At 37.7% G+C, this 144,179-nt stretch overlaps 5 protein-coding genes across 6 annotated transcripts in view; 1 reads left to right on the top strand and 4 right to left on the bottom strand.

Moving 5' to 3' along the window:
• Positions 1-2,985, bottom strand: part of mxd1 (MAX dimerization protein 1) — a 34,719-nt gene extending 31,734 nt beyond the window's left edge. For both annotated transcript variants that reach the window (XM_052101459.1, XM_052101465.1), the window contains exons 1-2: positions 1,751-2,985; positions 964-1,063 (exon numbers count right to left, since the gene is read on the bottom strand). In XM_052101459.1, the coding sequence (XP_051957419.1) occupies positions 964-1,063; positions 1,751-1,817 (167 nt within the window). In that variant the 5' untranslated portion in view covers positions 1,818-2,985. The remainder of the gene's footprint in view (positions 1-963; positions 1,064-1,750) is intronic.
• A 473-nt stretch (positions 2,986-3,458) lies between these two features.
• snrnp27 (small nuclear ribonucleoprotein 27 (U4/U6.U5)) lies at positions 3,459-12,026 on the bottom strand. Its single transcript, XM_052101475.1, has 6 exons — positions 11,854-12,026; positions 10,110-10,236; positions 9,804-9,913; positions 4,653-4,732; positions 4,209-4,273; positions 3,459-3,905 (listed from the first exon to the last, which is right to left on the bottom strand). Exons 1-6 carry the CDS (start codon positions 11,888-11,890, stop codon positions 3,851-3,853), a joined length of 474 nt encoding a protein of 157 aa, XP_051957435.1. The 5' UTR covers positions 11,891-12,026; the 3' UTR covers positions 3,459-3,850.
• A 2,760-nt stretch (positions 12,027-14,786) lies between these two features.
• On the bottom strand, positions 14,787-48,637 carry LOC127625984 (beta-adducin-like). Its single transcript, XM_052101488.1, has 16 exons — positions 48,264-48,637; positions 42,931-43,166; positions 39,664-39,805; positions 38,449-38,600; positions 38,239-38,319; positions 31,179-31,328; positions 28,979-29,122; positions 28,435-28,533; positions 26,422-26,598; positions 26,033-26,272; positions 23,467-23,583; positions 22,268-22,354; positions 21,491-21,615; positions 19,303-19,313; positions 17,820-17,882; positions 14,787-15,935 (listed from the first exon to the last, which is right to left on the bottom strand). The coding sequence occupies exons 2-16, from the start codon at positions 43,078-43,080 to the stop codon at positions 15,670-15,672; spliced, it is 2,004 nt and encodes a 667-aa protein (XP_051957448.1). The 5' UTR covers positions 43,081-43,166; positions 48,264-48,637; the 3' UTR covers positions 14,787-15,669.
• Positions 48,638-49,990: 1,353 nt separating this feature from the next.
• figla (folliculogenesis specific bHLH transcription factor) lies at positions 49,991-57,931 on the bottom strand. The gene is made up of 4 exons (XM_052100046.1): positions 57,713-57,931; positions 55,703-55,852; positions 53,104-53,193; positions 49,991-50,179 (listed from the first exon to the last, which is right to left on the bottom strand). The coding sequence occupies exons 1-4, from the start codon at positions 57,896-57,898 to the stop codon at positions 49,991-49,993; spliced, it is 615 nt and encodes a 204-aa protein (XP_051956006.1). The 5' UTR covers positions 57,899-57,931.
• An 11,094-nt stretch (positions 57,932-69,025) lies between these two features.
• LOC127625911 (hexokinase-2-like) lies at positions 69,026-143,743 on the top strand. The gene is made up of 18 exons (XM_052101363.1): positions 69,026-69,233; positions 81,663-81,825; positions 91,068-91,222; positions 104,768-104,887; positions 105,001-105,096; positions 106,623-106,722; positions 112,423-112,606; positions 115,773-115,934; positions 121,366-121,599; positions 124,325-124,629; positions 126,360-126,508; positions 130,300-130,419; positions 131,174-131,269; positions 131,507-131,606; positions 135,513-135,696; positions 139,712-139,867; positions 140,515-140,751; positions 143,593-143,743. The coding sequence occupies exons 1-18, from the start codon at positions 69,171-69,173 to the stop codon at positions 143,732-143,734; spliced, it is 2,766 nt and encodes a 921-aa protein (XP_051957323.1). The 5' UTR covers positions 69,026-69,170; the 3' UTR covers positions 143,735-143,743.
• The last annotated feature ends 436 nt before the right edge of the window (positions 143,744-144,179 follow it).

Below are 144,179 nucleotides of genomic sequence, written 5' to 3'. Positions count from 1 at the left end.
AAATGCAGAATTTGCAACTGCAAGACTTTATGCAGTCATTTTAATCAAGTCCTTTTCTGTGCAATTTCAACAGTAAACTGAGGCTAATTATTTGTTGCTGAAGTATAGATTTAGTATCGATACCGAGGTACCAGGGCTGGATTTGTACGAAGCCAAAATGTTGGTATTGGAGCAACCCAACAATGTAGAGGGATGAATTGTATGTAAAAAGAAGATGCAATGAAAGTGAATGGTGACTGAGAATGTAATTTGGCCTAACATCTAATTTTGTGTTCCTTGGAAAAAAAAAAGAAAGAAGAAAAGTTATGCTGGTATGGAACCAGCCATTATTTTTTTGCATAATGGCTTAAAGACTCACTGACAACAGCTATACATGGACACAAACGGCTTTACATAGAATTTAAAGTAATAACTAATTAACGACAAACCAAATCCTAATCAGCACTACTTCAGGAAGTAATCCCAGGCATTCATGTCCATCTAAAGGAAGGTGATGCACAGTTCGAAAAGAGCTAATTGGATGATGGTGATGAAATCTGAGGTGTTGAGTGAGTAAATGGTGACTGTGGACTGTGGGCGGTGTGAGTGAAACGAGCAGTGTGAGTGTATGTCTCTCTCCCTGATAAATGTGGAACGGCGTGTCCTGACTATATCTACACATGGATGAATCAGTGGGTGTGTTAGTGACATGCACACAGACAGCGCAGATATGTGCAGGTCCACGATTTAGAAATCACTCACAAGACACATGGTCCTATCAAGTGATGCATGAATCAAGGATGTAACCGAATGTTACTGGTAAGAGGGTGTATGGGGATTCGGAAGATGCCTGTTGGTTTTGTCAAGTAGGTAAACACAAGCATCACACGGCCAATCACACAGAGGTGACTGTACGTGTAGTACAGCGGGAGACTAATAGATCTATCATGATTCTCTGGAGGTCATGAGGATCCATTATCATACCTGCTGCTGCAATTTTTCTTGCTTTTCATTTTTCGTTTCAAGCCATCCCTCTCTTTGTTGCTGGTGAATGGTAACATAGAGGCGTAGCCGTGCTCCGCTTCTGCAAAATCAGACACATTGCAAAGCTCATTTGAACACAGAGCACAATTGACTCCAAAAAATCAAAGCAATTGATTACAAACATTGACCATTGAGACTATAAAAAAGCTATAATGCATTCAAATGGACCTTTATTTGTATAATTAATTTTTATTATAACTTTATTTTTATTTTTTTGTGAAAAATGTCTTGCTGTTGGGCAATGATGTCATCTGAACTGGGGTAAACCCACTAGCCAGCTGAACCACAACAGATTTTTTTTGGGGGGGGGACCAGGAAACCCTCCAGTATAAACCAACTGTAGTGCTTGGGAAAATGGAGTATAATCCCACATATGAACACAAACATGTCAAATGAGCGCCATTCAAACACACATATAGCATAAAAACAACATTTAATCCCCAGAGAGCCTTGAAAACATATAAATGTCTCCTATAAAAGCCAAGTATATGGTAGGTGGCCAGCAGCACACAGTCTCAGACAGCTGAAGTGGCCACTTCTCCATGACTTGATCTTCCCAAAATGTCACGAGGAAAGAAAAGCGTCTGTCTATCATTATTCGCATCAAATAATCAGGAAGCCCCAGGACAAATGGCTTTCCCCCCTTAATAGCAGACGAGCGCCGTAGTAACATTCAGGATTCAATAGCATGACAAAATGTATATTGCATAAAAATACGTTACTTTACCTCTTTCTCTTCGATCAAGATATTCAGCTGCTTCGATCAACATCTGCAGTTTTTCGATCGCCGACATTTTTAAGCGATAAAATGACAATCCGGATCAGAAATATGAGGGGATAAACAAGCACTAGCCTCTCGTTCCTTCACACTTCTTCGTCCTTTAGTCAGTAAAACAATCCAGCCAGACGATTATATAAAAAAAATATATATATTTTGTATGTAAGGCAGCAAGGGAAATGTTTCGGTATGGGAGCTTGTCGATGTTTAGAGCCAAAAATATGTAAAAATAAATTGGGCGTAAAAAAATTTAAAACAATTCTAACGCTGGTTTCCAAATGGCTGGAGGATAAAAAAATAAAAATAAAAGGAATAAAAATGTTCCTTAGTTGCCCCCCACACATACACAAACTAAATTACCTAGTCTTGCTCATATTAGACTGTATGTTGGACGTCAAAAGTTAAAAACGTTAGAATTTAAGCAACACGACCGTGGAAAAACAAAACTCCAGGTTTAAAAAATCAGGGCAACTCTTCCTGAAACCATGTAAGTGGCGACACTCAAAAAGATCTAAATACTTTTATAGAGGAGCTGTCAAACAGAAAAGAGCTCACAGTTTTAGTTTTGCACTTGGTCAATATTTAGTCGCTGATAATCTGCGAAAGCCAATGTGCGTCGTTGAACCAGGAAAATAGACAAAAATACCAGATGACAGCTCAGTCAGACAGACCTGATGAGGGTACTGGTTGTGTGTTTGAGCAGCTGGTGAGCAATTTTTTGTTATTTTGTTTGAGCTTTGCTGCTGCTGTGCTGGTTGCGTTAGAAAAACAAACAGCTCCAATTCCTTGTACAATGTTTATCTATATATAAATAATAATAATTTTTTTTTATTATTATTTAATATGCCTTGCCCCAGCGAAGTGGTAGGTAATAGTCTTTTGTATAATAAAAGCAGAAAAATTGAAAAAATGTTGAATGGTCGTTGGGAGAAAAAAAAAAAGCGTTGAAAAAAAGCTGTAAAAACAGTGACTGTACGAATACACGGCCTCTAAAAATAAGTCCAAACAATCGCTGGTTTCGATTTAAGCGTGTCAAACGGCCTTGCTACTTATTAAGCAGCTCAAATTGCACATGCTAATATTTGGCTGTGCGCAACTGAAGGAAATTAATCAAAAATAGGACAAAAACACGCAGCTAGCGAAACCATAACGTCGTTGCGCCAGACAGATGAGATGTTTGCTAGCTGCTGTCATGTTCCTTTACGCCTGTCAGAGACTCGGGAGAACCTGCGATTTTATTGGACGGACGAAACGGGAATCAGGGCTCTCATTGGATGCTTTATCTGTCAATCTAACAGAGGACCAATGGCTGAGGGTCGCTCTAAACCGTGACTATATGACTGCTGTAATGTGATTCCGCGAGATAATGGTGCAACTAAGCAGCATTGTAACGCCATTTTGGAGCGAAGGCACATCATTTGCCGTGGTATTGTGGCATTTGATCCAGAGCCAAAATTATTATGCAAATCGTGCATTGTTGTTATGCCATGATTGGTTGGAGCGTCACACGACCGTCGCTTGTGATAGGTCACTTTTAAGACGTTCCGGAAGTCCCACCGCCACACCTCCCTTGTAAATTGTTAAAATGACTACACATTATTTGTATGCATCATATATATATATATATATAACAATGGAAACATTTGATATTTCTCCACTTTTAATCTTAAAGCAAAATAAGAAAGTCAAATTATTATATTGAAATATGTGATATCTTGGTTTTTAATACCAAATAATGCATAAGTTACAAGAATCAAAGAAAAAGCTTTTCATGCACAAAAACATCCACAAAAAAAATTAAATAAAAAAATAGTACTGCAAGGGTTTCACAAAGAAGATACTACAGGCAAAGAATCCACAATATCAAAATTAGCTATGATGCTCATCTATTGCAAACTAATCTGACACTTAAATGACAGGCATTAACTGAAAAGCAAAAGAGGCGAACATTTTCTGGTACATATTTATATACACCTAGAAAAAAAAAATTCATTACAGAGGATAACAAAACGGTCAAAGATGTTAAAACTTGGCTCGAACTTTCCATGATCAGGCAATAAAATCCAAAGGTCTGTTGAAACCACCTTTCCTGTTCATGTATTGCCTGCAAGAGAAATATGATTACGTCATTGATCTCCTCCTGCACCAAAACATTACATCACAGCCAACCAATGAGAATGTTTGTCATTTTGCTGAGTACTACCTGCAGAGGTGATTGGCCACTAACATAACTGTTGCTGGGATATAAACTTTGTGATTTTTTTTTAAAGCATGCCTTTTGTGCATGTAAAAATCATTATAGGAGAAATAGAGCCAGGGATCCGCTCTAAAAATGATCACAGAACTTAAATCAATGGATGTGATACAGGTTAAATTAACTATGAAGAACATAATTACTCATACAGACCTGTATTTTCTCTTCTGAGACACATTGATCGCAGATGCATTAGCAGAACCATCTTGCTTCTTACCCTGTCAAACAAAAATGACAACCATCACTGTGCAAATGCTATTATAAATTACTGAGCAGTATGAAAATATCAGTGAATACTAAGAGGACAGCACATGATATTTATAATTTATTCAACAAATAAAGTTATCTTCATAGGTCTTTAACAGTTATACATACTAATCGTACACTTTGTCTATCTGTGCCATCTTGTGGCTAGTTTGAGGACCGGCTCTGCCACTCAAGAGCTGCAAGAACATTATGTACTTTTGCACATGACCAATGGTCCCTGAGAGAACCCTCTCTCATACTACAAATCATTATAGTTTAATACCCTAAGTGCTGTTTTTTTTTTTTTCAACTCAACTAAAAAAAAAAAAAACACCCAAGTAAACACCCTACCTTTGTGCTTTCAAAGGATCCAAACCCCATCAGTTTCATCATCTCTATTTCCTCCTCTGTCTTTCCCTGCATGTCTTCAGCTACATGAACAATCAGATGAGAAATAAATTCAAAAGTATCATATATGGGTTAATTCCTGATTTATTCAATTCCCAGTGCCTCAAATAGACACTCAGTTTAATCCTACATTTCTACAATGGCATCTGAAACTGAAAATTATTGATTTTACATGATGCTGCATCCAAGCCGCTAGGTGTCAAAGTTACTGTGTGTACCTTTAAAGGAATATCCAGGTTTCATAACAATAACCAATCAACAGCATCCATGGCATCTCGATTACCACAGAACATCATTTTGACTCATTCCGGAGTTAGTATAAATGAACAAATTTGTGTTTACAGTGATGCACTTGCAATGTAAATAGGACATGGCATTCCAAGGGGTTTAAAATAAATATGACTATAAAGTAATTGCATGGCTATATGCTTTATTTTATGATTTTGCAAGTAATGTATGTGGCTGAAATTGCCAATAATGTTAAATAAAAGGTGTCCAAATATTTTTGAACATGTAGTGGAACTTTGCACAGAGAAGGTTAAAAAGATTTGATCATAATAGTCCCCAAATTCTCATTTACACTCCCTCATGCAATCCCATATGCGTGACTTTTCTTCTGAACACAAAGATTTTTGAAAGAATATTTCAGCTCTGTTGGTCCATACAATGCAAGTGAATGGTGGCCAGAATGTTAAAGGTCCAAAAAGCACATAAAAGGCAGCATAAAAGTAACTCCATAAAACTCCAGTGGTTAAATCAAAATCTTCAGAAGCGATATGATTAGTGAGGGTGAGAAACAGATATATTTAAAGGCCTTTTCTACTTTAAATTCTCCTCCCTTCCCAGTAGGTGGCTATATTCACAAATAATGCAAATCGACAAAAACAAAACAGGAGCATGAAAGAGAAAGTGGAGATTTGGGGTGCAATCTAATCAAAAGTGATCATTCCTATGCCCTACTCAATTCAAAGAACAAAAGCTCTTGATGTGGGAAATCTGAAGAGAGCATGGCACAACATTTTGAATGTACTCTTCACTAAAAGCCCCTGAAGTGAAAAATGTACTTTTTTTCTTTTGTTTGGAATGACCCTTCGAGTGGCGTCCCATTTCAGAAGGGACCTTCAAAGCAAAAAAAAGCTGTTTGGAAAACGAGTTTTTAATTATAAAAAATAAAATCATTTTGGACTCAATAGTTTTCAGTTTCAGATGCCATTGTAGAAATGTAGTATTCATAGTCAGCCATGATTACTTTAATTAATGAGAGAAAGTGTCAAATAACAGGACAGCTACTGAGATTGAGTAGTATTAGGCTGGTCGTGTGATTTTAACATGGGAGCCCCCATGTGTGGACCCTCTCCATGTAGAATAAAACAGCTTTTATAAGGTTACTGATATGACTGGTGTCTTCATTTTAATGTGAGTGGTCATGATTTCCTACATATATTGCAAAATTACAATTAATGTCTAAAACTTTTTTAAAGAGGAATAAATTAATGAGTACCAGTATCAGTTTCTCACCCACACATTGCATTCGCTTATGAAAACAAGGATTTAGTCAATGAGAATAGTCTTTGTCTGTTGGTCGAAAAAAAATCTTGACGAACACCGCAACACTATTACCGCTGGTTGGACTCTAGGTGGTACTATAGGATAATTGTCATTAGGCAGGGTTATGCCTACACAATAAAGCCAGACACCTTGATTTCAAACTTTGTATTTATTTTAACTAAAATTTCAAATAAAACTGGAAATAAATAAGTGCATTTAAAGTGTGTTGTCCTTGGCAAAGAGATCATGCATTCTCTACCGGTCGGGTATTTCGTTATCCAGGAAAATATATGTGTGTGAATAAATTTGTTTTGTTCCCTCCTTCACAAGATATATATATATATATATATATATGCAATATCCAATTTCATCGGAAACCTTCGGGGCTGAGGGATCAATGAATAGATTAGATTAGATTAGATTCAACTTTATTGTCATTACACAAGTACGGGTACAAGGCAACGAAATGCAGTTTGGGTCTAACCAGAAGTGCAATAAATACTATTAGTACAAATTAAATTGGACAAAAACTATCCGAGTAAAAGTGCAGTGGAAAGTAATTGCATATTACAGTTAAAGTACGGTTTTGTATTCTTGCTTTATTGATTTTGCTTTATTGATTTTGTATTGAAAATTTAATAAAAAAAAAAAATGAAAAACTTAAATCAAATACATTTCTAAATTCAAATTGCACTCCAAACAAAACGAAAAAAGCAAATAAAATAATGAAGTGATAAAAAATAAGTGTATAAATTTATAAACACACACAACTTTCCATTATTTACCGTCAGGCAAGTATCTGTCTAAACAAGCAGGCGGAAAATTACGTACACAAGACAAAAACAATTATAAATGTAAAAATAAGAATTAGAATGATAATAAATCACTGAAATATAGGGTGAACGCGTTATTTTATATATAGTTTGTATTATTTTACAAGCTGCAGAGTTTCACAATAAACTGCTCTGTAGTAATAAAGTGAACTGAACTCAAAACACCTCCTGAGCTGAGATGTTTGAGGTCTTCTGCAGCACTCATAGACGATACTGTTCTTGCAAAAAACTAAAATAAATCAGAAGAAAGAAACAAAGTGTGAGATCCTTAGATGCACGTGCGCCACAAGACTGTACGCCTCCGTATCAGCGTGTCATACATGCACATATACAGCTTTTCTGTCATCTGTACTTAATAATAAATATCTCAAGCGCGTGTCTGTGGGCCAATTATTGTAATATTAATTTGATAATAATAAATGGGAAAACGAGCCAAATATCGTCTTGATATTGTCCAAGGCATCAGCTATTGGCGCTCACTCGGACCATCGTTCATCCCTGAGATCATCACCTGTCAGCACAATTCAAATGTGCATTTCTCTCCATAAATTAACAAAATGTTCAAACTGTCTCTTGCTGGTTTTTCCCCGACACATTCAGGGTCATTACCACTTTTGCCATTGTCACTGCGGCTCGCTTCGTGAGCTTTTGTAAAAATTATATTTTCTCATCATTACGGTTTAATATTTCTCTATAATGTAGAATGGTGTTAGCAATGTTAATTATAACATACTTTCTCAAACCTGTAACTCCAAACCATTTTCTGATGCCCCCAACATATGGAAGTAATTAAATTAAGATCATAAACATGCAATGTCGACTAATGGCTAAAATTAACGACTACTAGTCCACTAGGGAAATCTTTGGTCAGGGGCAGCCCTAGGACCTACAGAGCGGAGATATTTTTCTAAAAATCTTTGTGTTTTGCAGAAGAAGTCATACACATCTGGGATGGCATGAGGGTGAGTAAATGAAGAATTTTCATCTTTGGGTGAACTATACCGTTTACTTGTATCGAACCTTAAATTCCTTTTACAGTTGAAGTCAGATGTTTACATACACTTAGGTTGAAGTCATTAAATCTTTTTTGAACCACTCCACAGATTTCATATTAGCAAACTATAGTTTTGGCAAGTCATTTAGGACATCTACTTTGTGCATGACATGAGTAATTTTTCCAGCAATTGTTTGTAGACAGATGTTTTCACTTTTAATTGACTATCACAATTCCAGTGGGTCAGAAGTTTATATACAAGTTAACTGTGCCTTTAAGCCACTTGGAAAATTCCAGAAAATTATGTCAAGCTTTTAGGCAATTAGCTTCTGATAAGTTAATTGGAGTCAATTAGAGGTGTAACTGTGGATGTATTTTAAGGCCTAACTTCAAACATCATGGGAAAATCAAAAGACATCAGCCAAAACCTCAGAAAAAATAATAATAATTGTGGACATCCACAAGTCTGGATCATCCTTGGGAGCAATTTCCAAACACCTGAAGGTACCGCGTTCATCTGTACAAACAATAGTACGCAAGTATAAACACCATGGGACCACACAGCCATCATACGGCTCAGGAAGGAGAAGCATTCCGTCTCCTAGAGATGAACGTAGTTTGGTGTGAAAAGTGCAAATCAATCCTGGAACCACAGCAAAGGACCTTGTGAAGATGCTGGTGGAAACAGGTAGAAAAGTATCTATATCCACATTAAAATGAGTCCTCAGCAAGGAAGAAGCCACTGCTCCATAACTGCCATAAAAAAGCCAGACTATAGTTTGCAACTGCACACGGGGTCAAAGATCTTACTTTTTGGAGAAATGTCCTCTGGTCTGATGAAACAAAACTTTTACTGTTTGGCCACAATGACCATCGTTATGTTTGGAAGAAAAGGGGTGAGGCTGACAAGCCAAAGAACACCATCCCAACCGTGAAGCATGGGGTTGGCAGCATCATGTTGTGGGGGTGCTTTTCTGCAGGAGGGACTGGGGAACCTCACAAAATAGATGGCAACATGAGGAAGGAAAATTATGTGGATAAATTGAAGCAACATCTCGAGACATCAGCCAGGAAGTTAAAGCTCGGTCACAAATGGGTCTTCTAAATTGACAACGAGCAAAAGCATACCACTAAAGTTGTGGCAAAATGGCTTAAGGACAACAAAGTCAAGGTATTGGAGTGGCCATCACAAAGCCATGACCTCAATCTGAAATAGAAAATGTGTGGGCAGAACTGATAAGCATGTGCGAGCAAGGAGGCCTACAAATCTGACTCAATTACACCAGCTCTTTCTGAAGGAATGTGCAAAAATTCCAGCAACTTGTTGTGAGAAGCTTGAGGAAGGCTCACTAAACATTTGACCAAAGTTAAACAGTTTAAAAGGTAATGCTACCAAATACTAACAAAGTGTAGGTAAACTTCGGACCCACTGGGAATGAGATGAAAGAAATAAAAGCTGAAAGAAATAATTCTCTCTACTATTATTCTGACATTTCACATTCTTAAAATAAAGAAGTGATCCTAACTGACCTAAGACAGTGAATGTTTTCTATGATTAAATGTTAGGACTTGTGAAAAACTGAGTTTAGATTTATTTGGCTAAGGTGTATGTAAACTTCTGACTTCAACAGTATATAAATAGAGTGGTCAATGCAAAGACACTATATGGGATTTTATTGTTTTGTAAAAAGTGGCACAAACTTTTGACAAACTATCAACCTGATATTTGATGGATCTTTGCAGGTTTTTCCTTCCCTTCCTTTTCATCTTCCCGTCTGTCCTTCTGCCGCACTGGAGACTGGGAGGAGGAGCGGTGTCGCCGTGGAGATCTGCATAAACAAAACAGGCACAAAGCTGGAGGGGAAGGTTATCCAAAACTAGACCACAAGCCGAGGGCTCCACTTTTTAAATAACAAGACTCATAGCCTTGCTCTTATGTTGTTCACTTATTAGCTGTAGAGTCATAGTGCGTAGATAATGAGATGCACTTATGACAACACCTAGTGACTGATATCACACGCTCACCTGGATCTGCGCCTGTGAGGGGAGCGTGAGCGCGACCTCCGTCTGTCTCTGTCACGCGACCGGGACCTCTCGCGCTCCCTGCGCCTCCGCTCGCGATCTCTTGAGGATGAGCGTGAACGACGTCTCTCTGAAATGACACAGTGCAAAACCTTTACAAATATACTTATCTTTTTGCCTCAGTTGTTGTAAAAATGCCATTTTCTCATAAGATAGCAATATCAAGAAAATTACTACATTTGCCGTTTTAGCAAGATGTTTTCAGCATCTCACAAATTAACTTAGGCTATGGATCTTTTAATGTTCCAACCCACATCAGCAGTAAATTAATCCTACACAATTATTTTTTGTAACATTTTGTAAATCAGCAGGGATTTTTCTTCAGAATCGCATGGTTTCAGAGGAAAATATTCCAAAAATGAAGCTGGACAAGGCTTATGTTTTCTGAACTGTGGTAGTGTAAACTGCAGGCCAATTGTTTGCAAAAAGGGCGAGAATATTATATTTATTTTATAATGAATTTAATATAATTTATCAAATTACAATAATATTTGAATGGACTTTAAACATAACTCTTGAGAGTTGTGCCAATCAATCACACATAATCTATGTTGAGCTATATAACACAAAAAAATGCTCTTGGGTAAAATCATAAAAGTAGCTATTTTAAATGACAATTATAAAATGATATAAACATAAAAACTATAGAGGCATTGTAATGGCAATAATAAAATAAAATAGTTTTTGTTTGAGATTTTATTTGCCACTTAAAGTGTGAAATGAATACACTATGAAGTGCATAGTGTGTCGTTTGGAACACTGTCTATGTGTCATCGTGGACACCTAGAGGCTTGGATGCAGCATCATTTAAAATCAATAGTATCCAGCTTCAGAAGCCATTGTAGAAATAACAGTCAGCCATGATTACACGCTTACTTTAATCAATGAGTGAAACTGTCAATTAACAGGATGGTTAGTACTGAGATTAAGCCAGTAGTATTTGACTGGTCATGCGACTCTAACATGGCAGCCACCATGTGTAGACCCTCTCCATGTAGAATAAATCAGCTTTAATAAGGTCACTGATATGACTGGTTTTAATTTTAATATGAGTGGTCATGATTTCCTACATACATTACAAAATTACATTTCACGTCTATAGGAGTTAAACATTCTTTAATGAGGAAAACATTTCCGAGAGCACGTTCAAATAAGTACGTGGCAGCATTGCGTCACCGTACAAACAGAAGATTGATCAATAAATATTAAAATGCAAAAACAATCAATTTTGACTCGCACGAGTCTAACCTTTTTATGTGGTCACATATTAAACAAACACGATCCACAATAACATTTATTTATAAGTGTTTCTGAAGAAACTGTGAGAGCTTACTGGCCCAAGTAAAAAAATATCATCCAAAAGCCTGTAAAGATATCGTTCGTGTCCCTCGGAGAATGCAAACAGCATAACTGGCCATACATTACGTAAACGCTACCACGAAACACAACAAGCGACATCGTCAAAATATCATCTAGTTTTCCAGCTAATTATATTCTATATTAATGCTTTCAATTGTAAAAGGTTTATCAGAATTTGTATTGGACTGTAACAAGTTGCAAGTCTCGGAAAGAGTTTGACAGGTAAAACAATTAGTCTGATTGGGTTTGTGTGGTAGCTAAATGCTAGCAATCACTAACCAGCCACGTTTCACAATTCATTTATAAAAAAACAGAACTAAATTCAAACCTCGCCGTGGTGGTGTTCGGCTCTTGCTTCTCACCATTATTCGATCAGTATTAAATACAACCTTTTCTTCCAAACAGCGCTGCAATAAACTGTGAGTTATCTAGAAACTTCCAGATTTATCCGTCCGCTGGTCGCCATTAACGGTGCACCAACAAAATGACTCCGATGCAGCATGCTTTCAAATGTTCCGTAAAGAATAGTTCCTACCACACATTCCTACAAAAAATACGGCAAACTAACAATAGTTACTAAAATGATCGTCACTGTAATAAAACGGTACATTTAAGGAACTTGGTTTTAGCAAAGCATTTAACCAAGTTAGTCCACTCAGCGCCATCTTTGGAATGCTCCCGGACAGCTACTTTATTTTTCTATGTAAACAAGCGGCATACAGTTGCAGCTCCTATCTAAATACAAATAAAAACAGCTTGTATTGCTAATCTGCATGTGTGTAATCGAGATGATTGACAGGCGATATATTGGCATGACTGTAAACAATACAGTGTTGCCAAAGCAGAGGTTGTGTAAAAACAGAACAACACGTTAATCTATAATTAACTACATATGCAGTTGAGCAATTTAACGTTTGTGAACAGCTGAAGACCACAGTGTTCAAATAACTTAAGACCACTGACATGTTTACAAGAAAGAGTATGTGCCCACTGTACAACAGGTGAGGTCAAGGTAGAGGTGCACCTTCTCCATTACTGTCCAAAATGTAAAGACACAAGGGGCATTTATACAGGAAAATTTACAAAAAGCTTAAATTCTTTACAAAAATGACAGAACAAGACAAAAAAATTATAATATATAAACTTGGTTAGGGAAAGGGTAAGGTTATGTGCACCCTATATCTTTAATGCTGATTTGGAGCTCACACCCCTTTTTGGAGCAATACCCTTCTCATTCTGTGGGACCTGATATCTGTATCTAATAGGTGATTGGCTGTTTTATCTGTAAGGCGGGACTTCCTTTCTAACTCCGTTTAGCGTTGGGCATTCAAATTTCTCTCCTTTCTTTTAATGGAAGTGACCTGTCTCTGGTATTAGCCATAATGTCATCAAATAAATACATCAATTATTACCATACAAACAAGCAGTGATGGGTGGATTACTTATACTTACTCTCATAGATTACATATTAGTGTTATCTAATCCTTTTACTTTTGGATTACTTTCAACCTAATTCTATTTTATTTTATGTCACATGCATTTGAGTAGGATAATCATATTAACATAAAAGCACAAAAAGGAAGAAAACGTATTCCATTCTTTATTACTAACAAAAAGAGCCGCAACGTATCATATTTGATACACGAGTTTCTAAGACATATATTGAATCAGTGAGAGCAATACTTTCTAAAGAAAACCTGTTGTATCTATTTTGATTCGTGTATTCTGCCATCTTGTGGAATTTCACTGTACTGCAGGCAGTAGAGGGGTGATTTTTTTAGCTTTTCAAATGGCGGCTGCGATTGGATCAAGCCAGACGCTTTCGGCAGGAAAATAAAGGCTAATTTGAAGTTGTTAAGGTAAAAAATAATATTGGATTGCGCCTGATATAATTAATTTAACACTTTCTGAATTGAAATAATGCATAATTACTTTATAAATTAATCGTTAAATTACAAGTAAATCGTGTTGGAAATTGTGTATCAAATTTGATACTGCAGGTATTAATGGTGCTTTATGTCTAAACAGTAATGTCAAATTGTAGTAATGTTATCTACTTTATGACTACCACAAAGTAAAATAAAAGGACTGGAAAAAAGATCTATGTAAAAAAAAAAATATATAGAAAAACTGCCTAAAATGTTCTATGTTTTCAAACTGTTAAAAGCATAATAGATTTTTTTGTATCTAAAATCTACACTGTTGTAAGCAAAACGTTCCCAAAAAGCCTGATGTATCAAATGTGATACAAAAAATATATCATAAACAAAAAAAAAATAATAATTTTTTTGATTTTGATTCAAGGCTTAATAAACATCTAATTTTCAAAAATATATAATTTTCTGCAATTTTTTTTAATGTGTCAGGCTTTAAAGGGTTAAATATTACAGGAATGAAATAAACATTAAATCTAGTTCATTTTAGGGCATAAAACTATAGCAGCATTATGGACATTAATGATCATGAAATCAACGACCATGAAAGCAACAGCAATGACGTTGCCTAGGTCAAAGCTTTCATCTAAAAACACTGAACCACTTTTAACCCTTACTGTTTACTAATAGTCCATCACCTTTTCCGAAGCTGAGGTGCAAGATATTTTCTTTAAAATAGTAAGAATATTCTAAAGGAGCAGAATATTTTAAAACAGCAGATTTCCCTCGAGTCACACAAGGAACAATTGTTTCAAGTTAATGTAAAGTTTCATGCAATGGACTCCACTGTATCAGCAGCAGCGATGCACATGCACAAAATGTTGATCTGTGAGACTATTGCACTTCGGGATTAGAATATGATGATACTGATATGAAAATGATCATTAAATTATTAATTATATACATTATTGTTGCCTTGATAATATGTAATCATGTCATCTATTAAATAGCAACTGTAGTCTGATTATAAGTATTTTAAAATGTGATTAAATACAATTACAAATACTTGATTTTTGTTATCTGATTACAGAATACAGATTACTTGTAATCTATTACTACCCAGCACTGCAAACATGTTTAAAAATCTTAAGATTTTTGAAAGAGATCTGATATTCATTTATGATTTTATAGAAGTAAATATGGTATTTTGGCAGAAAGTATGGATGCCAATGTATATTTTTGTAAGGGAAGTCAAAAGACTTGACTATTATTTTAAATTGTTTAGCTAAAATGGCTATATTAGTGAAAATATATTTATTTTCAGTCTCAAACCTTTTTAAAACCCACACCAAAAATAGCAACAAAAAACAGTTTACATGGATGTGATCTTTAATGAATAGTACATCCGATCCTAGCATTTTACATTCTAATATTAGACATGGAATCAAGTTTATAAACCTGCTAATATACACACAAAAGCATTTAAATAACAGTGACTGATCATAAAAATAATTACAACTGCATACATACAAAGTCTCCAGCATACATACAAAATAAAGATCATAAATAAAAATAAGTGGAATCAATCCGTGCACTTAAAGTTGGGTTTTATTTGCAGCAACAAGCCACGATCTTGCTTATTTTGGCTCTTTTTTTCTCCCCCCCCTTTTTTTTTTTTTTTTGCTCGCAAGCCATCGCAAGACCATAATCTTGATTTTCAGTGACTGGTACATTGTAAAATCATTTTATCCCTGCTATTCATAACAAAGTGAGATGAAAGATGTTTATGTTAAAAATTTAGGTAAAATAACTTAGAATACACAGTTATGCCACATGTTATAATATAAACACATGTGTATGTTGATGATTGAGCAACAATCAGAATCAATAGACATGAACAATCAATGCTTACTCAATGCCACATTCTTTTTTTCTATACATGTTCTAAGTGCAATTTCATTTTAAAGCAAGGAAGGGGGTCAAAACAGATCATTGTGGATATCACCTGTTCAATATGTATCAGTGAAGCATCGTGAAATTTGCATCAGTGTGGTCAGAGAGTGGACTGAAAACGATTCAATTCACAGAGCCATAATCAAAAACTTATATGGTATGTAAAGATCAAGAAATGGATACACAGTGAGTGAATGTGATGTGTTTGTGTATAAGTTGGTCTGTGTGTTTAATGTTCTTGGCAGAGAGTTTAGTGCCATGCCAATGCGGTATGTTTTTAAGCATGTATGTGAAAGTATTGGTGAAGAACACCAAGTTCAAATTTCGACTTTTTCTTTCTGTTTCTTGCTTTTCTTTAGGAAACATGGGGCTTTGAACTTCTTTTTCTTCTTAGATGGAGATTTGGAAGGAGAGCCCTCTGGGGTGTTGCCTGCAGGTTTGTTGGGCAGGACAGTGGGCGGAGTCGACGGTGTGGTTTCTGAAGTGTCAGTAGTTGACAAGGCTTTCATTCCTTTTTCTAGCTCCTCTTGTTGTTTCTTCTCGTCACCTTTATTATTCTGCACGGCGTCTGTGGTTTTTCCATCTGCATATTTAAATGCAATTAAAAGAAAAATGGAAAAGAAATAGTGTGGTAAAATAATAAAAAAACAAATCATTAACTTTCACGATTTTAAACGTTTTATCCATGGCACAGAATCAGCTGCTCTGAAATGACAGTTTTTGGCCAACATGCTCTTTCAAGTTGTGTGCAATGTCTTAGGTTTCTATATACTCACTAGTGAGACATGATCTCAGTACCAAACGATTGTCCTACAAATCATAATAGAGGGACAAAGACAGACAGAGAAGCAAAAGGTGTGAAGACAGATGGAGGCCACAGTACAGAGTGGAAAATGTCACACATAGAAATGAAACATGAAAAAATTAAAATAAGATACACTGACACAAACTTGAATACAGATATCCCATGTTACATCACCCTACCATTTATGAACATTATATTATTTGGTAGTATAATTTATATGATAGTTAATAGTTCATTAGCAGAGCAAAAATAGCCAAAATGGCTGAACATATTTTGTCTTAAACGTGAGTTACTAGATACTTCCTGTTTAACCTCGTGCGACCCAGCGTACACATGTGTGGACATTGTATTTTGGCTTCGCTATATGCAACGCATAATTTAAATTCATTTAAACTGACTGATCTCAGTTCAGGAGTATCTGTGCAGTTATTAAAGGGTTAAACGTTTGAGGCACGTAGTCATGTGACCAAATAATATGGCGCTGACCACAGCAGAGTTTGTCTTTGGGAGAAACGCCAACAAAAATACATCTGGTAAGAAACCTAATTTAGTTTTTACATAGAAACCTGTTTAAGTCAAAAGATTAAAGTCTCTAGTTTCATCCGATATGGCATTTTTAAAATTCAAAACGCCACACTGATAAACACAATGTACATTATTGTGTACTTTTAGTGCATCTTTACCTTAGAAATCCTATATTTACTGTGCCTTATAACATTGAGAATTAATGGGTTCATCCAAAAGTTTTTGCTTTTAGAGGCCGTGTATTGAGTTAGGGTGAAAATAAGGTACATTTCGAACTGTTCTGAGACCAGTGCAGACAAACAGCATGCTGAAGATCAAGTCATTCACTAAATAGGGAGCAAGGGAGCATCCTATAACTTTCATATGCAGCTAAGTGCATTAAATTAAGCTAAAGTGAATTAAAAGTTCAGTTTCAGGCTGCAGATGATGTTTGGACCACTCAACATGTTTGGCAGACATGGGGCAATGATAATCAAGTGCATAGATTCAGAATTTATAATGACACATTTTATTTTAATATGATTGGCAGTGATTGGATGATGCTGGCCATTACTTTGAATCAGAATTAATTATGCTCATTTCTGATGTAATGTCTGTAATGTCTCAAAAATAAGAACAACCAACACTTCATGGAAACATAAACAATTTGATAAAAAAAAAATATATATTATTATATTATATTCTTTAAAATTTCACAACTTAGTCCCGCTGTCCACATTTGTTGACATACATTTTTAGGAAAACTATTTGCTCTAGAATATATATTTTTTTGCATGTTTATTAGTTGTTACTAGTTAAAAATCAAAAAGGGAAATGGAAAGCGCACACAGCAGTCACGCTCGGGTCTCAGGAGGGTAAAGTTTTGTATAAAAGCACCATCAGAATAGCAATCATGTTGTCTAATTCAGCACTCCAAATTAATCAAAGTGAGCCAAAATGTAGAAAACACTTTTTTGAATTAATCTAAAACTATTTCTAACTTATCCTTGGGCATAGGGCTTTTAATTGTTTCCTTAAAATAGTAACAAGGGTTGTCAATAAGCAGTTGATGATGCAGCACAGATCAGCATGTGGAACCATTGCAGGTGTTTCTGCAGTGTCATGTACACATGCACAGGTAGCACCACCTGGTCTCACCTGATGGGAGGGTCTTTATGGGGGAGGTAGTCGGGGGAGTCCCCGTGTCATTCACCACCTCCTCTGCACCTTTTACACAATATCAGGGAAGAGCAGAGAAGGAAATAGAACAGGTGAAGAACAAGGAGAGGGTAACAACTGAAATAGAGGGTACATGTACAGAGGGGATGAGTAATAACTGCAAAGTTGTTCTTGGATTTTAGTGTGTGTACAAAGTTTCATGCTCAAAATGACAGGACATAAAGGAGAAAGATAGTTCAAGTTCTGGTGGGAATGTTGTCTGGACACTGAACTTCAAATTGGTGATGTCTGATTCTTGAACGAATTCTTCTTTTGAGCCGATTCTCAGCAAGTAACCGGTCGAGCTGGTGTTGTGAGAAATCGAGTCTCCCATGGCCGTCACAGCAATTCCAGTGGCTGAGGGTCCTATTAATGGGTACTTTGTTCACTGCCTGAGTAGAAATCCTTATAAATCATTTTATGATGTATGTCGATATAACTTTGTAAATAAGACATTTAATGACTTTTAAACCACAAGTTACACATAATAGTATATAACTAATGTAATAGATTGTGAAATTAAAGATGTCGTTGTTTGTGTTTTTCTGTTAACCCAGACTTCAATGACATGCTATCACGACAACACGATAGGTGTTTGCTCGGGGCATTACAAATAGTTACCCCCATGGAGACTTGATTTACCGGGTGGACTCAATTTATCATGACACCAGCTGGGTCTCAATTGGAAGGCTTCAGCCTCCGGAGGTCGCAGGCTGTCTCATTTCAGAAAAGCATGTAGGACACTTCGAATGCAGCGTTCGAATAAGATCTTTTTTTCACAGGAATTCGGAGGATGTATGAGGTGTATCCTTCCTGGGCACTCGCAACCCACAATTCTTTGCTTCAATGGAAATGTCTAAAAACAAAATGATGCCAATTTGCCCATAAATATGATGTTCAAACGCAAAGAATGTTAATTACCGAGTTGAAGTACCTCAGTAGATGGGTGCAGAGTATATAATATGTATAATTATATTAATATATACATAAAATAAAGTATTAGACTAAAAGTACACCTGTAAAATCTATTTTCTTTTCTCTTTACATCATTATAACTCTCCTAAAATTTACCTCATGCATTCCCTTCCAGAGGGACTTTGTTCCCTTCTCACTAAAAGTACTTGCGCTTGTTAAAGAGTGGTGTGCTGTCATAGCAACCATGTTACATTCCATTTCCATTTGTCCTATGAAGGCCGTCTCGTTTAAACGAGGCTTGTTCAAAGGAGGACACTCGGTATATTGCAGCCTTCAAAGGACGCATCCTAGCACACAGCATTCGAAACGAGACACAGCCACCGGTTTACAACATCGACATAGTTTCGGGTTGAGGCACAGCTGAAGTAAACGCATGGAACCATAAAATAATAGGGTGGTGTTGTTCCAGCATCTACCAGCAGGAGCTAACATGGACCAGCTTACCAGCCAATTCCTGACCTCCTGAGTAATAGCACTTTTCCACTGCACATTACGGTTCGAATCGACTCTGCTCGCTTTACTTTTCTGTGCTTGCTTTTCCACTGCAGTTTTGTGCGGCCTCAACGTGGGTGGGACTATAGGCTGATCAGCATAGTTGTGAGGCCTCTACATTCTCTTAAACGCAACACAAACATTACTGACCATAAACAATATCATGACAGCTAGCTGTTAGCTACTAGCTCATTGTGCTGCATAAAGCAGTGTTGCATGTTGATTTTACACAAGTGTAATAGTTAAATTGGCCTGGTTGTTTTAGAAGCAAGCTTTCCAGTAGCTGGCCAACTAAATAAAGTGAAGCTTTCAAGTAGAATATAGAGTTAACGTAACAAAACATACCATCCACCATTGTGGACTTCAACAATGCTGTGGCCAAGTCCATGGCACTCTCACTTTTACACTAGTGGGTTGATGTCCCGTGTCACAAATCCTTTGACACTGGTAGTGACGATTCTCTCTGACCAGTCAGTGATCTGCAGGGATTTGATGCCACATTTAGTATTGGCTTGGCGCGCTTGGAACCTCGACCGAGGTGGTACTAAAAAAAGTACCAGGTACCAAGTACTATCCACAGTACCTGGTACTACAGTACTTCCAAAAAAGCGAGCGGAGTCGAGCTATACCGTGCAGTGGAAAATCCCCATAAATGTACTGGCTACACAGCATGTCAAAATGTCAGACTCAAGAAGAACCGAATGAGCCGGTCCCACTGACTCTCGAAGTTTGCCGAGGATTACCGAGGACTTGCTATGTGTTGAGATGGTGGCTGTGTCTCGTTTGGAAGGTTGCACGCTATATGTAGGAATCGTCCTTTGAAGGCTGCAGTATACCGAGTGTCCTCCTTTAAAAAAAGTCTCATTTAAATGAGACTGCTTTCGTAGGGGAAACAGAACGTTACATGGTTGCTATGACAGCACACCTCTCTTTAACAAGCGTGAGCGCTTTGAGTGAGAAGGGAATGTATGAGGTAAATTTTAGGAGAGTTATAATGATGTAAAGAGAAAATAAAATTTGAGTACTTTTAGTCTAATACTTTATTTTAATTAATATATTAATATGATTAAATATATTATATACTTAATCATATTAATATATTAATTAAAATAAAGTGTTACACTAAAAGTACTCAAATTTTATTTTCTCTTTACAAAAGATCTAAAAAAGATTAAGCCAATTTGCCTGTAAATATGATGTTCAAATGCAAGGAATGTTAATTCCCAAGTTGAAGTACTTCAGTAGATTGGTGCAGAATATATGATATACTCTGCACCAATCTACTGAAGTACTTCAACTAGGGAATTAACATTCCTTGCATTTGAACATCATATTTACAGGCAAATTGGCTTAATCTTTTTTAGACATTTCCATTGAAGTAATGAAGCAAATAATTGTGGGTTATGAGTGTCCTCGAAGGATACACCTCATCAGGGCTGGACTGGCAATCTGGCATTCTGGGCATTTTCCCGGTGGGCTGACGCACTTTGGGGCCAATCAGGAGTGGATTTGCCAGTGGGATAACCGAGCGGGCCGGTGGGTCGGCCACGAAACTTGCCGAATGGGCCGCGATAAGCATAAATGACCCACCGCGTTATGCAGAACGGACCACAAAACGGCGCCACAATATGCAGAATTGACTTTATTTTTGTTAAATAAATCATGATTTGGTGTAATATGTCATATGTTGTTGTTCATCTGAGGTTGTATTTACCTAATTGTAAGACCAGCTAAGGACCACATGATTTTTAAAATGTCCTAATATGTAAAACCACAGAATTAAAAGAGGGTGTACTTTCTTTTTCACATGACTGTAATACTGCTGTCACTGCTTGAAATGTCAAGTACCTATTTCCTGAATTGTGACAATTTTAATTTAATCAACATTTGTGCAGTCTTAGAAGCTACGAGTTACTAAATAAGTAAACATCAAAACTTTGGAAACAAAATGACATCATGTCAATATTTTCTAAGGACTTGAGCTGTAAATACTGTCTAAGGCACAGGTGGTGTTTATTGAATTCACTTCTTTAATCCAGTAGCAGAATCAATATACTGTGGGCAAGAAATCAATAGGCTACAAAAAGACCACGTGGGACTAAACTATACCACCTAAGTCTGGTTAAGACACTGTATGTTCATACTCATACCGAAGTTGCTTGCGTTGCACCTCTTTGCGGTACTCATCCAGCTCCTGATCCGTCAGCTCGTTAAAAGGATTTGGAGGATCCGGTGTGGCAGGGGGTTTGGGCTCCACCTCCTCTGGAGTCTGGAGGCAGAACATTCACAGATATGCGTGATACAAATGTATTTAGAAATGGACTTTGATTAACAACCATCTTTGAAATACTCATTACAAATATGTACAGGGTATAATTAAATATCTTCTTTTAAATAAGATATTTACGACTAATTTGATGAGCCGCGTTTAGAGCCGTTGTATAATAGCCGATGTGTACACACCTGAGACTGCACATCAATTGCATTCTTGGCTATTTGAATGAGCTTAATTGCTTGTCAACCATAAACAGTCAACAGTAATCCAAAATGACCTTGTATCATTTTTGTAATGTAAATTGTCATTACTTACACCATGTCTATACCGGGTACATCTATTGGGGCGTCGCAATGGCTGCTTCCAGAGTAAACAGCTTCATTGATTATAATTAGATCTGTTTTCTTTTGACGCAGCAAAATGCACCGCCCGTGTCCGGTGTAAACAGGGTGTTACATTTACAGTACATATTGTAGCGGAACATAATTTAGTAAGGGATGTCATATAATTTCATTTAAACCTTGATGACCAGAATGACAGATCTCTGTACCCATGCAATCTATGCACACAGGTATTTAAGTTCACGTATAGTTCTAGAACTAATCCTTGGACAAACAAATAACTAAACAGAGCTCTCTGATCTTACTGGAGGGCTGTTGTCTGTGATGACGCTAGCTAACACCTGAGACTGCGGTCCTGCTGTTTTCATGTCCTGACGATTCTGCTCCCTTATCTGAAAGACAAACAGTATTTACATCCTCTACCAACACTCTTACAGTATAAATGCTGATCATAGAGGAGGATCCTATCTAATATGATGCATAAACAGTTTGAACTGATAAAAGAATGCTCCATAAATGTGCATTTCTTGTCATTAAAGCTTGAATTCTTCAAAGATATTTTAAATGATTTGAGCTGACATTTTCAGGAATTTTGGATCAGGACTTTTTCTCACCCCTACTTAAAAACACTATATACTGTATATCCTAAATACATTTTCTCATGACAATGCCATTAATATGTTATAGTCTCAAAAGTGCACAGTTGCATTTTAGCATTTTCTAGTGCACTTGCGCTTTACTCGGTATCCTATAATTGGTGTATGTGGCACCTACATGCAATCAGACAGCTGGAGTCCCTTCAGTGATACTTCTGATTATATCTGGCATTGTTTAAAGCATAATTAATGCAGATAACAAAAATAACCAGTGCATATTCATATTAGATTAATTATGGACATTTATGTAAACCTCCCCTGCCTGACCAATCATGATCCTTCTTATTCATATTCTCATCCTCCCTTCATGGCCATCTTTGTCCTGATGGTAAAACTGACACTTCTGGTGCTACTCACATTCTGTCTCACACTGTTTTTGAGATTGGCCCTCCATGCCATAGTATTGAGATTAAATCAACTCTCTTGTTGTTTTTAACAGTCATGCAGTTAACTTATGTAGCAGCAACTAATTTTAGTAGCCAATGATGAAAAAGTATTAAAAATGATCTACTGAATATTTCCTAGTAAAAACATAATAAAAGTAGCATCATTATAGTCAATTAAGAGACAAGTAATAAACAACATATTTACACAGATCACTATAAAAAGTGGTAGTCATCAGTATCCTCCTATGTAAAGAACATTCTCCACCAGCTTGCCCTGACTATTGAAGTTTACATCTTCATTCAATTATTTTCTAACACATTTGTTTTTTACTGTGGGATGCAAGATATATAAAATGGCCCAATTTCTTGATTTGTTTTTAACCTTTACAATTACATTGACAAAGACTGCAGCTTCAAAATGAGTGTGGACTTTGCATTGAATTTAAAAAGCAAAAGCTATACCTTATTCCTAGTTTCAAGCACCTCCTGGGGGTTAGTGAAAAGAGGAACAAACTGGTTTGGATTCTCTATTTTAATAGCTCTCCCACTGCCCTGGGACATTTCTTCTGCTCTCTGCCACTAAAGAGAAGAAACCAGTGCAGAAGAAACAGTACAGTCACTAGGCCAAAAGCATGCCAGTCATTCCAGGGAGATCCTCTGGTGTTAAAAGGTTGTTACTGTGATGGACAATTTAAATGAAAAAGTTTGGAAATATGAAAATATATGAAAGGGAAATACAGTATGTGACACAGAACAATAATCAACCAGTAGAGGGCAATGAAAACATTGCAGTAAGTTTTATGACAGTAAAATATCTCCCCTGCATTGCAGAGACAGAGAAAGGGAGGTGGGTGGAACATGGTAGGAGAGAGACAGAGAAACAAAATGAAAAGGAGAGGAAGTCCTCTCCCAGTGATGCAATAATTCCTTACATTTCTGACAATAATATCATATGATTCACAGTGAGCAACTATTTTCTGAACCACAGCTTAGTCACAAAAATAAATAAATAAACAAACAGTATTGAAATTGTACTGATGCACTATGGACCAAAACTAGAGGGAATCAAACTGGAGAGAATGAATTGCATTCCAAAAATATATAAACACCTGTAAACGCACCTCTTCATGCTTTTATATTATATTGCATATGTCAGTGCTCATTCTTGGTGTAAATGACGGTGAGAAAAACTAAACACTATTTTCTGCCAAAACAATGACATGACAAGGATAAATACACTGTTTTCATGTTAAGCGTTTTCTCTCCCAAAGAAAATCCATTATAATTCATGGTTGCTTAAAACAGGACTAAACAAATGAGTCATATACTGTCTACAAACCCAATTTTGAGCCCAATTTTATACGGAAAGCCTGTTCATTGAGCTTTAAAAAGGGAAAAGGCTTAAGCTTAATTATGGGGAAGAAAACGGTTGTCAGAAAAATACTGTCCATTTATTGCAGCTTCGTTCTTTTAGCAAAAGCGAAGATTCATCGAAATTCCTGGTCATTGTATTACAGTGGTTTTCATTTAAATTGTTCAAAGGGGTTGTTCATAACAAACACGTATTACATCCGTCCTCTCTGTAAAAAAAGAAAATAATAAATAAAAGAAGCCGTAAACAAGTGTATACCCCTTTAATCATTGCAAAGATTCTAGTGTAGAATTCCTGCTTAATTATTTTCTACTTTTCCATATTTAGAGCTAGAATGTCCGTTATCCATTTAGTTTAACCCCCTAGTGGTGGCTGGCTTGAAGGGACAGTTCACCTAAAAATGAAACCGCTCTCATCATTTACTCACCCTCATGCCATCCCAGATGTGTGTGACTTTCTCTCTTCTGCAGAACACAAACAAACATTTTAAGAAGAATAACTCAGCTCTGTAGGTCCTTAGAATACAAGTGAATGGTGACCAGACCATTGTAGCTCCAAAAATCACATAAAGGAAACTTAAAAGTAATCCAAATGACTCCTGTGGTAAAATCCCAATCTTCAGAAACAATATGAATGGTGGGATTGAAAAACAGATAAATATTTTTTTACACTTTTACATCTGAAAGTCACATGTGGTGCCTCTTTAGTTTCACTCTCACGTGTGAAAGTGAAAGTAGAGATTTAGAGTAAAAAAGGACTAATATTCTCTTTCTCACCCACACATATCATATCGCTTCTAAAGATAGATTTAACCAGTGCAGTTTCACTTGACTTGTAAGGACCTACAGAGTTGAGATATTCTTCTAAAATCTTCGTGTTCAGCAGATGAAAGAAAGTCACACACATCTGGGATGGCATGAGGGTGAGTAAATGATTAGAGAATTGTCACTTTTGTGTGAACTATCCCTTTAAAACAGATTTTTCCATCTTATCTAATTGGAAACATTATTTTAAATAAAATTAAGCCTAGTCTCCCCATTCTTAAGTCAATATCATTGAATAAATAAATAAGAATGAAAGTTTAAAGGACAGATAAAAACATTTAAACAATAAAAGAGTAAAGATCTCCTTAAATAGCTAAAGTGAGTGGTTCTCACAGATGCGCACTTCCAAATGGTTACACCCACTCACTAAAAACAGGAAATCTAAAATAGCAAACCCCAATAAATATAGCAAAAATGATGAGTAAATCAAGAAATAAGTCCTTGACACATTATTTATGTTATGTGGTTAGGGTGTTCTGGGTTGTTTCTTACTGGCTCAAGTAAAAGTGCCCACCCACAAGTCTCTATTATATTTTGGTCTTTAGGAATGGAGTTGACCTGTTTTATTGTCTGCAAGGCGATTGATAAACTCTTCTCAACATGCAACATGGTTTGAGGTATAATTCATTTCCATAGCACAGTGCGGGACAAGAAACTTGCCAAAGAGTAATATAGGGTTAGGGTTCAAATCCCTAATTCCCAAGTATGAGCAATAGTAATACTTATGTTTCAGATCTCAAAAGACATAGAAAAATATCATACCAATTTTATTTCAGGCACTGCCAGCCATAAGCTGGATACTCAGATCCCAGCTGAATAATAGCTCTCTTACCGTAGTCCGAGGTCCCGGGCTGGCCTGGTCCTGGTTGACTTTCTGATAGACATTTGGGGTGTTCAGCCACCTTGTCTTCTGCTGTTGTCTCTGGGCATGGGGATTGAGACATGGGTGGTGGTGAACACCATCTTCATTATAGGAAAATGATGAAACTGTGGCAGGAACTTCCACCTCTCTCCTGGTTCTTGAGCGCTCCAACAGCACTGGGAAACGGTAGGCATATCCTGTACGGTAACCCTAAAGAATGGTTAAAGGAAACATATCTAAATGATACTAAAATATCACATCTGGTAGATAATAAAAGCCAGTTTAGTAGCAGTAAAATGACTAATTCTAATTAGCAAGGACAAATGAGATAAATAGTTCTAAGTAATTTCTAGACTAACCAGATTGTCCAGTGTTCTCATCAGTGCTTCAAACTCATGTTCTCCTAGCCTGCTTTTATGCATGGGGCCGAATGTGGATCCGGCCCAACCCACAGTGCCTGTGGCAACAGGCTTGTGGATGTTGCGGTCCAGCATGATTAGGTTTTGTTCTCCTCCAGCGCTGCACAGTGCTGCCACCTGTCAGAACAGCACATCATTGCAGCATTTTAGAAATTGAAAACTGGCTTACTACTTACTGCCTACTATTTTGTTAAAGTAAAAGAAACAGTAGGCAGTATTCTACGATAAAAATCTCAAAGTGTAGTATGCTACACTGCTGTCACATCAATTTGCATGTTTAATTCAGTAGAGCTTAGTTATGATCTTGGAGTTTAAAATGATTGTATTGGGGGGCCTGGGTAGCTCAGCGAGTATTGACGATGACTACCACCACTGGAGTCACGAGTTCGAATCCAGGGCATGCTGAGTGACTCCAGCCAGGTCTCCTAAGCAACCAAATTGGCCCGGTTGTTAGGGAGGGTAGAGTCACATGAGGTAACCTCCACATGGTCACGATTAGGGGATCACGCTATCAATGGGGTGCATGGTAATTTGTACGTGGATCAAGGAGAGTAGCATGAGCCTCCAAATGCTGTGATTCTCCGCAATGTCATGCACAGCAAGCCACTTGATGCGCAGATTCAACTAAGACTTGTCCTCCACCACCACGATTGAGGTAAGTAATAGCGCCACCACGAGGACCTACTAAGTAGTGGGAATTAGGCATTCCAAATTGGGAGAAAGGGGGATAAATTTGTAAAAAAAAAAAAACATTGTGTATAAATGTCTTAAAAATTTGGAAGTCTGATTAAATAATGAGTCAAGAAAGGGATGTTAAAGGAATAGGTCTCCCAATAGTTCAGTTTTACTCACCCTCAAACTATCCAAAGATTTTTAGAAGAATGTCTCAGCTCTGTAGGTCCATGTAATGCAAGTGAATGCTGACCAAAAAGCACACAAAGGCAGCATAAAAGTAATCATATGATTCCAGTGGTTAAATCCATGTCGTCTGAAGCGATCTAATCAATTTTGGGTGAGAACAGACCAAAACGTAACCTCTTTTTCATTGTACATCTTGCAATTGCAGTCTCAGGGCACGATCATGATTTCAAGCTCGATCACAATTCCAAGAACCATCTAGAACTCTTTACATGCGTCAAACACCAGGAAGTGTAAAGAGCTTGAAATCATGATTGCCAAGGAGACTGCTGATATCAAGATTTACAGTGAAAAGGGAGTTACGTTTTGATCTGTTCTCACCCAAAACCAATTGGATCACTTGAGAAGACATGGAATTACCACTGGAGTCTATTGGATTACATTTATGCTGCCTTTATGTGCTTTTTGGAGCTACAAAGTTTTGGTCACCATTCACTTGCATTGTACAGACATGCAGACCTGAGATATTCTTCTAAAAATCTTTGTGTTCTGCAGAAGAAAGAAAGTTATGATTATGATGGTATGAGGGTGATTAAATGATGAAACAATTATGACTGACGTTACTTCTGATTAAAGTCAAAGCCCATTACACTGCAGAAATATGGAGTAGTATGGTATTATAAACATAGCTTTACAGAAGCATTCTACAGCTACACCCCATGTATATACTGTGCACAGTATACATCATACATACAACAGAAATAGTAAGAGTAGTAGGGTTTTTTGAACAAAGCTTTACAGTAGCATTCTATAGTTACACCCCAGCAAACAAAACTGCTCTGCATTCTCACCTCTTTCTTGACACTTCTTTGATGTTTATCACATTGTTTTCAGCACCTTTTTTCTCTCTCATTCATTCACACACGCACGCACTCACTCACTCACACACACACACACACACACACACACACACACACACACCTCTTTCACATCGTACCTTCTCTCCCTCTTCTCTCTTACTCCTTCTGTCCTACTAATCCAATCTTCAGTGTCGTATTCTCAATGGAAGAGCAGAAGTTCCCTTATTTTGCCTACCTGTATTTGACAGGCAGTCTGGATGTGGTAGATTGTGTAAAAGGCCTCCTCCACTGATTCTCCCAAGGCCACGATACCATGATTCCTCAATACCAACACCTATACAATAACACATTAGGGTCATACAAATCTCACACAGTGGGCATTTGTGATACAAAAATACTTCTTCAAGAGCATTTTTAAACTTTTAAACATTTAAGGCCCACTTAAAAATGTACAAAAGTCACTATATTAGACAGCAAAATCTCAAACCAAGTGGCATTTATAGAATTCAAAGGAAAGATAGCTCAAGCACATTTTTGAACAAGCAAAACATTTCACAATTGTTTTGTTTTTTTGTTTGTTAGGTTTTGGGGCCACTGTAGAAGATCAATCTAAAGGTAAGTTGATCAGATAGCACCATAGGTCATTTATATATATATATATATATATATATATATATATATATATATATATATATATATATATATAAAAAGTGGTAGAGTTACATTTCTTCTTCTAATATGTAAACAGGATCTTTTCAAAAGTCTCTTTATGCTCTAACCTTGCATGTCGGTCCTAGGCTCTTCTGGAGCTCGACTCTATCCTCTTCCTCCTCCATCACTCCGTTATAGTCATAATAAGCTACCTCACCTACCAGCAAAGCCTCATGGGATAGAGGTAGTAGGCCACATTTCATGGCTGACACCTACATGAATGATTAATCGTGGTGAGTTATAGGAGTTGATCAGTGCTGGAACAATAAAATGTTTGCATTAATGTAAAGATTAATGAAAGAATGCAGAAGGAAAAATGGTCAGTTCACAGGTAATTTGCGATAGTGGTTCCACTTCAGTTTCCCTTATATCTAAGATTCTAAAAATCAGAAACTTCATGAAACAATAAATATTTTTTTAGTGCACTAAATGAATAAATCATATTTAACACAATGTAACGTGCTAATTAGCAATCATTTAAGTGAAAAAATAACTATGCAATGAATCATGCCCCTGACCCGTATGGAAAGTTTTGAAATGGAAAGTTTAAAGATACATTTAATTTGACACAGTGCCCTAAAAATGTCATTTATGGCTAGATAAGCTGAAATCTAGTGAGACCTTCAGCAACTAGGGATTCTCCAAAAACTTTCCCTCCCAAATTGATTCTGATTACCTGAACTCTCAGTATCGGCTGATACCAATCAGATACCATCAGTTTAGAAAATCTATACCTTACTGTTTGGAACTAATTGAGGGTACTTTTTTATATATAAAGAAACAAAAAACATCTAACAACACATTATTTTATTATAAAATAGAGAAAACATAAAACTATTACATAAAAATATGTTGCCTATAACGAAAAACTTCATGCAGCAGCAAAATTAACAATTAGAACAGTGAAAGTCTTCAGAAGAAAAGAAGCAAGTTCTCTTTACATATTTTTTCAACTTGTATTCAAACCTCTTTTTATATTCACTTTAGTTGTAATAAGATATCAGTTAACCTTTCAAATCACACAATTATAATGTTTTTATTTTTGGGGGAAATTAAAATAAGGATAATTGTTGTCATTATTAATGATGATAATAATAACAATAATTACAATAATAAATATTAATAATACATTTTATTATACAATAGTAATGTATAGAATTTTTAATTTCTTAACTGTAAAACCGTGGGACTTTTATTCTGACAGAACACTCCATGAAGATGGTGAACTGTAAGTGTTTGTTTGTGGGCTAGTTCACAGTAGTGTAGTATACTTTTCATTCAAAATCTGGTAAATTGCCCCTTCAGATCCAATCTCAATGCATGTTAAGAAGTGACGTGAACTTAACTATCGAGCATCCACATCTGAGATGTAATTTTTGTGGAGTGCTTATATATTGCATGCCACACTAAGTGCTAAAAACAGCAGCACGTCATCAGCCTGCGCGTGCTATGTGAAACACAACAGAACAGTGCTAGTTTACTGAAGTGTATTGCACATACAGACTATATATTTATTTATTAAATGCAGTCTTTTGTGATTCACAAAGCTATTGTATGTATTCAAGAGACTTGAAAGCCAACATGCATGAGTCATATGGACCAATTTAATGGTGCCTTTATGTTTTATTTGGAACCTGACTGTTATAACAATGTCTAACACACAGTATCCAATCTGGTTAAAAGCTGCAACTAAAGTGAGATGCTCCAGAAGTGTCCACCTGACGTATGAGTAGATAGGCCAACAATTAAAAATAGCACCAATAATAGAAGTCAACAATATATTGACATCTAAAGCCACATTTTGGATTGTCTAAATCCCATAATATATGTGTATGATGTAATGTATTTGAATGATCTGAATTACTGTATAATATTTATTATATATTACATTGTTTTAATTATTATACACTGAATTCTCTTTATTTGTTGGCCTTTCACAATAAATATTTATGCAAATAATTGTGGTTAATTGGATTCATTAATCAGCACATCATGTAATACATTTCTTTTTATTGATTAACATCCCTAATAAATACAGTAAATAAATAAATGTTAGTCCTTTATGTGCTTCACAATTTAGATAAATAAATAATATGCATAAATAGTCTATAATTAAGTTTTTTGTTTAATATTACTTTCAATTGTTAACCCACATATTATTTCATTTCAAAACTGGCATCAGGGAAGACTTTGCATAAAACAATCCCTTTCCCCTCAACTGAAAGTTTGCTGAATCAGCAATGTTGATTTATCTTGCGTGTGACATACCGCAGCTGTGGCTGGAGTGTGGAGGTGCAGGAGACAGCGGACGTCTGGTCGTGCCGAGTAGATTGCAGAATGCAGACTGAATGCAAGTATATCAACTCCCAGAATAGTACTGCCTTTCTCTACCACCTCACCGAGAATGTTCACCTTCACCTGGATATTACAGAGAGCACAGGCTGTAGTAAAGCCACTGCATAATTTATTCCTGTTCTAGTATCCATTGTGCTAAAATTAACTACATTTATCATTGTGATGTTACAATATAATGAATTAATTTTAAAATACTCATTTAACTCTTAAAGGTGCTGTAAGTGATTTTTTTCATGGAAAGGTATGGAAATAATTTTCCAACTGCCTGAAAGAAATTAATGAAGTGTCTGGTGACAGCTCTAGACTCAGCAAACAAAAATGTGTCTACGGACCATGGGCAATAATGCTTTCTGCCTGTTAATCAATTTGCACGTTCTCATTTTATTGTAGTTACAGCAAATTATTAAGGAATAAAGCATTTTTATGCAATGTTGCTCATAACAATTGTCAGTTGAGGGTGCTATTTTGCATCTGTTGCTTTGAACAACCGATTCTGCTCTCAATAAAACTCATTTTGGAGTTCGGGGTTTTGGAAAGAGGGGTCGTGGCTAATCCAATGGCTCACTCTCGTGGAAGCAGAATGGCTGAAATTGCTTAAAGCACATTTAAGTGTAGTCTGTCAAAACTGTGAACAGCATTGTTACATATTTGATGCATTACAAAATCACTGAGAGATGTTGAATCATGTGACGCCATGCGAGTTTCAGATGTGTGAATGGCAAGCTCTGCGCACTTTGCTAGTTTTAACACTTTTTATGTCATAAACTGGTGATATTCAATACAACCTGTTCCTTAACTGTCTATTTGTATTTGTATTTATTTTTATTTATCCCCGTAGGGAAATTGTGTTTGCAGCGTACAGCAACTCACCCAACATTTGGCAAATTCACATTTGACATATTATTTACAATTTGAATACATAAAATAAAATATAATAGTAAACATAATTAAAATATCCAGTCTAGCATCTATTTCATCTACTACCACTAGGGGAGGATGATTTAAAAACTTAATTGCTTGAGGAATAAAAGAAAATTTAAACCTATTTTTTAAACATCTAGGTAAGCAGTATCGTCGACCTGATGGTAGTAGTTCAAAAGTATAGGATAAAGGGTGCCTTTTATCATTCACAATGATGTTAGCCTTGTTTAACACTCTTCCTTTGTATATACTCTCTATACTCTCTAACTTTGTTCCTAGTAATTTACTTGCTGTTACTACCACCTTCCCCAATGATCTCTTCTGAGCTTCAGAGGCATTACCATACCAGCAAATCACACAAAAAGACACAATGCTTTCGATAAAAGCCCCATAAAACATCAACAGTGTTCTATTTTGAACATTAAAGGACAGTAATTTCTTTAAGAAGTACATTCTCTGTTGAAGCTTTTTACTTACACAGTCAGACCATACATCCCACTTAAGTTTATTGTCCAGCATTACACCAAGATATTTATAATTTGTCACTAACTGTACTTGCTCCCCGTTAATTAATGTAGAATGAGTTTCACTTTGCTCTTTCTCTCTAAAATCAATAACCATTTCCTTAGTTTTTGAAATGTTTAAAGTAAGATTTAAATTTTCACACCAATTTAAAAAAAAGTCCAGAACAGGCCCATGTTCTTCCTCCCCATCGTATAAAAGACTCACTAAAGCAGTATCATCTGCATACTTTAAAATATGTCTATTTTTGAAAGAACTCACGCAAGAATTTGTATATAAAATAAATAGTAACGGAGATAAAACACATCCTTGGGGAGCTCCGACTGAGGAAATCAAATTGTCTGAAATGGACCCTCCTATTTTAACCTGCTGAATTCTAGAACTTAGAAAGTTTACCACCCAAGCAAGTGTCCTACTATCTATAAAAAAATCTTTTGCCAAAATGGCAGCTAATGTACTGGGAGAAATACAGTTAAAAGCTGATGAGAAATCCACAAACAAAATTTTTGCATGAGTTTTTGGTTTCTCTAAGTGTGAATGTAACAGATGCAATACAGTTAAGATTGCATCCTCAACCCCTCTAGAAGCTTGATATGCAAATTGCAGAGGATCTATGAGATGCTGTGTTACGGATACAATGTGCTTTTTTACTAAATGTTCAAAGCTTTTCATCACAAGTGATGTAAGTGCTATTGGACGATAATCATTTAATTCAGACGGCCTAGGAACTTTCGCCACTGGAATTATTGTAGATGTTTTCCATAAAGCAGGGACAATACCAGAATCATAAGATGCTCTAAAAATTTCTGTAAAAACTGGCGCTAACTGAACTGCACAATGTTTTAAAACATTTCCACATATCTTATCTGGACCTGGACTTTTTCGGGGATTGCACTTTCTAAAAATCTGACTAACCTCCCTTTCATTAATGCGAAAACCCACAGAAAGATGAGAATCAGGTGATACTGAAAACTCTGGTAAAGCATCACTATCTCCACTGTCAAAGCGACAATAATATGAGTTAAGCTGATTTGCCATATCCAGCTCCTCATATCCTTGAAGCACAGGGAATGATTTGCATCTTCCCTTATGGGGTATATTTGTCATATTTTTAATCCCCTGCCAAGCATATCGGGCATTACCTTGTGTCAAGGATGCCTCTATTTTCTGTTTATATGTGTATTTATCTATTTGAATTTGTCTTTTAATTTGCCTCTGAATATCTCTCTGAGCAACCTTGTCCTGATTTCTATATGCGTTCCTTTTCTTATTTATAAGGGTCTTCAGATTTTTTGACACCCAGGGTTTATCATTTGGGTATGCCTTAAAAATCTTAGTGGAGATAACGGAGTCCATACAAAAATTTACATAATCAGTAACTGATTCAACTTGTTCATTAATATCATCTGTGCTAAAAATCTCCCACTGTGTACATTCAAAACACCCCTGCAAAGCCATTATACTATCATTGTCCCATACTTTAACAGACTTTTCTTGAGGCTTCTCTCTTTCCAGTAACCTCTGGTAAACAGGCCGGAGATAGACCACACTGTGATCTGACGCTCCCAATGGTGGCAAAATTGATGAAATATAGGCATTTTTAACAGTTCCATAACACATATCCAGAGTTTTTTCCCTTCTTGTGGGAGAGTCAACATATTGGTAATATGTGCTCAAACTCTTCTTAGCATTACACTTATTAAAATCACCCATAATCAACTTTGGAGCGTCTGGAGAAATTGTCTCAAGTCTCTGAGATAAATTATAAATAATCTCTTGGGCTTTCTTCACATTTGCTTTAGGGTGAATATATGCCACAGTGATAAAAATTTGGGGAAACTCCCTTGGTAGATAGAACGGACGAAGAGAGACACATAGCAATTCAATGTCCGCAGTACACAGGCTTTCTCTAACCTTGACTGCGCGACACCAATCCTCTCGAACAAAAACACATACCCCACCTCCTCGAGTCTTCCTGGTGATGTCAGGATCTCTATCGGTCCTAAATGACGAAAAACCAACAGGTTCCACCTCGTTATCTTTTACGTTGCTGTCCAGCCATGTCTCGGTGATTGCCAGGACACTGGAATTCCGGTACTCGTGTAGGTAGCGCATATTTGCTGATAATTCATCCATTTTTCCTCTCAAGGACTGCGCATTGATAAGGAGAATAGTAGGCAAACAAAGTTTGTTTTTCTCTTTCAGCCGCTTCAGTCGGCGACGGAGGCCTGCTCTGCATCCGCGTTTGCGCTTAATACGTGCTTTCGTCCTTCTCATTTATTTTAAGATAATTCGGAATCTTATCCTCTGCTGTAGAGCTGTCCACTGAAACAGAGTTACGAAGTAATAATAAAATCTCCCGGTCATATCGAATTTCGTTTGTGGCAATGCCACCAGCAGTGTAGTCAAAGTTCAATCCACAGGAAAAACAGATATTAAGAAACGCCATCAACAGTCCAATCAAACTCCATGATGCGCAATCCATGATTAATATCCACATATATGTCAAAAAAATAAAAATAAATAAATAGTAACAATAATTTTCCAAAAGTGAACCGCCAAAGTGAAACGCCAAAGTTGGACAAGAGTAAACGCCACGAGGCAGCCACGGAGCAGCGCCCCGTGTCTAGGAAGACAATATGTCAAAGAATTCAAAATCCTTGGGCTCTGGAAACACTAAAAGACCCTTACGTGCTCAAGCTGACGCCCCCAAGCAGGCCACAAGCCTAGGAACCGATTTGGCCAGAGAATAAGGGAAATTCGGCAAGAATTGTTGAACGTGTCATTGCTGATTTGGAGGATCTTGCTGTAATATGACAACTGATCTCTGACATGGAGATGAAATTCACTGAGGTGGTTACAAGAGTGGGGGATGTTGAAAAATGCATCACTTATCTGGAGTCACTGGAGAGGGAAATTGCTGCTAATCTGCTAGTGACCAAGGTGGATTTGAAGCGTGTCTTGGAGACGTTGGAGGATACGGAAAACCGCAGTCGGTGGAATAACGTCTGTACTGTTAGAATCCCGGAGGCCAAAGAAGGTCGGGATATGGGGAAATTCCTGGAAAATTTTCTGAGTCTGCTCAACATAGGCCATAAGATGGAAATCAAGTGAGCTCACAGGGTTCTTGCTCGGTGATTCACTGAGGGAGACAGGCCCAATCATTTCTGGCCTTCAATTCTGGTCACATTTCTGAGATTATACGATAAAGATCACATGTTACGCGAGGCAAGGAGTAAAGGAAAGTCTTTCTTGGCAGAACCGCAGCATTTTCTTATTCCCAGACTTTGCAAATTTGACAAGAGAGAAACATTAGCAATTCAAGGAATGCAAGAAACTCACATCAACGGAAGGCCGCATTTGCGCTGATGTTTCCGGCCAAATTTAGAATAGATGCTAAGGATGGCCGCAAAATATTTACATGTCCCCAGCAATGGATGTCCTTCATAAAGTCAATGGACTGATTAAGTTATTTTGTAGTACTCAAGTTGCAGACAAGTGGACCGGCTCAATGAACATTCATTTGACCATCCGAGGAAACTGAGTGCCTTTTTTGTTTCTTTTTGTGCTGGTTCCGCCTAGTGGCTGGAGATTGTTTTGTGTAGTAACACTCCTTCGGGAGAGTGTTGTGGATGAATCTACACGTTCTTTGTGTTTATGCCTCCTATTGGTTGGAGTTTGTTTTGTGGAGTATTTCTGGCAAGACATTGGAGTGATTAGGTAATTTATTGCACTCATGTAGCAGCCGAATGGGCCGGCTCACTGAACATTCGTTTGACTGTCCAAGGAAACTGAATGGACTTTTCTTGTGTGTGTGTGCTAGTTCTGCTAGCGGCTGGAGTTTTTTTTTGTGTGGAGGAAAACACCTTTGGGACTGTTATGTGGATGAATCTACACTTATTTTTATAGAAACAGCTGACTTAAGCAATCCAACAGCAAAATTGTCTCAGTTGGTCCCGTAGGCGTGCATGAACTGTTTGAGTTTAGAGGGTATGGACGGCAGTTGCCTGCGCTGGGTTAATGTGCACGTTTTTCTTTTTTCTATTTGTTTGGTTCGGGGGGATGTTTAAGGTTTGATTGTTGCACTAATGTTGGAATGTGGTCTTTATAATTTTATTTTTGACGCACACAATCTATTTTTCTAATATGCCAAAAGATACAAGAGACAAGAGTGGATTGTCTCTCTCCACGTGGAATGTGAATGTGTTGGGGCACCCCATAAAAAGAAGAAAGGTTATGTCTCTTCTTAAACACAAGAAATATGATATAGTGTTTCTTCAAAAATGCACCTTTCCCCATAGGAAGCTGAAAAATTTGGGAAGATATAGAGTGGACATGTTTTCTTTAGTACTGGCTCAAGTAAGAGCAGGGGAGTCATAACACCGATAAGTAAGCATCTACAATTAAAATGTCTCAAACAGATTAAAGCTAAATTAGGAAGAGTCATTATTGTTTTAGCAGAAACACAGGGGCAAAGTTTTATTTTGGCAAATATTTACACACCTAACGCTGATTATCAGGGCTTTTTTATAGATCTTGAAGGGATGTTGCAAGATGCTAGCACCCCTCATGATATAATATTGGGAGGAGACTTTATTTTGTTTCTATTGAGGGACTCAGTCCTTAATCATAGTCGAGCAAAAGTGTGTACGCCCCCTAGAGCAACATTGACGCTTCACAGGATGTGTAAAAATCTTGGTCTTAAAGATATTTGGAAACCTTTGAACCCTTCTGGCAGGGACTATACATTTTTTTCATCAGTCCATAAGACTTATTCTAGAATAGGCTTTTTTTTGTCTAAGTCCCTCATTTCATCTGTTGTTTAATTCTCAATTGGAAACATCTTGGTCTCAGTTAACGCCCTGGTGAGTTTAGAGATGTTGTCACATACAGAGAAAAATAATGTTGAATGTCATCTGATGGCCTCGATTGAAATACATATATAACGCTATTTTGTTGTGGAAGGTGGAGGTTTGGCTATTCAGGACAAAACAGCCATACTTTGAGTCGGGGGACAAAGCAGGGAGGCTTTTGGCTGGATATATAAAGCAGAGAGTGTCTTTTTCTACCATTCCCTCAGTGAAATCTGCTGGTGGTGAAATAGCTATATCTCAGCCATTGATATTAATAATGCTTTAAAATAATTCTACCTTGATCTCTGTAGCTCCACTTCTTCGTCTACTGATGAAGATATTAGAAAGGAACCTTTAGAACTCACTAAACTGACAACTGAGCAAAAAAATCTCTTGATTGCGATAACCTTGGAGAAACTTGGCGAGGTAATCAATTTGCAATGTCTTATTTTTGCAACGAATGTGCAATACGTGTTCAGAAAAATACTGAACACAATAAATCTTTCATTCTTATCAGCAAATAACACTCACAGTCTCACACAGTAATGGCAATGCATTTTCCATTGACCTTCATTTCAATGCTTTTGCACAGGGAACACAGACAACACTACCATCAGGGGGTCCTCTTACAGGAAGAAAGAGGAACTAGTTTGTAAATATAGAGTGTAAAATCTCACCAGACTGGATGCAGTCACCTCCCCACAGACCAGACCAACTGGCAACACCAGGAAATGTTCCTGCTCTTTACTAACGCGCATCTGCAGAGAAACAGAAGTAGTTGTTTAGCAGACTATTTTATCCGAAGTGACTAACAGTGCACTTTTTAACCATGTGATCGATACACAGTTTGACAGACAAAGACGGGTTTAAGGGTTGTGTTTGCTTACTGTGAGGCATGTGTTGGCAAGTTGGGCCCAACCGTACAGATCCACCAGCCGGTGTACACTAGCCAGCTTACAACGCATCAGTCTCTCACCCTTCACCATTGAGCTTGGCTCCCATCCGTGCAGGTCGTTAATGGGGGTTACCATGTTAACGGCTGTACAGGCATGAGTAACAACAAAAACAGAGCTAAGTGTGTCAATAAATGTCGTCATCATGAAGAAAAGAGCATCAATAGTTCAGTTTGACAGACATCTGATCAATTTTAGCTCGAAAAGACTTCAGAGTGAATCAGCTCACAGCTCAAATGCTCAATAGATTTGCACAAGGACAAACAGAAAGCACAACTGAAATAATTTCATAGCTAAAATGTGATTGATGAAACTGACTTAATGGAAAAATATCTATAATAGTGTATAATCATGTAGCGAAAATTAAAAGGATTGTTCACCCAAAAATGAAAATCTATAATTTACTCACCCTCATGCCATCCCAGATGTGTATGACTTTCTTCTGCTGAACACAAATATTTTTAGAAGAATATTTCAGCTCTCTCATAATGCAAGTGAATGGGTACCAAAAATGTTAAGCTCAAAAAAGCACAAAAAGGCAACATAAAAGTAATCCATAAGACTCCATGTCTTCAGAAGCGATATGATTGGTGTGGGTGAGAAACAGATCAATATTTAAGTCCTTTTTTACTATAAATTAAGAATGTTAATAACCAAAAACGTGGAAATGAAAGTAAAAGTAGAGATTTATAGGAAAAAAGGAATATTGTTCTGTGTCTCACCCACACCTATCATATCACTTCTGAAGATTAAATCACTTGAGACTTATAAATTAATTTTATGCTGTCTTTATGTGCTTTTTGCACCTTCAAAGTTCTGGCCACCATTCACTTGCATTGTATGGACCTATAGCGCTGAAATATTCTTCTAAAAATCTTTATTTTTGGTGAACTATCCTACTCTATATAGATTAAAAACCAAAGAGAATATGCATTTATGTGAACTGTAAATGCAATTTTTGAGCATGACAAAAAGCACTTCGGTGGTATCATGTCATTTTCAGTACTTCTTTATTAGTGTTATGTGCAAAGCATACATGGACAAAACATACATAAGTATGAGTATGACAATTCATATGTCGAGTGATTTATATTTGGACTAAGATACAAGGTTTGAGATATTTGCATTGTGTGTTTAAGTGTTACATACTGGATTGAGTGATAGGCAGAGCGGCTGGAGATCCGTGAGTTGCCATGAAGTCAGCGATCTGTCTAAGAGCCCACAGACTGGAAGAACTTCCTTCTTTCTTCATCTGCTCCTGAATCAACACATCTAGCTCCTCTCTAAACGACTGCAGCACACAAAGACACACACAATCAAATGCAAATATTCACCAACACAATGCATTTAAACAAAGAACAAAGTTAGGTTCAGTAAACATTCTTATACACACATGCCATGCATTTTCCTATTGCTCTGAAAAATAACTTTTTCAACATCAAGGAAAGGTTAAATGTATATGTAAGGAAAGTGTATATTTTTATGGTAACACTTTACAATAAGGTTGTGTTCATTAACATAATTTCTGTAAATACATTAGTTAACATAAAATAAACAAAACGTTTACAGCACTTTTTAATCTTGGTTAATGTTAATTACATAATAATATTAATACATGTTAACATTAAAAGACATTTTGAATAACAAGTATTCTATATAGTCTCAATTAATATTAGATAATAAAAACTAAATGTATAATAATTATACAAGAATAAGGAGCTGTTGCATGTACATTAAGATGGAGTATAGCATAGTCACATTGCAGGAAACTGCAGTCACTGCTTGAAATTTAATGTCAGCTACCCGCATATTTAACAGTCAAAGAAATAGCTTGTATAAGCACATGCCAGTGCAGCAGATATACACACTGCAGATGAAGAAATACATTTCTGAATGTACAAAATCATAAGACGTCCTCATACACAATGTTCATATCTTAATTTCTGTCCTTCATACAGTCCAACTTTCCATCCATTCTGAGCATGTTTATTGTTTTGCACTCCAGCATTATATATGTTTTCTCGTCCCCAAACAATTTCTTTCTTTCTTTCTTTCTTTCTTTCTTTCTTTCTTTCTTTCTTTCTTTCTTTCTTTCTTTCTTTCTCTCTCTCTCTCTGCAGCTGTCAGTGGTGATTCAGGACAGATTATATCTGAGTGGTGGAGATAATCATATCTTTGGGAGCCTAATGAGGGGGAAGGGGAGAGAGGACACTGGGATTGAAGGCAGGACATTCAAGGGTGGACAGAACAGAGGAATAAAAGGGGGCAAATTAATGCAGGTCCTCTGCAGACAGGAGATAATCCATTTCCCATGACCTTTTTGAAGGTTAATTGTAGATGAATACCCATTTACTTACACAAACACATTTTCACACCATTCTTAATGGACCGTAACAGAAGAGTTTTGAAAGTAAAAATCCCCTTCATTTCTTCAATAGAGATATTTATTTTGAGTTATGCCACTAATCGCGGGGTTAGTGGTTTGATTCCTGGCCCACATGATTCCACATGCCGAAGTGTCCTTGGGCAAGACACTGAACCCCAAATTTCTCCCAATGGCAGGCTAGCGCCTTGCATGGCAGTTCTGCCATCATTGGTGTGTTGAGTGTGTGTGAAGGGGTGAATGAGTCACAGTGAAAACTTTGAAAACCACTAAGGTTAAAAAAGTGATATATATGTACAGACCATTTTTCATATTTGGGAACAAAGTAAAGTAAAATGTATTGTTTTTAGTTGTGCGGTCTGTCGATTATTTTTTTTTAATCGTGATTAATTGCATAATTTTTTTGTAGTTAATGAAAACAGAACAATATGTAATGATATAATGCTTTATTAACAATTTCCAAACAAAGCCTTACACAGTATAAAGATAGAAATGCACTAAAATAGCACATATTGAAGAAATATTAATGGAATAGAAAATCTGCAGATAATTTACTCAACCTCAGGCCATCCAATATGTATATGACCTTCTAGCTTCCCAGTGTCCCAGATTTTTAGCTTCATCCAATACAAGTGAATGAACACCAATTTTTTATTATCCAAAAAGCATATTTAGGCAGCATCAAAGTAAATCAAACTACTACAATCGATTAAGTAACGTCTTGTGAGGTTAATCGATATGTTTGTGTGAAAAACAAATAGCTAATTAAAACCTTTTTAACTATAAATTGCCCCTTCCGCCAGCTCTCTATTGCTGTTTGAATTGACCTAACTCTCACGTGAAGTATGTTCATCTGTGGTAAACAGAGCGAGAACGTGTCAACGTGAAAACTTCACACGACAGCAACGTGAGGCATTCAGTGTTTACAGGAAGCACTACTTTAAAGTTAATAAAGTTTTAATGAGCAATTCGTTTTTCACACAAACGTATCGACTCACTTCAGAAGACATTACTTGATCGGCATGAGTCATGTGGTTTACTTTGATGCTGACTAAGTGACCGTCAAAAATTGGTGTCCATTCACTTGCATTGGATGAAGCTAAAAACCTGGTATACTTTCCTAAAAATCTTAAATCATGTTCTGATGAAGAAAGGTCATATACAGCTTGGATAACCTGAAGATGAGTAAATTATCAGTACGTTTTCATTTTTGGGTGAAATATTCCTTTAAACATTTTCCAAAGTCTAAGTGGGAGGTCGACTAATTGAAAGAACTAGTATCCCCATATCTTGCATTTTCATTGCAATGTGGCATTAAATCTCTTAAACCCTCATCCTCCACAATATAAATCTGCTGGTAGACTGTGGCTATATGCTTTCCTACAGCAGTCGTAAAGCCGCGTTCATGATTCGCGTCAGAGCATCAATGCCAGCGTCAAGTACCGATTTGAACTCCACATGAAAAGCGCTTGCAGTCTCATTCTGCGTTTTGATAATAGTTAATGACATGCTCCTGTAGTAATTAAAATGCGCCTTATATAGGCTGAAAAATACTTGATGTCTATCACAAGTCCCATCTGGACAACATATAGCATTAAGAGGTCATTTCTCCATCATTTTATCACTGACAGTGAATCCTTACTTTGTGTGTTTTTGGTGTGTCCGACTGTGTAATGGCTGACATTTCTAGTATTTAGATGACTATCATATACAGTCTTCTAACTGTCTTTTTTCTTTTTTCGGTCGATTTTCATGTATTTATTTTTTTGGCTTCGAATCAAATGTTGTAATGTTGTGATTCGTCTCAGAGCTGATTGGTTTGGTTCCAGGCTTACAACTCTGTAATGTGGAATGTTTTGTAACACCAATGGAGAAAAATAATGAGACAATTTATGGAACCAAGGCTGCTAGAAAAATGAGCAGACAATGTTGCACTCCATTAGCCCATAAAGCTATAACCACAAACCTGAGTCATGATTGCATTCAAATATATGGGCTTCACTCATGACAGAACTGTATGTCTTTTTACTCACAGGGCTTTGCAGGAGACTGGATACACGTTTCTTGAGGCTGCTGGATGGTGTTGACTGCTGGGGAGACTGGACCAGTTCTGACTCCAGACACTCCCCATCTACTGGACTATGCAGGACCGGAGTCCCTTTAGGGCTGGGAGAGTTACTCATCTTCTTTTTCCCAGTGTATCAGAGAGGAAAGGAAAGAAAAACTAGCTAAAAAGAAAGGATAGGCAAAGCAGGGCCTGGTGAGAGTGCTGGAAGGGGGCGAGCAAAAAAAAGAGAATAGTAAATTTGTCAGTTGTAATATGGAGTACTGTTACAGACAGATCAAACTACACATTGTGAAAGGATTCTCTAATAAAATGTGCACATGAGGACATTCAGTCATGTTCAAACACACAAGTATGGATTCAAATAGGCAGTCCTGCATATACTAGATGAGGATTTGTGCACACCACACCCAAAGTCACTATCACATATATCCGCAGCCAGAAAATGCGTACTTACATTAGTAAAAGCAATCGATTTGTTTGCATGTATAGTCAAGGAAGGTCTATTTATGAAATTACAGTTTGAACTGCATTTTGCATTGATGACTAGAATGTACAGTAATAGATAGAGTGCAGCTATTACTGTTCAAGGATGTATAACACAGCTGACTGATGACAGAACATCTTTAAAGATCAAGAGCATGAATATCTCTCATTTCTAAACCTTTCGCTGCCATTCACAAAAGTTTATATCATGAAAAATTAAAGCATTGCATCTCGCAAAGAAATGTCCAGACCATATTAAACCCCAAAATCAAGCCTATTTTATGAACATATTTTTGTAGCATTCCCATGTACAAAAATGTCATTCTCATTACATGATTTTTTAACATTTTAAATAAGTATAAATCTAATTTAGTATGATTTACTTACATACTTTTATTTAAAGTAAATTATGTAAAATTTTCATGATATACTAATCAATTTATAAATTATTGCATTACGTTACTGAAAAGTAGGGGCGGGGGGATGTAATAAAAAAAAAAGAAGAAGAAAAACAACGTAGTGGTTCTAAAAACAGTTGGTAACATTTTACATTAAGGTTCCATTCGTTAACGTTAGTTAATGCATTAGGTATCATGAACAAACAACTAAATATATCATGTATTTATTTCATAATTTTTTAACCTTTGTTAATGTTAGTTAATAAAAATACTATAGTTCATATTAAATCATTGTGCATTAACTAATGTTATTACACAACGGCCTGGAATACACAATTCTGATTCTGGTCAATGGTGCCATCTAGTGGCCTGTTATTGCTCTGTAACAACCGTAGCTACACATATAAGACCGCGTATCCGGGGTCTGCAAGCCATCTCTCTCTCCTGCTTCACATAGCACTCTGAAATCTCTACAAGTAAGCTAATAAAATCATTTAAACTCAAATCATGTGTTTCATGTGCATTTATTTATTTATTTGGCAAGTAGTCTTGAAATAAGATGCATACTAAACAGTCAGACGCACATTAAATAAAAAATAAACAACCGAACTGCAAAGCAAATCAGAGGTAACATTTCAGCTGTTGAGCAATTTATTTCTGCTCACATAATTATACAATTTCAATGCAAATCAATGTTTTATGTCCATCTATTTGTTTATTTCTCAAGTAGTCTTGTAATAGGCTGAATAATGAGGAGTTAGACGGTCATATTCTCAAAATAAATACCAACAGAACTGGAGGTGGATTTTAGCAGTTCAGCAATTTCTTTCTTCTCAAATTACATAATTTCAATGCAAATCAATATTTTATTTCCATGTATTTACTTATTTGGTTAGTAGCTGTATAATAAGCGTCAATAAAAGTCAGCTGGTTGTTGTCGCACAATAAACTCTGCAGGGTGATCAGGACCCTGACGCAAAGCGGAGCAATCTGTACATTATCCCATACTTAACATATACATCTTTTGATTTAAAATGTATATGCTGAAATGAACATTTTTCTAAGATTAATAATATTGTTCAATGATAGTTCATGTTAACTAATGTTGTTAACTAACATAAACAAATGGAACCTTATTGTAAAGTGTTATCAAATAGTTTTAATTATCTTTATGTAATATACGTCTTATCGTTTTCTTTTTATTTTGGGGTGAAATATGACATGAACGTATTTATTCAACATCATCTAAACTATTCAACCACATCTAAAATTTTGTGTTTCAAAATCTGACATCTCATCAACATGATAAATGGACAATTTATCTCACATGGATCATCTACTGAATATAGAATATATGTTGCTTTGGTAAACGTATCTTTAATCACCTATTATGTGTCATTCAATTAGTTTCTAATTTTGGAGGAAAAAACTAATTGTAGAGAGAAAATTATAATTCTTGTGGCAAAGTGCTGTTTGTGATAACCAATGTGTCAACGAGTTAATGCAATGAGAGTCACAGCATCTTTGTGTTTGGTAGTCTGGCAAGTGCTCTGGGACCCCAACTAAGAGGCGCTCTCTCTGGGGAGACTGTATAATGTCTAGGGACCCTCTAGATCCAGACAGCATACTGGCGCCGCCCTGCACTGCCCTTTGGATGGGTTTCAAACACAGCTTTTTACTCAAGTGGATCCAATTTAATCAAGTCCTCTGCTGTAATACAATGATCAACACTCAGTTTACCTCTCAGTTTACCCCTATTCCTGCCTTTAACTCACATCATGTTCCAAATAATCACCATTGTCTTCTGTTACAACCAGCCTTTGATGTCGTTTTGAGGAGGACTCTAGAAAGATACTAAAAGACATGTACATGTGCCTGTTACTTATTGATCTGTCTGAAACTGAGCTTTGCAAACCGGATGAGGGTTTTCTCCCTGACTGAGAAATCCTAATGCTTTTATCAAGTGGGAAGAGAGAGGAATGTATAATGGTAAAAGTAATGCTCGATTGATTTTAGATGAGTATTCTAATTAAGTTAATGTGCGGTTCTGGGTGCATTCACTTCTGCATGATAATGCACTGAGAACTGTATTACCCATGGGAAAACACACACACACACACACACACACACACACACACACACACACACACACAATGAAGTGCATCTATATGTGCCTTGTGAAATAATGCAAGTTAAACCTTTTTGTGTCAATTATACTGCACTATATATAACTGTTATTCTAAACTATATTCATTAATTTATAACAACAATTATGAATTTTTCCACACTTTAAAAACTAGGTGGTAAGAGAAAATGTTGCACAAACGTTGTGCTGCACAAACTTGTCGTTAGTGTTTTAATGAAAACATTAATTCTTTAACATTACATCAAGCAACTTAGTTTCATGCCACATCTAAATGATGATTAATAATTTGTTACATATTTCTTTTTAAACATATCTTGTATCCCTTGCTGATTATTAAAGGAATGTTCGGATTAAATACAAGTTGAGCTCATAAAAATACATGCTTTAGCATGGTAAAATCTTTGATCTAAATGATTTTACTATGTTTTACGATTATAGGGTTCATATATTCATGGCAACGAAATGTAATTTTTTTTACAACTTTACACTGATAAAGGTTAGTAAGTGATTTTTATCATACAAAATGTTAACATGTATAATGTTTATGTCTTTATGATTTTTCTTTTTGCCTTACTGTATCTGCAATGTTTTTTAGTTCACCCAAAATTCTCTTATTTACTCACCTTCATGCCATCCTAGATCTGAATGACTTTCTTCTGCAGAACACAAATGTAGATGTGTTGAAGAATATGAAAGTGGAGATTTATAGTAAAACATGACTTAAATATTGATCGGTTTCTCACTTACACCTATCATATCACTTCTGAAGATATAGATTTAACCACTGGAGTCATATGGATTACTTTTACGATTTTTGGAGCTTCAAAGGTCTGGTCACCATTTAGTTGCATTGTATGGACCTACAGAGCTGAAATATTCTTAAATAAAAAATAGCCCCGTAGCTATATGGTAGCTTTTTGCAGTTAACTGGTGTGACAATATTTTTTAAAGCTAGAAATATTCTATTTATTAAGTAATTAATGAGGTCTCACATGCATAATTATTATTTACAAACATCTTAGCAAATTCCTATAGTAAAAAAGATGTTGAACATTTATACTATTGAGATCTGTATTTTCTAACTATTTATTTAGCCTGAGACCAATAAATTGTTCAAATGCCCATTGAAATAAAGTAGGCCTAACTGAAAATGAAATTAATACATTGTGACAATTCTGGATTGATTAATTCACAAAAAGGTCTGAAAAGTGAATCAATGAGGGTCAGCTTAATTAACATGAGTTGGTGGTATTTCTGTATTGCTGGAGATTGAGCAGAAGGGGCTGCGCCGTCCCTCTCTCTCTAGGGCTCATCATATACCAGGGGAAAGACTCACTTGCCACGCCCACCTCTCATACATGGAAAACAACACCTTTTGAACTGCGGTGAAAATGAGAAATACAGTCAGGTGGGATTAAAGGCGTCATATTAAGGGGTATAATGAAACCAGAAACGTTTGAAAACTATTATATAAATAAAGCAGTATTATAAAACGTTTTGTCGTAGTTCTTTTGAGCAGAAAAGCCACATCCAGTATTCGCGCGGCACGGCCTGTACGCGGCTGCCTAGCAACAACGCGAGCACCGATGCAGCATCAGCACCAGCGCGCGGCGGGCTCAGCCTCCGTGCATCAGTGCCAGGACAAACCCAGACAAATCGAGAAGCCAAGAATTGCAAATCCACATCTAAATAAATCCCTTTACACATAAACTACATAATCTAGTTGCCAATATCCTCGGAAAGAAAATGCCGAGGTAGGAAAACATTAAATATGATGCGTTTTTTCCCCGGCAAGTCTACATTAAACTCACAAAATAGCTTCTTCTGACAGTTGAAATGGCTTTCATGGCACTCGTACACTCATTAACGCTCAAATGAAAACAAGGCCCTAGGGCCTTTGAGTAATTTAAACGAAGAATAATAAAAAAGCATTTAGAGCACAACACATCCATTATAAACTATTTTAGCTAGAGGAATGCAGCCTACATCCATTTTCTCTAGTTATTTGTTTCGTACATAGCCTGCTGTTAATTCTATTAAATACTGTTGTAATAGTGAATCTTGTATTAAAAACATGCAATATCACGACAGGGCAGCATCATAGTTGCAGTACTGTCACTATAAACATGGATACAAGGGGTCCGAAATTCCTTCGTTCCCATGTTTGTGCATTATTATGCAAATCTTGGGTCCTTGGATATCTCAACTATTGACAGAACTCTGGAAATGGTGACGGGGGGGGAAATCAGGCACGAGACAGTAAAGGCTTACCTTACAGTAGCATCCTCTCCTCTTTGTCCTTTATGCACGCAGTCACCATATAATACCGCAAGCTAATGTTTAAAAACAGGCGCGTGCACAAGCAATCGCTAATTAGTCTTGTTTTCCGGTGTGAATGGTATTGTTTGGGTCCGTGATTTCTTAGAGCTCCGCATCCCGTTTTTTGACGTTTATTGCAGGGTGGTCCAGCCCACGACCACGCCTGCCAGATTCATGACCTCGCGCGTTCCTTTATCGAGTCAGCTCCTGTTCGTTTTCAAATGCACCTTAAGAGGAGTTTGTTCGCCAGTAGTGTTAAAATACTAGCACACATATGTTAAACGAAAATAGTTGTCACGCTGTACAGTATCGAATAGCGTAGAACTATCGGCTGACAGATTAATTGTGGCTGTAGAATGATGCAGCCGCTGATTACTGAAGCGCGCGCCACTGGCTCCACCTTCTGATGTTTTTCTGATATTACAAAGAAGCAATTACTGTGTTTCAATTCACTTTGACCTTAATACATAGTGTTGCGATGTAAAACAACATAATTGAAAAAATGACAAAAATAATATGGGTATTAATAAACATGTCAAGCAACATTTAATCTAAAACCACTCCTTTAAACATCTTCCCAAGTATATTTTAATTGTGAATTAGTAACCTAATTAGTAGCCTATAGTAACTTAATTGAATATTTGTAGCTTTCAAAAATACTTGGGTCACACCACAGTGCCAAATGAACTGCAAAAAGCTAAAATAATTTAAATTCTGAAACTTAAAGGGATAGTTCATCTCAAGCCATCCAAGATGTTTATGACTTTCATCTGCAGAACACAAAGATTTTGAGAAGAATATCTCAGCTCTGTTGATCGTTTCAATGCAAGGGAATGGTGGCCAGATATCTGAAGGTCCAAAAAGCAGATAAAAGCTGCCAAAAATAATGTATAAGACTTAAGTGGTTAAATCCATATGTGGGTAAGAAGCAGATCAATATATACAGGAAGTCTTTTTTTTTTAAATTTTTTAAATCTTTTTTTACTCTAAATCTCCACTTTCAGATGTGAAGTAAAACTAAACAGGAACCACATGTGTCTTTCAGATGTGAAAGTGGAGATTTATAGGAGAAGAGGACTTAAATATTGATCGGTTTCTCACCCATACTTTTATGCAGCCTTTATAGGCTTTTTGGATCTTCAGATTTCTGGTCACCATTTAATTTGTGGACATTTGTGTTTTGCAGAAATAAGAAAGTCATACACATCTGGGATGGCTTGAGGGTGAATTTATTTAAATGTATTTGTTGAAATTGTTCATGTTATCAACTACAAAAATTCCTCACAAGATTTGTAAAAATGAATGACACTTAATTTATTTGCATTTTCGTTTAGTTTTTTAAACCAATATAATGCAGGTGAAAAAAATAAATTAACATTTGCGTATCTGCCTCTTATATTCAAGAGTTTAAATTCACATTGAGAAAATAAATAATCCTACCAAAATAATTTCAGTACAGCTCAGCATAATATTAAACCATAAATCCTTATAATAGCAGACAAAAATACTTCTGTAATATTAAATAGTGACTGCACAAATAAATAGTGGCTGCACAAATGGCATCAAGAGAACACACAAAAGGAAAAACAAAAGAAAACCAAAAACACCAAATAAATAAATAAAAAATAAAATAAAAATGTGAGCCTAATTTAAGGCACCAAAAGGATTCAGTGGGGCCTTTAAGACAGAAGTTTGCCAGTTACCACAGTTTGGTCTGAGCCAACCTGAACAATGTACATTGGTACAACACACTGTACGGTCACATTGTTCAGATCAAAGTCATCATCAGCTCCTGTCGCCATGGTGACCACTGGGGCAGCAACACTCACTCCCTCAGACAGAAAGGGATTTGATATTGGCTCCAGGGCCTGTGAACAAGATTGACATGCCTGATAAAATAAAAAACAAGTTACAACTATCAAAAATAACATTCAGTTATCATACAGTATTACTACATAGCCATATTATGATATCAGAATTGAAGTGTTTACTTGTAAAATATTAAAGCAATATCACATGAGCAAGAGTGCGACATGGCCCTACATCAGCACTGCTGCGATTCGGCCGCAGGCACGAGCCCACAGGCCAAGTGCCATAGGTAATCACAGCAGTGCTGATTTAGGGCCATATAGCACGATTACGAGTGTGATATTGCTTATACAACAGTTCAATGAACATACATTTTAAAAAATTAGGAAAAACGCAGCAGTCAAAAAACGCATATGTGCATGGAATTTCTGCGACCGATCAGAATCTGCTGTTGCTGGTTCAAACCAAATGATGCTTCAAAGCCTTTGCTAGTATTTCAAAAATGTCACTTCAGAAATAGTATCATGGCTTGTGCGGTTTCAAACAAGTTATTGGATAAATAATGATGGATGGGGGTGTGCGAGAGACAAAAAGTGCGTTCACCTGTTGCCATACCAAAGCAGAGATGCTGTCAGCTTTCTGAAGATCAGCTTTCTCAGGTGGAAAAGTAGCCATCCAATCGGGGTATTTCTCCCCATTTCACGGTAGCTGATGTGCAAGAGTCTTTCACTATAGAAACTGCAATGTCCTCCGCCATTTTAAACAGTGTGCCCACTCCAATGTGTAAAGTTCGATAAGAGGCAAGCGCCTTCAGTTTGTGTAATTAATCATTCTGTTGTGTCTCTCAGCTGTGATGAGCTATAATGCTGAATTTGTTAGTTTAAAGTCATTTCCTAGCTTTAGTAGTAATACGAGCGATCACTGAGTGCTGCATGTAAACACTGGCTGATGCAAAATTCACTTCACGTCACCTAACTGGCTCAAGTACACATAAAAATTATCTTTTCCACCACCTGCAGGCAACCATATATAAATGTAAAAAAAGACAAACAGTAGCTCTTAACACATCTGCACTGCTCTTACACTTTAGAACGGAATGAACACAATCGGAGTGATACACACACAAACACAAACACTGAAGCGTCAGAGTGCTGATGGTGTCAGACCATCAGTGCTCATGGAATTTCTCATCCAATCAGATTCGAAGACTGGAACTAACTGTTGTATGCATGTATGAGTTGGGGGTGTTATATAATTTCATATAATTTTCATTTTATGAAATAATTTTCAATGTCGTTATTTTACTAACCCAACTAATGACTCGTCGGCGCTTTATCAGTAGGTTGCACGACACGTGAAGCATTTTTTTTTTTTAGCTTTCACTTAAGAAGAGTTGTGCACTTTTTATTTTAATATCTCTCTTTACATAAATACTATTTTCCACTTAAAAACTATAATTTCGTTATTTTACTATCCCAACTGACTCATCCGCGCTTTCCAATAGGTTGCACGTAAGGGGGAAAAATATTTCTTCCACTTAAGAAGAGTTGTGCACTTTTAAGCACTTTTTATTTTAATATACCTCTTTACATAGATATTTTTTTTCTACCGAAAAACTATAATTTCGTTATTTTACTAGCCCAACTAATTAGTACTCATCCGGGCTTTTTAATATTGCGCCTAAGAAAAAAAAAGTCGTCTTTGGGCAGCCTTCTTGCGAAGAGAGCAGCCACAGCCACGCTCACTGATGAGCAAAAGGTCGAGGCAGAAATGACCATGTACCTGCAGGAAATGGCCATTGATGGGGAACAGGACCCGCTGACTTGGTGTAAACGAACGACAAAAGGTTTCCGTTCATGGCAAGATTAGCACGGAAATATCTGTGCATATGTGCTACCAGTACTCCATCAGAGCGGGTCTTCAGCACAGCGGGTAGTGTAGTTACTCCAATCCACAGCTTATTAAAACCAGATAAAGTGAATATGTTGGTATTTCTGGCCAGAAACATCGAAATTTAAACATGGTCTATGGTGAAAGATATTAGACTTCTTTACGCATTTTTCGCCCCTCCGTTGCGGAGCTATTCGATTTTGCATATTATTTTTTAAACGTTCATTTGTGTAGTTCATATGACCACTTTACAATATTTCAATAACATAATTTATTTTGTAGCCTGTGCTGAAGTTAATTGTGCTGCTAATTATAAGTGAAATGGTAATGCCGAGTTTCGGTCTGAGTGTTGTTACGTTTTCTAGTTCTTTATTTGTTGTTCTTCTATGTTTTAATAAATGTATGTTATTCATATTCACCTTGTTTCTTTCATTTGATTTGACATTATGGATTCATGGCCAAGGAAATTTTTCTTTAAAAGTATTAACCAGACAAAAGTTATTTGACGTTCGCTGGTCTGGGTTTATCTTAAACTGCCGCTTCAGTGTATACAAGAGCTATGTGACAATGAGCAAGATTTTCTGAGACACTACAACTACTAATAATTAATTAATAAATTAATTAATAAATCTTGTAGCCTACAACATAAAATATTTTAATCTAAATGTACAGTGTAAGACATGTAAAAAAAAGACAAGAAGCTAACAATGTCAAGATCAATATTTGTGTAGCCTGCCTGACACGGTATTTTAACACGTCACGTCTCTGGCATATACCACAGTATTTAAAATAGCATATATGCATTAGTTATATTCTCAATTTAATTTACAGAGCAATCCCTGCAAAGTTTTTAGGTTAACTATAGAAGAGACTAGGATTAGTGAGTCACACTAGCAAGACTCGCAAAAGGGGGCGTGGCATGGCATCACGATGGTGGCTCGACATCGTGATGTTGGTCAGCCATCACGATGGACGATGATATCGTCCATCGGCACAACCCTAATATATATATATATTACACCTATAAAAAAAAAACTCCATTATCCTCTATATTACAGTATATTATATAAATGGCAGAGAATTGAGAACTCACATCGTCCATGGTCCATAAATCAGAGTAGTCAGTCTCTCTGTTCGAACAGTTGCTCCCAGTCTCTAGAAAAACATTTGGATTCCCATTGCCCTGCAAATTCAAAGCATTAAGGTTTTTTTGTGTTTTACTGTATATTTCAAGCTTGTTTTTACAATACCTTCTAGAAAAAGAGATATTCTATTTTACACTAGCTGTCAACAGTTTGAGATGACTTTTTGAAATAACCATTTTATAATAAAAAAATTTTTTAACTGATGACAGACCTATTTTTGACTTCAGTCTACTAAAAAAACAATACATCACGTTTTCTAATTCTATTCTAATGTGCAAATTTGGTACTCAAGAAACACTTCCCTTTTTTAAGAACAGATCCACTCATTGAATCACAATACAATAATATTTTTTTTCGGTAGCTGAAATACAGAGTACACTTGCAAGTCACTTTTACCTTGAAAGTAAAATTTGTTTAAAAAAAAAAAAAAAACTACTTCAGATTCATCAGTCTAATGTTCTTTTGAGAGATAAAGGCTATTCCATGCACTAAAGTCTTGAAATAAAATATCAAACAAGGACAGAGAGGGAAGTGGACGGCCCAGCTGTACAACAGAAAGTCTAGTACTGTACATTAAAGTCTCTAGTTTGAGAAACTGGCAGCCTCAATGATCAGTACAGGTCAATCACCAGTTTATTCTGCATAAATGAAGGGAAGACTCTGAAAGTCTGCCTAAAATGCCAAAATCCCAAAGGAAAAAAAAAGTCACATCTGAAATTGACAAACAAGTATGGATTTGTTATTTGCAAAATAACTTAAAAGTTTGAGTGGTACATTTTTAAAAGGTTTAAGGTTAAGCTGTTGTTAGAAAAGCTTGGTTGGAAAATCCATGAGAAGTGCCTTACAAGCCTTACAAGCTTCAGAAAGTGCTGCAGAAAGAATGGGATGAAAATGGGACGACATTAACCCTCTGGGGTCTGAGGGTGTTTTGAGCCCTAGAGACGTTTTGACATGCTTTGACATTTGTGCTTTTTTTCAGTTGCTTAAAAACATTAATGGCTAAAGTCTGATAACACTGTATTCTGCACAAACTGGGCTACAATAATATGTGAGCAACATGTGTGTACCATGCCATTTGTGATCAAAGCTGAATTTTCAGCATCATTACTGCAGTCTTCAGCGTCAAATGATCCTTCAGAAATCATTATAATAGGTTGATTTTCTAATATGGCCATATTTAAAGTGCATTTTACTCATTTAACCTGAACACATTTGCAAGCACAAGCTTCGTTGATGAGGCAGCATAAACACTTGATAAAATATAATCTAAACATTCATATAATTTTGTATCATACAAAACTTGCTTATTAGGACATATTTCAAATTTCAATACACTGAATCCTGGAAACAGTCCCACTAGTAAAATATGTACATGTTTATATAAAATAGCATGTCAACTAATGAAAACTAAATGATTTACTTGTCCGAAATTGTATCCTCGGCTGGATCAAGTCTCTCTTCAAAATACAAAAGTTCAAGAGTCCCTTCTTCTGAGGAAATTGTTAACTCTTCCTTATTATCCAGGAGTTCCTCGCCTGTGTATCGCTTACAAACGCGCAGTAAAGTGAATCGCCCCCTCACAGTTGGGGGCGTTTACCATTTGCATTGATCGCCTCAGCACATTAGCATATGAATGGCGAGCTCTGCTGGTGGGTGTGATCACATTAGAGATAAATTAGATAAGCCAGTAAAAACTGTACAGCACTTTGTTTCATACAAATTACATTGCAGGAGAATATTGGTTTTAAAATTGAACCGTTTTATTTAAAAGTAGAAATTGTAAGCGTTCTTTAAACATATGTTTCATGTTTGTGTGAGAAGTATTCGCAGAGTTTGTTAATTTTTTGTGACGCGTTTCAGAAATATGCTTGTGGAGACAGAGACGTCTGATAGCTCACCCTTTTTATTTTACAAAAGCACAAGGTTTTGTTATTGTGAGTGTACACAAATAAAAGTAGACCCTTTATAGTCTCTAATGATGTCTTACACTTATCTGTATACCCAAAAATGATGGAGTACTTAAAAGTTATTTCCGCTGTAATGATGAAAATATCCAGCAGGACGCGCCAGCGGGTTAAGATCTACAGTAAAATGACTGCTAGAATGCCAAAAGGCATCACTGCTGCAAGTGGAGGATTTGAGGAAAAATATAGCAGCAGGCTGAGCTCCAAACTGCCAGAAAAGACATTCAGAGACCCCAAACCTAACTGTGGCCCCTTCTGGAATGGGCCCAACCCCTTTCTGGAGTAATTCCACCCCCTTCCCAAGTTCTCTCAACTACTTTGATTTTCCAACCCAAATTGGAGATACCTGGGCTGCAGCATTAATTACATGGGATTTTTTTTGGATGAACAATTTTTGAAGAATACAGCAGGGTTCATATTTAACATAAACATGTTTACTGTAATTCTTGATGAATTTAAAGCATCCTCTGTGAATTAAACTATTTCTTCAAAACAAACAATTTAATGGAGTTTCAAAACTTTTGAAGGGTAGTGTAAATAAAAAATAAATTGAATGGGCAGGACTGCCGTACTCTTGACTCACACTGGTAGAGGTGTGATTTAGGACAGCTGAGAGAAGCCGGATGTACTCCGTTGCAGCCTTAAGCATGTCCACTTTACTGGGCTTTCGGTCTCGTGGCATCACTGGCACGATACGGCGAAGGTAAGAGAACATGCTGTTCAGGCTCCTTACCTGAGGGACACATTGGAAAATGAACTTGCAAAATTTCAGAAGTGCTTTAGATTGAAACAATTAACAACATAAAAACAGACATGAGGAACAAACTTGGAATTGGTATACCTCGATTTCTTTTCATATCCTTGACATCTCATTCAAGTCAAGGTTTTTTCCTTTTCTAAAAGAAAAATCAGTTAAATTAAAGGGATAGTTCATTCAAAAATGAACCCTCATGCCATCCCAGATGTGTATGACTTTCTTCTCCAGAACAAAAATTTAGATTTTTAGAAGAATATTATAGCTCTGTTGGTCCATACAATGCAAATTAATGGTGGTTAGAACTTTGAAGGTCAACAATACATAAGGCACATAAAGGCAAAATTGAATCTATAAGACTAAAAGTTGTTTAATGTCTTCAGATGCAATATGATAGTTGTGGGTGAAAAACAGATACATTTTAAGTCCTTTTTTATACTATACATTTTTCTACCTGCACATTAAGTGGCGACATGTACGAAAAATGTCAATCGGCACAAATAAAATAATGTGAAAGTGAAGATTTTAAGTAAAAAATTACTTAAATATTGATCCGTTTCTTACCCACACCTATCATATTGCTTCTAAATATACAGATTTAACCACTGGAGTCATAGGGATTACTTCCATGCTGCCTTTATATGCTTTTCGGATGCTCAAAGTTCTGGTCACCATTCACTTGCCCTGTTTGGAACAACGGAGCAGAGATATTTTTCTAAAACTCTTTGTTTGTGTTCTGCAGAAGAAACAAAGTCATAACATCTGGGATGGCATGAGGTGAGTGAATGAGAATTTTCATTTTTGGGTGAACTTTCACTTTATTAGAATTGTTATTAATTTTCCACTTTACGCCGACAGTTCTCATCTGCGCCTACCTTTTACTTTACTAAAAGAGTATCAAAAAGCAGTCATCATGTGCATGTGTAGAACAGGTTTATACCAAAGCCTTCAGTCCTCATTCACTTTCATTGTTTGGGAAAGAGTGGACAACATATTAAAACATTTCTCCATGTGTTCCACATTAGCAAGTAAGTTTGGAATGACATGACAGAATTACATTTTTTGTTGAACTATCCCCTTCATTCGCATTCCATTAAATGTTATATGGTAGATCCAACATCCAGATTTTGGCTCTGATGCTTTATCCCTTGACTGCCCCTCTCTGACACAAGGCAGGTAATTGATTTGTTGACTTCATATCTAACAATAATACATGTTAATGTTCAATCAAATTCAAATTAAAGCTAATGATCAGCGGATATATTACGTGCCTCAGTACACATCTCAAAGGGCTAGCACACCCAAAAGAATTTGAATTCTGTCCTCATTTATTCGCCCTCATGTTGATTCAAACCCCTATGACTTCCTTTCTTCTGTGGAACACAAAAATAGGTGCAAGACAGAATGTTAGCCTCAGTCAACATTCTCTTTTATTGCATCTTTTTTCCATAGAATGAAAGTGAACTGTGAATGAGACTGTCATTCTCCCCAACATTTCCTTTTGGGTTGCAAAGTACCAAGTTATACATCTTAGAAACAACATGACATGTTTAAATAACAGACTTTTCATTTTAGTGTGAGGTATTCCTTTTAGTTAGCTTTTTTATGCAGTCTGCATATTCAGTGAATGGAACTAAATTGGCTCTGAATAATGTCATAATGAATAAAGTGGAAGAATAAAGAGTATGAAAGATATTCTAATTAAACACAAGCACCCTAATTCAAGTACTTGGGAATATATAGAAATATTATACATATAACTTTGGAAACTGCAGCACCTTTCCAAAGGGGGCAGAAATGTACAAGTATTGAGAGCGTAAGCATGTTGTTAACACTCACCCTCAATCTCTCCTTTGCGTTCGCAAGCTGTCGTCTCTTTACAGCTTTATCTCGGTCCTCCGTATCGACGTACTGCCCGTCGTCCAACCGTACAAATTTACCAATACTCACGTGAACAGGAAGTGAGGGTTCAGCACTCTCGCGCAGTAAAATATCACCCATTATCTCGCGCTCAGGGACCTTCATCAGACCCACTATGGCCCTAAACTTTCTTCCATTCATTTCAAGTTTTTTTATTTATATATATTTATATATGTGTGTGTGTATATATATATATATATATATATATATATATATATTTACAATGTACTAAATGAGATAACGTCACAACATGGTTGATTTAACAACGTTAAAGCTTAAGGCATTGCATGTAAAATATTTAACTCATATCCTACTATCGTGGAATCTACTGGTCCAGAAGTTACTAACCGATTGATCAAAAATCTAATTCAAACTAATTTCACCTGTGTGCCAAACTCCACCCTTTCCATGCAGACTGCTTGAAATGATTGGGTGCTATTTCAATCTTCACCACTAGTCGCAATCTCGTGAGCATGCATTGTGGCGAATGAACCCCCACATTGAATATCTGTGAATGATTGGATAAGATTTGTGTGTGTGTGTGTGTGTGTGTGTGTGTGTGTGTGTGTGTGTGTGTGTGTGTGTGTGTATATGATTTAATATCAAGCTATCTAATTTGATTAACATAATACAATTCTACTATTTGTCACTATATGTTAAGATTTTCATAGGGAAGACCGGGGCTAGTTGGCACACAGGGTAAGGCTATGACACTATAGGTTATTACAAGATTTTCAGACAAAAGTCCTCTAGCAATAGTTTTGTTTGTTGATTTCAAACACAGTTCTTTTCTAATCTGTCTTAAATTAGGATAATTCCTAAAATTCCAATTCCATCATATTTAGCCTTTTAGGCAAACAAGTTAACACAATAAACCCACACTGGGATATGTATACTTTAAAGGAATATTCCGGGTTCAATACAAGTTAAGCACAATCGACAGCAATTGTGGCATAATGTTGATTGCCGCAAAAATTTATTTCTACTCGTCCCTCCATTTCTTTAAAAAATTATAATAATAATAATAATTATAATTGAGGTAACAGTGAGGCACTTAGCCTACAATTGAAGTAAATGGGGCCAGTTTTGGGAGGTTTTAAAGTCTTATAATTTTATAAAAGCACTTACATTAATTCTTCTGTTAAAACTCATGTATCATTTCATTTGAGCTCTAAAGTTGTTTAAATTGTAATATTTACAGTTATTTTAGGGTTTTAAGGTTTATTGACATCGTTGACATCATTGTTGTTACTTCGTCATGGCAACGGAGTTATAAAATGGTCTATAACGTTACACAGAAAAGGTTACTAAGCAATTTTATCACACTAAATTCATTTTAACAGGCATATTATTTTCGTCTTGTGGCTATGTTTTTGAAACAGTGAGTATTTGAAAAAAATACTATTGAAAAAAGCACTTTTCTGACTCTACACTTAAAGTGCTTGACACAGTGAACAGGAGACTCTCCTCAACCACCACCAGAGTGCAGCATCCAACTGGATGATGCAACAGCAGCCATAGTGCACTAGTACACTCACCAGCTATTGGTGGAGAGGAGAGAGTAGAGTTATAGAGCCAATTAGTGGATAGGGATTTTTAGGAGCCCATGATTGATAAGGGCCAATGGGGTATTTGCCCAGACACCATGGTTACACTCCTACTCTTTACAAGAAGTACCACAGAGAGTCAGGACCAAACACACAATTTAAAGTCACTATATTGAGATATTAGGACCCACACAGACCACAAGGTGAGCTCTTCCAGCAGCAACCTTAGTTTCCCCCAGGAGGTCTTTCATCCAGGTACTAACCAGGCTCAACCCTGCTTAACTTCAATAATCAACCAGTCTTGAGCTACAGGGTGATATGGCTGCCAACTTTTAAACAAGGGTCAACTATATTATGATGTTCAAGGGTGTTTTTTTTTAAATGTCAGGACAGATTGGATATGCAGATGTTTTATGTTAACATTGTAAATGCTATTCAATTAATTAATACAAATTTATTTTGGCCAAAATAATGTTTTGATAGGTTTATATCCATCCATCCATCCATCCATCGTCAACCGCTTATCCTGTGTACAGGGTCGCGGGGGGCTGGAGCCTATCCCAGCTAACATTGGGCGAAAGGCGGGGGACACCCTGGACAGGTCGCCAGTCCATCGCAGGATAGGTTTATATGCTAACTTTAAATTGTTTTGCATTTTAATGAAGTCTTTTTGTGTTTCAGAATTGTTTTGCTCTTTAGATTTAGCTGAAAAGCCAATAAAAGGCTATTTAATGGCCTATTTTATATAGGCCTGTAGTGTGACAACATTCTCCAATATTGTCACAATAGGTGTGTTAAATGAGCTGTATTTTATTTTCATAGGCAGTAACAGAGAAAACATTCAATAGACTTTTTTTTTTTTTGGGTTGGCAAGACCAAAGGCATGTGGACATGCAGAAACTGACAGTCAATAATATACCCTGATAAATATTAACAAGCATGACAACTAGCCCCAAGTATTTCTAGCATACATTTACATTTATGCCTTTGGCAGACGCTTTTATCCAAAGCGACTTACAGAGCCGTTATTACAGGGACAATCCCCCCGGAGCAACCTGGAGTTAAGTGCCTTGCTCACATAACATATTGTATTTTGAGCATAATTTTACAGTATTTTTAGTAATAAAAATGTGATTCATTCGTTCTTTATAAAATCGCCAGTACTCATTTTCAATTAGTGTTCCCATTTTTTATGAACAAAAACACACCATCTGTTAGCTGTTCATTTTTGTGAAGTCATTGTTGATTCAGCATGCATACATGAATATAGTCATGAATGCAGCAGATTGCATTTGCATGAATTTTGTATCTTTGTGATTATTTTTGAATTTTCTTCTGCCTCAGCTGATATTAAAATTCTATAATAAAATGTATTTAAAATCTGTATAAATTTTTCAGTAGATACTTATTTTTTCTTCTTCAATTAGCTTACCTTAAGTGCCACCGGTTCAGAAATGATATGCTTTGATGATAACCACACAAGATAGTAGCACTATGATTATTTGCCCCCAGACTGAGCTAGTACTACTGTATTGGAAACAAACTTTTCTGTTTATAACCATCTTTATTTGGTAAGAAATTATCTTTTATAATCTGGTTAAGTGAAAATGGAAAATGTAGTCCTTCCTGGGGCATTTATGTGATTCACCGTGAAATAATTACTATATTTAAAGTGATATCATTACTTAATCTTAATCTAAACACACTAGATAAGTTGAATCATGCAAAGGATATTAATGACATGTAAACATCCTGCTTAACTTTATCAGTTTCCTGTTACTCTGCTTCACAATCATAAAACCACACCTGGGAACTCAAACAGCTGAAAGGAAACTATTAAACGACACCTGAAATTAAACTATAACTCATTCTTAACCCAATAAGGTTCCATTCCATCTATTTGGAAGACTCTTTTATTCAAAGCAACTTACAGAGCAATCCCCCTGGAGCAACTTGGAGTTAAGTTCCTTGCTCAAGGACACAATGGTGGTGGCTGTGGGGATCAAACCAACAACCTTCTGCTTAAAAATTTAGTGATTTAGCCCACTACGCCACCACCACTCCATAGTTTTAACTAGATTAACCCTTAAGTGTTTTCATGACCATAAATGAGAACAGTCAAAATGAATAAGTGCTGCCCAAAATATTTGCCGATTCTTACATTCGCAGTTCAAAAGAGTTCAAAAGCCGAAATGTTATTTGTCTATTTACAGTTAATGGAGAGATCAGCCTGATATTACTAAAAAGGATATTTTTTAGTAATTAAACTGTATGCAGAGACTTTTCCTTATACATGTAAGAGCTTAAAACTCAGATTGATCTCACAGCAAAATCGGAAACAGTAGGTTGACCAGTACTGAGTACTGGTCGGCGCTGCACTGTGTCTATTGTCCTGTTCATTGTCAGTAATTTGTTGTACTGTCCCATACTTTGCACATGTTTGCACATGCACTTTATATAGGTATATATAGGTATTTTATATAGGTATTTTATTTCGTGGTGTTGTCTCATGTGGTCTTGTGTTGGTCCTTTGTTGTTTTTATGTAGCACCGTCCTGGAGGAACGTTGTCTCGTTTTGCTGTGTACTGTACTAACTGTATATGGTTGAAACGACAATAAAAACCACTTGACTTGACTTGACTTTTCTTTTAGCTAAAATCGGTCTATGCTTACTGAACTCAGTAGTAGTTCTAGACTGGTAATTACCTTTCAGCTTGCAAATTAGTTAAATCCTTTTTTATTGTTTCAAACAATCACTGTCTTATGCTTCTTTTTGAACTGTCATAATGAAGAGACATATAAAAGAAGATGGCATTCAAAACCAAAAGAAGAGAAAATACCTCCATAATTGAAAACTACAAAAAAGTAATTAAACATTTTACTTTTCTATTAATTTCTGAATTCATGTTTCCCTTGGAGAGATGTGAGAGACCTTAAAGAGGTTTTGTTGTATATTATGTTATATCTGTATAAATGGCTATTTCTCTACATTTTCTGTAATGAAAACTTAGAGACTCTGTGACCATGATTTATTATTTTTGAGAAATATTTTCTTTTTTGTTATCTTTTAACAAATTTCCATAGACAGAAAATCCATATCAACAGCTCAGCTATTACATCTAATCAAGTGATGAAAAAAAATAAGCTTCACAATTTAGCTTACAACAAGTAAGAATTTTCATAAAGCACAGTTTATAACTTAATTAATTGCAGCACAAAAGACCACAAAATGTTGTTGGTAATTGATCATTTAAGGAATGACTGATAAAAAGCAAAAATGAATGAATGGATGAAGAATGGGGCCATCACAAAGACTAAAAACCATTCAAAAAGTGGGTCTATGTCTTTCAGATGTTCATACAATAAGCCGTAGGTTTCCTTAGAGTAATGTTTTTTGTGAACAATTGAGGCACCATCGTAGGTTTGGAATCCGATCAGCTGCTATCTTACAATACATTAATGCACCCGTGGGATGTGAAGAATTCAACCCATGCTTATCTGATAATGGAGGACCAACACTCTACAAAGGCAATTTGTGAATTTGTTATTGTAATAGCTGAAATGAAAAGTTATAATGTCATTGCTTCAATGTATTTGGAAAGGAATCTGAGAAGCAAAGGTCATTCAAATAGAGTGGCAACCTTGAACATAAAGGTTTTTTACTCTCAGGTTATGAAAAGTCATAATGGCTTCTGATCATGTATTCACTGAGGTTTACAACACACAAAACTGGCAATGATTTTAATGTTCTTTCATGGTCTTGGATTGTAGCAAATTAGTTATTACCTCATAATGTAATTTGCTTTTTACTGTCTGAACTCTCCATTTCAGTTACATGTAGTCTGAACTATGGGAAACTTCTTAGACCTTGCACTTCCAATTGTGTGGGTGCAAAAGCAGAAGATTGGAAATTGTGAAATGTTTTTTTATGAAATACAGAAAGTAGAAAACAGTCATAAAGAAAGCTTCTGCTTGATTGTGTCATACAGCCTGAAACAAGACGTGCCTAACTGCACATTTACATTCTGGGTCTAGATCACTTCATATGTTTGTTTTCAGATACACAGGACATGATAAAATCCAAAGTACCTCTCCTATTCTCATTTCTTCCCGATGGTGATGTAAGGACTGACATCTTTCCTCATAGTGATGGGAGGACCTACACTATTCCAGTGTTGTGAATGTGATGAAGGCGGGGCGGACACATCATTGAGGTTGTCAGGTGGGCTCCTACTTTCATCAGTGTTTCGCTGACTGGGCACACAACGTCTTCAGTAGGTTCAGCAGTGTGTTCTGGCATCCCCCCTCGTCATATGCCTAACCTACTCACTTAGAAGACCAACCTTTCTTTTGAGCACTCCACTCTGCCACACCCGATGCTGTCTTGATGGTCTGGCGTAGGGCTTGTCCACTGATCCCAAGGTCCCTCAACAGACTTACAGTGCATGTTGCCACAAAGCCCAGACACCCTACCTCCACTGAGCAGAACGTTGCACCCAGACTCACTGTTCTGCCTGTGCTGCCAGCTCGGTGTATCACAGCGTCTTCCTCTCAAAGGCTTCTTGCACGGCATCCTCCCAAGGGACTGTGAGCTCCACAAAGTAGACTGTGTGCATAGATTTGGACCACAGCACCAGATCTGGCCTCAAGTTACCAATGGCTATTTCTGATGGGACCATAAACCATTGGCCCACATGCACTAGCATTTGCCAGTCTCGGGCTGCCTAGAGCTGTCCAACGCTGGTGGTTGGTTGGATCTTCCACTATATTCATTCCCCTTCCTGGACAAATGCTATTGGCTGAGCTGTATCAGTTGTCCTGGTCGGCAAGGCATTGATGGCTGTCATACAGACAATATAAAGTATTATGTCAAAACCAACTTTCTGCTAAACAATTATGAGAAATATCTCCTTTCACACTGTTGTCAAGTCACAAGTGTCTTGAAACTTGTTAATGGTGTGGTGGTGGTGGTGGTCTAAACCACAGTACTGGTAAACTGGTAATCAGAAGGTCGTTGGTTCGACCCCCACAGCCACCACCATTGTGTCCTTGAGCATGGCACTTAACTCCAGGTTGCTCTGGGGGGACTGTCCCTGTAAGAAGGGCTCTGTAAGTTGCTTTGGATAAAAGCGTCTGCCAAATGCATAAATGTAAATGTTAATAGTCCACAAAATTGCAACAACTTCTAACTTCTAACCTTTATATGCACTAATCAAAGGCACCAAATCTTGAGTCTTTCAGTTTTAATATAAAGAATAACATACCAGGCCTGGAGAATGAATTAAGCACCATTTTAGAGTAATTAGTGCTGTAAACTGATCCATTTGAAAACATAGATCTCTTTGTTTTTGTTGAAAAATTGGTGGTTCTGTTCAGAATAGCACACTACACTGTAAAATCTAGTTAGTTGACCTTACATTTTTCAAGGCAATCCATTTGCATGCTTTTTCTAAGTAAGCATACTTATTTGGCTCAAGTAAACAGAATGTAATTTTTAAGTAACATTTACTAGTTACAAGTAAGCTTATCTCATCTATGATGAGTTAAGAGTATCATTGTTTTGATTTAATTATTTAAATTGGGTTATAACATGTCTTATACCGTATAAGTGAAATTATGACGAGACACTAGGTTAGCCATATGGCACACTGGACTCTACTCAGTACATAAATCTGCACATGTGTAAAGGACAAATTATTAAAATAAATGGCTTAAACTTAACAGGCTCCAAGTTCACCAGAGGTAACACTAATCACTCTCATGGCGACTTCACAGATATCTCAATTATCAACCAGCTACATCAAAACAAAAACAATAGTCATAGAATTAAAGTTAAACAAATGTTTTAATAAAAAATATTATTTTACTACATAAGTGCCCTTGTATTGACCAACCAAACATAATTTATTCAAGAGCAAGCATTTATGGGTATTGCAATTTTGAGTTAGTAGTACTCAAAGCCAAAGTTTAAAGAACTTACGTATTTGAGATATGATTCCAAAATGTGACATTTCAAGTAATGTTTAATTAGTACTACTTAAATGTTTTTATTAATGACACCTTTAGGATTTAGAGAGTAACAGTAACTTAATTAAAACTAGTAAGAATAGTAAAAACTTAAGATTAAGTTGAGTAAACTTTTTTTTACCATTTGAGACTACTATTACTATTTACAGTGTACTTACTATTTCTGAAGTATATATAATGTATTACTGTGCAGAGTCTGCAAATTGTATGTATGCATGGAAAACCCATATGACCTAATACATTTTCCAAAATGTATTGTCTAGCCTACAACCAAGGAATACTGGATCCTGCAATGCAGTGCACCTGACCTGGAGTTTCCATTGACAAATGGTCCAGAATTTGTCAGATGTAATTTTTTATTTAATCTCTTTCTTGAAGTTTAAACTTAAATTTTTTTTAGCCAAAGAATATATTAAAATGCGAAATAATCATTTTTATTTCCAAAGAACAACATACTGTAGTAAGGTGAGGTGAAAACATTGTAGATTATACTGCTTGAAGCATTTATAATTGCATCCTGTTTCACATACAGATTTAGAAAAATATTTGGCAGTGTTTTGTATCTAACTTCAAAGTATGCAGTAAGCAGTGCACTAGTAGTAGGGTACAATGGGGCTATTATAAAAATACTATTTTGTCATTTTCATATTTAAGCTGATTAAATCATGTTTTAATTTTTTAATAACTGTCCAATAAGTGAAAGGATGGTATTTGGGGTAAAAAAGTCCCCCTGTTGCAGTAATGTATTAAATACATTGCGATCCTTAAGTGGGGTGAAAAGATTTATTATGAGAAATGTTTAAAGTTGGCTCACATTGAGCATGTTTACATGCACACCAATATGCAGATTACTCTCAAAAATCAGCTTATTTAAAAGATCTGACAAAGCAAGAAACCCGTATTTACATGAGATTATAAATAATAATTGCGTTATTCTCTGCTTTTGACGTCAAACCATGAAGAGACATGCGCTTAACATGTCCGCAAATTGGATAAGCCTGTGAGTAAAATGTGTTGCATGCCATGCAACATCGATGTAATGGGCAAAAATCAACCTGTTTATTCTTACACCATTTAAGACCTTACACCAATAAAGGAACACTGTTTGTTTGAGTTGATGCTTGCTTATCGAGCAAACAGGTCTGTAAAAGATGCGGTCAACATGGGATTGCAACATCTGGACAGGGATATAAGGGTCCTTTTTGTGGACTTCAGTTTGGCTTTCAACACCATCATCCCAGCTATACTCCAGAATAAATTACAGCAACTCTTTGTTCCCATGTCTATCTGTCAGTGGATTACCAGCTTTCTGACAGACAGGCAGCAGCTTGTGAGACAGTGGAAACTCACTTCCAGCACCTGTACAATCAGCACTGGTGCCCCCCAGGGATGTGTGCTCTCCCCACTACTCTTCTCCATCTACACCAATGACGGCATCGCCAAGGACCCCTCTGTGAAGCTCCTGAAGTTTGCAGACGACACCACTGTCATCGGCCTCATCCGATATGACAATGAGTCTGCATACAGAAGGGAGGTTGAACAGCTGGCTGTCTGGTGCAGTCAAATCAACTTTGAGCTGAATACACTCAAAATAGATCATTGTGGACTTTAGGAGGAACATCCCAAAACTGACCCCCTCACCATTCTAAACAGCACTGGCAGCAGTGGAGTCATTCAGGTTCCTGTGCACTACTCATCTCACAGGACCTGAAGTGGGAGACACACATTGACTCCATTGTGAAAAAGGCCCAGCAGAGGTTGTTCTTCCTTCACCAGCTGAGGAAGTTCAAACTGCCACAGGCGCTGCTGATACAGTTCTACTCAGGAGTCATTGAGTCTGTCCTCTGCACTTCAATAAATGTCTGGTTTGGTAAGCTACAAAATCAGATATCAGAAGACTATAAAGGACAGTTCGGACTGCTGAGATGATTATTGGTTGCCCCTGCCCCCCTTCAAGAACTGTACATTTCCAGAGTGAGGAAAAAGGCTGGAAAAATCACTCTGGACCCCACACACCCAGCCCACTCGCTCCCTTTTTGAACTGTTGTCTTCTGGCCGACGCTTCAGAGCTCTGAGCACCAGAACCGTCAGGCACAGGAACAGTTTTTTCCCCCTCAGGCTATCCATCTCATGAACAGTTAAAATTGTCCCATCGAGCAATAATTATGTGCAATAAACAGTTGTCTTTTTTATATTTATCCAACATATCCAACTTCTTCTGCCATTTCTTTCCTCTGAAAAAATAAAATAAAAATGTGACCTGTACATAACAGTACAATAACATGTATTAGATTTGCACTACTTATGTGTATGTATGTGTATCTGTGTGTATAATTTTTTGTATTATTATTATTATCTATGTCTTGCTGCTGTTTTTGTATTGTTGTGTACTGGAAGCTCCTGTCACCAAGACAAATTCCTTGTGTAAGCATACTTGGCAATAAAACTGTTTCTGATAATCGGTATAAGAACGTGTATGTAAATGTGCTCATGACTGATCTTATCACAATGGAGATTAATTGTTTTATAGAATACTTGAGATGTCATGAAATGCCAAATGTGATTGAAATGAATAGGAAAATGTTTAACACTTTTCTAAAGTGGTTATTTTGAATAAGCATTATCTTAATTTGCTACTCAAAATAGCATCTTACTGTCACAAAAGTGTTTGACTAAGTTGACCAATTTTGCCCTATGACTATTGCCCCTTTATGTATACAGGGTTGGGGAGTAACAAAAATGAAACGGGATTACATTTATAATACAAAATATAAGTAACTGTATTCCACTATGATTTTAGTGTCATTTGTTTAATTAAATATTTTGTCCTTTCAGATGGAAAACATTTCTACATATAAATGATGCGATCCAAAGTGCATTTGAACAGCGGTGAAACACTTTCTGATGATGTGTTACATTCATATGAGCAGACAGAGCAGTTTGAAGTTTGGAGCACAAGAAACAGAAATAAACCTTGTGTTAATTGTCATCTTTTACACTAAGCTAAAACAAGTGAAAAAATCTACCAGTGCTGAAGAAGTAATCCAAAGTATTTAGAATACGTTACTGACCTTGAGTAATCTAACTAAATACATTACAAATGACATTTTACAGCATGTCATCTGTAGTGGAATACATTTAAAAAGTAACCTTCCCAACCCTGTATGTATTTGATATCACTATAACCCTTTACCCCAATTGTGGGGGCCTTTTATCCTGAGTGTAGGGTAAAAGTCTCCTCGCCAATTAAAAAAAAAAAAAAAAATATATATATATATATATATATATATATATATATATATATATATATATATATATATATATATATATATATATATATATATATATATATATATATTTAATTCAAAACAACCTTTTGGTGTTATAACTTTTCACAAAAAATATGTAGCTCCATCAATATTCAATAAAGGAAATATAACTGGTCAATCTTGATACACTTTTGGACCAGAAAAAAAGCAAATGTGCCTTTAGCCCCACTGTACCCTATTCCACCGAAAAATACCCAACAGTTTCACTTAGTTTGGAGGCAGGACACACCTTCTTCGCGGCCAATCAACGGCTACGATTCCAGTGACGTAAAACTTCTCAAATTACTAGTGCAAAGTAATTGTGACATCACTTCGCATCATCATCTTACCGGGACAGCGCAAGACAAGTCAAAGCAAGAGTTTGAGAAATTTGAAGAACATGAGCACGCACCCAAAGTGACTTTAAGAATCAGTTCAGAGTATAATTAAGACACTTAAGAAAGTTACGAGACCCCCCCGTGTTGACTGAAGACGATGATCGCCTCTCATTTACTGGCATACTACTTCACAGAACTTCACCATGACCACGTCCAGAAAGTAAGTACGCTTGCCGGCTTTCCCCAAAAATCAGCTTATCGAGATTTTATACGGTATATTAACTTCAGCAGGTGGCTGGATGGAGATCATAATCTAGACTTTACGGTACTCGTTTGTTGTTAGTCGTTCACATCCTATAATTTACACATGCGTGCAAGCGAGGTCTGTGCTACATCAATGAAGATAATTACAATCCAATAAATGTCCACCGATGCCAGACCGTGTAGATTGGATTAAAATATTAATTAAGTGAAATATACATAGTCATTATTATTTGCCCCGCAATTGCTGTGATATCCACAATTCAGACCAACGAAAATATTTTTATTTCCTAATAGTTTCTTGTGTCAGCCCGTAAACCGACAGTTTCCGCATTTTTGGAAGTATGGAAACTTACTAGTAGTATAGGAGAGCTGCTCCATACCTACTGTATAATAATCACCGAATAAATTATTTTTATTTAAAATTTGTTAATTAAATAACTTAACTTTAACAGTTTGTTTATGGTCAACATGATGTCTATAATATAAATCAATGACATATATATAACAATAATGGGTGGACCCGATAAGCGAGTTTTCCTGACAGTGTCTCTTCCTGCTACGACAAACTGAGCGCGTGATGCTGCTCTTGTAACCTGAGACAAGAGCGCCCTTGAGTCACACGTCAAAATGCGCGCAGCTTCATGAATGTCCGCAGAATTCCATTATAACATCACAATGCAGTAACCTCTGACACGTCTATAGGCATACAGGGTTGTCAAACAGTATTTGGACACTTTATCACACTTGGGACACACTTAAAGGGATAGTTCACCCAAAAATGAAAATTCTCTCATCATTTACTCACCCTCATGCCATCCAAGATGTGTATGACTTTCTTTCTTCTGCAGGACACAAATTAAGACTTTTAGAAAAATATCTCAGCTCTGCAGGCCCATTCAATGCAAGTGAATGGTGACCAAATCTTTGAAGCTCCAAAAAGCACATAAAGGCAGCATAAAAGTAATCCATTCAACTCAAATGGTTAAATCCATATCTTCAGAAGCGATATGATAGGTGCGGGTGAGAAACAGAACAATATTTATATCCTTTTTTTTATTATATAAATCTCCACTATCACTTTCACTTTCCTCAGCGCTCTTCTCTTTTAAGAGTTCTTTTGTTTTGGGCAATTTGCATGAGAATTTAGCTATAGTAAAAGGGACTTAAATATTAATCAGTTTCTCACCCACACCTGTCATATCTCTTCTGAAGACATATATTAAACAACTGGAGTAGTATGGATACATTTTGTGCTGCATTTATGTACTTTTTGGAGCATCAAAGTTCTGGACACCATTCACTTGCATTGAATGGGCCTACAGAGCTGAGGGAATCACGCCGGCGCACTTGTGATGCTTTGTCAACATGGCTTTAGGACTCCGTTGCGGAGTATTCAGCTGGCGAATGTCCGTTCCCTTGCAAACAAATAATAATTACTTTTCTAACACTGCTGCTCTGTGTTTCATGGAACCTGGCTGATCACATCACAGACACGGAGCAACAACACCCAGACTCTTATCATTATTCTAGGAGATTTCAATAAAGCTAACCTCACTCATGAGCTGCCAAAATACAAACAACACATCACATGCCCCACCAGAGAAAGAAATATACTGGACCACTGCTACACCACTGTAAAGGATGCATATCGCTCTGTCCCACATGCAGCTTTAGGACTCTCTGATCTGGTTCATCTTCTCCCGACCTACAAGCAGAAACTAAAATCAGCTAAGCCTGCTGTAAGTACTATAAAGAGATGGACCAATGAAGCAGAGCTGCTACAGGCCTGCTTTGACTGGACTGATTGGAGTGTTTTTGAAGCTGCAGCCACAGATCTGGACGAGCTCACATATACTGTGACATCATATATCAGTTTGTGTGAGAATATGTGCATCCCTACCAGGACATTTTTCTGTAAACCATGGATTACAGGAAAAGTCAGACAGCTTTGTCATGCCAAAGAGGATGCTTTCAGAAGTGGGGATAAAATATTGTTTTGAATACAATGACTAAGGAAATCAGATTGAAGCTACTCTGGAAAGCTGAAAAGAAAACGTGTTCAGCCAATGATCCTGCATCTGTGTTGAAAGGCCTGAAAAGCATTACCAAGTATAAGTATTATCCACCCATAAATAATGCCATATGCTCAATCATATGACAGCCCAACTTGAATATCGTAATGGTAATTTACTTTCTTTCTTAAAGCAAAAAATGTACACACCATGTACAGATCTAAGGCAACCCGCTTTACACAATGTCCCAAATTACCCTTAGTCACCCTATAAATGTCATTGCATTAGATTACAAAATATCAGTGCCATTTAAAATTGAAATTTGTGGATCTGTCTGTACATAATGATCCTTTCAGATCATTCACTGCACATCATTTCCTGAAGTTATCTTTAAGTTAAGTCTTCTTTTAAGTTTATCATTTAACTATTATTTGTATTGTAAAGCCAGTTCTCGCCTCCTCCTTTCCATTGATCCCTTTACACCGACCCAAAATAAAAATTACCCATGGCCAGAAACATAATTGAGATACATACTTGTTCATCCTGTATTGTGCAATTAAGCAATGCTAAAAATTGTTCCTGCAAGCAATTTGCAAAAAGCATCAACTGAACATGAGTACCTAAAACATAATTTGTCTAATCTTGGCTCTGCAACATAGTCTTATTAAAAAGACAAAACTGTACCTTGTAAACATTTAAAGAGTGAGAAGATACAGTGACTACTTTCTGTATTGCATCAATACAGCATAAATAAATCTGATATGGCATATGCAAAACAAACAAACAGAAAAACAAACAAACAAACAACAACAAAAAAAAATGCATTTTTATATATGTAGCATGTTTCCTAATGGAATTTGAATATCATATGCTCAAATATCAATATTATTAATATTATTTTAAATGTATGTATGTTTATGTGGCCATTTATCATATGCCAGCAGATGGCATAATCAATTGTGCTATGATGGAGTAAATACTTCAACACTGACACATACCAAACCGCATAAATGATGCCTCCACAGGGCAATCAGATGGAAGAGCAATCATAGTGGCAAACCAAAGGGCTGTTCCAAACACAAATACCAATGATTTAGTGAGTTCTGAATTGCGGTTATTCATTATTTTAAATATATATTATAAAAAACAAATATTAATTACAGCCCAAAACCTTCAGTCACCACACATAATGAAGCATTTACTGCTTTATTATTGGAGAGGGAATCACCATCACAACAACTAATATAGATACGCTGTAGTAGAGTTCTCTCCACTACCGTCCACCCCAACGGAGCAGCCGTCGGCCATCTGCATTACGATATTATTTGTATCGTAAAGCCAGTTCTCGCCTCCTCCTTTCCATTGATCCCTTTACACAGACCCAAAATAAAAATTACCCATGGCCAGAAACATAATTGAGATACATACTTGTTCATCTGTATTGTCCAATTAAGCAATGCTAAAAATTGTTCCTGCAAGCAATTTGCATTAGGTTGCAAAAAGCATCAACTTAACATGAGTACCTAAAACATAATTTGTCTAATCTTGGCTCTGCAACATTGTCTTATTAAAAAGACAAAATTAAAACAGTTACCAATTACCATTTACTTTTCCATTCCTTTGATTTTATTTGAAGTACCTCCAAGTTAGTCTAAATTCTAGATGGAGAAAAACGTTGTCTGTGATAATTGTGCTGCTTGTGTAGCCCATATTTATATGCTTATATCTGTGCCATCTACTGTTAGCTACATACAGTACTGTATGCACCTGATTTCTGGGTATTGCTGTTTAGTCATTGAGTCATATATTTATGAAGCCATTTCTGCAGGGAGACAGGACCTTGAGTTCAAGGTGACTAATAATGTGGATGTACAGTCGCACTCTGTTATACTTTATTCCAGAATGCAAATCATAGTTTGCACACTGTAAAAAGAATGTTCGCAACTTAATGGAAATAATGTAAAAATGTTGCATTAAAAACTGTTAATTGGTTAACTGGTAGTTTAATCGATTGACAGCCCTAAAATTTAACGTACTGTTTTTTGTGTGGATATTTTACTCCATCAAGCCCCTGAAGGGTGAATGTGGTGGGGAAAATATTAGTGGCGTGGGGAAAAAAATAAGCAAACGCTTTTGCGTTCTCTCTCAAAATTTGCGTTCCCCTGAGAAACTATTCGTTTTCTTGCTAATTATTTTGTGTTCTCTGGCAAAACTTGTGCTCTCATATATGCATTCCTGCTCCTGAATGCTCTGCAGGCTATTATATTTATGGGAGATGACAGGTGCTGGTGACATAATTTAAAGCATTAATGAGACCAAATTTCTTGCAGAGGGTTTTTACCCTTTAAGGGCTCAGTACACACTATATAAAGCCATGCTTTAAAATCTATACACAGATCTGAACACTTGGCACACAAAACACGATGATGTTAACAATTCATGATGAATGGGTAATTTTGAGTAGAAAATAAACTTCAGACTTCATAAAACAAAAAGTTACCAAATGTAACTACAAAATCAACAATAAAAAGAGCGTGAATCAACTTGTAAACAGTGAAACCATGCAAGCTCATTAATTATTCAAGCCCAGTACGTGCTGGGAACACCAGCTTCGAAAAGTTACGTCAAATTTACTCAAATTAACAAATAAATATGACAAGGTTTTCTACTTTAGGATTGAAACATGAGGATGCATTTTAAAGACAACAAAAAAAATCATAAATTATATTTACTTGCAAGTTAGAGCATTCATTTTGACATGTTTGAATGGAGTACAAATGTAGAATTTATTTGATATTTTCAAGTTCATGTTAAAACTTATTTATTCAATGTAGAAAGTACTTAATCTTTTATGACAAAATAATGTCTGAAACATGGTATCTATTTTTACCGCAAAATTCTTGCAACCACGACTGCCAGTGTTTACCATAGAGTTAACAGAATATTATTTTTACAGAGCATGAATGATTTAGTTCTCCAATAATTTTGTCATTTTGAAAAGATAAAAATGCTGAATTCTGCTGTTGGGTATGTTATCACAAAAGGTCAATATGGGTGCAATGAACTGTATCTTTTACAATAATGTTGGTAATGTAAATTTTTTTTTCTTTATATGCCAGGTACAGAACTTGACTTTTGAAAATTTGTATTCCCAGAGAAATATTAACTGTAGAAAAAAGTGTGACAACTAGCCCCGGTCTGCCCCTACATATACATACTTTAGCCTATGTATTAGTGAATTGAAGCTGATTTGTTTAACGTGTGACCTTGGCAATCCGTCTCTTATGTTGGACAGCTGCGTGATGTTTTTGTTCCACCGTGGTGTCAAATGTCATATTCTAGAAACAGCCTTATGGGTTTTGCCTCTCAGGATAGTTCTTAGTATTTACAGAGAAAGGCCAGTTTTGTTGAGGAGAAATATGTGAAAATAAGTGTGAATATGGATGCTGTCGGCAGCTAGAATCAATGTGTTTGAATTGTGCCTCAGTATATATGCTCTTGTTCAGATGTTATTCCCAGTGAACTCTTAAAGGAGAATTGAACACAGTGTTTCCTCTAAGATTTTGTTCAGAAGCCGAGATGTTGTGCGTCATGAGCCTGCAATGCTGGATCTGTATTGATGCACATCAGTGATTTCTCTTAAATATTAACCGGCTTGAGCACAACTCTTTATTTCATGCACACAAACAAACAAATTGAAATAGTTTTATTAATATCCTGATCACATGGGTTGCCAACTTAACAGAGGTGCAGTGTATGCACAAGATTCTGTAGTATTACCTACAGACGTCAGTTATTCATACGTCTTAGTCAGTTGTACATTTCACCGCAGTTTCCTAGTGAAATTAACACTAGAGGCGCTACAAGCGTTTTATTAAATTTCACACTTCATGAGTACAATGGCTGAATCTGACTTTCGAAACACTTTTTGCACTTACACTGCTATTTTATAATATCAAAACACTTTTATCACAACGCATAATTTGAAAAACTTTGCATTTAAATGCTTGTATTACAGACCCACACTTATTACAATGTCATTAGCTTCCATAGTAGCTTACCTGAAAGAGTATTGGTTTTTGACTCTGAAGATTGAGGCTCGAGCCCAGCCAAACATGCATGCTGACACGTGAGTCGAAAGTGTCCTAGAAGTGACATGAAGTGACGTGATGGCTTCAGAAAATGTCATTTTAATTCCACCTTTTGTTTTTGTGCACTATCAGTTAGCTTTAGGTGTTGGTTTAGGGGAAGGATGTCCATTTTATTTACATCTCATTTGCCTTACCTCTCGTTTGCTTTTTTAGAACACTATTGGTTAGGTGTAAAATGTTGCCATGGGCACATTATTATTATGAGATCAGGCTGGGATTAAGAAGAAGCCATTTAGCGTGGCATGGACATTCGTAAACGTTCATTTTGTTTAACTCAATTCTGGTACTTATGTTATATTTCTACTGCCTTTGCCAAAGTTAGGATAGATAGGTTCTCGCGAACAGCCTTTGTTGGATGGCTATACGGTGGCATCTATGTGAGTGTGTACATGTATTTGTGTGTATATGTGGTGGGGTCCCTTTCGTTTCATACCAGCCCCATTCAACTGCGTGCAGTGTAGAAAACCCACAACTGACTGGGGCTAGAAAGCGTTATGTTGCATCAAGAATATTAATGAACCATGTGAAATTCATCAGTGGTGCTTATTGAGAAAACCTATAGGGGAAACACTGGAACCATTATTGAATGAAAGAGAGTTAAAAGTGAGGTATTTAATAATACGTTTTTTACTTATTGTTACATAAGTGTTTTAACATCCTAACAACAGTTATCATCTTGTAATGTGTTGTTGATGCAGTGTGTTGATGGCTGTAACAGCAGTGGTGCATAAATTGACATAATTTAAAGCATTAATGAGACCAAATTTCTTGCAGAGGGTTTTTACTGTGCTGACTATTATTCACATTTAAACGCGGCAAGCTGTAATCATGCAAAAAATAAGTTGTGTCTCCCATTAAACCCACCTTTACTAAAAATATGAATTTTAGTAGTCAAACTCAATAATCAACTAGTCAGTTGTTGGACGACTAGTTGATAAGTCGACCACCATAGCACATTTAACATTTCAATGTTAAAATACTTAAACCAGCTTAATGTAAAGAGACTACCATAAGTTAGCCATTTTTAGGTTGATTTCCCCAAAAAGTGTAAACACTGTGTATCTGTGACCAAAACATCCATCCAAACTTCCTTACACAGCAACATTGTCTCAAGCAATGGCAAGGGTTTTGGGCTGGACTATCTGTTTGTTCAGCCAATGGTAGATGGAGGAAGTATTCGGAAAAGCGGTTTAAAAATATATATATTTCAGTTTAGTGGCACAGAAAATACACACTTCAGGATTTGTGATTAAAATGTTTTATTGACTCATACATTAAACAAAGAAAAGATAAACATATATACATAGAATCAACATTTAACCCCCACTATTACCCCTCCCCCTCCCAATTTCCATCCCCACCCTGACCCTCAACAAACATTCCTGTGGTCACATAAAGAGTACACACACACACACACACACACACACACACATAACACCACACATTAACAACTATACCTCTTTCTCCACTGCCCCTCCCAGAGAGTCCTCCAAGAATGACAAATATTTGCCCCATTTCCCCACAAACAAGTCCAAATTCCCCAGTCTTCTAGATGACCCTTCTTCAAAAGCCACCACCCTCCCCATTTCCGACATTTTGTCTGGCGATCGTGACACTGGTTAGGACCCAAATTATATGTTTTTATTCCCTATATTGATGAACGCCCCATCTCCAGAGTCTTGGGCTAAATTAAATTTGAGTGCCCACTACATCACACATAAAACTCTAAACCTTCAACAAAAATTCTTGAATCTTAACACACCACCAAAAACATGGGTTGTGTCTCCATCAAATTTTCAAAGGATCTTAACACTCCACTCTCATGTAGGTCACCGAGTTTATTAACCTCCCTCACAATCCACTCTGACCAGCTGAAAGAGGACTTATTAATACATAATTTGGGGTTCAGCCATATGCTCGAGGCAACATTTAAATAACACTTTTGTCCATACCGAGTGCAAATGTGAGATAAAGGGGTGTAACTTAACTTGTCTTAGTTTGATAGAAAGGCTTTGCAATGGCGAAATAGAGGCAAGAACTTCCTGATCAATACAAAACCAGGGATAGGCTCTCTCAGGTAGCAGCGACCAATGAGCCAAATGTCAGAGACCAAATGCATCAAAATAAAACAAAATCTTCTGTATGCCTAGCCCACTTTTGTTGGCCTATGCAGTTTACCCAAATGTAATATGGGACCGTTACCATTCCAAATGAAGGACTTCACTATGCTATCAAATTGCTTGAAATAAGAGAGGGGGACTTCTATAGGGAGAGACTGTAGCAGGTAATTGAAATTTGGAATAAAATTAATTTGAATAATATTTACCTTCTCAAACATAGATAAATGTAATGAAGCCACCTGCCTACTTCCCTTGAAAACTTTTTTATTAAGGGTTCAAAATTAAATCAAACAAATTTGCTGGGAATAAAATACCCAAATACTTAATACCCTGTTTGGGCTCCTGGAAGGTGCCCAGCTGAAAAGCCGTTACTGGGCAGCCGCAGTACACTACCTGAGCCAAAGCTTTGGATTTAGCCCAGATTTAAACTCTGTATCTTAGAACTTAAAGAACTTAGAAAAGGAATTAATAATTCTGTGGAGGCAAGGATCTAATAGGGTCAGAGACGAATAATAAAATCTGCGTGAAGCAAAAGCTTATGTGTCACACCTCCCACAACTCCCCCTGGAATATCTTCCTCATTTCTTATCGCGGTTGCTAATGGTTCCAGGGCAAGACAGAACAATAATGGGGAAAGAGGGAAACCCTGCCGGGTGCCCCTATCCAAAGTAAAAATAATCTGAAATTAATCCATTCATTTGTACTGCCGCCACCGGGTGTCTATAAAGGAACTTAATACAACCAATAAAAGTATTCCCAAATCCGTATATTCTCTTTTTTACTTAAAATTAACTCTTAAAAAGATAATCCCATTCTACAATATCAAACGTCTTTTCGACGTCAAGTGAGATGGCAGCGACAGGAGTCTGATAATTCGCCAATGAACACATGATATTGATGAAACGCCTAATGTTATTAGAAGAGCTACAGCCTCGAATAAACCCCACCTGATCTATATGTATAAGAGATGTCATAAATTAATCGGTTTGCCCAAATTTTTGACAACATTTTACCGTCTAGCTGGGTTAGGGAAATTGGATGGTAACTCTTACACTTGCTTGGATCTTTGTCTTTTTTAAGAATCAGACTGATCCGGGCTTGTGTCATGGTTGATGGAAGCTTTCCATTCTTTAATGATTCCGTATAACTTCTATTAAAAAAAAGAGGAGCCAATTCTGTAGCATAAGATCTAAAAAACTCAGCGGCAAATCTATCTGGCCCCGGAGGAAGTTGTGTTTATGGAGGAAGGTGTGATCCTCCATGAATAAAACTCCAGCCGCTAAGTGGAACCAGCACAAAAAATAAAATAAAAAATGTGCTCCATTGCCTCAGACAGACAAAGGAATGTTCAGACTGGGTCTCCATGTCTTCCAACTTCTCTCAGACATGCTCCAAATCAACCTTGGTCGCTAGTGGATTATCAGATAATTCCCTCTCCGATGACTGGAGATAATCAATTTGTTTCTTGACATCCCACACTATTGTAACCACCTCAGTGAATTTCGTCTCCATGGCAGTGATCGATTGACATATTACAGCAAGATCCTCCAAGTCAGCAATGACCTTCGTCAGCATTGCTAAAATTTCTCACTGAATTTCCCTAATTTCCCCAACCAAATCGGCTCCCTGGCTCGAGGCCTCTGCGGGGGTGTCAGCTTGAGTGTCTTTTAATGTCTCCACATCCTGAGGGTTTTGAATTCTTTGACATATTGTCCTCCTAGAACAGTTATTGTACAGAGTATCAAATCTCACTTTTGAATTATGACATTAATAGTGTTAAAACTAGCAAAGAGTGCAGAGCTCGCCGTTCACACATCCGAACCTCGAATGGCGTCACGTGACTCCTCCACACTTCAGTTTTAATCTCCCCACAATAGTACTGCCACAGACTCTGGAGAGAAATACATTTATTTTACAATCTATAAGGAAGTCGTTTAAAGCAGCTCCTCATCTGATATAATGACTTTTGGGAACTTCAATTTTAAAATCACAATTTGACCTTTGATTGAAATGTGGTATGGGAAATTTTAGCTTCCCTTTCTTGTGAAAGAATCTTCAGCTGGTATCAGAATGTTGATAATGACCTGACGGTCTCATATTACTCCTGGCCTTTAAAGAAAGGCAGCTCTAGACTAGATCTTTGTGTCTGGTACTGCCAGCCAGAGTGCTGGAGCCTACTCATTATTAGTGATTGGATGTTGTATACTTTCATATGTTAAGTTATCTGTCTGTTCCACAATTATCATAAGACAAGGATAATGAATGTAGTTTTATTTTTGCCTACCTGTTTAAACACTTTTTTTAATGTTTGTATACATGGCTATGTTTGGAATGGAATGCTTTTTTACTGCTTACTGCGCAGTATATAAAATAGTATGTGAAAGAGTATGATAGTAATAATAAATGTCTCAAACAGTAGAATGCTACATTGTTGTCACATGACCTCAATGAATGGTTAATTCAGTGAATACTGTCCAGTTTTCTCTATAATAAACAGTTATTTTGCCAAAACATTTTTTTTTTTTTATCAAACTTTGCAGTAGTACATGCTGCATACATCAAAATGTTATTAGTATCATGGTAGTTTGCCATTCTTATCATACTCTTCACTCACCGGCCACTTTATTAGGTACACCTGTACATCTACTTGTTCATGCAATTATGTAATCAGCCAATCATGTGGCAGCAGTGTAATGTATAAAATCATGTAGAATGGATCAGGAGCTTCAGTTCATGTACACATCAACCATCAGAATGGAGAAAAATGTGATCTCAGTGATTTAGACTGTGACATGATTGTTGGTGCCAGATAGGCTGGTTTGAGAATTTCTGTAACTGCTGATCATATCACCAATATGTATGAGTGATATTTATACCAATTAAAGCCTTTGCTATATAGAGGTGAGTGCCATTTCAAGTAAACCAGATACAGTGTTGGGTGTAATCTGATTACAAAGTAATCAGGTATTGTAATATAATTACTTTTTTAGTAAAAAAACAACAACATAATTTTAAAGTTTGAATGAAAAATTCTTGTAATTTTATAACAGTTATTGTCTTTCAATCAATGTAATTCATTTTAAGAACATTACTTGGGGGGGGGGGGCTGGGGAGCTCAGCAAGTAAAGACGCTGACTACCACCCCTGGAGTCGTGAGTTCGAATCCCCTGGAGTCGTGAGTTCGAATCCAGGGTGTGCTGAATGACTCCAGCCAGGTCTCCTAAGCAACCAAATTGGCCCGGTTATTAGGGAGGGTAGTGTCACATGAGGTCACCGTCTCGTGGTCGCTATAATGTGGTTTGCTCTCGGTGGGGCGCATGTTGAGTTGTGTGTGGATGCCGCGGAGAATGGCGTGAAGCCTCCTCATGTGCTATGTCTCCGTGTTAACATGCATCAAACCACGTGACGTGCGGACTGACTGTCTCAGACTCTGAGGCAACTGAGATTTGTCCTCAGCTACCTGAATTGAGGAGATGGAGAACACAAGGACTTAGAGTGCATTGGGGATTGGGCATTCCAAATTGGGGAGAAAAAAAAACAAGTACATTACTTGGGTTACACATTCCTAAAATAATACTATTTATGTAGAATACATATAAAACATAAAAATATGTTCATTTGTACTGTACGTCTGAAGAGTCACTAACAAGTCATTGTAAGGGAGAAGTGTGTGGATTTGAGTGTTTGACTTTATATTTAAGAAATATTGATATTATTTTGAATTTGCTGGGCAAAATTCAAAATTTCAAAATTTCAAAAATTCTTTTCTGTGAAAGTTTAAATAACTTAACAAAATAACTTTAAAATTAAAGAATTGTTTGTAAATCAATAAAATAATAGTTTGTAGTGGATTACATTTTGAGTAACTTTCCCAACACTGGCCAGATAGTAGAAATAATTTAGCCTATTTAGTTTAAGATCTAAAGGCTATTTAATCAAACAGAGGTGAATTTTTGTCAACAGTGGATGAACTATGACCACTTGTATTGACAGTATCAGAATTTAACTGTTGTTTTGAGTGATGGAAATTCATATAGGCTTGATTTGAATGAACCAAACAAATGTATCAGATATTCACTGTTTATCTGATTTTCTGTCTCAGGTGGACAAGTACCTTTATCACATGCGGCTGTCCGAGGAGAACCTGATGGACATTTCAAAGCGGTTCAGGACGGAGATGGATAAAGGTCTAGGCAGAGACACTAACCTGACCGCGGCTGTCAAGATGTTGCCCACATTTGTCCGCTCCACACCCGATGGAACAGGTGATTTCACATACTTTATCAAACATTACATGAGATTTAAACATTTAAAAGAATGAGAAATGTAATCATTCTACTTCATAACAAGAACAGAAAGTACAGTTGATTATCCGTTAATGTTTAATGTGAAAGTACCTTTTAAACTGAGCTACTAATCAGGGTACTGCATTGGATGTCAGCAAAAGACTTGGTCCAGAAACATACTTTACACAAGTATGCAAGCAAAGATGCAAAATGCGTGAAGTTACCTTCAAAAGTCTGTGCCTTTTAAACTTAATGTGTTATTATTGAGGTAAGTAGCTATAAATATATCTTATTTATCCAGTAATATTATCTGTTGCGGCAATTTTGCGCAGAGTGACCACCATACTAATATACCCTTGACAATGTTTCTCCTGATGCATTTTCCTGCATCGCAGTTCAGTGTCAGAGTTTAGTTGTAATCAGTAAAATTGGATAAAAGAATAAATTAATGAATAATCACATTTGTTCATTTAGAATTTTATTTAATGTATAGAGTGGTGGTGGCGTAGTGGCTAAAGCACAGGGCTGTTAATCAGAAGGTCACTGGTTCGATCCCCACAGCCACCACCATTGTGTCCTTGAGCAAGGCACTTAACTCCAGGTTGCTCCAGGGGGATTGTCCCTGTAATAATTGCACTGTAAGTCGCTTTGGATAAAAGCATCTGCCAAATGTAAATATATATAAATAATCCTTCCTCAAAACAAATTTCCAAAATTTAATTAATTAAAATGTTAATGGGACAGTTCACTCAAAAATGTAAATTATCTTATAATTTACTCACCCTCATGCCATCCCAGATGTGTGTGTGACTTTCGTTCTTCTGCTGAACACAAACAAAGATTTATTAGAAGAATATCTCCGCTATGTAGGTCCATACAAAGCAAGTGAATGCTGACCAAAACTTTGAAGCTCCTAAAAACACAAAGGCAGCATAAAAGTAATCTTTAGGACTTCAGTGGTTAAATCCAAATCTTCAGAAGTGAAATCAGTGTAGGTGAGAAACAGATCAATATTTAAGTAGTTTTTTACTATAAATTCTCCTTTTCCAGAATGCATGAAAACAAAAGAATTTGAAAGTGGAAGTGAAGATTGATAGAAAAAAAGGAGTTAAATATTGATCTGTTTTTTTAGCCACACCTATAATATAAATTGTGAAGACATGTTTTATTAAAAGAGTTTTATGGATTACTTTAATGCTGCCTTAATGTCCCTTTGGAGCATTACGATTTTGGTCACCATTTACTTGAGCTGAGATATACTTAAAAATCTTTGTGTTCTGCTGTAAAAAGTTTTACTCATCTGGGATGGCATGAGGGTGAGTAAATGATGAGACAATTGTAATTTTTGGGTGAACTAACTGGAACTGAAACTGTTTAATTCCATACCATTCCCATCCCTAGAGTTGTTACCTAATTAGGCTCACATACCTTTTGCCTACTTTGAGCATGATATCTATTGCATTGTCATTTAAAACCTTACTATATTTTGCCTAAAAAAGTGTGCTTGTGCTTCCTTTTTTTTTTTTTTTTTTTATAAAAATGCCACTCTGATATTTGATTTCATGCAATGACATTCATTCATTTTTTTATGTGTGTCCAAATACTATCGGACCCACTTTATGGAGACCCAAACCTGCATAAATTATAAATAAATAAATGTAATAATAAAAAAATAAATAAAGGAATAAATGTCTTGATAAAACAAATATAATTCGTTTTCAATTAAATTTATTCCTGAATTTATTATTGTATGACTTTATTCCTTTATTATTTTCTATATTTATTCTTAACTTTATTTTTATTCATTTATTTTTTATATTTATTTATTCCCACATATATTTATTTCCATATTTATATATTCCCATATATATTTATTTATTTATAAATGTATTTATTTTTACTTTTCTGTGTGCATCATGGAAATGAGGGAGGCGGTCCTTGCGTAGCTCCAGTGCATCATTGGTTGAGAGCTCAATAGTACTTATCGGAAGCAGATGGACGTCCCACCTTAGCACCCTCTGACTCGCACAGATTTTGAATATGCAGGGAAACGTTTTGCAGAGAGTTTAACAATCCAGGATGTGCTTTGACATTCATACCGGCCTACAGCTCTCCTAAAACATCAATAAGCACCTCTACTCTAAATGAAACATAGTTATTTGATGCGTGGTTATCGACTTAATTCGCATGTCGCGCAACTCTCTAGATATATGTGAAGCGTCAGCTATATTTTTATTTATTTTATTTTTCTTTTATTGCAGAACTTATATATACATACATACACGATCAGGGAAATGATGCATGGTTGTATCTTTTACAATGAACAATCATAACAACAGAAAACTATTTTATGGATTTGCGGACATCAAAATATGAAGTTATATACACAGAAAATAAAAGAAAAGCATAATGTTAAATCATATCATTTATGAAACTTGCTCATTTTGTGGTTTTGTTGAAGAAACAGCTCCCCATTTATTTTGTGATTGTAGTATAAGCAATAAATCTTGGATTAACTTATGCTCTTATGTTTTTAGCCCCACAAATAGCTATAGTTTACACAATATGGCATTGACCTAACGTCACATCAAAACAAGTCAAGAGTAATCGAGCACACGCTTCAATCTACATATAAACCAATGGTAAGCAGGACCCGCCCACGTAATTATCATACAAGAGACAGAAATGTAAGAATAAATACAAAAATAAATAAATGTGGGAATATTTAAATATAGAAATATATACATGTGGGAATAAATAAATATAAAAATAAATGAATGCATAAATAAATAATAATAAAAAACAAAAACTAATGAAAGAATAAAAAAGGTTTTAAAGAATTTTTTTAAAAATAGAAAATAATAAATAAAAAGAGAAAATAATAAATAACGGAAAAAAAGTCATACAAAAATAAATTCAGAAATACATTTCATTAAAACTAATTATATTTGTTTTATCAAGACATTTATTCCTTTATTTATTTTCTTCTTATTAAATGTATTTATTTATGTATTATTTTTGCATGTTTTGTCCTCCATACCACTGTGTGTAAACAACATTTCTAATCAAAATGGAATTCTAATGAGGAAAAACCAATATACAAACAGGCAAAGAGCAGCCATGAGTACAAAATTATTAGAATATTGTTGTTGTGCAGAAATGTCTGAGGTCTGCGGGAGTAAGATTCCTAGCGGATCTAGTCATCATGTGTGTATAGTGTTGTCCTTAGCGTGACCCAGAACAAGCTAGCATGCTGTTGAAAACATTTCAATTATGACCTCCTTATGTTGTGAGCTGAAGGAAATATTGATCCAGCTCTACAGGTGTGCTTTTATCACTGATCATGTTTTTGTGTACATTTATGAGTTTGTCCCTATGAATGACACCAAATCAGTGTGTTCCCTAGTGTCTGAAGGTGTTTTCCTGTGTGCAGTCAGATGAGTCTCAGGCAGGGTATGAGAACAATAACTGAAGTTGTGTTCCTAAAAAGAATGCCTTCACAGAGAATAGTAGTCAGCACTGTAGGCATGTGGGTGCACTAGGAAGTGTTGCCAAGGGAACTGATCTGCGAGACAAGGATGGGTGCACATATAAATGTTTGCTGTGCTTGCTTACTCTGGGACTTTATTAACCTGTCGTGATGTGATGGTTGGAGATATTGTTATATTTTCTGCCTTCCAATGACCATCGTTTTTTTTTTCACTCTTACAGAGATCCAAGCTATTTTCTTCAACAATGCAAAGGTTTTTACAAAGGCTCCAATGCCTTTTCTCTGCTGTTGAAAGACCTTTGTTGATTTTTATTTCAATATGCTAGGGCTGCACAATTAATTGAAATAAAAAAAAACTATAATCGAGATTGCAATTACAGATGCTGCAATTAACTCTCAACTACAGCATTCCACTTAGGTGTACTCAAATGATATTACGTTTTCTATTTGCAAAATAGAATGTATTTCTTACAATTAAAATCTCATTAAGGCTACGTCCACATCAATCTGGATACATTTGAAAATGGCATTTGTTTCCCCCCAAAATGCTCTCCATCCACACTGCTGTTTTAGAGTGTTTTCCAGAAGTTTCTCATCCACACTGAAACATATGAAACACTTAAATCCCCTTACTGCATATGCCACGTATGTTCTGAAGTGTAATTGTCCTCATGTTCCGTCGCCGGACAGCAATTGAGGAAAATTCCCGTCACCTTTGAAGGAATGCAATGTGAAGGTTGTACAAAGTAACATTTACTGTCAGGACCAGTGAGCAAGAGGAACCATTTGCAGTGAAAACAAAGTCTTTATTGACAAAAATGGCAAACAGAATAGCTCGGAGTGAAATAACTGGGACTGTTAGGGACCCAGAGGAAAACGGTACCAACTGTCTGGAGGTAAGGCAGGCAGGTCCAACCCAAGACCAGAAGCTTGAGGCAGGAGTGTGCAGAGAAAGGCAGTAAGCCTGGCCCGGGATGGGGACCAGAGAAGCCAACCCAGGGTAGCAGAGACAGACTGAGGCAGGCAGAGGTGGTTACCTGCAGAGGTGAGCCTAGGCCAAACAATATCAGCCCAGGGATGGAACAGCAGTAAGAGCCAGACAGCGATCAAACACCTGGCAGACTAGGTAGCAGGGCAAACACACACGAGAGAGAGAGAGAGAGAGAGAGAGAGAGAGAGAGAGAGATGTCAACCAGGCAGGGTAAGGAAAAAATAAAAAACAAAAACATCCAACAGGAAACAGACTGTTGCGCCAGGTTCAACAGACATAGAGCTCGATTATAGAGAGCAAACCAATCAGTGGAAAAGAGGAACTGGTGAAGCTGATTGTGCTGACAAGCAAACATGGAAATGGCCCTTGCAAGGAAACCCCATGACACTGCCAGCACATGGCTGACAAAACAAAACACAAAAGGGGAGGGAAAACACAGACAGACAGACAGACAGACAGACCGAACAAAACAAAACCTGAGCTGATCAGACTGGGGCCCTAACTTTTCATCTTGTAATAACACTATCAGAGTGGGTACAGGCACAACAATGCCACTACAACATGGTCATCTTAAGTGTTTCGGGTTGAATGGATCACGTGACTGCTTGAAGTGACAACAAATACGTCAGCGTTTTCTGCTGTCCGTACTACCATGCAAGGATGGCATTTTAAATTTTTTTCCACTTGGGAGAGCGTTTTCGAGAGCTCCCCTTCCAGTGGAGAAAATTGCTGTCTCTGTATGGACGGAAGTCCAAAGCGTTGTGATGAATATGCATTTATAAACAAAAACGTATTAGTCAAGTCAAGTCAAGTGGTTTTTATTGTCGTTCAACCATATACAGTTAGTGCAGTAACAACGTTCCTCCAGGACCATGGTGCTACATAAAACAACATAGGACAATCACAGAACCACATGAGACTACACAGACTAAATAACATACCTATATAAATTGCAGGTGCAAACGTGTGCAAAAAGTACGGTACAGTACAATAAATTACTAACAATGAACAGGACAATAGGCACAGTGAGAGACAGTGAGAGACCAGTACACAGTTGGTCACAAAAGATGACAGTTTTAAAAATGCCAAATGTAAACATAACATACTATGAGATATTGTTCTATGTACATAGCAGTTATTGAGGTAGCAGACAGTTATAAAGTAACAATAATTAAAGTGCAACTCAGAACACGTGTGTGTGTGTGTCAGTCCAGTCTCTGAATATTGAGGAGTCTGATGGCTTGGGGGAAGAAGTTGTTACACAGTCTGGCCGTGAGGGCCCGAATGCTTCGGTACCTCTTGCCAGACGGCAGGAGGGTGAAGAGTTTGTGTGAGGGGTGTGTGGGGTCATCCACAATGCTGGTTGCTTTGCAGATGCAGTATTTTTTGTAAATGTCTTTGATGGAGGGAAGAGAGACCCCGATGATCTTCTCAGCTGTCCTCACTATCCGCAGGGCTTTGCGGTCCGAAATGGTGCAAGTCCCAAACCAGGCAGTTATGCAGCTCAATAGTCCCTTTATAGAATGTATTGAGGATGGGTGGTGGGAGGTGTGCTTTCCTCAGCCTTTGAAGAAAGTAGAGACGCTGCTTGTCTGGATGTAGTGTGGATGTAGCCTGAAATAAATTCTCAGTGTGTTTTGAATGTGTAGCATATATATAAAATGTGGCATTAAAATATTTACTTTATGTGGGGAAACTTAATGTTCTGTAAATTACATTTACCAATATAAATATTGGCAATTACAATATTTAATTGGGAAATAATTGAAAATCCTACTGTAATTGTCATAATCGTGCTGCCCTACAGTGTATGCTGGTTGTATACCAGTCACATTACTTTATCCTCGCAGCCACCATATTTATGACCGTCAGCTGAACAAGGCAATGACGGTGAATGGAAAAAGTCCAAAGAAATCTCCATCATTGCTTTTGATCTACAGTATATACCAGGTCTCAGGAAAGATTATGCAGATCTGAAGTTAGCACAAATATAGGCTCACGTAGCCAGACCTTTGACTTAAACAGCAATGATCTAAGATCTATCGTAACTAACATTGACAAAAAAACACCCACAGCCATCTAACTGACACGTAAAGTGACCAGTCACTGCCGGGTTTGTCACAACTTGATGTTTAGGGAAGGGTTATCGGAGATGGCTCATACCATAATAAAAGACCGGCATGGGAAAATAAATTATTTATATAATGATGCGCAAGTCTCTGCGAGCGATTGCACAGAAAACACGGGAAAATAGCAGAAAATGTTTCTACAACTTGATTGGAGTCCACCTGTGGTAAATTCAGTTGATTGAACATGATTTGGAAAGGCACACACCTGTCTATATAATGTCCCACAGTTATCAGTGCATGTCAGAGCACAAACCAAGCCATGAAGTCCAAGGAATTGTCTGTAGACCTCCAAGACATGATTATATTGAGGTGCAGATCTGGGGAAGGGTGCTGATAAATGTCTGCAGCATTGAAGGTCCCAATGAGCACAGTGGCCTCCATCATCCATAAATGGAAGAAGTTTGGAACCACCAGGACTCGTTCCTAGAGCTGGCCGCCCGGCCAAACTGAGTGATCGTGGGAGAAGGGCCTTAGTCAGGGAGGTGACCAAGAACCCGATGGTCACACTGGCAGAGCTCCAGCATTTTTCTTTGGAGAGAGGAGAACCTTCCAGAAGAACAACCATATCTTCAGCACTCCACCAATCAGGCCTGTATGGTAGAGTGGCAAGACGGAAGCCACTCCTCAGTAAAAGGCACATGACAGCCTGCCTGGAGTTTACCAAAAGGCACTTGAAGGACTCTCAGACCATGAGAAACAAAATATTGAACTATTTGGCCTGAATGGCAAGCGTCATGTCTGGAGGAATCCAGGCACCGCTCATCACCTGGCCAATGCCATCCCTACAGTGAAGCATGGTGGTGGTAGCATCATGCTGTGGGGATGTTTTTCAATGGTAGGAACTGGGAGACTAGTTAGGATCGAGGGTAAGATGAATGTACAGAGACATCCTTGATGAAAACCTGCTTCAGAGTGCTCTGCACCTCAGACTGGGGCAACGGTTCATCTTCCAACAGGACAAAGACCCTAAGCACACAGCCAAGGTAACAAAGGAGTGGCTACGGACAACTCTGTGAATGTCCTTGAGTGGCCCAACCAGAGCCCAGATTTGAACCCGATTGAACATCTCTGGAGAGATCTGAAAATGGCTGTGCACCGACGCTCCCCATCCAACCTTATGGAGATTGAGATGTCCTGCAAAGAAGAATGGGAGAAACTGACCAAAAATAAGTGTGCCAAGCTTGTAGCATCATACTTAAAAAGACTTGAGGCTGTAATTGGTGCCAAAGGTGCTTCAACAAAGTATTGAGCAAAGGCTGTGATACTTATGTAAATGTGATTTTTTTTCGTTTTTTTTTTTAATAAATTTGCAAAGATTTCAAACAAACTTCTTTCATGTTGTCAATATGGGGTATTGTTTGTAGAATTTTGAGGAAAATAATGAATTTAATAAATTTTGGAATAAGGCTGTAACATAACAAAATATGGAAAAAGTGAAGCGCTGTGAATACAGTGCGTTGAGTGAATACTCAAGGCACTGGACTTGCCTTGTCTTTACACAAATTTAAATTAGACTTAGGAAGACGAAAAAAGTCAACTGAATATTCTACACTTTTTTCAAGACTATAAAATATCAGAACTAGTTGTCAAATGCTGAGTTCACTTTTAAAACTTTAAAATATTTTAAATCTAACCCTCTTTACCTCGGATCGCATTTGCTGAGCTTCTTCAGAAAATGTACATTTCATTATAATGCTAAAATAAATTTTAGATGACAAATAAAATAGCCTATTGAATATCAGGAATTATTCATATGTAAACCCTGATATTACACCGCATCAATATACATACACATCGATGGATGGTCCTTATACTAAGAACGAAAGTTTCCCCCACTACTTGGTGCAGGTTGCAGCTTGAACAGGGCCATGGCGATTCACTTTCGGGTCGGAACCGGTGGCAACCTGCGATAGGTGCAACACCAGGTCCAGTCCTATTAGAAGGGCAACTGCTCCCTTTTGATTGCAATTCCTCGTCTTCTGATTGCATTTATTTGTGAAATTAAAATGACAGCAAGCTGGATCATTTCAATCAATTGTCTAAATACTCTACCCATTTTACCGAAAAACATTAGGGACATCTTGGAGGCGAAAGGTACACAATTAGCGGTAAACACAAATTTCTGTATATAAACGGCTTAAGGGCAGATTTATTTTGCGATAAACCATAACCTATGTGACAAAGTATTTTTTACGCATGACGTCATCATGCACACCATTTGAATCGTTAAAAGGTCATTTGAATGGAAACGGGCAGAAGACGGCAAATTATGCCTTTTTTTAACGCTTTTTCACTTTGTTGATAACAAAATAGCACGAAAAGTGGATGGAAACTAGGCTGTGTACAAAGGTCACATCTATCAGAATATTGCTGGGTGGTGCTTCATACTGTTAGTTTAGAATTACTTTCAGAGAAGTGGGAATTCAGGTGTCTTTCGGCACAGAAAATCATACAATAAAATTTACTTGAATGCAAACATTAAAGGTTTAGTTTAAATGGGTCATCCAATTTTCCTTGATCTTTTGAAATAAGTTAAATGCAAGATTTAATGAACTCAGAACAAAACTTTTGATTTTGAATCTGTAATTTTAGCTCTTTGTTTTGCTTTTAGAAACTGGCAACTTCCTAGCACTGGACTTGGGTGGAACCAATTTCCGGGTTCTGCTTGTGAAGGTGTGTAGTAATGGAAAGCAGACGGTGGAGGTGGAGATGGAGAACCAAATCTATGCCATTCCAGAGAACATCATGAGAGGCAGTGGAACAGAGGTGAGTAGTTTAGGACAGATTTTGAAAATGGCTTCATAAACATACAAAATATTGTCATAATTAAAATCCAAACATGGAGAAAGGTTTGTGTAAAGGTTAGGTTTACAAGTAGTTGTAGAGCTACTGATAAAAAATTGCTGGTGTTCCATCCAACAACTTGATATGCAGACAAAATTAAAATGTGCATAAAATGTAATGCGCTTGGAGGAGGTGGATTTTCTAGACTTTCACATTAGTTAAAATGCGCGTTAAGGTGATAGAAATAGTTTCTTAGCAAAATGAAGATGTGTTTTGACCATTTGTACATGTGTTATGAGTGCACTGCTATAGTTTGTTGTGACTGGCATAATGAATGATCTGAACTGTCACATTCCTCCCTCAGGCCGTACACCCCCCCCCTTTTGGACGGGCAGGTCATCCAGTCTACCTGGAGGGGACAAGGGGAGGGAAACCAAAAAAAATTTGCCATCTATACGCCGTAACTGCAATTGTGCCAAATCAACAAAAACATTACAAAAAAAGAGAGGGAAAGGCCAACACGGAGCGGCAGTGGGAGAGAGAGAGAGAGAGAGAGAGAGAGAGAGAGAGAGAGAGAGAGAGAGAGAGAGAATCACTTACTCGCCGGTTCTCTGATATGCCATAGCTTGGTCCTCGGCCATTCCTCCACCCTTTAATGGATGACAACCGTGCCTCCCTGGATGGATCGGAAGCAGACCTCCGACCCCTGGTGGACGGAATGCCCCGCCACGTTTTTGGTGGACAGTAGGGGTCTCCCCTGCCCCTGGCAGCAGTAACCGCTCCAGGCGGTTGATTGTGAGCCCCTCCTCCCCTAGCGGTCGGCGTCCGTTCCTCCACTTCCAAGCGGCCGGGCTCGTCCGTCCTTCGGCCTGTCACAAAAACATATGCTCATTCTAATCATCAGTTTATAAACACATTGCTTATCACTCTTTCTTTGATATAATACATTTTTACATTGTTTTTGTATTATTAGTGGTGCTTGCGAAGCAAAACCTTTTGAGAATCACCCTGGTAACTGCCTAGCTACCAAATGAGCTCACCCTAGCAACCAAGTAGCAAAATCTCTGCACTGGTTCATCGTAGAGACTTCTGGGTTGGGTCATTTGACTCAGTATAGAGAGAAGCCTTTTGAGTATCACCCTGGTAACTGCCTAGCAACCAAATGGAACACCCTAGTAACTGTAGAACAACATCCACATCTCTTCACCAGAACTTTGGTGTTGCAGCGGGTTGGCTCGTTTCACTTGGGGCAGTATACCGAGACCATTGGTGACAAGTTTTGCCACGCAAGAACCACTAACATTTTCTTCTGGAAATGTACCTATTTAGTTAGTGGTGCTTGCGAAGCAATGCATTACTATTAGAATCTCACAAACTTATTATTATTCTTCTGTACACTTTTTCAGCACATAACTCGTCCTACACCATTTGATGTAGACCCACAAATGAGGTGTTAAAACGACCGGCCTATTGAGGACAGCTGTGCTGTGACTAATCTAAGGGATAGGGGGTACGGTGCACCCTTGGGGGTCAAAAAACATCTAAAAAAGTCCCTTAGGGTACTATGAGAAGGGATTTTTTTCCTAGTCAATGCAAGACATTTGTCGGATCATATCTCCCAATCGGAATGTCGTAGAGACATGGGGGCGGGACCATTTCACTCAAGCTACCTGTTAGTCTTTAAGGATCATCTTGGAAATGGGTAGCCATGCCCTAGCAACAATTTACTGCACCTTAGCTACCACCCCCATAGACTTCCATTTATAATGGCTCCGAATTATATCTTCAGAACAGGATGTCGTAGAAACTTGGGGATTGACTCTTTTCAGTCAGGTAATTACACAGCCAATAAGAATCACTTTGGCTACTGGCTATCCACGTCCTAGCAACCATTTAGAGCACCCTAGCAACCAGCCCTATGGACTTCCTTTAAAAATGGCTGAGAGGGATATATATACATATCTCTGCACCAGAACGTCGTAGACACTTCCAGGTTGGCTCATTTGACTCAGGCTGGCAAGAAGCCTTTTGAATATCTCCCTGGTAACTGCCTAGCAACCAGATGGGGTTATCCGAGCTACCAAATAACAAAACACATATTTCTTCACCAGAATATCGTAGACTCTTCCGGGTTGGCTCATTTGACTCAGGCTGGTAAGGAGCCTTTTGAGTATCACCCTGGTTACTGCCTAGCAACCAGACAGTAACAAAACACACATCTCTGCACAGAACATCATAGAGACTTCTGGGTTGGCACAGTGCTAAAACATGCTATCTATCTGTCGGTCAGTCAGTCAGTTATTTTAATCTGGCAGGCTGGCTGGCTGGAACTAACTAATTAAGCTTTTAAATATTTTTTAGTTTTTCTCAGTACATTTCTCTAATCATTCTTAACATTTGCAAACCAGTAAGTTGTTTTCTCAAAACAATTAGTACAAACAGCACCACACAATGGATCACTTGCAAAAGCCTGTAACTTGCTTAAAATCTTTAGTCCATTCCTCAAAAGTAAATCTTTATGTCAATGAACATATCAGTGCCATCTAGTCCTTGTGTCATTGTTCACAAACAAGATGCTTAGTTGTTTCAAAATGCTTAGTCATTTACCAACTCTGTTGGTATATTCTGATGTACACTATGGCAAAATGTTTGATGACAATGATTGAAAATGTACAAGGCTGCACTTTTGCTGTGTGGCATTTATACATTTCAACAGTACAAAGACACACATTCCTTTATGTGAGATTAGGATTGCAAGAGATTGGACATGATTCACATTTCTGCTTTTACTTTTGGTCTGTCAACAAATTGTGTGTCATTGCGATTCAAAAAGAAAAAGCACGAAACTATTTTATAGCACAAATGAAAAACATACTGTGAAAACATAGAAAAGGACCATAGGAAACATTTCTTTAAAGAGAATGGTATGGGTATGGGGTCCTAACATTCTGAGAGAATGTCTGTCTGTCCGGCCAAAGATTCTCTTTTACATCACAGCAGATATCTTCTCTTGCGATGCAGCGAGGAAAGAATATTTTTGCATTTCTTATCCAGCCTCTGCAGGTGTCAGCTGTGATGTCCTCACATGCGGCATCCATAGCAGCCATCAGGGTAATTTGAGGATGTGGGTGGCGATCATAGACCTTCCACCTCAATGCTGAAAAGAACTCCTCAATTGTAATTTTAAAAGAAATTGTAAAAAAAAGTAATGGGGAATAGGGTGGGAAGAATTCCATAATCATCCAGTGGTGGGTCACAAACCATTGCCTGATGGTATTTGAGTGATGGAAACTCACATTATCCCAAAGTACCACATACTTTGTAACTCCTTATGAACTTGACCTCTCTCATCAGCTAGTATGAGATCCCTGTATAGGTTGTCTAAGAAGGTGAGGAGATGCTGTGTGTTGTATGGCCCTATAAGGGGGATACGCGTTACCACACCATTCCCTGACAATGCAGGGAATGTTTCCTCCATGTTGGCCTGGCACATCCACAGTAGCTCTGTGTCCAATGAACTTTCGACCACACCTTCTGATTTTGGTCAGGTTGAAGCCAGCTTCATTTAGGTATATGAAGTTGTGAGGTGGTTCACTTGATTCCAGTTCCATTATACGCTATATCCCAGAAGATGCAAAATTAGATTTATGAGTTTTATGTATTTTCATTTTGGACAACATAAAGCTACATCAAATATGCACATATTGCATGTTCTTTTCTACAGCCAAAAACAAATGTATACAGCTCACATTTACTGTAAAGTAATTACTGTATGCACATATTTTACCTGTACATACTGGTACCATAACTCCTTCACTCTGTCACCATTCCTTTCAAATGGTACATGGTACAACTGTTTCATGCTCATATGCTTTCTTTTCAGCACCCTGTCGATGGTTGAGATGCTAATCAGACTGGATGTTTACAAAGACATTGTTGTCTTCTATAATGGCACTCTGAATCTCCCTTAGTCTAATGGCGTTATTTTATCCGACCATGGTGCAAATAGCCTCCTGCTGTTGAGGTGTGAAAAGGGGCTCTCTCCCACCCCTGTGAGGTAGTCTTGCAGTCCTATGTGGAAAAATACAATGATGCCAAACACAAGATTGTAGTATTACAGTGCAGTGCACATTCTTGGATTACAAACCTGTTATGTCTGAGAAACCTTTGAATGATTGAGGACACAGTTGTTCTCCTAACATTCGGCTGCACCCTTCGACCAGCCTCAGACATTTTAAGGCCATGATTGAGAACATGGTCCACAAGAGTGGCCCTTATTTCATTGGAAACACACTTGTCTTCCTCTGTTTTGCCTCCCTACCCTTCCACCCCACTTCCTTAGTCCTCTTCTTCCCAGCTGTTGACCCTGTTCGTTTCCTTGTTGTCCTACCATTGTCAGAAATTGTAACAATGTGTTGTGCTCTGTCTATATATGCTTGCCAATTGAAGGTTCATTAGATGCACTTCTGAGCTATTTTAGAGAACTGGATAAACATTGGTAGATCTAACATTTCACACTTCCCCTTCATTAGTGAAAGTCAAGATTCACATGAGAGCAATTCATCAATTCAGGATACATTTACAAAAAAAAGTCTAATAGAAATGTATAGAAAATATGCTTTACATATTATGACAACAGGTTCAACCATTTTGCCTTTAATGACTTGTGCAATGAACTAATGCTAGATGTTTTGGGGGTTAAGACTATTCAACAGAGAACCAGTATAATATATTTTGATCAGCATGACATAAGCAATTGATAATGTAGGAAACAGCAGACAATTGTACATAACCAATTGCATGAATGTACCAAAGCATTGGCAATTTGTTCAAAAGAATGAGAAATTGATTTTATGGTGTGCACATGTGATTAGATGATGTGGAGGTTGAACAAGTAGTTTTCAGAATTTAAATTGTGATCTGAAATGTACCAAGGTGACTGAGAAAAACTGTAAACGTTCAGACCAGTCTTTAACTCACTGTTTGCTTTTTTGGGCGTAACAGTGAGTTAAATTCTAGGTGCAGTTCAATCAACAATGTAGTCATTTAGTGACAAGATGATGTAATAATGTAAATAATATATATTTAAAATACATAATGTGTATAGTTATTATATTGGTAAATTACTGTGCAATGCATAATACACTGTACAGTCATTGCACAGTAATACTGTATACTAATTAAATAAATATACTCATTATGTATTTACACACACAATAATACAATAAATGATATACACAAGCACTTACAGCTGCAGAATGCTTTCAATATTTAACATTTCTATATATGTATTTGAATGTGCCTGATGCAAGCATTAACAGTGGAATATCGGTAACATGGCAATATTTGAATACAGTTTGCTGTACTGGCAGGGTTGGTAGGGTTACTTTTTAAATTAAATGTTACAAATACTGATTATTTAGTCAAAATGTAATCAGTATCTTAATCCAATTACCACAATAAGAAAGTAATGTTATCAGATTGTAACGAACACAAGTTGAGACAGTCACAACGTTGGATGAAAACCGCTTTATTAAATAAAAAGCAGTCCAGACAAACGTACACACAAGGGGCAAATCCAATGAAGAATAGTCGGGGTAGCGTAGGGTCAAAAGCCGGGGAATCAAAGATAAACAGGATGAATAACAAGAGGGGACTAGAGGGAGCAAAACACAGGGGAACAAGAAGAGTTGGCAAGCTAAGAGGAAGACAAGAGGAGTTCAGAACTAGGCGAGACTAGCGGGGGCAAAGCACGGAAACTAAATACACACAATAACCAACACCCGTGAAACGGAAGTGCTGGGTATTTATAGGGGAAGGTGCAGGTGTGAACAATGAAGGTGACGAGACGAGTGCAGGTGAATCTAATGTGTGGGGATAGGAAGCGCGTGAGTGCAAGTGGTCATAATGTTCAGGCTGAAGAGCCGAGTGCGCCAGAGGGGAGATAGTTTACTGGCGAGAGCTCGTAAAAGCAAAACTGGGCGTGGAAGCCCGATGGAGGAAAAAAGCGTTCAGGCTCAGGGGCGGAGCGTGGGAGCGGGAAGCGAGTGCCTGTGTGCGAGACGGGAGATAGTGTGCGTGTGTGAGGAAGCTGAGATGGGGCAGAGGAAAGGGGTTCGTGACAGTACTCCCCCCTCTGAAAAGGACGGCTCCTGATGGCCACGCTGGGCTGCGAGGAGCGCAAGGGGACAGAACGAGCGTGTGAGCTCGAGGGGACAGAACGAGCGTGTGATCTCGCGGGGAACAGAACGAGAGTGTGATCTCGCGGGGAACAGAACGAGAGTGTGATCTCGCGGGGAACAGAACGAGCGTGTGATCTCGCGGGGAACAGAACGAGCGTGTGAGCTCATGGGGGCAGAAGGCACAAAAGGGAAATGAAACAGTCCATGGGGGTCAATGGGCAGTTCAAGACAAGGTCAGGGGAACATAGTGGACAGGCGGGTGGTCGGGAGGTCTAGGGGGCAGCCATAGGGCAGAGACTGGGTCAGGAGGTCTGGAAGGCGACTGGAGGACAGGGACTGGGTCCGGGGTCTGGAAGGTGACCACCGGACAGGAATAGGGTCCGGAGGCCAGGGAAGAGGCCACAGGACAGGTAGAGGGTCAGGAAGTCCGGGCTGAGCCGTGAAAGGCGGAGCCATCAGAGGTGGCACCGTGAGGTGGCTCTGGAGGTGGGGTCCTGGAAGGCTCCGGAGGTGGGGCCGACGGAGGCTTTAGGGGCGAAGGCCTGGAAGGCTCTAGAAGTGGAGCCGACGGAGGCTTTAGGGGCGAAGGCCTGGAAGGCTCTGGAGGTGGAGCCGAAGGAGGCTTTAGGGGCGAAGGCCTGGAAGGCTCTGGAGGTGGAGCCGAAGGAGGCTTTAGGGGCGAAGGCCTGGAAGGCTCTGGAGGTGGAGCCGAAGGAGGCTTTAGGGGCGAAGGCCTGGAAGGCTCTGGAGGTGGAGCCGAAGGAGGCTTTAGGGGCGAAGGCCTGGAAGGCTCTGGAGGTGGAGCCATAGGAGGCTCCAGAGGTGAAGCCCTGGAAGGCTCTGGAGGCAGAGCCGAGGGAGGTGACGCCGTGGGAGGTGGCGCCGTAGAAGGCTCCATGAGTGAAGCCCTGGTAGGCTCTGGAGGCAGAGCCGAGGGAGGTGACGCCGTGGGAGGTGGCGCCGTAGAAGGCTCCAGGAGTGAAGCCCTGGTAGGCTCTGGAGGCAGAGCCAGGGGAGGTGACGCCGTGGGAGGTGGCACCGTAGGAGGCTCGGGAGGCGAATCTCTAGAAGGCTCTGGAGTCTTAGGGAGCAGAGCCGCAGGAGGCCCGGGTGGCGGAGCCGTGGAAGGCTCGAGAGGCGAAGCCCTAGGAAGCTCTGGAGTCTTTGGGAGCAGAGCCATGAGAGGCTCGGGAGGTGGAGCCAGTGAGGGAGGCTCTGGGAGGGAGGGGAGCCGAGTGGAGGCTAGGAGGCTCGGGAGGCAGAGCCATAGGAGGCTCGGGAGGCAGAGCCCTGGGAGGCTCGAGAGGCTTGAGGGGGGAGCCTTGAAAGACTCGAGAGAGACGAAGCCCTGAGAGGCTTGAGAGGGGGAGGAGCCCTGAGAGACTCGGGAGAGGCTAGGCCGTGAGAGGCTTGAGGGGTGGAGCCATGAAAGACTAGGAGAGGGGACGCCCTGAGAGGCGAGGAGGAGCCCTGAGAGAGCCTCGGGAGAGGCTGAGAGCCGAGTGAGAGGCTTGAGGGGTGGAGCCATGAAAGACTCGAGGGATGGAGCCCTGAGAGACTCGAGAGGTGAAGCCGTGAGAGGCTTGAGGGGTGGAGCCATGAAAGACTCGAGGGATGGAGCCTTGAGAGACTCGAGAGGCGAAGCCGTGAGAGGCTTGAGGGGTGGAGCCATGAAAGACTCGAGGGATGGGGCCTTGAGGGACTTGAGGGGTAGAGCTCTGGGAGGCTCGTGAGGGGCCCTTGGAGACTCGTGAGGCGGAGCCCGGGAGGACTCAGAGGGGCGAGCAGAACCCGACAGAGCCGTGGGAGACTCTGGGGGCGGAGCAGAGCCCGGCAGAGCCGTGGAAGACTCTGGGGGCGGAGCAGAGCCCGGCAGAGCCGTGGAAGACTCTGGGGGCGGAGCAGAGCCCGGCAGAGCCGTGGAAGACTCTGGGGGCGGAGCAGAGCCCGGCAGAGCCGTGGAAGACTCTGGGGGCGTCTCTGCGGTCTTGAGCACAAGACGAGACTGGGGAGAAGGGGCCCTCTTCCTTCTCTGACGTCTTCGGCCAACAGGGGATGTGGCCATGGGGACGGTCGAGGCTACAGGCGCTGGCTCTGGGGCGGTCGAGGCTACAGGCGCTGGCTCGCTGACCGTGGCAGACATGGGCGCTGGCTCGTTGGCCGTGGCGGGCATGGGCGCTGGCTCGTTGGCCGTGGCGGGCATGGGCGCTGGCTCGTTGGCCGTGGCGGGCATGGGCGCTGGCTCGTTGGCCGTGGCGGGCATGGGCGCTGGCTCGCTGGCCGTGGCAGGCATGGGCGCTGACTCGCTGGCCATGCCAGGCTTCGAGGCTGGGGCCGTGACAGGCCTCGGGATTGGGGCCGTGTCAGGCTTAAAAACGGGGGCCGTGTAAGGCTTCGAGACGGGGGCCATGGTGTAGAGCGCTGGTTCAGTATCTGCCTCCCCCACAGTAAACGAGGAACCAACGCACAGCAGGGCGAGGTCAATAAACTGAGCCAGGTTGAGAGAGCATCGACCACCAGGCATGTATGATGAGGCTGGCTCATTCAGTCCATCTTGAAAAATGTCTTTCAGAACCACCTCATCAAAATTCACCTGGTTGGCCAGGGCACAAAAATCAGTGACATAAACCTCCAAGGGTTGACTCCCCTGACGCAACACCAATAGTCGGGCCGCTGGCTCCATAATGTCAAGGGCGGGGTTATGCGTTACATAACCGCTGCCTTGCATAGAAAACCCTTGGTCTGCGTCCGAAGAGCCATAAAACCTCTCCGGGGTGGAGAGTTCACGGCGCTCAGACATGCGTAAACGGGCTCAGGGGCAGACACAGGTGAAACCGGGTAAAAAAATCAGAAATAGCGCATACCTGCTGCCCCTGGGTCGTGAGCGCGTGGTCATCTCTCCACACTGTAGCTCCGCGCGCCGAATGTGACGTGCACCTCCGCTCTAGTGAGCTGCGCGACTCCTTAGCGCGGGGCATTGTGACTGTCAACGGTGGGGTTGGTTATTTTGTAACGAACACAAGTTGAGACAGTCACAACGTTGGATGAAAACCGCTTTATTAAATAAAAAGCAGTCCAGACAAACGTACACACAAGGGGCAAATCCAATGAAGAACAGTCGGGGTAGCGTAGGGTCAAAAGCCGGGGAATCAAAGATAAACAGGATGAATAACAAGAGGGGACTAGAGGGAGCAAAACACAGGGGAACAAGAAGAGTTGGCAAGCTAAGAGGAAGACAAGAGGAGTTCAGAACTAGGCGAGACTAGCGGGGGGCAAAGCACGGGAAACTAAATACACACAATAACCAACACCCGTGAAACGGAAGTGCTGGGTATTTATAGGGGAAGGTGCAGGTGTGAACAATGAAGGTGACGAGACGAGTGCAGGTGAATCTAATGTGTGGGGATAGGAAGCGCGTGAGTGCAAGTGGTCATAATGTTCAGGCTGAAGAGCCGAGTGCGCCAGAGGGGGGAGATAGTTTACGAGCGAGAGCTCGTAAAAGCAAAACTGGGCGTGGAAGCCCGATGGAGGAAAAAGAGCGTTCGCGCTCAGGGGGGCGGAGCGAGGGAGCGGGAAGCGAGTGCCTGTGTGCGAGACGGGAGATAGTGTGCGTGTGTGAGGAAGCTGAGATGGGGCAGAGGAAAGGGGTTCGTGACACAGATTAATTTAATTACTTTTGGATTACTTCAAGTTCACATATGTAAATAAAGTCAAGAGAACAGCAATATGATCTCGAAATTTTTTAATTATGCCTTTTAAATGCAAACAAAATATGTCTGAATAATGTTATTAGTGATGTAGCTATTATTTTTATATATAAGAAAAAATATGAAAAACAGGGACAATGTCTCCTTACAGGAAAATGGAATATGTTCACATTTAGAACAACTCTTGTTCTAAGTGAGTGCCTTTCTGCTACAGAAAATGGCTTATTTTCTCATCAGTTAAGTACAATTAGAACAGATGCAATTAATTATGTGTTTGTTAACATTAAACAAAATCTAACAGGATATACCTCAGATTAAAAAACACAGCAAAGTTTAATTCTGCCATGTATTACTGTTAGAGTGTAGAGTAATTGGCACCATTCATTAACCTCCAACTGCAATAGATAGATCATAGTCTATCTTCATTATCATCTTCATTAATGCAATGCCTCCAGTGTCTTTCCTATGCTTGCTCATGATTCATAGTCCAACATCACCAGCTAACTTTGATTAGTGATTCTATGTTTGTTTAATGGAATTGTAATGACAAAATAAAATTAAAATAAATGATAACAAATTTAAAAAAACCTTTTTAGTGTGTCTTTTATTACTTATTCCTGTGTACTATGAGTTTTGAAATGATATAATTGCCAAAAAATCTCTTTATTTAACAATACATTTATAATACAGTATGTATCAAAATCAGATAAATTATTCATTGCACATTTGTCCTAAGAATTGAATAACTTCCTGTAGCACTTGCCATAGATGTAGCTGACTTTTCAGGCACTTCTCACGCACCTTTCAGTCTAGATGATCCCACAAAATCTCAATGGTTTTAAGATCCATAACACTCTTTTCCAATTATCTGTTGTCCAATGTCTGTGTTTCTTTGCCCACACTAACCTTTTCTTTTTGTTAAAAAGTGGCTTTTTCTTTGCAATTCTTCCCATAAGGCCTGCGCCTCTGAGTCTTCTCTTTACTGTTGTACATGAAACTGGTGTTGAGCAGGTAGAATTCAATGAAGCTGTCATCTGAGGACATGCGAGACGTCTATTTCTCAAACTGGAGACTCTGATGTACTTCTCCTCTTGTTTAGTTGTACATCTGGCCTCGACATCTCTCTCTCTGTCCTTGTTAGGGTCAGTTGTCCTTTGTCTTTGAAGACTGTAGTGCACACCTTTGTATGAAATCTTTCGTTTTTTTTTTTTTTGGCAATTTCAAGCATTGTATAGCCTTTATTCCTCAAAACAATGATTTACTGATGAGTTTCTAGAGAAAGCTGCCATTTTTGACCTAATATTGACCATTTGGCTGCCAGTATGTATGTATATAAATATATAAATAACATGTCATTTACATGACTATTAGTGTCTTGATATCAAATTAGAAAAAAGAAATTGCTGCCCAAAGCCATGGAGTATCTTGAGATATATATATATATTAGGGCTGTCAATCGATTAACATTTGTAATCGAATTAATTACATGGTGTCCCGATTAATTAATCGTGATTAATCGCATATACAAATATTTGCTGAGAAAGCCCCTCATATAACAATAACTCAATATATAATGATTATACATATTTATATCAATATATAATTATACATAGTTATCTTTAAATATGTAAAAATTATATACACATATATTTACAGAAATATTCAGATAATTAAATGCTTTACATTCCTGTAGCAGAAGAGATAATCATTGATAAGGCCATACAAAAAGCGGCTTTAGAATACAATGTGTTGTTTACTACCATATTATTGATCATTGACACACAGTTCACAGCAATCCCATTTCACCAGTGAATTTGTCAATCAGTTGGAGATTTATTATGAGGGCTTGTTTAAGGACCCGTCAATTTACACCTGAGTCAGACATGCTTGTGTAGCGTCTCGGGTGTTTTGCATCATAAACATTAAATGTTTAGGTCACTGTGTCAAGTTAAATATAGTTTAATACTCAATCTTTAAACACATCTTAAGATCCCTTAGATCACATTTGCGCTCCTTCAAGTGTTTTGAACACAAGAACATAACGCATGTTTGTGTTGTTCTGCCTACTGAAGTGTTTTCTTCACTTTATAAACTGCGTGTTGCTCATACAGCTGAAATTTCACTTACTGCCCTCTGGAGTAAATAGGTGGTATATTTTTACTAATTATATTTTATTTGTTTTTCAGCATTTTGGTCACATTTTGGCTTTTTTTTAAAAAAATGAACAAATCCATCTGTCATATAATTTTTTGTTACATGTTTGTTTATTTGCATAATTATTACTATTTACAAGTATTTACATTGATTTGTTGAACAGGTACTAAAACCGGTACTGTCTCATTAACAAAACTGGCATTTCTGCAAAGAGAATCTGTAGACGAGTGGCTTTATCTCATCTGTGCCATGCATAATTAGAATTAAATGTTTATTGTTTGTCTGTATAGAACAGAAAGTTTATTAAAAGAAGCATTATTCAATAACAAATGGGTTGCGTGGATCTTGTCTTTGGACACGCATTACACAGAACTACTTTTACTCTCAAGATGCAGTGAGTAGATCTGCAGAGTACTCGAATAAACATTTATCAACCAGTGGCAAAATATATACATTTTAGTCATGCAGCATGAAATTTGCTTGCAAATGTGAGTGATTTCCTCTCACTGCATAGAGGGTATATAGAGTAAAAGATCTTGAGAATTTCCTACAGTGGCCATCACAATGAAACTTGTTTGAGGTCTTGACTCAAAATTGTAATCCTGCTAGTACCGGTAATCCTATTTTTTACCAAATGGAACTGCAATCTGATTACACTGGTTATTTATGTAATTGTAGCGGATTAGTTAAAAAAAAATTTGTATCCTGATTACATAACGCTGTGACAACTATTCCGTTACTCCCCAAGCCTGGGTGCTGAAGTGCTTTATCAGGCATTAGCACTCATATGATAAAGCGTGGAGCTCAAGGTTGAGTTGGAATGTGTTGCAGTTATGTGGTATCAGATCATAAATTTGATGGCTTGGAAGAAAAAGCTATCCCTCAGCCAGATGATGCCTGCCTGATGTTGGCAGGGAGAGCTGCCTATGGTTTGGGTGACTGGAGTATCTGATGTGCTTGGAATAGAATACAGTAAAGTGAAATATATAAAATTGTAGCTAACCTAAAGCATTCACTACATTTTAAATAGCTGGGACATTTTTGTTACATTTGATGACTATTTGTTTCCCCTAATTCTGGTTCATATCTGACCCTAAACTACGACAAGTATTGGTTGTCATTTCCTCTTGGACTTTCACATATTCTTTGCACTTTCAAAAGCTTCAAACATGTTTCCTACTTTTCAATCAACCTAAAGAGCTATTCATTCCAAAATCTCAAATGTTTGTTTATGATTCTAAATCTGCCGTTAAAAAAAAAGTCCTACTTGGGTGATGAAAATAAAGACATCTTCACAAACCAAATGGCTAACCTGCACTCTTGCTGTTCTACACGCTTCATTCCCCTAATTAGTGAGCTTTTGAAAAAATTGTGACATATTCAGAAGTTTTGGCATGGGTAATTTTTGGAGACATGGAGACACAAATCTAAGGTAAGTGATGCAATTAAGTCTTAAAATGAATCCTGTCATATTATTTTTCCAGCTCTTCGATCACATAGCTGAATGCCTGGCCAATTTCCTTGAAAAATTGGGCATCAAAGAGAAGAAGCTGCCTCTTGGCTTCACCTTTTCATTTCCTTGCCTGCAGACCAAACTGGATGAGGTAAGAGTGGAAGGGAAAAATATTGAAGAGGGGGAAAAAACTAAAAACTAAAATTAGTATCTATCTGAGTGAAAATACCACCATGTTTCATGGTTCCCCTTATCTCTGAACAGAGTTTCCTGGTGTCATGGACCAAGGGTTTCAAAGCAAGTGGGGTGGAGGGGAGAGATGTTGTGGACCTTCTGAGAAAAGCCATCAAGAAAAGAGGGGTAAGAATGAATGCGTGTGATGCTTTTATATTCTGAAGAAAGGTTTAAAAGTCAATCTTGTCTAGTCATAAATATCCATGAAATGACAAAATAGGCTTGGGACCTAATCCATGCCGGATTCAAATCTTGGTCCCCATTAGCCAACAACTCTTATATCAAACAATTGTTCCAAGCAAATTTGGCACTGTTTTGTGTCACCACATGTAAAATCTTGGAATAATTGCAATAACCTTAAAATTTATTGTTTCTATACATATAATCAACTCTTTAAATCAAATGTTAATTTTTTTTTTATTTATTCAAATTTCAAATTTTCGATACCGGTACATCATTCCGAGTGGTTCTTGTGATTACAGATCATTCCCTTATATAATGTAATATAAGGGAATGATGACATATAATGGCATAATGTAAACAATCTTGTACCTTTGTTTTTTTGTCTGATTTTCAAATACATTTGTGCCTCAAATCAAAGATTGGGACCCACTTTATATTAGGTGTCTTTAACTACTATGTACTTAAGCATTTGATACAGTGTACTTATTATATGTTGTTACATTGTACTTGCATTTAAAGTTATATGCAATGCAAGTGCATGTTGTCCAGAACTTTCAAGGTCCAAAAAGAAAAAAAAAATCTTTAGAAGTTAAATGATAGGTGTGGGTGAAAAAACAAATCAATATTTAAGTCCTTTTTTATATAAATTCTCTTCCCTGCCTAGTGTGTGGTGATATACGTGAAGAATGTGAATCAACAAAAACAAAAGAAACATGTAAATGTGAAGATTTATAGCACAAAATTGATCTGTTTCTTTACCCACACCTATCATATTGCTTCTGAAGATATGGATTTAACCACTGAAGTCTTATGTATTCATTTTGTGCTGCCTTTGTGTTTTTTGGACCATTTACTTGCATTGTATGGTCCTTCAGAGCTGAGATATTTTTCTATAAAATCTTCATTTGTGTTCAACAAAAGAAAGAAAGTATACACATCTGGAATGGCATGAGGGTGAGTAACTAATGAGAGAATTTACATTTTTGGGTGAACCATCCATTTAAAGTACCTGCATTTAATTACTGATTATCTGTAGTTACACTGTTAACCTTACTCCTACCCCTAAACCTACCCGTACCTCAACCTCAGAAGCAGCAAATGTGAATATTGTGTAGAATAACATGTAGTTCCACAATAAATATGTTATATCGTACAGTATGTATTTTAATGTTAGTACATAGTAGTTAAAGACACCTAATGTAAATGGTTTGCTTAATGGCTTAAAACTCTTTTCAGAACCAAGACAGCTAAAAAGAGTTGCACAATCTACAGAACATTTGAGTTATCAAGAAAAAAAACTGTAAATGGTCTTAATAGATAAAAATGGTGTTTGATTTAAAAATTTGGAACAATTGAATTGGATTTTGTTGCGTTCTGCATAAAATGTAATTTGTTTCCACAAACTGCTTCAAAACCCTGGTTTAAAGCCAAAACAAGGGGCAAATGTTTTTATTTTTTTCTGTCCTCAGGACTTTGACATTGACATTGTTGCTGTGATCAATGACACTGTTGGTACCATGATGACCTGTGGGTATGATGACCATCATTGTGAGATCGGCCTCATTGTTGGTGAGTCACTCTCTTGCTTTCAAACTCATTAGATTAATGAGATCAGTGGGAAATATAAGTCAGGGGTTTCAGTGATATTGTCAGGCAAATGGCTTGCCTTAAGTGAATGAAAAAGTGCTTTTATAAAAAAATAGACCTTTGTTCTGTCATTTATTTCGGTTATTGGCTGAGCATAAATTTCAGTCCATTTATTGCCCATTGGGGCCCGTTATTATGGCCTAACTAAATTATTTTTGCTGGCATCTCAACAATTGTTATCCTCACACTCAGTGTAATAAACAAATTATTTTGATAAATTTTCCCCAGTATACTATATTTGTGAAATACTAAAAAAAGCTACAAAAGCAAGAGTGAATGCTCTGATTCTTTTACAACACTGCCTCCATTGTAATACTCTCCAATTCCCACATCATTCATTCTTACGCTTTCTCGCATTTAGTGATAATTAGCCTTGGCTAAATTTGTTCTTGAAGAAAAATTAACAGCTTATGGCTTTGGAATGACATGAGAGTAATTATGTAATTTTCACCCTATTTTAGTTATACATTGGGAAACTATCCCTTTTAATTTATATTCCATGGAGAAGATTCTGCCATTAGTGCATTATAAGCTAAATTTTACAAACTTTCTGCCAAATCACACATAACCAATTGTGAACACAGTTTTAGCTCAAATTAGACCTTGTTTATCCAAGCCTCAAGACACTGAGTACTCCAGTTCTAAAAAAACAAGTCATGTAGTTTATTATGATTCATGAGACAGCTTTTAAGGAGTACAGTAAGCTTGGTGATAGCTGAGTAAATAAAACAATTTAAGCCCTCTCAACTCCCACTGAAAACCTAACCAGCACAGTTGAGTGTACAATTGAAATACAATTTAATCTAATTAACAACAATTAACACTTGGCCTGCCTGCAGCTGTTTTTTTTCCTTCTTTGGTGATCATGAATTTTATCTTATTTTTTGGGATTTTGCAGAATCTGTTGAAATAAAATACAGTTCTCTGAAAAATACAGACAGTTAAAATAACCTTATATCCAAAAATAATGAATTATCTGCATTGCTCAAGTCTTTGTAAGGGTGAAAAGAGAGAAAACATGATCTGTAAGGCAGCTTGCCAGTTTTTTGTTTTTTAACTTAACAGATTTAGTGAGAGCATAAATGCGCAAAAACTCTAGATAACAGACATTCTTCTAAAGAATTTTATGTCAATGTCTTGGGTTTTCATCCCATTGAATAAGAGTCTATGAGATGATGTTAGTTAAAATTCTAGTTCAGTGAGAAGCACATGTTAATTTACCTTACATTATACAGTATATATAATTATACTTGTACTGTTAATTCAGTATAGTATTAAGTTGTTACATTAGACTATGAAAATATAGTTACGCTTAGTTACCGTAAGGGGGTTAAGATGGGCAAGGAGGAGGCAAGAACCGGCTTGTCAATATAAATAATAATTTAATGAAAACTTAAACCAAAACTCACAAACATAAACACACACATAACGGACATGCCCATAATTCTCTCTCTCTCGAACCGTCATCACCGGCCGCCTTTATCCCTCGCACGCACCATCAGGCCGATTGGGGACCGGGCGTGCGACATTCCAGCTCACTCACCTGTTCTCTAATGTACCGTCATGTGGTCCTCGAACACTCCTCCACACTCTCCGGCGGACGACAGCCGCTCCTCTCCGGGCGAACCAGAGTCAAACCGCCGACCCCCAGCGGACAGAACGTCCCTCCGCTTTTCTGGCGGCACGTGGGGACATTCCTCCGCCCCTGGCAGCGGCCCTATTGCTCCAGGGGGTCGGGGAGTTGCTTCCCTCCTCCCCTCGTGGACGACTGTATTTCCTCGACCCCTCGACGTCTCTGGGGACGGCAGGGCACTCCTCCGCCCCCGGCAGCGGCTCCCTCGCTCCAGGCGGTCGGGGAATCCAGTCCTCATTCGCCCCGCGGACTGCGACCGTTCCCCGCGTCCGGGCGGTCGGGCTACTCCGTCCGATCAACTTTGTTTTTGTCCCATTTACAGAGCCAGGGCTGTGTACAAATACTAGATTTTTTTCCAGCCCACCCACAGAATGGACAGCTAGCAAACTGTGAGGAGATATTTGTAGAATTTGAATGGATGCATTTTATTTTTACGTATTTATATTTTTTTGTGATCAGATAATCAACTAAAAAATAACCACCTCAGTAAGAGGACCTCAATTAGGGTGACAGCATTAAACAACATTTGAACAAATCAATATATACTAAGTACAACCAATAAAATCAGAAAACAAAGTAATGAGCACCCCATTTAAATAGATATTATATTGTTTTGTTTAAAAAAAATAAAATAAAAAATAAGACCCTTAATTCAGCACAGGTGTCTATGCATGAACTCATAGTCTTTTTTTAACCAGTTCATTCCAATGGACAACAAACCGATTCACTAGGGGAAAAGAGTAGAGTGCATTTTATTATTATTTCAGTTTTCTTGGCTGTAAAGCTGCGTTTGCAATATAATAGCTGCATTTGCCCTATCTTGCCAGTGCGAGCCATGGCTAATAGCCTCGCACCTCGAGCCGTGAGACCAAAAATCGATCTAGAGCGTTGCCCAAGAACCCGCTCTTAATACGCCACCCTGGTGCGTGAGACCTAACTGAGCGAAACTCTTTGACATTAACACTGTCTCAATCCCCAGTTGGCCTTCTATGGCTCAGCGGTAATCAGTTGTCCAAAGGTGCTTGGCCATTGGCCCTGAGGAAGCCCTGAGGAGGCTCAATAGCTGCATTTCTATCGGGCCAAATGCGGGCATGCTAGTGTGTGCCAGGTCCATTTGCGTTCCCACTGTTACTTCATTGTGCCTCCTCTGTGATTGCTTGGGGCCAATAGCCTTTGGCCTGATGATTACCCTTGGACCAAACAAGGCCAACTGGATATTTAGGCAGAGTAATGTTAAAGGGGGAGTTTCGCCAAACTTGCCAGGTTGTGTATCCAGTGCACAATGGTACAGGTTAGGGAAAAATGTAAAAGAATTGTGGGTTCAGTACAAATCCGTTAAAATGCAAAATGGACAAACTGAGTTGTCAATGCTAATTTATCTTTCTTGCTAGCTAATGTTTACATTTGATATAAACTTGATATTCTAGATAACTAGATAACATGATACCTCAACTTAAGCTTCCCTCTCACTTGTGAAAGGGGCGGGTTATGTGAAGTCGGCACCCATGAGGCGCATTAAGGCAACACTGCAGGGCTATTGGCCTGATGGAGGGAATGCTGATCAATTTTGGTCCGGGGCTAATGGCTCCAGCTGGCCAGTTGATAGCCCTGGCTCGCACTGGCCCAATAGTGGAAATGTGACTAATAAAGCCCCGTAAGTGACAGTGGGAATGCAACTGGCCCTGGCACGCTACTAGCATGCCCTCATTTGGCCAGATAGTGGAAACTTGGATAATGTGAATAAAAACAGTGTAAAGTTTTGTTGTGCCACATCACAACAAACTTGGGAAAAGCCATACAGTTTTAAAATGGCTATTGTCACACGACAACATTTTTTTGTTAATTTTGTTGTGTTGCTACTTTTAGTTAGTTACTACCCAACAATAATCCTTGTCTATAAAAAGCTCTCCGACCTTAACGTGTGTATCATAACATCGCCATTGCATTCAGTCATTCCAGGACAGATATATCTTTGCTGACAGGCTTCTACATTCATATATAATATATTTTCAAGCCTCTTATCCTTGTTGCTGGAGATACACATGTGCTTCTGCTGCTGAAGAAATCAGGATTCCAAGCGTCTAAGTAAACATTCTTTATCAAATACCACCAAGAAATTCTATACCACCAAACACTACTCTAGACCATTATCAAGATAGTGTATAATCATTTACATTTTAGCTAATATAATCATTTATTATTATGTTTCTAATCAAGACCATTATCAAAACACTGTATAATCATTTACATTTTGGCTAATATAATAATTTAAATGCAATCCATTTACTGTATTCCAACATAAAACTCAAATTTGTTTCTTGGACAAAGTGGCTGAAAATGATGGAGCATGTCACATGTACATAGAGCAACAATTAATGGAAATTCACCCAAAACTTTAAACTTTTCATTGTTTACTCACCCTCATGCCATCCCAGATGTGTGTGACTTTCTCGAAATGAAGATTTTAAGAAGTATACAGTATCTCAGCTCTGTAGGTCCATACATTGCAAGTGAATGCTGACCAAAAATTTAGAGCTCCAAAAAGCACATAAATGCAGCTCAAAAGCAATCCATATGACTCCAGTGGTTTAATCCATGTGTTCTAAAGCAATCTAATGGATTTTGGGTGAGAACAGACCTTTTCCACTGTACATCTTGCAATTGCAGTCTCCAGGCACGATCATGATTTCAAGCTTGATTACACTTCCTAGTGCTTGACGCATGCACAGAGTGCAAGATGGCACTAGGAAGTGTAATTGAGCTTGAAAGGAGACTGCTGATGTCTGTCAACTTTTTTGGGTGAAAAATCAAAACTGATTGGATTTCTTTAGAAGACATGGATTAAACCATTGGAGTCATATGGAATACATTTATGCCACCTTTTATGTACTAAAAATTTTATGAGCTTAAAAATTTTGTTCACCATTCACTTGCAGTGTATGGACCTACAGAGCGGAGTTATTCTTCTAAAAATCTTTGTGTTCTGCTGAAGAAAGTCATACACATCTTGCATGACACAAGGGCAAGTAAATGATGAGAAAAATGTCATTTTGGTGTGAAATATCCATTTAAAAAAATAGCTCAGATGGAACTAGTATCAGAAATGAATAAACATAATAAAATTTTTATTATAGGGCCAATATTTCCCCCACTAATCTTATTTTCAGGAGCATTTTTTGTTTACATTTTCTGTTAGTTATTCATTTAAATACATTCTCATTCTTGGTAATTAGTCTGAATCCTATAAAATGAATTTAGCATCAACTCATATTTTATAACCCAATTCTGAAAAAGTTGGGACAGTATGAAAAATGCTGCTAAAAACTAAAAGGAGTGATGTGTAAATTATATTCACCCTTGCTATATTGAAAGCACTACAACTACACATTTCATGATGTTTTACCTTGTGAATTTCATATATATATATATATATATATATATATATATATATATATATATAAATGTTTTTTTTTAAATGTACAGTAATTTCAAATCAGATCAGATTTTTTTTTACTTATGAGCATCTTGCTTAGTGTCATGCTCCATGTCTGGGAGAGGTGCATCTTTGCTGCTACTCTGTTTCTGCATTGCAAATCCACCGATTTGCGCTGTGATGTTGGCATAAATAAATCTATATGTTTGATGTATTGTAGCGCTGGGACATGACACCATTGTTTGGCAAATTTGACAAGCTGTAACACTACAATCTACTTGGCGTTTGCCATTGATCTTCTAGCTTATGTACTGTAGATATGTTGCTCCATTGTCCTGTGAGCACTCAGTGTCGCCTATCCGGGGAGGAGACTGTTCCGCAACTCTCAATGTAGCGCTGCTTGGTTTTACACTATAATTACACTACAATGTGTTTATGGATCGTATGGTACATATAGTGTTGAATCGTGTGCGTTGTATCGTATGTTACATTGCCATACGATATATCTTTTACAACCCTAGTGTGAACAGCCCCTAAGACTGGCTGTGTTTTGCAGGTACGGGCACCAACGCTTGTTACATGGAGGAGATGCGGCACCTGGAGCTGGTGGATGGGGACGAGGGTCGTATGTGTGTGAACATGGAGTGGGGTGCATTTGGAGATGATGGTGCACTGGACGACTTCCGCACTGACTTCGACCGGGAGATTGATGCAGGCTCCCTTAACCCCGGCAAACAGCTGTGAGTGACAGTTCTGCCTCTGACAGTTAGGAGCACTTCCGAGAGTTCTTGTGCTGACACTAAAAGCCGTCAAATAATTTAATTTATTTGGAGGGCATCTCTGTCAGCTGCATGTACAACTGGCACATGCCACAAATACAGTACTCATTTGTGTAAATAAAGACAGAAGGCAAAAATCCAGTTTTTTGATTTTTTTTATTGTGAGAACTATTATATATGTTTTATTAACTATTATGTAACATAAAATTAATATAGCATGATAAGTTCCTGTTTTTTAAACACATGTCTGAACCTCCCCCTTAAAATGGTGATTTTTGACCTCAGAGTTCTCAATCTTTTCGAATGTATCCAACAATTAAAATCATTTAATAAATGTTATATTTTTGACATAATCGGATGATTTGATTTTCAGTTAATTTTAGGAAAAGCTGTTTTCAATTCTTTACAAATGTATAGTTACCAAAAGCATCGTTGTGTCTCAGTTTTACACACTTATACATCACTGTTTCCCACCATTATTACAACAATTTTGACATTTATGACAAATTGGGGAACCAAAGACGTAACATAATTTGATGTAGCATAAGTAAATAATTTCCATTATTTCATTCCTTTTTCTTAGTATTTCCACAAATTGTAGTGTTGAATGCATATGTCAAGCTCAACCATTTAAAAATGAACCACAGATATTGTAATGAAACAATTATCAGATAAATAGTTTTTTATAATTTATGTACAATTTAATTTGATCACAAATCTCAAATCAACATTCTGTCCCCAAATGATTCTTGTCATGGTCCTGTCTCTCTGTCAGTCTGGGTTTTGGTCTGACAGGGCCGTGGCATTATCCACCCATGTCTGTTGTCGTGGGTGCGTGCGGTCCCAGTTTTATTCCTGGCTGTGCGCTCTTCTCTATTGTGTTTCATTTCTGGAGTATGGTGTCTGGGTCCTGACTTCCTGTCTAGTCGGGACCCAGACATTCATACTCCTTGTCTGTGTCTTGTGTCCACGGACGTGTTGCACTCTCTCTTATCTGTGCTGAGGTTCGGTCACTTTGGTAAGGTGTCGGGTGTGTGTGTGGCTGAACTCTAACGCAAGTGTCTGCTCTCGTCTTGTTTGTTGATTGGCAGGAGTGTATATCGCCTCCTTGTCTTGGCGATGTGCGCTCATGGCAATCTGATGTTTTGCCTGCTTGTGAGAGCACGCGGCTTTGTTATTGTTTCTAGAGCGCCGCATGCTTCTCGTCTGATGTCACACCCCGCCTCCTTGTTTGCTCGTCATTGTTTACACCTGCCCTGGATTAACCCACTTGATTTCTGTCCCTATTTTAGTATCCTCGTGTGTGCTGTCCAGTGCCAGTTCGTCTTGTATTGTTCTCTAGTCAGTACCTGTGTATGTTCTTCTGCGTTCCAACTTCCAGTCATCCTTACACTTTCCTGTTTCCAGTGTGGTCCAGGTGGTCCTGTTCCCCGTTTTCCCTCTACCCGATTCCCTGGATACTTTTGTCCCCTTCAGGTTGTTTATGTTTTCCCCCTCGTGGGAGTTTGATTTAATAAAGTATTTTTGGTTTTGAACTCTGCGTTTGGGTCCTTACCTCTCCCTAAAACCTGTGACAGATTCTACTGAGAAATTTGCAACCCCAGAATTTTGGCATAATTTTTTTTAATACATTTTATAAATTTTGTCTGTTTATTTAGGAAAACTTTACAATAAGGTTCCATTCACTAAGATTAGTTGATGCATTAAGTATCATGAACTTAAATGAACAATATATTTTTTACAACATTTATTAACACGTTCATTTTAATTAATAAAAATGCAATTGTTCATTGTTAGTTCATTGTGTTACATTTATTATATTTGTATGTATATTTAATGTTACAGGCCCTATATTTAACCAAATTTATACCCATCTTTGGAAGAAGCAAGGTTGTAACCATGGTGCCTTAAGTCACAGCCAATATGCATTTTTACGTATGCGTTCACTCTTAGATGGAAAGTGTAAACAGCGTTTAAATAGACCAGATGTTTTTGTACCAACCACCAGATAATGAGCCATTAAATAAGCTCTTATGCCATCATTAACTATGCATTAGCCCGCATTTCCGATAAGAACTCGCCTATCTTGAAAGATAGTTGCTGACCCTTGTTGTTTGGACTTTGTAGGCCGTTTTATTTTGCTCTTATGAAGCAACACATTGAAAGCTCAAAAAGCAGCAAATTTTTGAAGTATAATGATATACCATGACTCAATTGCTTGTGGCTGAGCTCTCAAATTGTGTGGTAGAGAATAACAATTGATTGCTTTATTCGATTTGCACATGCTACCCATAAAAAAGGTTGATTTTGAGATTCTTCCCCCACATCCACTCCCACAGAGATTTCAGGTGAACTTAATGAATTTTCCCAGAGATCTGTGAACAAACAATCATTCACGATAAGCCGTTGCAAGTCAATTTTCTTGGTGGATGTTTAGACTTAATGCAGAACAAATAGTGCTACCATTTTCCATTCCCAAGGACAGGAACACACACAGTGTTGGAAAAGCAAAGAATTGTTTTCCATTTGCACTGTAGAATCTCTGCTAGGGTGTTCCTATGAGGTTGCAGTATTAACAGTACTTGTACTTGTGATTCTATAACAAGAATTAGTCTTTTTAAAATGTTATGTTCAACTTTGATCTCCATTTTTTGTGAAATACTCGGATTCTGAGTAAAGCTCGGATTCATGACGCATGTATACACGTTAATCGGACCACAGTTAGCCTTGGCGTTTTGAACGTGTTCCAAAAGACAGAGGTGTTGCGTGATGTGTATTACCAGTAATTTCTTTAGCTCAAGTCCTTCCTTCAAATATTCGATTACACATTTTTCCATGTATACTTAGACTTTAGGCTTCACAGATGAAAAGCTAAAACTCTACAATAATGGTGCATTTAAATGTTCTGACTGATGCATGCTTATCCCCTGATTACAGGAACAATCTCCCTGGAGCAACCTGGGGTTAAGTTTCTCGATAAAGATTTTATTTTCATTTGATGATTGGGGATCTCTCCAGGTTACAAGGTCACCCAGAGTGGGATCAATGGCCCCATATGGCCACACTGAATCAAGACACACTCATATTCATCAACCTGGTTCTAAGTGCTGCATATTTTTCCATTTAGCTTTGAGAAGATGATCAGTGGGATGTACATGGGGGAGCTGGTCAGACTCATCCTGGTGAAGATGGCCAAAGATGGTCTGTTGTTCCAGGGTCACACCACTCCAGATCTACTCACCACCGGACACTTCCAGACCGCCTTTGTGTCTGCCATCGAAAATGAAAAGTCAGTACTTTTTGTGTTTTTCTAACCTTTGGCAGTAAGTTTACTGAAAAATGTCCTCAGAAGTAAGCTAAATCTGACAAAACTTGATTTTCTCCCTTTACAAAAAAGAACTGTGGCAATACCATGGTGCAATGTTGTAACAGATGGTAAGACTATTGTTCTTTAGTACACTGTATACCATGATTTGGAATAGTAACCATATTCATGTACCATAGTATTTACATAGTAGTCTAAGGTATTTTGAAGACTACAATTGTAGCACTATAGTACTGTACATGTCCACAAAACATATTTCAATGACACTTGCAATGATAATGACAAAAAATAAAATAAAAAAATACGTTAGTACTTTTGTTTGTGAAATCTAATCAAATCTTTCTACTGACAACCTCAAAAGTAAAACATGTTTATAAGTAAATGTTTTTCTTATTCTACTTTTAGGTCACATGTGGTCAGGTGAGACATATCGCTGTTTACACCTGGTTAATTAAATGCGTCTCCTGTGACAACTTGTGCTCAATGATTTCATGACAACATCCGTCACAATCAGTTACAATGTCAGTGTGTTACTGCATGAAATTAAAGCACAAGGTGAGAAAGAAAGCACAGAAAAAACGGTGTGCTGTTTCTTCCAGATGCAGCTGAAACTTGCACTAACGCAACATTTCGAGCAGAATTATTAGAGTTATTTTAGTGGATTTCCTGTATTAAAGGGGCTTCAGGTGTTTGTGCTTCTCATCTGTGTTGATATCAGACACACTGAAAAAGTTCTGTGAAGCTCTTGTGATTTGTGTATTTATCCGCTTTTTCGAATAATTAGATCGGATGGTTATTTCCTTTTAAAACACACTTATCTGGCAAAGTTGAAACACTTGTTGTAGCGCAGCGATTGATTGACAGGTGAGGGGTTGCGCTTCACTGCTGTCCGGGACGCATTCAGGACGGATGACTTTTACACCTCAAATGCGATGTGGTCACATGCATTTTTGACCACATTCGAATGTGGTTTTAGTGATCCGATCACAACACTTTTTAGACCCCATTTAGACATGTATTTAACACTGACAACATGTGATCAAATCAACTGCATCTTAATACCAGGTGTAAACGGGGGTCTAATTGTCATCTGTGAAGAGTTCCAAGTTGTCTGCAAGTTGATTGGCTGATTACCAAAAAATGACCTAGATAGAATGGGCTAATTATAATTGACAAAAAGCACCAACACTGAATTTATTGCCTGATTAATCAACTCTTAAATATTTTGTGTTAACATTAGCCTAATTTTTTCAGTAGCATAAGATAGTGTTCCTGTTGTTCCTTTCAATAACGTAACTGACAGTTATATGTCAGTGGATGCAAGTGTTTGATCATTACGTTAATTCAATAAAATTGTAGGTAATTATTTTGAAGTAGATGGTGATCTCTGCCAGATTTGCATTGTAAGATGAGATGCAGTTTTTATTTCATTGTTGAGGTAGTGTGGCACCTGAAAACATTTGCGAATGTTTGCTTACACTTACAATGAAAACATTTGCTTACACATATAAGGGATTTGTCTTGGTGACAGAAGCTTCCAGTGCACAAACAATACAGCAACACGATAGAGATAATAATAAAAAATTGAATACAAATAAAAATGTAATAGAAAATACATGTATATATAGAAATACACAAAAAGACATATATATATATATATATATATATATATATATATATATATATATATTAGGGCTGTCAATCGATTAAACATTTTAATCGAATTAATTACATGGTGTCCCGATTAATTAATCATGATTAATCGCATATACAGATATTTGCTGAGAAAGCCCCTCATATAACAATAACTCAATATATAAACATTATACATATTTGTATAAAATGATACATAGTTATCTTTAAATATTTAAAAATTATATATATTTATATATAACAAATATTCAGATAATTAAAATGCATTACATTCTTGTGGCAGAAGAGTTAATCATTAAGACAATACAAAAAGCGGCTTTAGAATACAATGTTTTGTTTACTACCATATTATTGATCATAAGTCAATTATTGCCATACAGTTCTCAGCAATCCATTTCACAAGTGAATTTGTCAATCAGTTGGAGATTGAGGGCTTGTTTAAGAGCCCGTCAATTTACACCTGCATCAGACATGCTTGTGTAGCGTCTCGGGTGTGTTGCATCATAAACATAAAATGTTTAGTTCACTGTTTCAAGTTAAATATTGTGTAATACTCAATCTTTAAACACATCTTGAGATCCCTTAGTTTGCATTTGCACTCCTTCAAGTGTTTTGAATGCAAGAACATAACGCATGTTTGTGTTGTTCTATCTACTGAAGTGTTTTCTTCACTGTATAAACTGCGCGTTGCTCATACAGCTGAAATTTCACTTACTGCCCTCTGGAGTAAACAGGTGGTATTACAAGCTTGCATTTCTCAGGAATCTTCCTTATTATGGTGCGATTAATTGCGTTAATTGTTTTAACGTGTTATTTTTTGCAAAATTAATCGCACTGAATTAACGCGTTAAATCGACAGCCGTACAATATACAAAACAAATCTGTTATACACAGATGCAAGAGAATGTATGGCAGAAGATGTATGGTATGTATATAGACTAAGCTGTTTATTGCACATAGTTATTGCTCAATGGGGTAGTTTTAGCTGTTCATGAAATGGAGCCTGAGGGAAAAAAACTGTTCCTGTGTCTGACGGTTCTGGTGCTAAGTGCTCTGTAGTGCCGTCCAGAAGGCAACAGTTCAAAAATTTAGATTTTTCCAGCCCTTTTCCTCACACAGACTCAATGACTGCCGTGTAAAACTGTATCAGCAGCGCCTGTGGCAGGTTGAACTTCCTCAGCTGGCAAAGGAAGTACAAACTCTGCTGGGCCTTTTTCATAGTGGAGTTAATGTGGGTCTCCCACTTCAGTGGTACCCAGGATACCATCATGCCAGCTGGAGCATAGCTGGCATGATGGTATTGAAAGCCGAACTGAAGTCCACAAAAAGGATCCCTACATATGTCTCTGGTCTGTCCAGATGTTGCAGGATATGATGCAATCCCATGTTGACTGCATCATCCGCAGACCTGTTTGCTCGATAAGCAAATTGAAGGGGTTCTAAAAAGGGTCCAATGATGTCATTCAGGTGGTCCGACACCAGCCTCTCAAATTAGTTCATGACCACAGACGTCATAGCGACGGGTCTGTAGTCATTAAGTCCTGTGATTTTGGGTTTCTCTGGGACAGGAATAATGATGGAGCGTTTGAAGCAGCATGGAACTTCACACTGCTCCAGTGATCTATTGAAGATCTGTGTGAAGATTGGGGCCAGCTGGATAGCACATGATTTTAGACAAGTGAGTGAAACACCATCTGGGCCCTGTGCTTTCCTTGTCTTTTGCTTACGGAAGACACGGCACACATTCTCTTAATAGATCTTAAGTGCAGGTTGAGTAGCAGGAGGGGGTTGCAGGAGGTGTTGATGTTTGTGTGAAGTGAAGGTCAGAGCGGGTGTGTGGTGTGAGACTGGGCCTTTCAAATCTACAGTCAAACAAATTTAAGTCTTCAGCCAGTTGTTGGTAACCTACAATGTTGGGGGATGGTGTCTTGAAGTTAGTAAATTCTTTCAGGCCACTTCACACTGATGCATGGTCATTAGCTCAAAACTTGTTTGAGCTTATCAGAGCAGCTTCTTTAACCACTGTTATTCCCGTATTCAGTGTGTTCCTGGCCTGATTTTACAAGATTTTATCCCCACTTCTGTAACCATCCTCTTTTGCCTGACGAAACTGCTTGAGGTTTGCTGTAAACCACGGTTTGTCATTGTTGTATGTTAAATAAGTCCTAGTAGAAATACACATGTCCTCCCATAACTGATATATGATGATACACTAGCTGTGAGCTCATCCAGATTGGTGTCTGCAGCCAATCAGTGCAGTCAAAGCAGGCTTGTAGTTACAGCTCTGCTTCATTTGTCCAACTATTTACAGTCTTTACTACAGGTTTAGCTAATTTTAGTATCTGCCTGTAGGTTAGAAGAAGGTGAACCAGACAGTGATCAGAGAGTCCTAAAGCTGCTCTAGGGACAGAGCGATTTGTATCCTTTATTGCTGTGCAGCAATGATTCAGTATATTTTTGTCTCTGGTGTGGTATGTAATGTGCTGTCTGTATTTTGGCAGTCACAGGTGAGGTTAGCTTTATTACAATCTCCCAGAATAATAATAAGTGAGCCAGCTGTTGCAGTGCTACACTCACACATGCTTGTGGAGGAATATAAATACCCACCAGAATAAACGGGAAAACACCTGCGGCAGGTAGAAAGATTTACAGTTGATAAATAGTGCTTCCAGATTTGGACAGCACATCTTCTTTAACGTTGTTATATCTGTACACTAACTTTCATTGACGTAAAACCATTGTCCACCACCTCTCGTTTCCCCTTTGAACTCTGCAATGCAAGTCTCACATAGCTTAGAGCAGTACACATAGAAAGGAAAGGTTTATTGTTTGTTTTTTAAAGAACATGAAGGTAGTGTGTTAGTATGAATGGGTTAGGTGTTCACGAAAAAGATGTGTCTTGAGCTGTTTTTGGAAAGAGGCTAAAGACACAGCCGCTCGGTGGAATTAGGCAGGTCATTCCACCAGCCGGGAACAGTCAAGGTAAAGGTCCGGGACAGTGATTTTTTTGCCTCTGAGATGGCACCACGAGGTGCCGTTCACCCACAGAACACAGGCTTCCGGAGGGCACATACAGGGGCGTCGGACTGGGGGGTAAAGGGTACCGAGTACCCAGGGCCCGAGGCAGGGGGGGCCCCTTAGAAGTCAGTTTTCTATACATACATATTTGGTACGGGGGCCCAGCAAGATGGTTTGTACCCAGGGCCCAAAATTTGGTGCTACGCCCCTGGGCACATACGTCTGAAGTAGTCGGTTTAGATAGTGGGGTGTGGAGCTACTAATTGTTCTAAGCAAGCATCAATGCCTTGAACTTAACACAAGCAACCATTGGCAGCCAGTGCAATCTGATGAAGAGAGACGCAACATGCGCTCTTTGAGCTCATTGAAGACCACTCTCGCTGCCGCATTCTGAATCAATTGCAGAGGTTTGTCATTACTTGCCAGAAGGCCTGCCAGAAGAACATTGCAATAGTCCAGTCTGGATAAAACAAGAGCTTGGACGAGGAGTTGTGTAGCATGTTCCAATAGGAAACATGTTCTTGATATATCATTTTCCTTCCCACCAGTGTCAACACCAAATAAAGACTCTTGTCTTGAGTACTTGAGTCTCAAAAAAGCTGAACTCTTCTTATTATGGGCTAATTATGAGGATTGTGTGTATTTTAATATTCATGTCTAAAAACATCAAAACATTTTTACAAGCATTTGCACCTCTCTTAAAACACCTTGCTCTCTTATGCAGGAATAATGAGGGTATGGTGAGTGCAGAGCAGGTGTTGAGAGGTCTCGGGTTGAATCCATCTTCTGAAGACTGTGAGGCCACGCAGCGAGTGTGTCAGATTGTGTCCACGCGTGCCGCACATCTTTGTGCAGCATCACTGGCAGCTGTACTGCGGCAGATCCGAGACAACAAGGCTGCAGAGAGACTGCGCACCACCATTGGTGTAGATGGATCCGTCTACAAAAACCACCCACTGTGAGTGCAGCTGCCATACAGTGTCTTGTTGAGTTTGATTTTAATGCTTCTTTCAGCACATTTTCTGGCACAAAAATATTACATTTCTAGTTTTATAAGTTAAGTTGTAAAGGAATAGTTATCCCACTTTATATTAAGTGCCTTTAACTACTGTGTACTAACATTAAAAAGCATAAAATACAATGTATTTATGGTATCAATACATGTTGTCGTGCAAAATTCTCAATGATTCACATTTGCTGTTACTGATATTGAGGTATGGGTAAGTTTTAGAGTTAAAGGTTTAGGTAAACATTGTAACTACAGATGGTTATACCTTAACTCCTGTGCATTTTCCATTTCCCTTTTTGATTCGTAACTAGTTAAATTGTGAAATTTTAAATACCAAGCTATAGAAATATTTTTTTTCAAGTGTGACCTGCCCATACCGATTTTTTTCAGATTCCGATTTTCTTTCTAAGAACTATTATTGACCGCATATACAAACAAAATCTACCTTTCTTCAATGCAACATTTTATTTTCATAATAAAATAAATTATTAAACATTACAATTTCCCCCAAACTGCACTAAGTTTACAGGTTCTTCTCTCACTTAAACAACTCTCAAAATAAAGTGCTCTGTGACTGGAAAGAGGTAGAAATAACAATTAACTGCAAATGAGTTGCTTTATATAACAAAACAGATGTCATTTTCCACTATTTATATAAATGGAATTTTTTCTCTTTATTACTTGTCTAACAAAACAATTCCAAAGATTACAAGCCTATGAACAAAACTGAAGTGTCCAATATGCTCAACGTTGACATTAAGCTTATGTTAGATGTCCAAATATCAGTTGTAAAACTAAACTTGCTGCTTCGGGATTGGCTTGTAACCATACCTGTCAACACTCCCGTTTTCCCCGGGAGTCTCCCGTATTTCACACCCAATACACGGATACGGTGGGAAAAATTGCGTTACTCAGCACAATAAATCACAACGGCACAATTTGTATGTATTTAGCCTGCCTCTGCCATCCAGCACCCCCTTCCCCTCTCCCGGATTTGTGTACCCAAATGTTGACAGATAACAGGCTGCGTGTGTGACATGACACGAGATTAAACAACTCGGGCAACGCGACGTCGGAAAGTACCTCCTACTCTGTATCGAGGAAATGTATCAGATTTTTGAATCCTCTGTCCTCAACTATGGTGAACGGCTGGTCATCCAGGGCCATGAATTCCATAATTTTCCTCGTAATTGCTTTGGTATTTTCGCTGCTCATTCCAAGGAATGATAGCAGAGGCTGCTGACTTGTGGTTGGCTCTGAGCTCTGGCTAGCTTTAGCCGCTTTCCCTTTTTAGCTTATTTTTTTTAAATGGGCATTTTCAGCTGGGTGATGGTGTTTTAAGTGTCTAATTAGGCTTGTTGTTCCGAGCGTAATTGTGGTGGTACCCCCACGGTTTACTTTGGCCTTACAATTATTACACATTGCGAACTTTATGTATTCTTCACTCACAGTGAAGAACTTCCATGCCAATGACATGTTTACGTGCAGCTATGACGTTATTGCCTGCACCGCTGGCAACAACACCTCAGCGCCGAGCATGAGGAAAATCGGCTGATTCCAGTCCCTGGCCGGTCGATCGGTGCATCTCTACCCGATATCCACATATGTGGACATCATGTTTATAAGGGTGCTGATGCATGAAAAATTAACAGATTTTTAAAATGGCATATCAAACGAAACTGGGGACACTACTCTTTACAACCAAACAGGTTTTAATTAAAAATCGTAAACATATTTCTTACCAGAGGCACTTTTGTTACCATTACATCCATAGGAGCGCTTCAAGGAAATCAAAGGCATGCTGTTGTGTCACGTAACTCTGTGTGGCAGAAGTTAACCCTTTAAATGACAGTCTAGATTCATGTGAACAGTATTTATTCATTTAAATTATGCATTACGCATAGCGAATCCAAAATAGTGAGTCCTCGCTCGAGGCCGCGGGGTCGCACAAGGTTAAATGTAAGTATGTAAGTTTCCTATAAATTTTAACTTTAGATTTATATGAAAAAAGGACTTAAATAATGATTCTTGCCCACACCTACATGTATCAAATCGCTTCTAATCACTGGAGTCTTATGGATTACTTTTATGTGGACTTTATGTGATTTTGTTTGGAGCTTCAAAGGTCTGGCCACCATTATCTTGCACTATATTGACCTACAGAGCTGAAATATTCTTCTAAAAATCTTTGTTTGTGTTCAGCAGAAGTCAGAAACTTATACATATTGAGAATTTTCATTGTGAAAAGTTTGTAATTTGTGAAGGGTGTCATTTCTGCACCACTACACTTTCAGCACCAAACAGAGTTAATAATTTTTTAAATATTGACAGTTGTCAAACATGTTGCATCAGATTTCCATTATTTACATGCCATGACTGTTCAAACAAACAGATTTCAATGTTATTTGGTGCTGCCAGTGTGTACAAAATCATTTGTTTAAATTATATTCTAATTCAGTATCTCTGGATTTCAGTGTTGGCCATCAAAAAACTTGTATCACTTTATCACTATTTTGATTGAATCTATTCCAACAAAATAACACCCCAAAAACTCTCTCTCTCCTTCACTAATTTCTGTTTTTCTTGTCTCTTCTTTTCTTGCTATTGCACCCTTTTATCTCTCTCTCTCTCTCTCTCTCTCTCTCTCTCTCTCTCTGTGTTATTTTGCCTGCAGGTTTGCTCGGCGAATGCAAAAGATGGTGCGGTGGTTGGTGCCTGACTGTGATGTGCGTTTCTTGCGCTCTGAGGATGGCAGCGGCAAGGGCGCTGCCATGGTTACAGCTGTGGCATACCGATTAGCAAAGCAGCATGTGGAACGTCAGCGTATACTGGACACCCTGCGGCTCAGCCGGGATCAGCTGCTGGAGGTGAAAAAAAGGATGACAGAGGAGATGAACCGAGGACTGGCTAAACAAACACACTCAACAGCCTCTGTCAAAATGCTGCCCACATTTGTGCGGTCTACACCAGACGGAACAGGTTAGAGTGAGAAACACTCTTTTAAAAAGTATAATACGCCTTTTACACATACAGTGATTTTATCGCAGGAGGTCACAGAGTGGCTGTGTTTCTGGTCATAATGAGCATCTCTATTATTCTGCTACTATATTTTTACTATACTTCTGGTGTTTATCAAAAGTGGGGAAGCACAGGCTATTTATTTTGTCTGTGATGTTGTTCCCAAAAGCTTCTCAAACTACTACTCAAAATGGAGTGGTGGTGGTATAGTGGTCTAAGCACATAACTGGTAATCTGGTAATCAGAAGGATGCTGGTTCGAGCCCCACAGCCACCACCATTGTGTCCTTGAGCAAGGCACTTAACTCCAGCTTGCTCCAGGGGGATTGTCCCTGTAATAAGGGCTCTGTAAGCTGCTTTGTATAAAAGCGTCTGCCAAATGCATAAATGTAGAATGTACTCAAATGGTAAAATAAATAAATAACCAAGCTCAAAACAAAATAGGCAAAATGTTGGATTCTAAAATCTGAAAGAAATGTATTTAGTCAGATTGCAAACAACTGTGTGTATCTCCGTGCCGCTGAACACTTTGTGCTCGACAGTGGAGCTTGTACATTTCATTCGCTGTCAATTAAATACATACCATTTCAACTATTGCCCGTTTGTTGCAAAGTCCTGCCTATTTGATATTTCTTTAAATGATGTTATTGCAAATCATCATATAGAGAAGCTGGGCTACCAGGTGTGATGGGTGTAGATTCTGGGGGGATGGTGGGAGGTAACCTCCCAAAAATCAAAACAAGCATGTACAACTCCCCCATTATTTATACAATGATCAATGGAAACATGGGTAAATGCTTCATGCTGCAACATTAATGCAGCATGTGGGATGCATTAATGTGGGATAAAAATACACTGAATGCCCACTGTCCAATAGGCAATCAGATTATTGATGGGCCAACCCATTACTTTTGAAAATATGATCACAAATGAGATGTATTGCTCTTTAATATAATTAGTTTTAAATAGCCTTAACAAATAACCAGTTTTCTTGCATTAATCATTCTGGAGTGGGAAGCGTACAGTCCCCTTCAACACATACATTGGGATCCAAAAATCTGAGACCACTAATGAAATGCTTCTATTTTGCATTGTTCTAATTCATAATAATAATAAAATCATTAAACATTTTATTATCAACCTAACCAAAGCTTAACTGCAAAGTGTACATTCATTTCTTAGTGTTTTTATGTTCTGCTTTTGCTTAAATGACAGCATGCACTCATGAGCTTGTACAAAAACTGATGAATACAGCATCTTGTGTGCTTTAATTGAAGCAAGCAAATCTGACCTTTTGTACTTTTGTGTTAGTCAATGTTACAAATTTGCTTGTTTGATTTGTGACCTAAAAATAGTGTGAAAGCTGTTCATATTTCTTCTTCATATTAGATAACTTTCAAAAAAAATAAATAGCGAAAATAAATCCCATACCTTTTGTGATCTGACACTTTTGGACCTCACTGTATTGACAGTAATCAGAGGTCAAACTGAACTGCACTTGCCTCTTTTACATACAAACAAATGACCCCTATATATGTAATTCCTTTAAAAATGAACTATTGCAGAAACCTTCCAAACCTTAAAGCCAAGTTGATAAAGTTGGCTGGTGTGTGATAGGTGTGTAGGTGTAAGTCTGACTTGGCTAGTTTGTGTAATGTTACAGTCTCTGAATCTATTATGCTTGATCTACAGAGCGTGGCGACTTCTTGGCACTGGATCTAGGTGGCACAAACTTCAGAGTGCTCTTGGTGCGTGTTCGAAGTGGGAAAAGACGAAGTGCCGAAATGCATAATAAGATCTACACCATCCCTGAAGACATCACTCAGGGCACTGGAGAGGAGGTACACCCCCTAATCACACAGCACTTCATTATAAACCATTCAAGATTAGAATAGTTACCGTAATTTCCAGACTATAAGCCGCAACTTTTTTCCCACGCTTTGAACCTCGCGGCTTAAACAATGACGCGGCTAATATATGGATTTTTCCCGCTTTCAAATTTTATTTAAAAAAAAAAAAAACATTCTGTGACGTGCTCAGTTTTTTGCGCCGTGAAGCTTTCATTAGACCATGAAATTGCCGAACGGGTTAAGGTCAAACAACTTTTTTTGTTTACTGTTTAGATTAAATCGAGCGCGCTCAAACTTCCCATCATTCTGATTACGGTAGTCATTTTGTCACCCTCATCATGGCAAAGACATGGAGAAATGCATATGATGCTGCTTTCAAGTTGAAGGCGATTGATCTGGCTGTTGGAACAGGAAATAGAGCTGCTGCCGGGAGCTTGGTCTTAACAAGTCGATGATAAGACGTTGGAAACAGCAGCGTGAGGAATTGACTCAGTGCAAAAAGATAACTAAAGCGGAGGCTATTCTGAGGCTATTCAACTCCGACACCGAAGGAGATGACTTCAGTGGTTTCAGTGCACAGGAGGAGGAAGATAGTGACCAATGACTTTCTTGGTAGGCTACTGTTTACTGCAAATGTTTTATTACAAGCCGTGTTTGGCAGCGGGGGCGTGGTCAAGCGCCCGTCCGGGAGAGAAAAGCTGTAAGGGCGCTTAAACCTGCGCTAAATTATGTCTAACACCGGTGTCTAATTTCAAGTGCGCTGGTTCACGTGTCCTTCTTGGGAAAACTGTCACACTGGCACCAGTGTGACAGTTTTCAGCAGGGCACTTGACGTTCCAGGTAAGGCTTTTAATGGCCACAGCAATGTTTACAATCAATTTTATAAAGTTTCTCAATTCTGGTCTTCTATGCGACAACACTAGACTGACGTGTGTCACTCTCTCAGCTCTGTGGCTGCTGCCTTTTTATGCCGCTCTCCCCATGCTTACTGAAATTAGACACAGGTGTTTGACATAATTTAGCTCAGGTGTAAGCGCCCTTACCGGTTTTCTCTCTCGGACGGGTGCTTGACCACGCCCCCGCTGCCATACCGTGTTTCGTTAAAGCATATTTATTTTTGTTACAAGCCGTGTTTCGTTAAAGCCTGAGTAAAGTTAATTTGTTTCAATGTACCGGTAGGCACCTGTGGCTTATAGACATGTGCGGCTTATTTATGTTCAAAATATATATATTTTTTTAAATTCAGTGGGTGCGGCTTATATTCAGGTGCGCTCAATAGTCCGGAAATTACGGTACATGGCGGTTGGTCAATCAACGGGTAAGTTAATGATATACTGTATTTGCAATGATTTTGCTTGGGATATGTAAAACTGCACAACAGCGTGATTATCGCAATGATTTTAAATGTGCTATTTTTTATTGCCTATTAAAGGAAAAGTTCACCCAAAAATGAAAATTCTCTCATAATTTACTCACCCTCATGCCATCCCAGATGTGTATGGCTTTCTATCTTCTGCAGAACACAAATAAAGGTCCACACAATGCAAGTAAATGGTGATCAAAACTTCGAAGCTCCAAAAAGCACATAAAAGCAACATAAAAGGAAGCCGTATGACTCCAGTGGTTTAATCCATGTCTTCTGAAGAAATCTTTTCGATATTGGATGAGAATAGATCAAAATAGAATTTTTCTTTCACAATAAACCTTGACATCAGCAGTCTCCTTGGCGATCATCATTTCAAGCTCGATTACACTTCCTAGAGCCATTTAGCGCTCTTCGCATGGGTCAAGCACTAGAAAGTGTAATTGAGCTTGAAATAATGAGCATGCCTAAAGACTGCAATGGCAAGATTTACAGTGAAAAAGAGTTATATTTTGGTTTGATGTCACCCAAAATCAAAACGATCATTAAGAAGACATGGATTAAACCACTTGAGTCATATGGATTACTTTTAAGTTGCCTTCATATGCTTTATGGAGCGTCAAAATTTTGGTCATGGCAGCATTCAGTTGCATATTATGGACCTACTGGACTGAGATATTCTTCTAAAAATCTTAATTTGTGTTCAGCAGAAGAAAAAGTTATACATATCTGGGATGGCAAGACGGTCAGTAAATTATGAGGGAATTTTCATTTTTGGATGAACTATCTCTTTAAGGGGGAATTCACTAAGAATGAACTGCACCCTGTAAAAATGCTGTTTATTTGTACACTCTGTCTGCGCTGCTTTATCCACCAGTTAACTAAAGAAAGTATGCAGTTCAGGCAACGGTGCAAACACAGCCACAAAATCTGTGCTGATTGTAATTTGAATGCTGCAATTATAGGTCGGTTCTGATTATTAGCATGTATTGTTATTTTGAGTGTATAATACGCTCCAATATAACAATACATGCTAATAATCAATCTTATTTACCAACACATATTTTACCAAAACATGTCAAATGCCATATGAGGTCAGTGGTCTTTTTTTTTTTCTTGTGTTCATTTAGAGAAAATTAGGATGATTTTTATTAGCTATATCACCCAGTCCTAAATGGTGGATTACATTTATTTAAAATATGATGTTCCTCCAAAAAGATGCTGAAAAGATTAAGTCTTTTTTGCATCCGCTGAGCCACCGAAATTGAGATGAAAGTGTTCCTAATGCATGATAATATTGTGTGTCTTAATTAGAAGTTATGTTTACTAGAGCTACAATGCATCCTCTTGACAAAAAGATTGTTTTTGAATCTGAAGTTCACTCCCCTGTTTGCAATTTATTTGAAAGTGGTCCGTGCATAACACTCCAGTGGAATCAAGGATTGTGCAAATAGAATTGTACCATACTTGAAGTCTTATTTCTAGGCTGTGTCCTTGTTCACTCCTTACCTGATGTCTAGTTTTAGTCTGTCATTCGATTACAACGCCCTCAGATAACAATTATTCAATATATATCATTATTAAATAATTAGATTCAAATAATTATAATGCATATTATAAATATAATAACTCTTGCAAAATTCATTATAATGCATACATTATTGTGGCACCCGAGTAAAGCATTGATAAGACAATACAAAAAGTGCTGTTAGTAGGCAGTATAGAGTTTATTTCCATTTTGTGGAACATAAGTCAATCATTGGCCTACAGTCTACAGCAATCCATTTTGCAATTTAAATTGTCCATGTGTCCAAGGTGGATTTATTATAAGGGCTTTGCTAAGGATACGCAATGTAAACATGCATCCGACGGACGCTTTTTGGAGCAACTTAAACCTAGTCTGAAACTTAGAAAAACACATCTCGAGATCCCTCCATTTGGAATTGCACTCCTTCCAGCTGTGTTTGAGATAGGGATGGTCTGATCAGGATTTTTACAGCTGATACCAATTGCAGATTTTCTTGTTATCTGATCGGCCAATACCTATCATTTCAACTGTTTATATATATAAGCTTTCTGCTTAACACCATTGTTAACTGCATAATACTGTTGTTAATACCATAGTTGTTGCCTAATTTTTGCTGGCAAAAAAATATGTAGGTTGGTTAATTGATAAACAAATTAACAAACTATATTCACAAAAATATTAACAAACTAAATTTTAAGTTTTTAGAAGGCCTTAAAAACATGACAAAAACTGAGGACCCGTGTGGTTGTTATAAGTGCTATGTAGATATGAGATGGATAATGCAAACCTCATTTAAAAATGTAAACACTATTTTTAGTTAGATATGAAATGGATATCCTTTGTCCTCACATGAGTGTATGCATGTGTGTGTGTTTGAATGGGCCTCTGCAGCTGTTTGACCACATCGTGCACTGTATAGCAGACTTCCTGGAGTATATGGGAATGAAGGGGGCATCCCTGCCTCTCGGGTTCACCTTCTCTTTTCCTTGCCATCAGACCCGACTGGACCAGGTTAGTCTGCACATGCGCACACACACACACACACGCGCACGCACGCACGCGCACGCACGCACGCACGCACGCACGCACGCACGAGGACTCTCCATAGATATAATGGTTTTTAATACTGTAGGCACTATAGATTCTATCCCCTAAACCTAACCCTCACAAAAAATGTTTAAAAAAAACATCATTTAGTATGTTTTTTTTTTTAAAGTGATTTGAATTATGGGGACACTGGAAATTTCCTCATAAACCACATTTGGCCTAAACTTAGTGTGTGTACCATGTACAATGCATGATAAGACACTATACATACAGATACAAACCAAATTGAATGCTTAAGTTTAATTTGCTGAAGTAAAAAAATGTAAAACAACTATTTTTTTCTGAATGCCGTTCAGACTCTATGGTGCGCGCTGGGTGTCTCTCGCCCGGATTAGCTTCTGACACTGGTTCAGATGACAGTGAGTGAGTTTTTTCGGGCTGTGTGAAGAGATATGGCAGCTTGCCCATATCTCTCCCACACCTGGCTTACCATTTGCAGGTGAAGTCTCAATTCTCCATACAGTAAATCTGCACCTGTGTTTATTATGCCCAGGACATTCTGTGCTAGGATGTGCAGTCGAGTGAGTGTGTATCTCCTGAAACTTTATATAGGCCAATTTTAACCACAGGAAGTGGGGATAAACATTAGAATAGTTTCAGGAAGTGAAATAAAGGATACTTTTTACATAAATTGCATTCTCCTTGTTCTTCTTCTTAGGGTGTCTTGATAAAGTGGACGAAGGGCTTCAAGGCCTCGGGCTGTGAAGGAGAGGATGTGGCTACATTGTTGAAAGACGCCATCCACCGCAGTGAAGTCAGTACTGCCACCCACCACTGAAGCTCACCTGAAAAGCTGCAAAAGCAATTTCTGCACTTTTTAGCCACAATTACACTCACTTTTATGGCAACATGTAATTAGCAGATGTTCAGTCAGACAAATCGTGGCCTGGAGAAAGTCTTGGTGGATTTGCTCTGTCTTTCTTTGTTGAGACTTCCCCTCTAATTAACTTGTATTTATCTTGCTCTCTTTCTTTGTTTTTGATCCTCAAAGGAGTTTGATTTAGAAGTGGTTGCTGTGGTGAATGACACTGTGGGCACAATGATGACTTGTGGGTATGAGGACCCACAATGTGAAGTTGGACTCATCGTTGGTTCGTGAGACTCTTGGCCTTATGTGACTCTGATTAGATTGGTTTATGCAGATGAGCTTAATTATTGAATTTGTGCACATTCAGTGACCCCAAAAGTATTTGGACAGTTAAATCTTAAGAGCTGAATGTCTGAATTTCATTGCATTAGAGATCAAAATATATAACCAAGTGGCATATGCAGACAAAAAAATGCGAGTAAGGGGTAGGGGGGAATGCACACACAACCAACACTTCTACAGAGGTGCTGATCGAGTCAAAAAGCATTGAAATAAAGCTGAAGTGGATCCATGCCATTCATTCAGATCTTTTGTGAGTACCATATTCACTTTTCTTAGCAGTTTTTACGTTTACGTTTTGCATTTAATCATTAAGCAGATGCTTTCATCAAAATAGACTTTCTTTATTTGTAATTGTTTCCTTAATTTTCCATTTTAAAAATGTATACTTTTGTTTAAAACCTAACAAACTTCTTTTTGTGTGATGCTTTGCTTGAAAAGTGTGCTTGTACTATTGGTTTGAAATGTTGTATCTAATGCAATGACATACATTTGTTTTGGTATACAGTCAGTGTGGTTTAAAGGTGAAATGTATATGTTTTATGATGTTAAAATACTTCTATCTCAGCTTAATATGCAGAAACAACTATAAGCATACCATTCCTTCTCTGAAAAGCATAAAACTGTGACTCTTTCAAAACATTCCTCTGTATATTTCAGTATACCAACCAGCCACTAGCCATACTGACTAGACACTAGTCCCCACAGAAATCACACACTTCACCTGTCTGAATACTTTTTGGGGCCCATTGTAAATGTGTTTGTTTACAGCATCTGATAACATCCCATATTTGTTTATATACAGCAGGTACAGTATATAAACCAAAAGTTTGCTATAATGTACAGATTTTGCTCTTATGGAAAGAGATTGGTACTTTTATTCACCAAAGTGGCATTCAGTTGATCACAATTTATAGTCAGGACATTAATAACGTGAAATATTACTATTACAATTTGAGTGCAGCAATGACAGCTTTGCATTCTAGCTGTCATTTTGTCCAGATAGTCAGGTGACATTTCACTCCACTCTTCCTGTAGCACTTGCCATATATGTGGCTGTCTTGTCAGGCGCTTCTCACGCACCTTACAGTCTAGCTGATCCCACAATATCTCAATGGGGTTAAGATCTATAACCCTCTTTTCCTATTATCTGTTGTCTAATGTCTGTTTCTCTTTGCCTACTCTAACCTTTTCTTTTTGTTTTTCTGTTTCAAAAGTGACTTTTTCTTTGCAATTCTTCCGTTAAAAGCCTTAAGGCATAAGAGTCTTCTCTTTACTGTTGTACATGAAACTGGTGTTGAGCGGGTAGAATTCAATGAAGCTGTCAGCTGAGGACATGTGAGGCATCTATTTCTCAAACTAGAGACTCTGATGTGCTTTTTTTAGATGTTCATCTGGCCTCCACATCCCTTTATGTCTTTGTGAGAGCCAGTTGTCCTTCTTCTTTGAAGACTGTAGTGTACACCTTTGTATGAAATTGTATAACTGATGAGTTTGTAGAGAAAGCAGATTTTTTTTTTTTTTTGCCATTTGTTGCCTAATATTGACTTCATATTAGCTTAATTTAAGCTCTTCCTTTTACTATTAGAAATGCCCCAACCTTGGACTGTTTTAAGAAGTTACTTAAGACTCATTTATTTAAGGTAGTCTTTTAATATTTTTTTAATATTAGTTTTATGTGTGGTTTCTGCTGTATGTTAGTAATTTTGTGTTTAGTCTTTTTTAATTTGTTGGTATGGTGGTTGCTGTTGTATGTTTATTCAATCTTGTAGTGCTTTGAGTGTAAGAAAAGGGCATTATGAATAAAAGGTATTATTATTATTATTATTTTTTAACGAACCAAATAGCTTTCAGCTGTGTTTGATATAATGGAAAGTGACTTTCTAGTAATAAATTATCAATTTAGCATGATTTCTCAAGGACAAGGTGTTGGAGTGATGGCTGCTGGAAATGGGGCCTGTCTAGATTGAATAAAAAATAACTTTTTTCAAATAGTGATGGTGCTTTTTTTTTTTTTTTTTTTTGTTTACATCAGTGATGTCCTGACTACTTTGTGATAAGTTGAATGCCACTTTGGTGAATTAAAGTAACAATTTCTTTCCGAAAGGGCAAAATCTGTACATTATTACAAAATGTTGGCTGCACGTGTGTATATATATATATATACACTAGGGATGGGCACAAGTACTCGAGTACTCGGACGTGGCTGCAATTATCGATCATGAAAACGATGATCGATGGTGATTATGTATGATGTGACTTTTCACTTAATTTGCAATTCAGTGACAATTACCTGAAAACTAAACAGAAATGTGTCTAATAGGAAGCTTATTTTTAAGGTAATTTAGATCATTTTGTGATTTTGAGGGGTACATTGATTGTCAGAGACGTCTCATAGCAACCAGTCTGATATATGCAATGCAATGATAATCAAAAGAGAGTATAATTAACTGTGTTTTGAACACCTGTCTCTGCAAAATGTTTGTTTAACATGTTTTATTATCATATAATGTAAGAACTTAGACTTGTTAATGGATATTATTTCATAAAAGTGAATGTTTGTCACTGACTGTAAACCTCCCGGCCCTGGGCGCTGTCATGCTTGTGTGACGTAACACACACCAGTATCTCGACGATATTGGTGTTGAAGATTTCGGCACGAGTTTCCAAGTCAGAAGTCCGACATAAAGTGTGATTCCGTTTCACTTTCCACAGTTGAAAGTTGGAAATTCCAACTCATCACAGCAACAACAATACGGAGTATCGCACCTTTCCCCAAAGGAGCGAACACTTGGGGAGACACACACACACACACACACACACACACACACACACACACACACACACACACACACACACCAGGCGTGTGGCAGTAGACGCACCACGTTGAAGAAGCGCATATATAGCAGGCGAGTGTTTCAATCAGCTATACAGAGAGCAGCTTAATGGAACAGAATGCATTGTCTTCAAAACTGAACTTCAACTTAATACGCATATTAAAAACGCAATGGTTATGGCGTCTCCTGTTATGCCAACCGCGATTTGAAAATAGATGGTTCAGAGATTGCTACATTAACCTGAAGGAAGAACAGACAGACACGTATTGTGCACATTCTTTCATTTAGCTGGGCAGAGAATCTTCACATAATGACAAAATATGATGCATTACATTTGGATTATGCAATCTTTTGTACATTTTGTAACAGATTTGTTTATAACAGCTTATAATAATGAATAAATTATACACTGGAACAACAAGACGCAATGCAGCAGCCAAAGACGTTTGTCAGACATGTTATTATATATACAGTTATGTACACGTCATGGCCCTTCGAGTATTCGACGAGTAATTAGTCCGAGTACTCGAGTAGAAAAATGACCAAAATGTCCATCCCTAATATATATATACACAGATCAGCCACAACATTAAAATAACCTGCCTAATATTGTGTAGGTCCCCCTCATGCTGCCAAAACAGCGCCAACCCGCATCTTAGAATAGCATTCTGAGATGATATTCTTCTCACCACAATTGTACATAGTGGTTATCTGAGTTAACGTAGACTTTGTCAGTTCAAACAGTCTGGCCATTCTCTGTTGACCTCTTTATTGTGGTGAGAAGAATATCATCTCAGAATGCCATTCTGAGATGGGGGTTGGTGCTGCTTGGCAGCATGAGGGGTACCTACACAATATTAGGCAGGTGGTTTTAATGTTGTGGCTGATCAGTGTGTGTGTGTATATATATATATATATATATATTATATAAATGTGTGTGTGTGTGTGTGAGAGAGAGAGTGAGAATATCTATGACCAGTATGCATCAATGCACATCTGTATGTGTCCTATAGGTACAGGTACTAATGCATGCTACATGGAGGACATGTCTAACGTTGAGCTGGTGGATGGGGATGAGGGTCGTATGTGTGTGAACATGGAATGGGGAGCATTCGGTGACCTTGGGGAGCTGGATGACATTTGCACAGAGTTTGATAGAGCTGTGGATGATCAGTCCGCTAACTCCGGCAAACAGCGGTAAGACTTACATTTACATTTATGCATTTGGCAGACGATTTTATCCAAAGCGACTTACAGTGCACTTATTACAGGGACAATCCCCCCGGAGCAACCTGGAGTTAAGTGCCTTGCTCAAGGGCCCAACAGTGGCATCTTGGTGGTGCTGGGGCTTGAACCCCTGACCTTTTGGTCAGTAACCCTGAGCCTCAACCACTGAGCCACCACTGCCCCCAAACCAGGATCATTTATGCCAGGTGGTCAACTTCCTGTTAGAGTAGTTTGTCATTTCTTATGGGACTGTAGATTTCAGTCCCAATAAATATTCCTTCTAAGCTGCAGGCCTGTGCAGTAGGGCACTTCAGATGTTGCTTTCACGCAGACGGAATAAACTTTCGCGCAGATGGCGAACTCAAGTGTGTGGAAAAACCTAGAGATTTTCTTGAATCAGAGCTAAATGCATGCTCAGTGTTTCAACTGGAGTCCATATGAATGTTAATGTTTCCAGTATGAAGCTAAAGCTTTGAGTGAAATCTTGTGTGTAAAGAAGGAAGAAATATGCATTGAGTCGTCAAACAACACATACACATAACCGCATATACCGTGAGACGCAGGGATATTTGTGAACCTGCAAATGCGGCTGAGTGCACAAACGTTTAAATGTGCTTCGTGGTGAATGCTCCTCCCACGAGTGAATAAAAGAAACATTTGCTTTGGTCTTATGTGAATGCAAACAGGTGCAACAAATCAGGTATGTGTCACAATATCGGATCTGTGCATAAAACTTTGTAGTGTAAAATTACTTATACATCTAATGTCTATTCGGTTGTTAATATTAATCAAAAAACTATATTGAAGAGAAAGTCGCTAACTGCTTTTTATTTACTTTTTATTATTAGCCAATCATGTTCTTATTTTAGGCTACTTCTTTACTATTATGACTACTTACTAGAATAATAAAAAAAAAAACATGAAGCAGTGTTTATTGAAATACTCTTGTTTGCATTTAATATGTTTAAATGTACATTTAATATTTAACTTTTTAAATAAAGGAGTGTGTTCAATAGAGTAATAGCATATTATCCATATATAACTGGTATTCGTACCAACAAATATTTTAGTATTTTATTACATATATATATGTATATATTAGGGCTGTCAATAGATTACAATTTTTAATAGAATTAATTACATGATATGCTGTGTAATTAATCGCATATATAAATATTTGCTGAGAAAGTAAAATTATTTATATTTGAATAATTAAAAACAATGATATATATATATATATATGTATTATAAAAAATTATAATACAGATAATTAAAATGCATTACATCATTTTGGCACTGTTGTAGAAATTTTGATAGTCATTGATCAGTAATAGTCATTACAGGGGAATGCCTCTGTGTCTGAGGGATGCAGAGGGGGAGAATCTGCTTCTGTCGGAAAACCTTGGGATAAAAGAGTATAAAATACAAGTCAGCCCTCCCTTTCTGGGTCCCACTCACGGCACAGATTAACTCCTGTGTAATGACTGGGTCCTTCTTGCAAGAATAAATAATTTTAAAAGACTGTTTGATTCAGAGTGTCTCTTACGCAGTGATAATGGTTGGTTGATAATTTTTTGCCACAACAGCACTCAAGTGAAACACTGAAAAATACAATAACTGGCTTTAGAATGCAATATATTGTTTATTTCCATAGTATTGAATATAAGCCCATCATTGTCCCACAGTTCTCAACAATCCATTTTGTGATTGAATTTGTCAATTAGTCCTAGATTTATTGTAAAGGCTTGTCTAAGGATGCGTCAATGTATACCTGCGTCAGACGGACGCTTTTGGAGTGTCTCGGTTGCGTTGCGACATAAATACTGTTATTCTAATACCATTTTGGGTGAACTTTCACTTCTAGTGAGACTGTATTGAACAAAAAAGACCATTAGACTGCTGCAGCTCTTACAGAATTCTGCTGCTAGAATGCTGGAAGAAAAAAAAACTGACAACATCAGGTCTCTGACTTCTTGGTACACATTTAATATATTTCTAAAGTACTATTAATTATTAATAAGGCACTAAATAGCCTAGAGCCTAAATAAATTATGGAAATGCTTGCAGAATGTAAATCTAACAGACAGCTTGGATTATTATGGTCAAGTTAGCTAGAAAAACCTATGGTATTATGCAAACATGGTGAGACAGTGTTTAGCTGCTATACCACCTACAGCATGAACCAGCATTACAGAAGCTCTCCGTATCCATACAGTAGCCAAACTCATACTTTGTATTCGTGTCATCATTTAATATTTTCGAGTATAAGTACATTAACCTAATTAAATTGTTGTACATGCTGTGCATGGTGCTTCCAAATTCAGATTTTTTGGCATGTATGCAAAAAAATTTATACCAGTAAAAATGTGTCTAAATAACTATATCCGCAAAAAAAAAAACCATCACATTTTAACATATTTAAATAGTCAAAATAAACGATGACTAACCAATTTCTTGCAAGTTCTTTGAGACAAAGTAAATATATTGATTATTATATTTTAATGTATCTTTTAATGTACATGCACAGTACCATGATTAAAGGAAATTAATCAAAGAAAACTGTGATTAATTAGTTAAATTTTAAATCGATTCATTGCCCATTTATATTTTTATATAAAACATGTATAATTATCAAGGCAATACTAATTAGCTTGACTGAATTATCTGATATTAACCATAAATAATAAAAACAATAATGACCAGATAACAATGTGTAATTACAGTTAGGTCTATGCTTCTAAGATTCATAATCCTGATAATTTTGCCTTTTAAAATAAAAAAAGCCCTGATACCACATCCAGTGGTGACAAAAGCAAGATTTTGGTGTGTTCATTGGTTGTCAGTTCCAGTTGTTCAGTGGCTTGATGAGAGATATCATTGCAGTAAACAGCAATCAGACGTTTTTAAAGAAATATTAATATACTTAATTAAAAATATTAGAATCTATCTGCAAAAACAATCTGCAATTGTTATCTCTGGTGAACTATTATTCTAATGGACGGTGCTGAGGAAGAACAGATGATGCTTCACGTTGACCAATCAGTGTAAATGGACATGTCAGGCCCGCCCACATGGGCAAATTTAAATGTTCAAGTTATAAACGCAGTATATATGCATAAATTAAAATTTGTTTTCTTATTCTGGGTCATTTCTTTTTAAATTGTAAAAAAAAAAAAAAAAAAAGTTGTAATGTGTTCACGAGAGATAACGGAAATGTGATAAATGAAAAGTTTATTGATTAAGGAACACAGACCTAAAATGGTCCTGAATTGTCATTTTTAAGTTCTGAAAATGCTAATATTGGCTATATCAAGATACCAAATAAAAATAGAATAGCATAGGTATACAAACACAAACTAGTCAGCATTGGCTGATATCTAAAACGATGTACTCATTACTTGTTATCGGTCTTCAAAAATCGGTATCTGTTACAGTTATGCATTTATCCAAATCAATGTATTTAAAATATACATTTGATCAGTTTGTGTTCCCTGGGAATCGAATTCATGACCTTGGTGTTACTAGCGCCATGTAGTTAAGATACATGAACACTACTATACCAAATGTTATTAGGACATTTTTAAGAAGCAGCTTTTAGTGTTTGCTATTAGTTTGCATGCATTGTCAAGACGATATAAAATTATTTTCTTTCTATTTGCTCACTGTGGAACTGTTTTTAGGGATTAAAATGTGCTATACATATCTTTTTTAATATAGGGCAAAGACCAAAACCATTACATTGACATATATGCATTTGGAAGATTCTTTAATCCAATGCTGATTACATTTCTGTGCATCCCATGTTTATATTTTACCATTTCATGTGTTCCCTGAGAATCAAAAGCATGACTTGTTAGCAGCATGCTCTGCCAGTTAGAGGAACACAAATTAACATGTTTATTTGTTTGTTCCCATCGATTTATATGTTGTGGCCTTATTGAGTGACGTTCAATAATGTGCTGATTTTTTCCCCTGTATTTTTCAGGTACGAAAAGATGATTAGTGGGATGTATCTTGGAGAGGTAGTTAGAAACGTTCTCCTGGACTTCACTGATAAAGGTCTGCTTTTCCGTGGCAAACTCTCCGAGAGGCTCAAAACTCGTGGCATCTTCGAGACCAAGTTCCTATCACAGATAGAGAGGTGTGTGAAGAGTCCTAAACATGTAGGAAGTTGTTTACATTGGTGTCTCAGCTCCGGGAGCCTTCTGGTTCCTTAAAGATGCTATTAAAATGCTAAGCACGTTGGTCACTGCCAATATTAGTATAGAAGCCTAAGGTGTCTCGGCACATATAATTAGATTGTTCCAAAGGATGAAAACTGCTATTTATGTTTTCGTTATGTTTGCTTAAGTCATTAAGGTAATATTCGCATACAAGACACTCCTGCATATTTTGGCTTGATATGACACGTGTGATTTGAATGTTTGCATATTTATTGTTATTCATATTCTAAAAAAACCTTCAGCTGGTTTGGCTGGTCAGCCAGATGGTCTCCCAGGCTATCCAGCTCTTTAGTGCCCCAAACCTCTCTGAAACCAGCAATGTAGACCAGCCTGACTGGGTTGGGTGACCAACTAAGAACGGCAAACCAGTTTAGGCTTGTTTGTGCTGGTTTTATCATTAGTTATGCCTTGGCTTTGTGATGTTTTTAAAAAATGAAGCCTTGGTGCTTATTGGCTTTTGTTTAGTACAGCGTGTTACGTCTTGTGGGAGAAGATACAAAATACAATTTGTTCTGTGACTTTATTGATCATTTATCAACATGATTAATTGTCTCTTTCTGTACAGTGATCGTCTAGCACTGCGGCAGGTCCGCTCAATACTGCAGCACTTAGGTTTGACGAGCAGTACGTGTGATGACAGTATTCTTGTAAAGGAAGTATGCAGTGTGGTGTCCAAACGGGCCGCCCAGTTATGTGGAGCCGGTCTGGCTGCTGTTGTGGACAAGATAAGGCTGAACCGTGGCCTTGATCAACTCAAGATCACAGTTGGGGTCGACGGCACACTCTACAAACTCCACCCACAGTGAGTGTCTGCACAGCAGGATTTTTAAAAGATGATGCATTTTTATCACTTCAGAAACCCTTATTTGTCAATGACCCTTCTAACAATTTGTTTCACGTATGCATCGGTACATGAAACATAATAACTACATTTGAAATGAATGACCGTTCCTCGTGACCCTCGGAACTCCAGCCGAGAAGCTGATTCTCTAGCTACTTTCAAGAAACATCTAAAGACGCATTTCTTCCATGAGCACTTGACCTAATCCTACTAATGTACTGTTGTCTTTCTTCATCTTCAAAAATAGTTATAATTCTACCTTCCTTTTTACTTATACTTCTCTGTGCCATTCAAAACTTTGCATTGCAGCACTTTTCATATTAATGCCTCCTGAGGATGAATCAGTTTTGCTGTATTCTTCATTTGTAAGTCTCTTTGGACAAAAGCATCTGCTAAATGAATAAATGTACAGGTAAATGTAAATTTTGTTTATTTAAAAAGCGTCTGAATGACAAAACATTACAGGCACAGATAAGTGCTATGTGCTAATCTTCCACATTAAATTAAAACATTTGAGGAATGACTAAAGCTGTCCTTACACTGCCAAGATGGCATATTGTATATTAAAATGAAAAGGTGTGTACACACAGTTAATATACACTCACTAAGCTCTGTTAGAAACACTATGGTCCTAAACCAGCCTGTCTGGCACCAACAATCATGACACGGTCTAAATCACAGAGATCAAATTTTTTTCCCCATTCTGGTGGTTGATGTGAACATTAACTTATGCTCCTGACCCATATCTGCGTGATTTTATGCATGCACTGCTGCTACAGATTGGTTGATTAGATAATGGCATGAATAAGTAGGCGTTCCTAATAAGGTGCTAAGTAAGTGTATATCAACTGGCTATTGTTGAAAAATAGAAATGCAATATGAATTGTTTTGCAAACACATTGTGAATCTTTGAATCAAAATCAAATAGACACTTAGGAAAGGAAAAAACGACCCAATTAAGTCAGGCAAGAAATAAATGGATCAAAACAACAGTACAAATTTTTTCATTGTTACAGCATTACCTGACTGCTCTTCATTATGAATATATAATAATGCTTTATTTATTGACTTTCTGAACTTTTTGGGCTTTTTTCCAGTCTTGATCCATTTTAGGCAATAGTTAAAAGCATTTATCAGCATGTGCGTTAACAATTGATAACCTTCCGTGTGCAGCCTAAAACAACAATTTGATGGAAGCATCAATGACACCATTTCAAGCTTTTGATCAAAAGTATAAAACACCCTAAACCTCCCATGAGATGTTGTGCTTTTAAACTATTTTCAAAAGCCCCCTGCCTTCCTATTGTAATGTCTTGCTTAGAGTTACTTTTGAAAAAGGGCATTGTCTGAATCCAAATGACGGATCTCTTTTATGCTAAAAGAACAGTATAATCAGTATTATATAGTTGTAAAAGTTGATTATAATTTACATGAAAATTGCATGTATGTGAAGCCTCATTTTAAGTGTTTTTTTTGTTTCTCCAATGATACATTTGATAGAAATAATACTTCTATCCTTAATTAGCCTTGAAAACATAAATTGATTTTGCGATTTGAGTTTAATTCTCAATGTAAAAAGTAAGGTTTTGAAAAAACCACATATTTTACTCATAGGGCCCTATTTTAAGAGCGCTAGTGCTATGCCATAAATCATACATGCAAAGTCAGTGGGCATGGCCGTGAAGTTTTGCCATTTTTGTGCAAGCATGGGCTATGTCTATGTGCAAGTGGGTTTGGTGAAATTGCACAATCAATGCAGAATTTAATTCTGAGGTTCTTCTCCTACACTGTCTGCATCCTATTATAGAGTCCATTCCCTGTCAAGTACCAGCAATATAAACAAAGAGCACATTCATAAGAAGTTGGTAGTGTAAATGGACTTTTCTACAATAACTGCATCCTTGTTGAATGTCTATGACAGTGACACGCTTCGTAGACATGCACACAGAAAATGTGGTTCTCGTCAGGATTTGAATTTATGCTCTGTTCATTTATAGAGAATGCATGTATTATTAATAATTTTCACCTACTGACACACGAATCATGGCTAGTATTAACAGTGATTGTATCGGAAGGCGCTTCACTTCTACTGGTCAACTTTAGTTTTGAAAAATCTAATTAATTTATCGAAAAATAAAACCAAAAATATTTCTAAATTCAAATCACACTTCTAAATCAAATAGAATCAAAATAACGAAGTGGTCAAAAAAAATCCAATACCAAATTCAAAACATTGTACCGGCCCTTTTTGCAGTGATTTAAATCACTATGATAACAGGCAGAAAAAAATAACATTGTAATATAATAATAATCATAGAAAAATAAACCATGACCTAAAATAGTTTAACACAAATCTCATAAATATTTCTTTCATAAAACGGCTACAACAGTGATCGTTATGGACACAATTTGATTTTGAACTGTATTTTCAGAGTTTGGACATGAACTTCATTACCATATTCTGGTGGAATCTCCAAACTGCAAATGCAGGAACTGAATTTAGACTGCTTTTGAAATGTCTTAAAGCAATTATCTATTTCTCAGGAAAATAGCAAACTGCGCTTTGTGACACTTCATTAACATACAAAACACCCGCAGTAGTCCGAACACTCCCACAGATGCCAACTTGCATGAAAATTGCACTTAGAATTAGTGCGCTCACAAAAATTGGATAAGATGTTGCGTGTGGTCGTAGCACGTAGCGCTCCACTTTGCTTACTCACAAAAATATAGCCCATAGTCTGATTTCCTTATTAATAAAGTTATTGTTTAATCACACTTTGTTTTCTCTTATTTAATCAGCTTTTCCACCATCATGCGGGAGACCTTAAAAGACCTGGCGCCCAACTGTGAGGTCACTGTCATCCAATCAGAAGATGGCAGTGGAAAAGGTGCAGCCCTCATCACAGCTGTAGCTTGTCGGTTGAGAGGTGGTGGAAAGTAGCAATGCAGGCTGAGATGAAACGATAAAATAAAGGGTAAAGAAAATGAGGAGGAAAGAAAAAATATCGACCTGTGCTACAATGTGACCTTACTGAAACAACACTCCTGTCAGTGCGAGAATGTATGTTATTTATTTGTGCTTTTTCATTTCATGTCACATTTTAGGTCATTCATTGCAAAGACTTAAAATGCTAGTTGGGAGAAAACCGAGAAACTTACAAATATACTAATGTTACTGAATTGTGATAAAAAAAAAAAGCAGAAAGAGATTTTATTCATATTTGAGCTGTGAATTATGTAAATTAAACACTTAACAGTAATATTCTATACATTAAAATGAATGCATTAGGTATCATGAGCTGATGATGAACAATATTTTTAAAGCACTTTTTCATCTTTTTTAACGTTAGTTTATATATAAAAATGCTATTGTTCATTGTTATTGT

The sequence above is a fragment of the Xyrauchen texanus genome, chromosome 3 (assembly GCF_025860055.1).
Source record: "Xyrauchen texanus isolate HMW12.3.18 chromosome 3, RBS_HiC_50CHRs, whole genome shotgun sequence".
Taxonomy (NCBI): domain Eukaryota; kingdom Metazoa; phylum Chordata; class Actinopteri; order Cypriniformes; family Catostomidae; genus Xyrauchen; species Xyrauchen texanus.
Note: the sequence above shows the minus strand (reverse complement) of the source record. Positions and strands in the feature narration are given on the sequence as shown.

What these genes read in the sequence shown, in the direction of transcription:
- snrnp27 (XM_052101475.1), bottom strand. Translation starts at nt 11,890, where the DNA reads ATGGTGAGAAGCAAGAGCCGAACACCACCACGGCGAG. An exon ending in CCGAACACCACCACGGCGAG is followed by an intron (nt 10,237 to 11,853) that starts GTTTGAATTTAG and finishes GTGTCATTTCAG; the next exon opens with AGAGACGTCGTTCACGCTCA. An exon ending in CCTCACAGGCGCAGATCCAG is followed by an intron (nt 9,914 to 10,109) that starts GTGAGCGTGTGA and finishes TTGTTTATGCAG; the next exon opens with ATCTCCACGGCGACACCGCT.
- figla (XM_052100046.1), bottom strand. Translation starts at nt 57,898, where the DNA reads ATGAAGGTCCCTGAGCGCGAGATAATGGGTGATATTTTACTGCGCGAG. An exon ending in TAAATCACACCTCTACCAGT is followed by an intron (nt 53,194 to 55,702) that starts GTGAGTCAAGAG and finishes TTGAATTTGCAG; the next exon opens with GGCAATGGGAATCCAAATGT. An exon ending in ATTTATGGACCATGGACGAT is followed by an intron (nt 50,180 to 53,103) that starts GTGAGTTCTCAA and finishes TCTTGTTCACAG; the next exon opens with GCCCTGGAGCCAATATCAAA.
- LOC127625911 (XM_052101363.1), top strand. Translation starts at nt 69,171, where the DNA reads ATGATCGCCTCTCATTTACTGGCATACTACTTCACAGAACTTCACCAT. An exon ending in TGCAGACCAAACTGGATGAG is followed by an intron (nt 104,888 to 105,000) that starts GTAAGAGTGGAA and finishes ATCTCTGAACAG; the next exon opens with AGTTTCCTGGTGTCATGGAC. An exon ending in TGAAGTTGGACTCATCGTTG is followed by an intron (nt 131,607 to 135,512) that starts GTTCGTGAGACT and finishes TGTGTCCTATAG; the next exon opens with GTACAGGTACTAATGCATGC.
- LOC127625984 (XM_052101488.1), bottom strand. Translation starts at nt 43,080, where the DNA reads ATGAGTAACTCTCCCAGCCCTAAAGGGACTCCGGTCCTGCATAGTCCA. An exon ending in CCAGTCTCCTGCAAAGCCCT is followed by an intron (nt 39,806 to 42,930) that starts GTGAGTAAAAAG and finishes TGTGTGCTGCAG; the next exon opens with TCGTTTAGAGAGGAGCTAGA. An exon ending in TTGCCAACACATGCCTCACA is followed by an intron (nt 38,320 to 38,448) that starts GTAAGCAAACAC and finishes GTTTCTCTGCAG; the next exon opens with ATGCGCGTTAGTAAAGAGCA.